This window comes from Oncorhynchus masou, chromosome 24 (genome assembly GCF_036934945.1).
Source record: "Oncorhynchus masou masou isolate Uvic2021 chromosome 24, UVic_Omas_1.1, whole genome shotgun sequence".
Classification (NCBI taxonomy): domain Eukaryota; kingdom Metazoa; phylum Chordata; class Actinopteri; order Salmoniformes; family Salmonidae; genus Oncorhynchus; species Oncorhynchus masou.
The window spans coordinates 69,299,922-69,411,266 of NC_088235.1; the positions used below are offsets into that span (position 1 = coordinate 69,299,922).

At 42.1% G+C, this 111,345-nt stretch overlaps 4 protein-coding genes and 1 pseudogene across 10 annotated transcripts; 3 read left to right on the top strand and 2 right to left on the bottom strand.

Moving 5' to 3' along the window:
- Positions 1 to 1,150: 1,150 nt before the first annotated feature.
- On the bottom strand, positions 1,151 to 16,537 carry LOC135512539 (actin-like protein 6A). 2 transcript variants are annotated; one of them, XM_064934661.1, is made up of 14 exons: positions 16,367 to 16,537; positions 15,711 to 15,787; positions 14,330 to 14,504; positions 9,046 to 9,146; positions 8,521 to 8,618; positions 8,085 to 8,179; positions 6,656 to 6,777; positions 5,679 to 5,768; positions 2,774 to 2,835; positions 2,543 to 2,657; positions 2,347 to 2,427; positions 2,092 to 2,187; positions 1,904 to 1,990; positions 1,151 to 1,755 (listed from the first exon to the last, which is right to left on the bottom strand). In XM_064934661.1, the coding sequence occupies exons 1-14, from the start codon at positions 16,389 to 16,391 to the stop codon at positions 1,675 to 1,677; spliced, it is 1,305 nt and encodes a 434-aa protein (XP_064790733.1). In that variant the 5' UTR covers positions 16,392 to 16,537; the 3' UTR covers positions 1,151 to 1,674. The 2 variants fall into 2 exon arrangements, with proteins under 2 accessions (XP_064790733.1, XP_064790735.1); XM_064934663.1 differs by having other exon boundaries at positions 6,671 to 6,777; positions 16,367 to 16,536.
- A 5,540-nt stretch (positions 16,538 to 22,077) lies between these two features.
- On the top strand, positions 22,078 to 41,885 carry LOC135512541 (guanine nucleotide-binding protein subunit beta-4). Of its 2 annotated transcripts, none has more exons than XM_064934669.1 (10): positions 22,078 to 22,669; positions 28,368 to 28,501; positions 28,729 to 28,767; positions 29,347 to 29,453; positions 30,812 to 30,875; positions 31,350 to 31,512; positions 31,988 to 32,054; positions 33,706 to 33,907; positions 36,768 to 36,984; positions 37,272 to 41,885. In XM_064934669.1, the coding sequence occupies exons 2-10, from the start codon at positions 28,445 to 28,447 to the stop codon at positions 37,376 to 37,378; spliced, it is 1,023 nt and encodes a 340-aa protein (XP_064790741.1). In that variant the 5' UTR covers positions 22,078 to 22,669; positions 28,368 to 28,444; the 3' UTR covers positions 37,379 to 41,885. The 2 variants fall into 2 exon arrangements, with proteins under 2 accessions (XP_064790741.1, XP_064790742.1); XM_064934670.1 differs by lacking the exon at positions 22,078 to 22,669 and adding an exon at positions 22,762 to 23,042.
- A 184-nt stretch (positions 41,886 to 42,069) lies between these two features.
- Positions 42,070 to 70,483, bottom strand: LOC135512540 (mitofusin-1-like). Of its 5 annotated transcripts, none has more exons than XM_064934666.1 (18): positions 70,342 to 70,483; positions 69,332 to 69,468; positions 69,091 to 69,226; positions 65,341 to 65,503; positions 64,314 to 64,438; positions 62,105 to 62,213; positions 57,208 to 57,315; positions 55,603 to 55,756; positions 52,327 to 52,394; positions 50,631 to 50,752; positions 50,238 to 50,364; positions 49,896 to 50,000; positions 49,583 to 49,685; positions 48,755 to 48,990; positions 45,468 to 45,635; positions 44,920 to 45,116; positions 43,476 to 43,610; positions 42,070 to 42,969 (listed from the first exon to the last, which is right to left on the bottom strand). In XM_064934666.1, exons 2-18 carry the CDS (start codon positions 69,450 to 69,452, stop codon positions 42,900 to 42,902), a joined length of 2,247 nt encoding a protein of 748 aa, XP_064790738.1. In that variant the 5' UTR covers positions 69,453 to 69,468; positions 70,342 to 70,483; the 3' UTR covers positions 42,070 to 42,899. The 5 variants fall into 5 exon arrangements, with proteins under 5 accessions (XP_064790738.1, XP_064790737.1, XP_064790740.1 ...); XM_064934665.1 differs by having other exon boundaries at positions 69,332 to 69,463; positions 70,312 to 70,480; XM_064934668.1 differs by having other exon boundaries at positions 55,618 to 55,756; positions 70,312 to 70,480.
- A 19,320-nt stretch (positions 70,484 to 89,803) lies between these two features.
- plaat1 (phospholipase A and acyltransferase 1) lies at positions 89,804 to 94,856 on the top strand. Its single transcript, XM_064933166.1, has 4 exons — positions 89,804 to 89,830; positions 93,551 to 93,689; positions 94,015 to 94,283; positions 94,755 to 94,856. The coding sequence occupies exons 1-4, from the start codon at positions 89,804 to 89,806 to the stop codon at positions 94,854 to 94,856; spliced, it is 537 nt and encodes a 178-aa protein (XP_064789238.1).
- Positions 94,857 to 97,596: 2,740 nt separating this feature from the next.
- Positions 97,597 to 101,946, top strand: LOC135511424 (pre-rRNA 2'-O-ribose RNA methyltransferase FTSJ3-like; annotated as a pseudogene).
- Positions 101,947 to 111,345: the final 9,399 nt, after the last annotated feature.

Here is a 111,345-nt window from a genome sequence, read left to right on the forward strand (position 1 = left end):
TGTTTATATCCCTGTTAATGTGCATTTATCCTATGCCAAGTCATCCACATGACAGGTGTGACATATTACACAGGTGCACCTTGTGCTGTGGACAATAAAAGGCCATTCTATGATATGCAGTTCTGTCTCACAACACAATGCCACAACAGATGTCTCAAGTTGAGGGAGTGCTACTTTAAGCCGCCTCTAAAGTAGTTTTAGACAATTTGGCAGTACACCCAACCGGCCTCACAACCACAGACAACATGTAACCACTGCAGCCTAGGACCTCCACATCCAGCTAGGCAGGCCATTATTTGGGATGTACTGAACCGTCTGCACCACCCTCTATAGGGCTTTGCGGTCGAGGGCAGTGCAGTTGCCATACCAAGCAGTGTTGCAGCCATTCAAGATGATCTCAATGGTCCAGCTGTATAACTTTGAGGATCTGAGGGCCCATGCAAAATCTTTTCAGCCTCCTGAGGGAGAAGAGGTACTGTCGTGCCCTCTTCACGACTGTACGAGTATGTGTGGACCATGTTAAGTTCTTAGTGACAGCCCAGTCGATGTGCTCACTCCCCATTTCCTGTAGTTCACGCTCTTACTAACATTGAGGGATTGTTTTCCTGGCACCACACTGCCAGGTTATGTGCCTTTTCCTACCAACCAGGGTTTCAAGAAAGTTGACATAGACCTCAAGTCTTTGTCCTTAGAGAGCCTCTGAACTTACATGAATGTGTACTTTACAGGTTAGTCCTACTGTTGCTTAGGCTGCTGCTCAGTCAAGACTAAGATATTATCCTTAAACCATTTAATCAGTTCATTCAGAAAAACGTTGTACTGTCCTCTGAACTACTGCATATGACATACTGTACTCACCCATACTAGAATCTCTTTCTTTGCAGAGTCAATGAAACATTCTCAGCTCCTTGGCTCCAGAGGCTTCAAATCAAATTATTTTCCTCATTAAATGACATCGCATTATTTTTTGTTGCCATTCATTTGCATTTTAGTTGGGGATTGTGTGGTGACGAACCACCTGTGAAACAATTTAAGCAGATGAGAAGTTGTAAAATTATGCATCTGTTTTGCTGAAAAATGTAAATAAAGTGAATGTACACAAGTGCGTCAAATTAGTTGCAAGTGTCAAAACAGATTTCAAGAAAATCACTTAACAAATATTCCTTTTATTTTCAAGACAGCAAATAGCCAATCAAATATAAACATGAGTGAAATTAAATACAAATTTCATTTGCAGTGAATAATTGTCTTGTCCAGCATCATGGCATCATTAGAGAAGCTAATTCACTACCCCAAAATGGAAAGGTTTAAAGACAAATGGCATTCACCTGACACCACATTATATAATGCATATCCACTAACACTGCCCAAGTGTTTCTTACCTGTCAAGAGGATTGATATCAAAATATCAGTGCTCTTATTAAATATACTGAAAATGATGTGGAATCAAAAAGGAACTTAGCCTCCCTCTTCATAGCAATGTGACACGGTTTGTTATAGTCAATGTTTTCTACATAAAATTATAAAAAAGACAGACTTATCAGTTTTTTAAATTTATTTTTAAATCGTCAAAAACAGCAACCGTCCTTGGGTGTTCCGGATTCCACATTAAAATGTTAAACTAGACACGTTGTTTGGGAGTTCTGGAGGCAGCAGAACATCGTTGGCGGTCAATCAAGGGCACTTTCTGTCCACACACTGCTTACCGCCCTCCTCGTACTCTTGTTTCGAGATCCACATTTGCTGGAAAGTTCCCTAGGGTAAAATAAAACATGACACTTATTAGGTCAAAATAATATCATGTTATAATAAAAAATGTAAAAATCAGGCAAACACACAAATCATAGTGAGCTAGTGACCAGAAGCGTTGCAATACAGTAAAAGTATGTGGAAGTGAACTCACTAGTGATGCCAGGATTGAGCCTCCTATCCAGGCACTGAACCTGCGCTCCACCGTTGTGTTGTTGGCTATCAACTTCAGCCTCATGCTCTGAACAGAGGAGAGAAGACGGGCACCAATGATTACTAACCTTAAGAGTACCACAAATGGATGAAGTAAGTCATTGAGAAATAGTTTAGTGTAGCACTCACAGGGGGGGTCTTCTGAGAGAGTTCTCTGGTGAGTCGGTCCGTGAAGCCAGAGATGAGTGTGTTGCCGCCGGTGACCACCACACTACCATAAAGACCCTGGGACAGAGATCAAAAGTCAGTTCTGTAGAACCTCTTCATTCAAGTGGGGGAAAAAGGTCAACTGGCCTCAACCTTGCTTTAACATGTCATTCTGAATAACATAAACATACCAAGTGTCACTCACAAAATACATAGGTCTTGAATGTAGGCACCTACCGGCCGAATATCAATGTCACACATTCCCACACTGGTGGTCACCACGTGGCCGACTCCCAACATGGTGTTGCCAGACAGACCCTGTGGAGGAGAACCGGAACAGACGGTTAGAACACTGAACATTCTGAACACCACATTTCAGACAGGTCCGGTCACATAGGATGATTAAGGCTTTTTGACAATCGGCGATTCTTACCTTGGCATTGGAAGGGTCGAAAAGGCCCTCTGGAATCTTCAGCCTCTCTGCCCCAAAGTCACAGTTGTATCCATTGGGCAGCTCGTAGTGAACTGTGGGCATCTGGGCTGCAACTCTGTGGGAGAGAGGATTACATTTCAAAACAATGGAGAAATAACCCTTTAAGGGACGGAACTATTCTGTGGTGGTTATTGTGAAATGTTTAAATGGAGTAGATTATGGTGGACTCACTGTTCATCGTACGGCGAGTCTGAAACCTGCAGCACGGAGGCCTGGAAATCCTGGATCACAGTCTGGAGATAGGGCGAAAAACATTAAATACTCAAGCAGCACGGCTTGACATTAACTTTTTTAGCCACTTGTAGGACAGATTTTTTTACTTGTCCAAAAGCTCAATTCACTTATCCCACCCCCAGAAATGATCCGTTATAAATTAAGAGGGGCGATCTAAAGATGCATCAAAGAGCATGGGTAATATGACTCTGATTATGGCCTTTGACTGATAGTTGATTTGAAAATGAATAGAACATAAGAGAAATGATGGTTTCAATGACAAAGTGTTTTAAATAATTCTCAACATGTTCATGGTCGTATTTTTGGTTAGGCTAGGTTACTTTAAAAACAAGGTGAGACACGATTCATAAAATGACATAAAACATTCAGGTTTTAAACAATAACATTTATGGTTAAATAGTTTCCAAATGCTGACCACCTATGCTCAGATTCAAGGAGGTTGATGTGCAAACAGGCACTATTTTATCTAAATGAACCGTGCCTCGAGTACGTCGACAGAAACAAGCCTTTAGATGTTAATGTTAATTATCCTTCATTATGTTTGTCAAAAAATGACTGTCATTTAGCCTATATTTATGTAATTAGAAAGTCTCATTAAAGTTTGGCTACATTTTCTGGCGCCTCGCTCGTGTCAGCATCAGTTTAGACATGAGGCTGTAGGCCATACGTACTTACAGGGCCTTCAGAAAGTATTCACACCCCTGTGACTTATTCCACATTTTGTTGTGTTACAGCATGAATTTAAAAATTATTCAATTGAGATTTTATGTCACTGACCTAAACACAATAACATAATTCCACTTTGACATTACGTTTTAGATGATTTACTTTTGAAAATGAATACAGAATTGAAAAGCTGAAATGTCTTGCGTCAATAACTATTCAACCTCTTATGGCAAGCCTAAATAAGTTCAGTCATATTTTTTTTTGCTTAAGAAGTCTGATAATAAGTGGCAAGGATGTACTCTGTGCAATAGTGTTAAACATGATTTTTGAATGACTACCTCATCTTTGTAACCCACACAAACAATTATCTGTAGGGTCCCTCAGTAGAGCAGTACATTTCAAACACAGATTCAACCACAAAGACCAGGGAGGTTTTGTAATGCCTTGCAAAGGGCACCTATTGGTTGGTAGATGGGTAATAGAAAAATATATACACTACCGTTCAAAAGTTTGGGGTCACATAGAAATATCCTTGTTTTTGAAAGGAAAGCACATTTTTTGCCCATTAAAATCAAATCGATGTTGTAAATGACTATTGTAGCTGGGTCCAAATGGCCAGAAACGAATAACTTTCTTCTGAAACTCGTCAGTCTATTCTTGTTCTGAGAAATGAAGGCTATTCCATGCCAGAAATTGCCAGAAACTGAAGACCTCGTACAACGCTGTGTTCTACTCCCTTCACAGAACAGTGCAATCTGGCTCTAACCAGAATAGAAAGGGGGTGGGAGGCCCCGGTGCACTGAGCAAGAGGTCCACTAGTACATTAGTGTCTAGTTTGAGAAACAGACGCCTCACGAGTCCTCAACTGGCAGCTTCATTAAATAGTACCCGCAAAACAACAGTCTCAACGTCAACAGTGAAGAGTCGTCTCCGGGATGCTGACCTTCTAGGCAGAGTCCCTTTGTCCAGTGTCTGTTCTTTTGCCCATCTTTTCTTTTATTGGCCAGTCTGAGATATGTATTTTTCTTTGCAACTCTGCTGTACAGTCCTGGAGTGGCCTGTACGAGATCTTCAGTTTCTTGGCAATTTCTCGCATGGAATAGCCTTCACGTCTCAGAACAAGAATAGACTGACGAGTTTCAGAAGAAAGTTCTTTGTTTCTGGCCATTTTGAGCCTGTGATCAAACCAACAAACGCTTATGCTCTGGATACTCAACTACTCTAAAGGCCATTTTTTTTTGCTTCTTTAATCAGAACAACAGTTTTCAGCTGTGCTAATATAACTGCAAAAGGGTTTTCTACTGATCAATTAGCCTTTTAAAATTATACACTTGGATTAGCTAAAACAATAAACTTAATCACAGGGCCAAATATACACTGGGGTTGCTTACCAAGACGACATTGAGTGTTCCTGAGTGGCCTAGCAATGATCAACAACCAACATGACAGAGCTTGAAACATTTTTTTTTTTTTAAGAATAATGTGTAAATATTGTACAATCCAGGTGTTCAAAGTTCTTTTGAGACTTACCCAGAAACACTCACAGCTGTAATCGCTGCCAAAGGTGATTTTAACACGTATTGACTCAGGGGATTGAATACTTTGTAAGCGTTTTCTCATTGGTATTTTATTTTTTTGCCTTTTAAATCCATTTTAATCCTACATTGTAACAAAACATTTTGGAAAAAGTCAAAGGGATGAGAATATTTTCCAAAGGCACTGTAATAATAAATCCCCTACACTTTGACATGTAGCTAGGTTTTGTTGTTTATGTACATGAAAATGTGATTTGAATATTATTCCAATGTTGGCCTCTCTGATCCAATTCTGATCGGAGTAATTGTTTGATTGGCCTACTGTGATTTGTGATTCCCCCCTTGTCCATAAGGACAAAGTAAATCTATATTCTTCTTCTCCAACAAGCGGACAAGTGTTAACTTGTCCAGGTCGCAATTGTAAATGAGAACTTGTTCTCAACTTGCCTACCTGGTTAAATAAAGGTGAAATAAAATAAATACATTTTAAAAAACTCACGAGCCCTGTAGTAGTAATGAAAATTCCCTAAAGAAAATGTAAATGATGAAGACAGGTTTATATCACGTCTATGACCCATATGATTCGGTGACACATAGGACTGTTTATGACTTTGTTTATGATAGCACACATAACTACTTACATTACACATGTAGTTGTGCCAGGAACGGGTGACTTGAGGTAGTTTCTCCTTCTTCTTCCAGCTTGCTGGGGCTCCTTCACGTACTGCATCCTACAATGAGAAACGCTAAGATTAGCAGTGTGCCAACTCAATGGAAGAGAAGTACCCTGGTCCCAGATCTGTTTGTGCTGTTTATGGAAAAGACCATAGGAGTTGGCGAGACAGCACAAACAGATCTGGGACCAGGCGTAAGAAAGTGTAATAATACAGAGCCAGGGATAAAAGGCTACCATGTCTTGATGTCAGGAATATAAGGAATTCCTGATAAATTCAGAGAAATCGCATCTCAGAGTGTGACGGGCGAAGACAATCACAGGACAATGAAGAATGTCACATGTTGTGGTATGAGAAATCAAAATATGAAGGATGAATGGGATTCCTGTGAAGTCGGGTTCCTATCATGTTTCTTTCCCCTAGTGCTTATTAAATTATGGATATCGCTTTAGGTTTTGTAGATTATGACTTTTTCAAGCATGCTGTGTGACATGCTCATTTAAATTCATGCTAATGCAAGTACAAGACAATAGAGAATGACAAGGGAATTGCAATTAACTAGACCACTAGACCAATGTAGGGATTTTAGTATGGAGTTGATCAAACACATTTTGTCTATACCACTTTTATGGCCCATGTCAACTTGATGTTCATGCACGCAGTGTATGAGAACCAAAGACCTGAGTTAGAGCATCACTTGTATTAATTGTTATTGGTCAATCATTAAATTACAGACAGCCTTAATATTACATGCAGATTCCCAAACAGACCCAAGTGACTTATGAAACATCGAGCGGATGAAGGGAAATCCATGAGACAACATGAATATGTAAAGATATTTTTTAAATATCTAAGTACTTACACCACCCCACCACCGTAACTTGAGGAATAGCACCAAAAAAAAGTGAGATGTGGAATCTCTGAAATGAGTAGTTTTGACTTACTTTAGCAGGTCTCACCTTTGAGGCAATCATGTAAGGAGGGACTATTTCAACATTTAACTCTTGAAATAGCTCTCTACATTGCATGCTCATAAAATCCCCAGCAAGGGGAGACTTGACAATGCCTGAAACAAAATACCAAAAAGGTGTCACTGATTGTTTTGGGGAAAGGATATTGAAGACAGCATCATTTTTGTTTGTCGTCATGTCCAAAACACATATTTAGACAAAATAAACGGTGTATCATCTATAATTTTATTTTCCCATCATTGGAACATACTCAGTGCACAAAACATTATGAACACCTGCTCTATCCATGACAGACTGGCCAGGTGAAAACTATGATCCTATATTGGCGGTCACCTCTTAATCTACACTGATTTAAGTGAATTTATGCTTTTTGCTGGGGTTTTCACGCTCAACATTATCCTGTGTGTGTGTGTGTGTGTGTGTGTCAAGAACGGTCCACCACCCAAAGGACACCCAGAGAACTTTACAACTGTGGGAAGCATTGGAGTCAACATGGGCCAGCATCCCTGTGGAACGCTTTCGATACCTTGTAGAGTGTAGAGTCCATTCCCCAACGAATCGAGGCTGCTCTGAGGTCGGGGGGGGGCAACTAAATATTAGGAAGGCGTTCCTAGCGTTTTGTACACTCAGTGTATACACCAGCTATGATGGCTTATAACATCTATGACATATACACAGGCCAAGAAAACTGAATGACTTAGCACCATTGTGAACGGAGGCATCGTGTCCTCATGTTTGTCCTTTAATGATCCGAACCTAATACTCCTTTTCCAAATTAACATTCCCTCATATTATATCAACTAAAAAGGTTTCATTGATTTCTGGGGAACACAATCCCCTAATTAATATGCCAGCCTGGACTCCTGTGCCATTCTCCTCAGTCTTGAATTTCAATGCAGCTCCGACTCTAATGGCCTCACTGCAGAAAGCCTAGCCCTTGATACTTTGCCAAGATGGTTGCTATAACCTAATAAAAAAAAAAATATGTATCTTTACTGTAAGGGGATGATTTGGAGGTGGATACAATGTCAAACATCTTTCCTGCGTCTCTTTACTTAATCTTACTGCTACCATACTTTCTATGGGGGTTCAATTTGTTGTAGGGAGGGACAGAAGTGTTACCCAGTTAATAGATTGTTTGGGTTTCCACAAGCTTGGTATTCAAAACTAAATCTGTATCTATATTAATTCATTTCTACCCACATCATGAGACACAATGGCTTCAATGTGGATGGATGACATTTCTGGTCAAGTGTGTCCAAAAAGATTGTCATTGCAACTAACTCATAAGGGTAAGAGTTTATCATTCCTTTATTAGACAAATGTGTGGACATGGCCCATGAAAAGTAAAAACCACAATCCAAAATAGGAAGAGAGGGTTGTCGAAGAAGTGACAATTTACCTTGCTGAAGCACGTAACCGTCATGCACTGGAATGGCTGTTGTGTGTGTGGCTCCGCTGTCTAACACCAACCCTGTGGATCGTCCATTGGCAAAGCTCAGGCACCCAGAGTTAAGGAAAAGGCACATTTCCAGAGATCAAAATGTATTTTAGCCCAAACCCTTGTGTCAAAGTCACATGAGCAATAGCTAATGGCAAAATACAAATCTACTTTGGACGAGAGAAGTTCTCAATGAGACAAACCTGGATAAATAAAGGTTAAATAAAAGGAATAGAAAAACAAAACTGGAGATGTTGGGGTCATTATTAAACAGCAGATGAATCGCATTTGACTAGTGTTTTATTACAGTAACACCACCAATCCACCACTTCAACCTTCCAACAACATCCCCATTTCATGTCAATCTACTCTGCAAGCCTGGATGGCTTAAGGATACGAAGACAGCACTGCCGTTTTACACAGGAAGAAGGCGGGAATGTTGTAATGCTCAAACATTAGCTCGGTTAGCTTCTCCCGCTTGGCTCGTGTGTTCCACTGCACAGAGATGAGAGAAAGAAGGGAAAACAGTGCTGTGTTCATTAGGGCACACCATAGCAAATCGTTTTTCAACTGAAAACGTGAACTAGCGTTTCTTACTGAACAAATATAGATTGTACCTTCTGTTTCAGAGTGTTTTCTTAATTTGGTGCCTACACCAGCAGGACACCATATATACTTAATACCATATATCACAGTACTATATCACAGTAACTCCATAGTGGTTTGTTGTGATTCAAAATCAGGTGAGCCACTCTGGACATTGATGGCACGAGTGGCAGTTGGTGTTCACTGTCATTTCAACTTACATGGGGCTCATTCCATCCTGAATGAGGTTATCACAAAACCAATGCACTATTACAGGGGGGGAGGGTAAAAAAAATGACATGAGGCTCATTTCAAACTGAAGGTGAGGCCTACTCACCGAGGCTTCTGACATGAGTACAGGATGCATGCTGGGTTCCGACTTGAAGTGCATCTTGTAGGTGTGGTCTAGGATGGCTTGGAAGCTGTCCCAGTCCTCGACTTCACAGATAAGAAAACAAAAACGCAAATGAATGAGTAAGAGGATGTCACTGGTAACCAGTGAAAAATTGGCACAAGAAAATCTATAGACATCAGGGTGGGCCAAGGTAGTTTTGTATAGACCGGGCTCGACATTAACACAAAAAATAGTCAGATAATAAGAATATAGATTTGAGTTGTCTGAATGGGCATGAAAAATAAAAATCACACAAATCGCAATATCAAACAATTACTCCAATCAGAATTTGATCATTGCTCTATGGATGCAATGTATTGCTGTTTTCCCAATTTCTGCAGAGAACATCAAGTAAGATTGTATTGTATTGACAGGCAGGAGAGGGCTTTCAATCATCCCCGGTTGTGCGCTTTTGAGATCAAAGCATGTGTGCACATTTGTTGATATTCCTTGCTAATTAGTGCATTACTTGCACAGTTAAGAGTTGTCACGATAGCAGAATTTTGACTACGATGCCAGGTTTAGTCAGGCGTTGGAACTGGTTCAGGGAACGGAACTGAAAACCAGAAAATAACAGAATTATTCAAGCAACAGAATCAGAACGAAAGTGATCTGTTCTGTTCCGGAACAGAACTGTTATTTTAAAAGCATGGGACCAGGTTAATAACTTTTTTTTTTTTGTTCCGGGCATTTTATTCCAGTCCCACAAAAATCGCAACAAAACGTCTACGCAAAGTCCTTACTCGGTCACTCAGAAACATATTCCAGTGTCTGCCTGCCAGCCAGCTGGAAATCTTTGCCGGTGGGTGTAGGGTACCTGCCCCTTTTCCCCCGAAGCCTAGATTACAGTAGCCTACTGATGATGTAGGCCTTTTAATTATGGAAGAATGGATCAACTTTTATGGATCAACTTTTAATGATAGTTGGGCTATCACCTTTCACATTGGATTAATTAACCACAAAAAAGGTAAGTGTTTAATTCTAGTGCTGCTCTGCACACACAAGCTAACTAGCTAACGTTTGCTCTGGTCCAACGTTAAGCCAAGTCTCTGAAGTTCAAAGACTTGTCTGTCCATGGTGACTGGCAGCACAGTGCACAGTGCACGTTTGTTTTTCATTATGATTAAACCATGCTTTTATGGCAAAAGACAATTTGCTCTTCACGGCTATCCTATAAAGATTAAATAGCTTACCTGCTCTATCTGCACTGATTGGTGAAGTAATTTAATGTCGAGCTAAATGAACAAAAAAAAAGATTGAGTTAAAACTAACAGAGGAGCGATATGGGCCTCCCGAGAGACACAGCGGTCTAAGGCACTGTATCGTAGTGCTTGAGGCGTTACTACAGACCCGGGTTTGATCCCAGGCTGTGTCACAGCCGGCCGGGACTGGGAGACTCATGAGGCGGAGCACAATTAGTTTAGCGTAGTTCGGGTTAGGGGAGGTTTTGGCTGGGATTCCCTAGTCCAATCCCGCTCTAGTGACTGCTTGTGGCGGGCCGGGCGCCTACAAGCTGACTTAAGTTGGCAGCTGGACGGTGTTTTCTCTGACACATTGGTGCAGCTGCCTTCCAGGTTAAGCAAGCAGTGTGTCAAGAAGTAGTGTGGCTTGACAGGACGTGTTTAGGAGGACCCATGGCTCTCGACCTTCGCCTCTCGAGTCTGTAGGGGACTTTTGTGATTTTGAATATCACAAAATATGGAGAAAAAGGGTTAAAAGTACAACAAAAATTATAAAAGTTATAATAATTGTATAAAAAAGGAATGATATAAACCAATACTTTTTGATATGAACCGGTTCAAAACTTTTTTATTTTTCTGGTCAGAACAACAGCACAAAAAATGGGTCTGTTCAGAACGAAACGATGGGGAAATAATTTGTTCCAATTCCTGGGTTTACGATCACGAACACAGAACAAATATATAAACGCAACATGCAACAATTTAAGATTTTACTGAGTTACAGTTCATAAGGAAATCGGTCAACTGAAAGAAATGTATTCAACTCTAATCTATGTATTCCACGACTGGGAATACAGATATGCATGTTTTGGTCACAGATACCTTAAAAAAAAAGAAGAAAAAAAAGAGGTAGGGGTATGGATCAGAAAACAAGTCTGTTTCTGGTGTGACCACAATTTTCATGCAGTGCGACACATCTTCTTTGTATATAGTTGATATTGCAAAGTTTGCTTGATATTGTCAGGAACTGGAACACGCAGTCGTACACGTCGATCCAGAGCATCCCAAATATGCTCAATGAGTGACATTTCTGGTGAGTATGCAGGCCATGGAAGAACTGGGACAATTTCAGCATCCAGGAATTGTGTACAGATCCTTGCTACATGGGGGAGTGCATTATCATTCTGAAACATGAGGTGATGGCAGCGGATGAATAGCATGGCCATGGTCCTCAGGATCTCATCACCGTATCTCTATGCATTCAAATTACCATTGATAAAATGTGTTCGTTGTCGGTAGCTTATGCCTGCCCATACTATAACCCCACCATGGGTCACTTTTTTCACCCATCTACACACAATACCCAATAATGACAAAGTAAAAACATGCTTTTAGCAAATATTAGCTAATTTATTGAAAACGAAATATAGAAATATTTCATTTACACTCAACACTTTGTAGAAACACCCTGGGCAGCAATAATGGTTGTGAGTTTCTCTGGGTAAGACTAAGAGCTTTCCACACCTGGATTGTGCAACATTTACCCATTATTCTTTTCAAAATTCTCCAAGCTCGGTCAACTTGGTTGTTGATCATTGCTAAACAACCATTTTCAGGTCTTTGCCAAATAATTTCAAGTAGATTTAAATCAAAACGGTAACTCGGCCACTGAGGAAAATTCACTTTCTTCATCGGTAAGCAACTCCAGTGTATATTTGGTCTTGTGTTGTAGGTTATTGTACTGCTGAATTCATCTCCCAGTGTCTGGTGGAAAGCAGACAGATTTTCCTCTAGGATTACATTCATTTTTTTATCCTGAAAATCTCCCCAGTCCTTAACGTTTGTTTACAAGCATACCCATAACATAATGCAGCCACCATTGTGCTTGAAAATATGGAGAGTGGTACTTAGTAATGTGTTGTATTGGATTTGCCCCAAACATAACACTTTGTATTCAGGACAAAAAGTGAATTGCATTGCCACATTTTTCACAGTATTACTTTAGTGACTTATTGCAAAGAGGATGAATGTTTTGGAATATGTTTTATTCTATACATGCTTCCTTCTTTAACTGTCAAGTAGGTTAGTATTGTGGAGTAACTACAATGTTGTTGATTCATCCTCAGTTTTCTCCTATCACAGCCATTAAACTGATAACTGTTTTAAAGTCACCATTAGCCTCACGGAGAAATCCCTAAATGCGGCTTCCTTTTTGCCGGAGAAAAAGGATGTCTGTACCGGAGGAAGGACGTCTGTATCTTTGTAGTGACAGGGTGTATTGATACACCATCCAAAGTGTAATTAATGACTTCACCATGCTCAAATGGATATTCAATGTCTGCCTTATATATATATATACACACAGTGCCTTGCAAAGGTATTCGGCCCCCTTGAACTTTGCAACCTTTTGCCACATTTCGAGGCGTCAAACATAAAGATATAAAACTGTATTTTTTTGTGAAGAATCAACAACAAGTGGGACACAATCATTTTGCACGCCCAATTTTTCAGTTTTTGATTTGTTAAAAAAGTTTGAAATATCCAATAAATGTCGTTCCACTTCATGATTGTGTCCCACTTGTTGATTCTTCACAAAAAAATACAGTTTTATATCTTTATGTTTGAAGCCTGAAATGTGGCAAAAGGTCGCAAAGTTCAAGGGGGCCGAATACTTTCGCAAGGCACTGTATGTATTTTTACCCATCTACCAATAGCTGCCCTTCTTTGCGACGCATTGGAAAATCTCCCTGGTCTTTGTGGTTGAATCAGTGTTTGAAATTCACTGTTTGACTGAGGGACAGATAATTATATGGGAGTACAGAGATGTGGTAGTCATTCAAAAATCATGTTAAATACTATTACTGCACACAGAGTGAGGCCATGCAACTTATGACTTTTTTTAAATATAAAATGTACATTTCCAATCCTGAACTTATTTAGGCCTGCCATAACAAAGGGGTTGAATACTTATTTACTCAAGATGTTCCTGCTTTTCATTAATAAAAAACATTTATCAAAACATAATTCCACTTTGACAATATGGGGAATTTTAAATTCAGGCTATAACACAACAAAATGTTAAATAAGTCAAGGGATGTGAATACTTTGAAGGCACTGCATCTCTTTGGGCAAGTCATACAGGTAATTTGCTGCTACAAATAAGGCCCAGTACTGTTGAATAATTAAGGTGTGCATGCATAGTGCATACGTCTCGTCACACAACTGAATTTTATTAGCCTACCGCTCATCTCTGTTGCTGGGTCGGATACTGGAGAAAAAAAAGAAAGACTGATGAACTTTGCTAATTTTAGCGAAGTGTGCGAATAATGATCCAGGTCAGCACTCTAAGGAGGTCTCTGGTGCCATAGTGCTCCTCTGCGTCAATTAAGATTGCTGTCACACTTCTCTAAATAGTCCAACTCCCCTGTACTGAATTCAGATTAACGTCAGTCAGGTCATCATTACCTCCATATCAACAGCTTGAAGGACCATGTAAGCAATGTCATAAATGGCAATCTCATAAAAATATTTAAAATGGGGTGGACAAATTTCCCATTTGAGATGGCCTATTTCCCATTTGAGATGGCTAGCCTGTTATATTTACTGGCATCAAATCAGCACCATGGAGAGTTTGTGAGAAAGAAACCCAACACCTACTCCATGATGGCTCTCAGTCTGACCATTGAACAACCATCATTTCTCTTTTCTAACAAAGACCACCCTCTTCATAAATCTCGAATCGCTGTTGAATGCTGATCATTTCAACATAGTGGCAAAGCATATACACAGGGGAAGCCTCTGGAGACACTGACCACAGACAAACAGAGCAGTCCAGATAAGGATCCTCTCCCAAAACATTGTGCAGTGTAATAGATGAAGGCATCACTGAGCCTGGCATTCCCTCTACCATACTATCTAGGGGCCACTTCACAGGACCAGCAGCATTTGCTCCACCAACTTTATGAGGATTTTAATTTCATCACAGCAGAATACTGTCTATACAACTTACACATTGCCTACGATCAAGTCGGGGAAGAGAGACTCACTCATGCCGTTTTTGAGCGGTGACATGACCTCCATGTTCTCGCGGGCCACCCTCAGCTGGTTGGTGTCGATGAAGTAGTTGGTGCCCTGCTTGCCCTTGTCCCCACCGTCTGTCTCCATCGGGGTACTGCCATCCTCTCTGTCCAGGGTCACGCCGATCACTGTGGGGAAGTCAGCCTATGTGCAGAAAGAAATGTATATAACATGGGCCAACTCAGAGGAACGGAGCAGGAGCACTCGGTTGTGTAAGTAGGCTAATTCTTGGGGCAGGTCTGAGAGAATGGCATTTTAATCCATTGCTTCTACCACTACTGTCCAGAATACTGTCAGTGAAACATGACTGTATTTTCTCCAACTAAAGTTTGCAGAACAATGTCATTTGTTATGGCAAACAGCATCAGCAACAATGAAACAACTATAGCCTCGCCCTAGCCCTTGATCATGAATCTCAGTTCTATTACATTACACATGTGGGGGTCATAAGGCAACACGGAGAACACCAACGCGTTCGTGAGATTCTCATCTTTCCATATAGTGGTCATATATTAGACTGTAGACCGCTTGGACGCTACAGACATTTGTGAGAAGACCAATTTTCGGGATGTTTCATGTTCTGACAAACACTGCTGTAGCCTGGCCGCCTTCCACCGCAGATGCGGAAGACTGACACAGGCAGATGGATTGAGACGCAGCCTATGCAACAAAAAAAAACATATCTCTAGCTTAAACTGATTTTGATGGGGACTTTTAAAAAATGATGTAACTTGGATTGGTCAACAGACTTCTTAATAGAACATGTAAGGTCCCTTGGACTAAGAAATAATGTTAGGCTATCCTATAGTCCAACTTTTTGTTGATTATGGTTTACCACTGCCAACTGTTTCGCTACTGTGTGCACTAATGAATAGACCCCTAGATAGTGGCACCTTCATGTCTACTGATGACAGAGGTGTTATTTCTATTAATGGAGTTGGGCAAATGAGCAATTCCACAATAACAGTGATTCTGAAACTCAGATTTTTCAAACAAAAAAACAATTATTGCAATATTAAATCCTAAAACAATGCACAAGGACTGATTTTAACAATTTCCACATCAAATGTTACAAAAACATATTTACTTGAAGAACAGTGCAGTTTCGAAGTTTGGTAACACACCATTCTGTTATCAAACTTTGGATGGACTGTTCTTCAAGTCTCAGCAATTTGATACCATGGAATTGCCCAAAAGCAAGTACAACAGGAACTGACTACCTAAACCAAACTCATGCTCACTGTCATGGGTTACAGTCCTCATTTCCTGACATTGATATACCCTCTAAATGAAAATGAATATGTAGAGGAAGATGCATAGTTAATCAGGTCACTAGACTAGGACACTTACCTTGGGACAATCTTCTCCAGCATAGCCAGCTCTCACTGTGTATGATCCTATGTCAAATACCAGGGCCCCAACCTCATCTGCAGAGAGAGTAAGCACAAGTGAATAAATGACACAACAGTAAGCAATGTGTTTACTTACGTCAAGACTAGAGGCTAGCTTAATTGACCACACTTGGCAACTAACGTTAGTTACATTTCTACTAAGAAAGCTAGAGAATGTTTTATAAAGTCACTGAATGCCATCTAAACTTGTTTTGGTAGAACTTGTAGATAGCCTAACTAGCTAGCTAAAATAGAAAGCAAGCTGACGTTAGCGTGTAATTAATCTGCAAAGGGCTGTTAGCCATGCAGCTAGCGAGTTAGCTAGTAGCATCTTTCAGTCATTGTTGGCAGGCACGCTGGCAGTTATGTTCGATAAATCACAAAGTAAGAAGTGCATGAGAGAAAATAAATGATTATGCCCGTCATTGATAACTAGCTATTAAGCTAGCTATATGCTAAAGATAACACCAGTCTGTATATCACCTACTAACAGGTTAGCTAGCAAGCTAGTTGTATGTAGTTGTCTCCTACTACTGTTAGCTAGTTATTGGTAGCTAACTACGGCACAACGTGGCGAGTTCATTCATTTAATTTTGACCGCAAAATCACACTCACCGCCTCCATACACTCCGCCACTCATCCTCTCAAATTACAAAAACAGACAAATATAACTTTGTGGATAATACGATTAACAAAAATCCCCCGTCAGCTAGCTAAACGTTTTATCACAACAAAAGAAATTCATAAACGTGAATCAACCTAAACAGCGCCATATAGCTGTTACCAGGCAATCCAATCAAACGTTTCAACGGCACCACTAAATCCGCCTCTGTACGTGACGTCAAAGTTAAGTTACTATGAGAGGAAGAGGGGCTGTTTCAGATGACAGGGAATACAATTTGATAGAGTGAACCTAACTGTGTTTGACATTGTGTAAAATTTGAGCACAATTCAATCAATGGTTAGAGACTTGAAGAATGGCATGGTAAATATGACCAGTCAAATTGTCCATATTTGTTCATTTGTTTTAGTGTAATGGACCTTATTATTTGACTGTCAATTGGTAGGGCAACTAACTGTGTTTGTGTGTGTGCGCGCGTGCATGTCAAAGACATTAATTTATACATCTAAATAATATTGTATTTGTCATAAACTTTGTAAACAACAGGTGTAGACAAACAGTGAAATGCTTACTTACAGCCCTTCTCAACAATGCAGAAACAAAAAAAGAGAAATAGAAAAATAATAACACATGGAATAAATACACAACGAGTAACAGTAACTTGGCTACTATTAGCAGCCATTATCATGTATTTGCATATTTTCGCCAGGTGATTAATTGAATCATGTTGCTGTCAACTCTGACGGTTGCAGTGTGCAACTTGCATGGTATTTTAATGATTGCCATTATCAAGCTGCCCTCAGAAATACAGTTCTATCCCTTTAAAAAAAAAATACTACCCACGGTCTCTTTTGCTCATGCCCCCCTCCACCACTCACCCCCACCCACCCACCCACCCACCGCCTGCCCACACACACACACACACACACACACACACACACACACACACACACACACACACACACACACACACACACACACACACACACACACACACACACACACACACACACACACACACACACACACACATCCAGCCCTCAGCCTCATGCATCAGCTCTCTCTACATTACTGCTCTTCCTTGCAACATCCACAGTCACTGAGCATAGAGGAAGAACTGAAACCACACACCGTCTGTCTGCTTACAGTCCATGTACTTAAGGACGTATGTGGAAAACGCCTACTTCCTCTCCCACTTATCTGCACTGAAAAAAAGGTAAAAGCTGAATGCATTTTACTGTCAATGCTGTTTTTGTACATAATGTCTTATGTGTGTATGGCATGAGAAGATTATGTAGTAGGCAAGTCAGACTCACATCAGCTGTGAGTGTGGCTCCAAGCAAGGTGCGGTCTGTGTGTGTGTGTGTGTGTGTGTGTGTGTGTGTGTGTGTGTGTGTGTGTGTGTGTGTGTGTGTGTGTGTGTGTGTGTGTGTGTGTGTGTGTGTGTGTGTGTGTGTGTGTGTGTGTGTGTGTGTGTGTGTGTGTGTGTGTGTGTGTGTGTGTGTGTGTGTGTGTGTGCGTGTGAGAGAGAGTATGTGTGAGTATGTGTGAGTATGTGTGTGTGTGCATTTGTGTGTGCATTATTGCCACACAAGTCTGAGGTAATGGCTTGGTCTTTTCTTATGTCTTGAGCCTGGGGTGCACCAAAATGTCAAATCAAATTAATTGCGGGCTTATGCTAACTAATTAATTAGTAATCGGGTATCACAGGGTTTCGACTGTGAAGGGAGGTGCAGTCTTTTTTTGTGTATCATTTTTTGATGAAGAGAGAGGGGCCAAGTGGAATTCATTTTTTAAATATCTTGACAGTTAATAGAATCAGAACAGTTACTGTCAATTCAGATCTGGAATGACCTTTTCCTCATTTCTCAAAAAGAGATGGAGAGCATGTCTCTGTTGAACATTTCAGAGATTCAACAGAGACATGACTTTGTCCTGAGTCACTTCATAGGAAACATACTGCAGGTCAGCTCAAGTCTTGTATTGTTAATTACATCTCTGATTTGAGCAAGTCTTATTGGGATTCCCCTGGACTGCCACACTGTCCTTTTCTCACTTCTTCTCATAGTCCATTTCCTCTTAAGCTTCCTCACTAAAAACAAAAACTCATGCAGTTTCAGAGGCTACATCGCCTCAATTTGGTTGTTGTCTTTGAATATGGAAACACTGCTGGTAGGTTCTCCCACAAAGTCAGAACCATTTAAAGTATGGCACCATAGCAACTTTCCAGTGTATGTGCCTGTGTTTATCCCCTGGCAGTGTACATTTGGTGTATACTTGGCCAACTCCATCTGCATAGTACTGAGGTGCACTATTACGATCAGTGTCACTCTTCTCTAGTGTGTGACTCAGACACCGCACGAGAGGCATTATCACAGAAATGATGAGGACACTTCAGCAAGCTGCCACTGTGACAGCCTCTTATGGGCCAACAATAGCTCTGAGATAAGACATTAACCTTCCAATGGAGCAGAGGTATTGCCTGTAGTTATGCTTTATGTTCACCAAGAGATTCGGATTGATTAATTGTTTTGGAAAACTACAACATCAATGGGTGCCGTTGGAATAGGTTATAGGGTTCATCACATTTAGGATAGGGAGCGAGGTTTACTGTTCATCTTATTGTCTTTTCAGACTTCGTTTCAGTGAGTATACAATCATCTTATGCATACACATGTAGAAATACAGAGCAGGCCCCATATTTTCTATCATATGCAAAAGAGCACCAGTGTATATATCAGCAACGCCCGCACACAAGGCGAGACCAGCCATCGCAAAACAATGGATGCCAAATTATATAAATGTTAAAAGATTTATTTTACAGTCTGTTCATCAGATGGCGAGACGGTTGATGAATAGTTGTTCCGAATGACTCTTTTCAAATGGGTCGGGCCATGCCAGGCAGTGAAAGCATGTGCAACTCTAGATGTGTCAATGTCTATTCTCCTCCACAGATGTAGAGTGGCAGAGAGGGAGGCGCTGAACCAGAGAGGTGCGCATATTTTAAGTCACTTTAGCACTCTTCAAGAGGGCCTTTTTCAATGATCCATTATGCATACAACTCTGGCTCTCCCTGGTATTTCTCCTACCTTCTTGACGTCAGTTGCCATTTGTGAGTGTTGCCCAGGCAACGGCCAACCTCCCCTGGAGATATGTCTGGTGGCCTGATATAGCCTTTTAAGGGTTTACTGTTTGCACACGTTTTAATTGCCTTTGATACACTCGCAGTACTACATGTAGGTCATTGGAGTACATCAGGCATGAAAAAAATGGGAACGCATATAAAAATAGCATATCAAAAGCTATTCTGGCATGATATCCCATTAGTCTTTCTCATCTCCTCTCCACTTGGGCACCTACATATTGTGTTAATGGCTGTTTCGGAGCAGTCCTCCAAGGGCATTATGTACCCTAAAATGGTAGCAATGAAGTTCAAAGTGAGATTATGTGATCTGGTATGATTGCTTGTTGTAGGCTATTAATTTGTAACACCCTATGTGTGCTATTATAGTGTATGGTATTAAAGTAGGCATTGCCTAATTATTTTACCTACACTTGTATTATTAGTCACATTTTTTACCATAATGTAAATAATTCCAGCAATCAAGGGGACATTTGTTAATTAAGGATATCAATGCATCATCTTCATCAGATACAGTATTTAAGCAAGCAAAATTCCCCAATCTCTCAATTTTCTCCTAAGTGTTTTACGAAGTGTTACTGTGTCTCAGTTTTAGACAGTTCCCATTGCAATGGTAGGTTAGGATGTGTGAAAATGGTTATCTGTCATGGGTGGAAGACAATAGAGATATTGTACACACAGGGTACCTGGTCCAGAGCTCTGAGGCTATTTATAGCTTCTGCAGCATCTTTTTTTGTCCAGACATCAAGCTATTGATGTTCTATTTTTACAGTGCAATTCGCACCCTCCCTCTCCTTTTGGTTGCCAAGCGATTGACCAAGGGATCAGATTGAAGAATGATGTGCCGCTTGCTGGACACCCTGACTCTGATTTTCAGTTGGTTAATGAACTCTTTCAATATGGGATGGATGACAGCTATGAGATGGTTGGAGGGTTGATTACAAAAACGATTACAAAAAACCCCAATGTGATTTAAGATAATAAATGCCATTGCTATTTTACCCTTCACATCTAATCACCAAGCCCGAAAGAAAGGAAGCCACTGGGATGCATTTCAGTTCATTTACTTGATAGTTTACTGACTTGATTGTTGTGGCCTTGCTTTTTATTGGAAATAGAAATCTGTTATGATTTTTCATAGATTCATCTGAATTTGATTATTGGCTACAAAGCTACTAACATTATTTTGTAGTTGTCAAGGTGAGCCAGGTTTTGTCTCTACAACATTTATATACGGCAATATTAGGGCTGCCCAGGCCAGAATATTGCATTTAGCCACACCTAGGTGAAAAGGTTACAAAACAAAACAAAATGTAATTTGCCCTATGTTGTGTTAAAGGGATGTGACTAACACCTCTCTTTTTCGGAGAAACGAGAGATATCAGCTAATATTGGAATATATGACGTTGGTATAAAACTGCGAGAGCACTGCCAAAATTTGACAGGAATAGATTATGTTCTGTCTTGTTGTGGTGATGTTCACACCTCAGAATAGTTAAATGTTACATCATTTCAGACATGAATTGGCAAAATCATTCGGTTGCATTTAAAGTTATGACATCCTGTGATTTTCATCAGTCTTTTTGATTGATGTTTAATGGCCTCCACAGCATATCAAACCCTGCAACATAGGCCTACATCCTCGAATTAACAACATGTGACTCTCTACTAGCTATTATTTGAATCCTAATCCCTATAATGCATTTAGGAAAAGGGATCGACTGAGGTAATCTACTGCTGTGTGAATTCAATTAGACTTAATCTGACCCCATGCTATTCCAAAAGGAAACCAAGGGCTGTGCAACTTTCATCTCCCCCTCATTGATTATAGCTCTCGCAGAGATGAGGAAAAGCCTATCCCACTGCTCTCTTTCATTGGCTCCATAAAAAATTCAGCATGTCCTAATGGAGAGAAATCCTATTCTACTATTTACCCAGTTTACACCAGACACACCTTTCCCTGGTGCTATCAAGAATGATCGGAAATGACTAAACACGTACATGATGAATCATATGATACAGGTACAGAACACCAGAAACATATAGCTAAATTTAACTGTCACTTTTAGTGTGTGCACAATGTGAGAGATCTCCAGGATTGGATGAATGCGCAGGCCTATAGGTAGTCTGTATAAGTATGCCCTAGGTGTGTATAATGGTTATCCCAATAATCCTTTTATTTCAGTACTACAATATATCTAGATAATTAATTGGTACTTGCCTACATAAGCCAAAACATTTAGCCTATTACAGTAAGAACTAAGTGTTTTGTATTGTAAGAACATAGTATTCAATATGGCAATTCATGTTTTGCATATCAAGAGAAAAATGGTGAAGGCCTAATCACACAGAACTGACAAAGTCTTCAAAACAACTTGCATTTATAATCACTTATGAACATTTAGAAAACACTGAATTACATTGTAATTGCCTGATAGTAAAGCACTCTGTCATCCCCTTCCTGCACACTTTAGCCTACTTCCCAATGCTCAATCCACTGTATGGCTCCGAAGCCACAACTGTAACCATACAACATGATGAAGGAAGGGATAAAAACATGTAGTCGGCGTTACAAGCTCCTTAAACCAAGAATAACATTTTAAAACAATATCGTATCGTTCAGACCTCCGCGATAGGTGTTCACGTACACTGTAACAATTTGTTTCCTGTACTCAGTTCTTTCTTTTTGTTGAGGGAGCTGACAGTCAATACCATTTTCCTGTGGGTGAAACAAAGCTATTGCGACACGATTGATTTGGTCCTTATTGTACAAGAAAACGGAACAAGTGGAGAAAAATCACTGATATAAATCAAGATATTGTCTTAAGAATACGTTTAAACGTGTTTTAGGAATGAGTAAAATGAACATGTACGACATATCTGTGAGTGCACCCCTCGGCGTAGGCTGTTGCCATGTTCCCAGTTTCTTCATGGGTGTGGTGATTAGATTGCTTGGTGAACGTTCAGTCTAATCCTGCCAGAGTTGCGCGACTGGCTGGCCCTTTAAATCTGTTAAATTGTCTGAAAACTAATAGCGCTATCTTGACATTTCTTTCACAGCTGGGACCATGTATGCCATTTGAAAACGGACTACTGTGACACAGATTGGAACGACGTGGAACCCCCCCCCCTCAAAAAAAAAATCCAGTTTCAGGTAATAACGTGTGCTCTGGAGAGCTGTATCTCTTAGCATTTTCTTGCCTTTTATTTCCTGCTTTGGGTAAACCCTAGGCTATAGCCTACAATACGGCGTGATGTCGGCCTTTGTTTTGCGTTGAGGTTGCAAAACATTAGGGGAGCAATTGATACGTTAAAAAGCAACGTGTTGAGTAGTGGTCATCTTAATAGCTAATTATATTTATTTCAAGGCTTGCTGTTTTCCTTGGTGAAGCTTTTATTGGTGAAAATTCGGTGTTATCGAAACGCGGCCTTTTACTGTCAAATCACCGTCGGACGGAAATTAACTAGCCTACTGTAGGCTATAGGATAAACATCTATATTCACGAATATAACGAAGCCTTATTCAGGTATGTAGAGCAAGATACCGGGAGTATTTTACATACATATTTTTACATTTACATTAATCAATTATAGATGACATTCTGCCTTCATTCGAGCGGCAATTTGTAGCAAGGCTGCCAATGTAACGGCGCGCATATTGCTTAGTTTCCTAGTCTTGAAAATGCATGCCACCATCATTGATATTGCTTGGAGATTATATAAAATCTAATATATCTCAATATTTAATCTTGTCAAAGCAACACGTGTTCAAGATTCTGTCAGAACACCGAGAACAGATAACCTTCCAGTTCTCTCTCTGTGTGTGTGTGTGTGTGTGTGTTGTGGTGCTGTTACAATGTAACAACATTGTAACAGTATTGTAACAAAGTTGGAACTTTCATGTATCTGCTAACGTTATCTGTCTAATATTATCCACAATCCGCATTGAAATGCCAGCCATCTTTTTAATCGTTATAGTCTAAGCCTATAACTAGCCCAGTGTTTGTTTTAGCTGTATGCCTATCAGTTATTGTTATACTTCTGCAGTATTGTAGAGTTTTAAGCAATATCCTGACAAGACTGGTTTAATGAGTCCTCCAACAAGATCAGTAAGGTACAGATGTAGGACCTTAATTTGATCGCCCTTTTGCAGGAGAACTTGCCTGCAATGCAGGACATTTAAAACTTGTAGTGTATTTAAGGTTTTAAAAGGATTCTGAAGTTTGTAATTTTAACTTTGACATTTCAGATTTGATTTTCCTTTACGAAAATTTATCAACCCTTCCAAAAAAGTCCATTAATTATAATTGACATAATAATTCAAATTTCCTTATAATTTTTCTGCTATAGCAAACTGGCTCAAATTAAGATTCTACATCTGTAGTGAAGGGTTGTAAAGGGTAAACAGCATTACAACTGTTGTTATCATAGTATGCAAACTTTGACCAGTAATACTGTAGCTCTTTGTGCACAGGTAGGCTGTAGAAAAAGCATACTGGGCAAATATTTTCATGGTCACAATTACAGTGGATTTGTGGTAGGCCTAAGTGGCAAATTATTTATTAGAGAACATATGAAGATCATGATTGATATCCATATGCATCTGTCATATACTGAATTTATTTAATGTATTTCCATATGGCTGCACTTGACCAATGTAAATACTCAGCTTGTCCAGCAAATAATTTGGGAAGTCAAGTCACCTAATAATTCCGCCATTCTTCAGATGTTTTGAATGTTCTGTGAACTGAACAAGTTGTCACCTGGTGGGGCTGCCCTGCCTCCTTTTGCTTTCACCCAATGTTTAGGCCACCTCCACCTCTCTGCAGAGATGTGTCACCTCATTGGAGTTAGAAGAACATACACATGGACATACGATTTCATCCCAAGAACATGTGCACCTACACCCGCTCAAACACAACACACACACACACACGTGTATGCACACAATGTCATTTAATTCTCTCAAGACATTTCCTACTCATATCACACTTTCATTGCATGATATGACCAACATCTACCACTCCAAACATTAACAATAACAAACATGGCTTTAGCCTATTGCAGGGGTTTTAACATGAAATCACACACATATCAGACCAAACCCATGCATTACACGTTAATGAATCCTATTCAGCCATCAATACCTATTCACCAGAGACAATGTTACTTGGAAAATCAATCCACTTATTCAATATGAAGCTGGATACATTACACAAATATGAAACCATGGTAATCCCTAGGATTAGGTTACAGACAAGTCTGACATGGTGACCTTCCCAGGAGACGTCAAGTTAATGGCCTTGTGATCAGACACAATATTCCCAATAGTATTACACTTCAAAATTGTAACTAAAAGTGGGTGTGCTAACTTCAGATGCAAGTGTAACGGTTCAAATAAAAAATCTATTACTGCTCGGGCGACGTTGTTTAAATGGAGCGGATGTCAGGGAAGATGCAGCCTGGTAGTACTATGTGCTTCGAGGTCATCTAGGTGAATTCTGCTTTACCCCAGCAGACATAGCGTCAGTGTGTGTCTGTGTTTGAGAGAGAGTCATATGCACATATTTATGTATTTCATGTTGATTTGTGAATGCATTTATGCGCACACACGCGCGTGTGTGTGTCTCGACATTGGTTACATTTGTGCTGAACAGGGCGGGCGGGCGGTAGCTGTCTTCACTGGGTAGAGTGGAGAGCTTCCCACCCATGGCCAGTCTTAGGGCCTGCCTGCTGAGGTGGTGCCAAGCAGCACTGCCACACACTAAACAATAGGGAGCCAGCGCAGAGCTCCCCTTTGTCATCCCTGTCTCTGTGCCATTCGGGGCGGCAGTGTAGCCTAGTGGTTAGAGCATTGGACTAGTAACTGAAAGGTTGCAAGTTCAAATCCCCGAGCTGAAAAATCTGTCGTTCTGCCCCTGAACAGGCAGTTAACCCACTGTTCCTAGGCCGTCATTGAAAATAAGAATTTGTTCTTAACTGACTTGCCTAGTAAAATAAAGGTAAAAAAAAAAAAAAAATTCTCTGGGCCTCCCAATCTCCCACCACTGGAGGAAAGCTACTTGGCCAGTCTGTATCCCACACACCACGAAATATGGGCAATTCGATTTTGGAACGGGGCATAAGTGTGTCATTTGACCACAAACTGAAGTTTTAGAGTAGTTTACAAATTGCGAGAACAATTCAGATTGAACCATTAGGGCCGACTTTTAATGTCTGTCGTTGTAGAAATGTAGTACCTACCTATTGAGGATTGTTGTTTTCCATTTGCATGTCATATGCACAAATAGGTTTAATTAAGCTTTTGTGCATAGTCTTCTGCCTAATAGGTGAAATTAAATTAGCTTTTATGTTGGCCAGTGAGACATGTACACTAGTGTATAGCATAGGACCCACATATTATTGTTATATTCAGTGTTGAAGAAATATATTACCTTCAACAGTTTATTTATTCTTATTTTCAACAATGGCCTAGGAACAGTGGGTTAATTACCTTGTTCAGGGGCAGAATGACAGATTTTTACTTTGTCAGCTCGGGGATTTGACCTCGCAACCTTTCAGTTACTAACCCAATGCTCTAACCACTAGGCTACCTGCTGCCCCTAACAGTGTTATCTTGTGATCAAGCCATGTTTTGTGATTACTGGTGTCGTAAAAATGTTAGCTAACGCGTTACCAATTAGCATGTTTGACATTTCAGTGGAAATACTACTACTATCAGCTTTTTAGCAACAAAAGCAGTTTAGCAACAAAAATACTTCCCAGTTATCGGCAGTTATTGGCTACCTTACTATTTTGTTCAATTACAAGATATATCTGTTTAATTTTGTTCTTAAAAGAGACCTCGTATCCGAAGTGTTTACTTGATAGTTGACTAAAGTTAGTTGCCTAGCCTTCCAGTAAAAAAAAAAGACTTGCCTGTCAACTTTTCAGTGCGTAGACTTCTTCAGTGTTGTAACCAAATAATGTCTCATTATTTATTTTACAGATTAATCTTATGTTTTGAGAAAGTAGATTGACAGTTTAATACTAACATATAAATGAGTATGAATCATTTAGGTAAAAAACTGGATATTAAATTATGTGTAGTCTGTCTCGCAGTCAAATTTTACAATATACAGCGTGTCCCACAAAATGTGCATATATATATATGACTTATTTGAAGACTCTCAAAACCTAATTTAACTATACATACGCTGCAATGAAATTGGTGGTCAGCTAGCTAGAAGGGTGTCTTTAGTCGCAAAATGTACCGTTATTTTCCCGGCCATTTAACTGTTGACCTCAAAGTGATTTAATCCTCCAGCCACTAGAGAGTGTCGGAAGTTAGGGCGTGCCGATGTTGGGGGGAAATGAGCTAGTGGATTATTTATTCAAGGATCAGATTGCAGTAAGGCACCAGCAGCAGCATTTCACCTGGGAAACTGATGTCAGGGGCTCTGCAGGTGGCTTGCGTCAGCAGGTGTCATGAAGGAAACGTAATTCCCAGGCAAAAGTCTTTCTTTCTCCACTGTCTTATTTTTGTCAGTGCGCTTCCTACCTGACGCCAAAAGCATGCAGATGTACATTTTTTGTAATTCTGCAGTCAGAAAAAATGGCAAACAGTCTCGACCTAAAGCCCTAAATAATGTCGATTTTGAATGAAGTTGTAAAATAGCAGTCAAGTGCATGTGCATTATGTAGGCTATATGGAAGGAGTATGCTGTTATGTAAATTAAGATTATTTAACACTGGGCAACCTGACCAAATTCACATAGAAATGTGTGTTAGATCTGTCATTCTAAGAAGTCTAAGAAGTGGTAAATCTGTTCTATGTGCGCAATGTCTGTGCTTCCCGTTCTTAAGTTTAGTTTTTAAGTTTAGTTTTTCCGTCTGTTAATTTCGGTTTTGTACACCAGCTTCAAACAGCTGAAAATACAATATTTTTGGTTATGAAAAATATATTTCACAGCGGTTTAGATGATACAATGACTCTCTTCACTATACTTGCTTGTTGTGTCACATAAACTGGAATTAGGCAAACTATTCGAATTTTAGCTACCAGGAAATAGTGGAGCGATTTCTGCATAGTGCAGAACATGGTTTAACATGGTTATTAGAGAAAAGGCCATTGACGTTTGGTTATGAATGCTTATTTAACACTTATTTGTTAACCTTTTTCATAAAGCATCATACACCAATGGGCATTCAATAAACAGAAATACCACCTGCTATGAATGCTTTGACGAGCGCTATTAAATGTGTAGCAAATCTTTTTTCATGAACGTTATTTGTTTTCCAATGTGGAACAAAAAAAATACATCTTACAGGCATAATGCCCTAGCTGCTAATTATAGAAATGGAACTAAAACATTAACCCAGGGCTGTATTCTGGACAGCAGGCTGCAGAATGTCCTGGAAAATGAGGGGGGCCCAGCGCTCCAAAAATTTCTGGAGAGTGTGTAAGTGCCTCGTGACCCACATTCAGAATCCCTTAGGTAAAGGATGTGGCGACACACACACAGCCCAGTGTGTGTATGTACAGTATGTGTGCGTACGAGCGTGGGTGTGTGTATAAACACAATCCACTCAATAGAGCTACAGTACAGTTACAGTACAGTTACACCCCTCCTTTGCACGTCAAATTATATTCAAACAGAATCAATTGCAGGACAGGGAGCTAAAACAGCACAATGCAAAACACCCCGCTTGATTGAATTGAAAAGGTCAGTGACTCAGAGCCTTGTGCATTTAAATGGCCTTTTGAACCAGACCGCAGGATGTCCGTGTTTGTTACAGCCCAGGGAAGTGCTCCTCTGAAAGTGTGTCTGTCCGTCTGACTGACTGTCTATCTATCTGTCTGTGTTTTTCAGGTGTCAGCAGGTCTGTGTGATTTTTACAAACCCAGTTTTCCAAGTGGAGCGTGGCCTGAACACATCACAGAGGGACAATGAGCGAGCTGGAACAGTTACGGCAGGAAGCGGAGCAACTACGCAATCAAATCCGGGTATGGGGCGTGTGTGTGTTTGAGTATGTGTGTGTGTGTCTGTATTGAATCCTTGACTCAACAAATCTGAACAGTAAAGTTTCAGGTGATCATTTGATAGCATTGCTTGGCATTTTCAATCAGCCATTTAAATCATATTTTAATATTAACACTGGACCACTTTCTGCAATATACTCTTTCTGTCTCTCGCAAACTCTGAACATTGCCATGTTGCTGTTGTGTTACAGGATGCTAGGAAAGCCTGTAGTGACTCCACTCTTTCGCAGGTAAGGGATTTAACAAATTAAGATTACACATTTACTTACAATACATATAAAGCCGGTTATAGCTTGGATCAAGCTATCATGTGTGCTTGATATAAAATACAGCCAAACATTTACCTTTGTCTAAATAAACAGGACCCCCCTTAGGCTCTTTCCAATCACAACCAGTGAGCAGTTTTTTGTTGTTGTTGTTAAACTTGAATTCGATCCTCTTTTGACCACCTGAAATCCCAAGGTCTTTGTAGTCTTATCATGTACCATGTATGTCCAATGAAATTGTAGAAACATCTCAAGGCTGATAAATGGATTTTTTTTTTGCTTTGTCATTATGGGGCATTGTGTGTAGATTGATTAGGGGAAAAAACAATGTAATCCATTTTAGAATAAGGCTGTAACGTAACAAAATGTGAACAAAGTTGAGGGGTCTGAATAGTTTCCGAATGCACTGTAGGTATAAAGCAAATAGCCTAGCAATTAGTCTATGAAACTCACTCATGTACATATTTGGACTAGCGTGAAGTTTATGAATGACCATGCTGGGTTATGCTGATGTTGTTTTCTTTGGACCTGGCGTATTTGTAGATCACAGCTGGTCTGGACTCAGTGGGCCGGATACAGATGAGAACGCGACGCACTCTCAGGGGCCACCTTGCCAAGATCTATGCAATGCACTGGGGCACCGACTCCAGGTCTGAAAATACTACTGTTACTACTACTACTGCAATACTTCTACTGCTACTATGCTTCTACTGCTAATATACTTCTACTTCTGCTGTTGTTATTTTACCCCCCTTGATTCTAAATGATTTTTTATTGTCTTTTTATTGTTGCATAAGTCCTATGAGGTAACTCTAATGAAAAGTTCTATACAAATGAAATGTATTATTATTATTAGTACTACTACTAGTTAGTACCACTACTACTAGTACTACTACTGCTACTATCCTACTAATATACTACTACTACTACTACTACTACTGCTTCAAAACTACACAACTACTACTACAACTACTACTACTACTACTAAACCTCCATATTCTTAAGCACTGGCTGCTTGTGTCCTGTGGGTTTTGAACAGAAACTTTGTTCCAAACCAAAGCCGTTAACATTTAAATTACAAAAAAGTCCACAGACTGCTAGTTCAATACTACGGCACATAGAGCAGTGGCACATTTTTACCAGTCAGTGTACTGTTGTCAGTCACACTAGTACTGTTGGACCGACTGATTTCCAATTGAGGCTCGATTTATATGTGAGCCATGGGACTACAAGTATGCATGCTTACCAGCTCATTCTTACTGCTCCCAAATACTTCTGTGTGCGTCTGCACTCTGGGTGAACCACCTGGAGGACAAACAGCCTGTGTTTATTTTATATACAGCAGTTGACATTTCAGCGGCACAGCTCTCCCTTTATTGTGTGCTTGGCTCGCTACAGATGGGTGCCAACCCACTTCCTATCACTGGAGAGACGGAAACACAAGCAGTTGGTGGCAGGGGGATGGGGGGTAGGGCAGGCTCTCTGTTTATCTTTCTCCCTCTCTCTTTCTTTCCTTCATTCTCTCTATCACCTCCCCTCTCTATTCTTCCTCCCTCTTTCTCTCTATTCTTTCTTTCCCCACTTTTCTCTTGCTCTCCATCCCCTCCTCTATCCTTCTCTTGTTCTATCTCCCTCTGTCTCTCCTTGCCCCCCTCTCGACTGTAGAGCCTTTCAGATGACTGAGGCCATGAATATTACATGAAATGGCTCATCCAAAGTGGTCGCTATCCTGGACGGTTCACACTGCGATCCTGGCATGTGGGGTGTCCCACCGGAGGGAAGGAGGGAGGGAGGGAGAGAAAGAGGGAGAGGGCTCTGGAGTTCACACCACATTTAAACTGCTTTGGAAGCAGCAGCTTTTCTGGCTACATTAGTTATGCATGCATTAGGTATGCTCTAACTAGTTTCATTGCTTTTTTGTTCCTGTGAATATATGCCAGTGTGCTGTGCTGACAGGTCAAACTCTTCAATATATTGAAACCATTCTCTTTTTTTAAATGGCGTCTAGGTTACTTGTAAGTGCCTCCCAGGATGGCAAATTGATCATTTGGGACAGCTACACAACAAACAAGGTGAGACCTACATTAAACTGCACCTGTGTAACCTTTCTCAAATAACATCAAAGACAAACAATCACCAGTAAAGTATCCTCTATCTCCCCTCACACTGTAGCAAACAGTGCCATCCTCGTTGTCTTTGATTCTCCTCTGTATACTGCATCACATTCCACTCCCCTGGGTGATTGAGCTAAGGCACGTTTGGGATCAATTCAATTACCATTTAGGTTATATTAGGAAGTGAATTCGCCTGAAAATAATTTCCTCCTATTTTCTACCAGGATATTTCTATTCCCGCATTGAATGTCAATTCACTTCAGGAAGGTTCCTAACATAAGATCTGCATGCGTAACTTGCAGATCAGGTTACAGGTTATGCGTTCAGATCTCAAGTTAGGATTTGGTCTTTCCTTTCAAGTCTTAACGCTTATGAATTTTTGATTGCAACCCTGGAGGTAACAGACGTTGATCGTGTGTGTGTATTCCGTAGATGCATGCCATCCCGCTGCGCTCCTCCTGGGTGATGACCTGTGCATACGCGCCCTCTGGGAACTATGTGGCGTGCGGAGGCCTGGACAACATCTGCTCCATCTACAGCCTGAAAACCCGTGAGGGCAATGTGCGTGTCACCCGCGAGCTGCCCGGACACACAGGTACACACTGGAGAAGGCTGTTTTTAAGAGGCGGAATACCTCAATTTTAGAAAAGAAATAGCACAATTTCACCTCATCAACGTTTTGGAGTGGTTTAAACCCAGATAACCTTTTTTCATTCCAAAAGCATTTCTCACCTCTGCCCTTATTCAATATTCCCTGCAGATCTTGGTCCGTTTCATAAAGCATCTCGGAGTAGGAGTGCTGGTCTAGGATCAGTTACACCCATAATCTTATTCATTATGATCTAAAAGGAAAAAACAATATTAGATCAGCACTCCTACTCTGAGATAGTTTATGAATACGGGTGAGACTAGTTCTTCTCCATATTGTTTACACCTGTCCACTACTGTCAAATATGTGGGGTGAACAAGGGCAGTGGATGCACTGAGGACCACAGTGATGGCTTGTTATGGTATTGATGTGAATCGTGTGGATTAAGCATGCATGGTTATTTTCAACCTTTATTTTTCAGGCTATTTGTCTTGCTGTCGTTTCCTGGACGACAACCAGATTGTGACTAGTTCCGGGGACACCACCTGGTGAGTTTGTTGATCTAGTGTGGGAGGAACACTTATTTGGGGAACACAACTTGTGTCGAGATGATATCCTTTGTCCAATAGCTTTGCATCCACCGCTCTTATAAGGCTTTGTCTTGGTTTTGTTCTGGTTTCTGGTGCTACAAAAGCCCTCTCTACGCCAGCTCCCGGGAATACTACTCACACAGACTATTAGGGATATGATAATACGATAGCATTGTCTATTGACGATGATTGACATCCATCGTCAATGGTAACGGCATTGTGATGTGACCAACAATGCTTTAGCCTATTTGAACTTGACTGGTTGCCCTGCAGTAAAGAACGGGAGTCTCCAGCACACAGCAGGGCAGCACACAAGTGACATTCCAAGTCATTTCTTTTTCCTATTTGCTATAACCTAGTTCAATAAATATGTTGTATACAGAATGCAAGGGAGGAATGTAGGGTAAACTGAGCAGAGAATTCCACCAAAACTGTGCAAAAGGTCCAATATTCTCTCGCTCTCTCTCTCTGTCGGATGCATCGGCTTTTAGTCTATAGCCTGAACCTATTCATTTTTATTTTTTATTTTTTAAATAAGACAATCCTTATCCTTATTAACTATCATGTGTTTAGCTGTTTTAAAAGAACGTAGCCTATATTCCCTTCTCTCTCCATTCGATAGGCTACGCTTCATCATTTTATGCATGGCTTTCTCCCGATAAAACAATGAATGTAACGGCATTCCGTCTCAAAACGTAATTTGAGCCTAAAAACACAAGGTAGCCAGGGGACTAATAATGAGAGAGAACAAACAATATCAATAGCCTATAGAAAAATTAAAGGACAAGTTTAATCAAGTTTGAAATTATCCATATGGGCCGGGAAAATCCCTCCAAACGAGATTAAAAAACCAAATGGCCAATAACTTATCCTCATTCCTCTTACTGGCCTATCATACAAGCTATAAGGCCAATTCAGGTTATGAGCAGCAGTTTAATTCCCAAATATTCTAGCCTACGAAGATGTTGTCCTAAAGTTGTGGCTTTCAAGAATGAAAGTCTATAGCCTAAGCCTAGGCATTTATGATAGATTGTATGATAGATAGAACAAACGATATTACTTATTTTTCTATTATTTTACGAGACAAAATAAAGCAATTATTATCCAGTTTTGAGGACTGTAGACTGTTTCTATCCAGCCAATGACGTCACTGTGTTAAGACAGCCCATTCCTCAGAGAATCACGGCTCCATCACAGAGCGCCAAACAGACACACACACAAACCTGCTCCATGCTGAAGCTCCTCCACCAGAAAGGAATATTAGGACAAGATTTGCCTGCACTTAGCCTCTGCCCAGGATATCGTTGTGATCTGTCTAGTCACATTCGATTTCACTCTATAGCCCAACTTATTTTCAATAAAAAACTCAATCAAATTGGGTTGGCCAATATGGGGCAATAGCATCGTATATCACAATGATTTATGGGTTACATAATCACGATAGGACAAAGGTTGACATCGCTCAGCCCTACAGACGACACTGACACACACACAGAGAGAGGAGAACCCAGTGCACCTCCCCATTCATCATCAATTCATTTCAAGTCTTAACATTTCCATTGTACACTCATACCTCCTCTCATTCCCCCCCCACCACTCTTGCTCTCAGCGCTTTGTGGGACATCGAGACTGGCCAGATGGCCACCAGCTTCACGGGCCACACGGGGGACGTGATGAGCCTGTCCCTCAGCCCTGACTTCAAGACCTTTGTGTCGGGGGCCTGTGACGCGTCCTCCAAGCTGTGGGATGTCCGGGACGGCATGTGCAGGCAGTCCTTCACTGGCCACGTGTCCGACATCAACGCCGTCTGCGTGAGTAGGAGGCACAGGAAATATATGTATTGTTTTGTTATGAATAACCTTACATTGTAGGACGGTACTGTAAAGCAGACAAACATCTGTTACCAGACCGGTTACCAAACTAGATATTCAGTTTCTTTGCTAATACTGCAAGAATTTGACACAGATTTGTCTGACTATGTAATGTTAATCCTGAAAAGAGAAACCGAGCCTCAATTTGTTGGTGGTATGGACTCTACAAGGTATCGAAAGCATTCCACAGGGATGCTGGCCCATGTCGACTCCAATGCTTCCCACAGTTGTGTCAAGTTGGCTGGATGTTCTTTGGGTAGTGGACCATTCTTGATACACACGGGAAACTGTTCACGGTGAAAAATCTAGCAATGTTGCAGCTTGACACAAACCGGTGTGCCTGAGACCTACTACCATACCCCACAGTGCCTTCAGAAAGTGTTCAGACACTTTTTCCACAATTTGTTTTTACGTTACAGCCTTATTTTAAAATTGATTAAAAATCAATTTCCCTCATCAATCTACACACAATACCCCATAATGACAAAAAAACAGTTTTTTCTAATATTTTGCTAATAAAACATTAAACAAATGAAATGACATTTACATAAGTATTCAGACCCTTTGTTGAAGCACCTTTGGCAGCCATTACAGCATCGAGTCTTCTTGGGTATGAAGCTACAAGTTTGGCACACCTGAATTTGGGGAGTTTCTACCATTCTTTTCTGCAGATCCTCTCAAACTCTGTCAGGTTGGATGGGGAGCTTTGCTACACAGCTATTTCTAGGTCACTCTAGAGATGTTTGATTGGGTTCAAGTCCGGCCCTGGCTGGGCTACTGAAGGACATTTAGAGACTTGTCCCAAAGTCACTCCTGTGTTGTCTTGGCTGTGTACTTAGGGTCGTTGTCCTGTTGGAAGTTGAACCTTCGCCCCAGTCTGAGGTCTTGAGCACTCTGGAGCAGGTTTTCATTAAGGATCTTGCTGTACTTTGCTCCATTCATCTTTGTCTCGATCCTGACTAGTCTCTGTGTCCATGCCGCTGAAAAACATCCCCACAACATGATGCTGGCACCACCATGCTTCACCGTAGAGATGGTGCTAGGTTTCCTCTAGACATGACGATTGGTATTCAGGTCAAAGAGTTTAATCTTGGTGTCATCAGACAAGAGAATCTTGTTTCTCATAGTCTGAGAGTCCTTAAGATGCCTTTTGGCAAACTCCAAGCGGGTTGTCATGTGCCTTTTATTGAGGAGTGGGTTTCGTCTGTCCATAAAGGTCTGATTGGTGGAGTGCTGCATAGATGGTTGTCCTTCTGGAAGGTTCTTCCATCTCCACAGAGGAACTCTAGAGCTCTGTCAGAGTGACCATCAGGTTCTTGGTCACCTCCCTGACCAAGGCCCTTCTCCCCAGATTGCTCAGTTTGGCCGGGCGGCCAGCTCTAGGGAGAGTCTTGGTGGTTCCAAACTTCTTCCATTTAAGAATGATGGAGGCCACAATGTTCTTGGGGACCTTCAAAGGTGCAGAAATGTTTTGGTACCCTTCCCCAGATCTGTGCCTCGACTCAATCCTGTCTCGGAGCTCTACGGACAATTCCTTTGACCTCATGACTTGGTTTTTGCTCTGACATACACTGTCAACTGTGGGACCTTATATAGACAGGTGTGTGCCTTTCCAAATCATATCCAGTCAATTTAATTTACCACAGGTGGACTCAATGGAAACAGGATGCAACTGAACTCAATTTCGAGTCTGATAGCAAAGGGGCTGAATACTTATGTTATTAAGGTATTTCAGTTTTTTTTCTAAACCTGTTTTTGCTTTGTCATTATGGGGTATTGTGTGTAGATTGCTGAGTATTTACCTTTTCTTTAAAAAAAATTTTTTTTTTAAATCCATCTGTAACGTAACAAAATGTGGAAAAAGTCAAGGGGTCTGAATAATTCCGAAGGCACTGTACAATCCATTTCTCAATTGGTTTAAAAATCCTTCTTTAACCTGTCTCCTCCCCTTTATCTACAGTGATTGAAGTGGAATTAACAAGTGACATCAATAAGAGATTATAGCTTTCACCTGGTCAGTCTTATGTCATGGAAAGAGCATCTGTTCTTAATGTTTTGTACACTCAGTGTATATTTACTGTTTGGGTGTCTCTACACGCTCGACCCTGTCGTGTTAAGGCATGCTTCCCAGCCGAAACAGTTCGGTAGAGTTTGTGCATATATTATGATGACATTTTGTGACGTTTTCGTTTCGACTTTTCGGGCACACAGCATTTATTCTGGATGCAAGCCGATGTTTGGAGCCGACGTCTTCGACGGTGATTGGTCAACAGTAGAGAGATTCTTCAATAAAGTCTTTGTTGTCATTCTACGAGAGACGACTCGTTTTAATGTACATTTTTTCATTGTAAAATACTGCACCAATAATCTTAGTTAGATGTAAAATTGCGTGACTAACACCTCTTCGGCAAAAACGTCAAAATTAATGACAGATTTCTTGAATTATCTTAAATTAATTCTGACTATTTTGAGGAAGTGTATACTGACTACGGTGTCTCAAAATGGACAAACAGTGCTATTGCCGCTTTTTTGTCATTTTTCAAGCAAAGGTCTTTTAAGGGAGTATGCAAGCAAGCTTGTTCGTTTTGGCTAGCCGAGTTCGCTTGGCGCCAGCTGAGCTAGAGCATGCTGACGCCTTTAAAAAGGAACACCATAGAATATGACTGATACAGTAACACAAATTATTACAAAACATCATGTCATAGACATTAGATTAAATAGTGAGTATGGCACAATACACTATAACAAAAATAACTTCATTCAATATACCTAAACCATTCTCTCTGTCTCTGTGGTGCAGTTCTTCCCCAACGGCAACGCCTTTACCACGGGCTCGGACGACGCCACCTGTCGACTGTTCGACTTGCGTGCTGACCAAGAGCTGATGATGTACTCGCACGACAACATCATCTGCGGCATCACCTCGGTGGCCTTCTCCAAGAGTGGCCGCCTGCTGCTGGCTGGCTACGATGACTTCAACTGCAACGTGTGGGACACCCTCAAGGCCGAGCGCGCAGGTACAGTGGGGGGAGCTGAGGGAGCTAGTGCACGGATTCCAATCCCTTTAAAAAAAAATTAAATGCAACCTTTTCTTGTTACCTCCCTTGAGGTTAGAGGAAGGGACATAATGCAGATTTTTGTGCTAGTCGCAGATTTTTGTGCTAGGCACTCATTTGGCAGTCACACTTATGGACAGCAACTTACAGTCAGTACATACAGTAGTTGGTGAAACACTGTCTGTACTGTGACTCACAATGCCTCCTAATCACCCTTAAATTGTTTCTCATTCCCTCTCTCTTTCTAGGTGTCCTGGCCGGTCACGACAACAGGGTGAGCTGTTTAGGCGTGACAGATGACGGCATGGCCGTAGCTACGGGCTCATGGGACAGTTTCCTCCGAATCTGGAACTAAACCCTCCACATCACCTCCACCTCCATCACCCCTCCACCAACCCACCCACCCACACCACAGGGCTGGACTTGAGGGTGAACACTGTGTCTTCTCCCCCCACCAACCCACCACCAACTCCACAACACAGGCAAAGTCCCCCCTGTCCAGCTCATCCCCTCACCCAACCACCCTCCAACAGCCCAAGCCACAGCCAGCGCCGCCGTGGGAAAGTAACAACTCTTTCTACCTTTCCAAGTGACGTTTTTTTACCCACCTATTACACAGAGGTTTTCAAGTACGTACAGTTAGTGTCCAATAAAAAATAAATGAGACGAGATTTTAAAACATTTGCAAAAAAAAAAAAAAAAACTGGCATCCCCTCTTCTTTTCAGACAGGGGGGGAATAGAGCGCATGTTACCGTGGTTACCGCCAAATTAGAGGACAGTCTGTGTGTATTATGTAAATGTATATATAAATACAGTATATATGTATAGCATTATGTGTGTATATATGCATCATATATCCACATATAATGTGTATGTATATACTTTTGTAGTTTATTTCCCACCCTTGAGTTTTTTTGTTTTGTTTATTTTTTTTGCCTTATGTTTTACTTGTTTAATGTATATAATATTCACAGTACTACACGATAACACAATTCCGATTTTGTCACTTGCCCCATGTACAACATAATGTACATGTCAGTATGCATGTGTGTGAGAGTGTGTGTATGTGCGTGTGATGGTCTACTGGCAAAGGTATACACACGTTCTATAACTATAATACTGTATATTCATATGTTGATGATTGCGGTAACGATAGGAGTTGTGATCTGTTGGCATTCCTCTAAACAAACATGGCTTTCTTTTCGAAACAGAGCCATTTGTGGTCGTTTGTAGAGACAGCTTCTAGACTACAAAGGTTAGGTTTTAGTCTTGGCTGCGTTTTAGCCCAATCCCTTTTCTAGAAACTGGTTTAACTAGGTATTGATACACAGCTCCTGTAGTTGTTTGGAGGCGCAGTCTCGCTAAGCCCCTCTAACAAACTCAAACAGCGTGAAACGACGGCCTAGAGAGACACTCGCAGGGGTCTCGGGCTGTGTTCAAAACCGCTGTTGTACGGCGAATAGTATAACATCACTCCCACGCCTTGCAAATCAACAACAGTGTGATAAGGAATAAATATGTTGCGATCATTCACTAATAGAGACTTTACTGCATATACCCCAAAGCCTTTACGTCTCCACCGCGGATGGAGACGGGGGCCGGTCTGAAACGTAGGGCCCCAAACTGACAGGGGGGAGGTTAACTAGGAATGTGATCCTGGAGCTACTGGGAGCTAGCTCAAGCCTGTATCGTAAGACTAAATAAGTACCGATAACCGGAAATGCTGGCAGTCTATACAATCTCTACCATAGGCTGGTCAGTAGAAGCATTGTGAAAAGATGTGAAAAGGAAAGACTGCTCACTATATGAGCAGTGAGTGACTCTCGTAATTCCTTCCCTATGAGTGGACATGAGGGAAGATGCCTGTAATAGCTTTTTGCTATGTCCTCTTCAATTCTAGGGATTTAAAAAAAAATCTTGATGACCATCAATAGGGTGGTTTAGTTGAGTGTGGAATGTAACGCTCTTGGTTCAGAATTCTCGTCAGCCACTCAAAATCACACTAGTGCCACCACGAGCCTGTAAAAAAAGAAATGCTTGAAAAAAAATGTGTCTGTATTTAACACGTAACGTTTCTTCTCACCAAAACAAATGTTATGAACAGTTTTAAGTATTGCTAGCAAAGAAAGTACACTTGGTAGAGAGCTAGATAATGCACACATACACAACAAACTGTAGTCCAAATGTAAGCAAAGAGCACATGCAACATACTCACCAATAGAGGAAAGGGGGTATCTCTCACAATACTCTCTCACAATACTTTGTTAGTTTGTGCATCAGTCATTTTCCGTTTTCCTCGCAAGATAACTTTGGTTGGGAGGCAACGCTTCAATAAGGGTGCCTATTTACCCTCACATCCTAAAATATCTAGATAACAGTACATGGATTGGATCCATGTGGAATGGATCAGAATGGTCTGTGGCTTGAGATCAGTTAAATCTCCATTCTGCCTTACTGTACATGCAACGAAGCCAATCCCATTGCCAACATTGACCGGAACTGGTCAGGAACTCAAATGTTGGGCCTGCTTGTTCAAGACTTTGGCTTTTTATCCACCTGTAGGCAGTTCACTTGACCTCAATCACCCAGTCGCCTAATGAGGCTCCACTATTTCAAGTGGGCCCAAGAGAATGTGAAAGTAATTGTCTTATTTTTAAAAGTTCATATTCTGTCAACTCATACCCAAATCATGTTATTGACTCATCCTATACTCGTATTTGTGGCCAAAGCTTAACTTGGGGACAAAACACTTTAAAAAAAATAAATAATAATTTCCTCATAGAGGATGAGCTGGCCAATCAGTGGGCTAATCTTTTTAATGACCGGTCAATGCCCACACAGTTCTGCTTTTTAACATACAATAAAATAAGTGATTATAGGTCATATTTCATAGAAATCTGGAAACACTGGACAGTTACTTTAAAAGATAATTGTATCCTTTTCAAATATTGGCACTGGGTAAAGAATGAGGCAGGCAATAACCTGCTATAACAAAGTCAAATGATTTGCTGAAATCAAGCAATTGTGAAGCACAGAGACTCGTCAGTACTATAGTAAACACTAAAAGCCAAGCTTACAGATGACCACAACCGAAGACCTGCAAACAGCATGCATCTTCCAATAGCTTCTCGAAAGTGCTGTACATTATTTTATACAATTCTGCTTTCTGTCGTACAATTTGTTGTATTTATTGATTACAAAGAAAACCCTTTGATCATTTAGTGATTTATAGTAGCCGTTTATTTGGTTGTACGTTTTTAGCTGTTTTACCTGGCTTTGCATTAATTAATTTGAGAATAAATGTAATAGAAATGGCTGGTGGTTTATTAAGCCCCAAAAAACACAAAACACATCCTTGGGCTGACTTGGATGTAAAATGTATTCCATATCAGTGTTGAAATTCTCACTGATCTGTGTGGGTAACATACATGCCGGTAATAAGTGTTACTTTTCGCATTTGTGCCAATGTTACCCACTGACCCTGAGCTGTGAACTGAAAACATGTCATAATTGACAACTCATTGTGTTTCTTCTCTTGCTTACAGAAAGTGCCAGCTTTTTCCCCCTGAATCAAAATCTAATCCGTCATTTTTTTACACTTGGCCTGTAACAAGGTCCTCTGTTGACTTCATAAGGTGCCCAATAAAAGAGAAGTGTCCAGAACTTATGGATATTCCTTCAATGTTGAATCACTTTCTGTTTTGCTTTCAGTTCCCCATATGAAATTAATCTACCCATTGTGAATGATGAGGATCCAATGAGAGAAACGTAGCCCTTTTAAGACAGGAAATACAGATAAAAAGGCAGGATGAAGTTAGGTCATTTTACATCAACATGGCTGCCAGGGAACCTTACCCAAACTCCTGAAAGCAACTTTGAAGTTGGTTGTGTTGATTCTTCAGCTCAGACATCATCTGTGACAATACAGCACCACAGCCCTTACTAGCCAAAAAAAAGTATATTCTGTAACACAAAGAACACCCCAGAGGCTTTACCACAGTGCTCAATAAGATGCAACAGTATTATTACTAAAATAGTGACCGCATTAACATGTGCCTGTGCAGTCCCAATGATCAGGTTAGTTCGCTGGGACCAATGGTTTCTAGGCATCAATAGTCAAAGGTGCTCAATCTCCCTGTATTTGACCATGTCATTGTATTTCCTTTGTCTCCTTTAGTTGTATTCATCATATGAAACAACTATGTCATAAGAGCAACCGTGACAGCATGTGCTCTACCGGATGGGATGCCGAGACCCAGTCTGCAACGAACATAGCGTGTGTTGGTTTTCAAGTCTCCTTGACATACATAGCCAAAGTAATTGAAAAGCCTGAGCTTGTACTTGCCTGGATTTACAGGTCTAAGGGGAATGTAAGTAAATCAGCATGCGTTGCGTTTACATGTGAACTGTTTACTCGTGGACTGAGGTGGAGTATTATCCATGCATCGAAGCAGTGTTTTAGAGGTGTTCTTTTCAAAATCGTAAAACGGAGTAGCGCATATCGAGAGAAACAAACACACGAGAATCAAACATTGAAGTTGTACCCCAGCTGTCCTTTTGATAATTAGCATTACATTTTGCGATCACCACAAACACAAATTAATGCACTGCCTTTTGGCTCTGATCTATTCTGACAGTCTTATTTATTTTTTTGTGTTTTAAAGCTAGTGAAAACCAGGGACATGGTGCCATGATTTCTCTTACAGTGCTATTGTGTGAAATTATAATCACTTGTTATGGAATAATTTTTTATAGTCTTTTTCACACCAATTCCTTTTGTGTATTTGTACAGTGGCTTGGTGATACTGATATGTTGCCATGAGTTGATATTGTAACCAATAAAAAAAAAGCTTTAACCAAGGATTGTGTTGAAGCCTATTATGTAAAAAAAAAAAAAAAACTTATGAGGTTAGCAAATTACTTTTCAAACATAGTTGCTTGAATGCTGACCATCTACCATTCAGTAAAAGTGCAGTCTTCAGTTTAATGTTGTTTCCATTAGAGATTCTACAGCAAAGCTACCCCATGTAAAATAACAAACAGAATCAATGACATAGAATATTATTTTAATAGATTCAGGTAAATCAGGATGCATTTCAATTCAAATTCATCATGAAAGGAAAACACTTTTTTACAAAGTGGAGATTGTTCAAATGTATTCTCATGACATGTCAAATTAGTTGAAACGGCAGAGGAAGTTATACAATGCTATTTATCAAAACACTCAGCCGGACGTTAGTAATTTTTCTAGTAGTTTTTTTCTGAATTCAAATAGATTTCCTCTGAATTTATGTAGGTCCTTCACAAAAAACACACACAATTCTATTTTTTGTATTTTTTTTTTTACAATGGTGTAAACCAGAAGAAATTCAGATCTGAATGAAAATCACATGCCTACATGTCTACCCCCCCCCCCCATACACACGCACACACACACACTTACTTCAGGAATTAATGAAAGGCATATTCACAGTTATAAGAGCAGTAGTGTCAATGTATAAGCTACAGCACCCAACCTTCAGTCTCATGCCAACCGAGTTTATGTCCTGACCTTCGGAACTGTATTCACACGACTGATTCACACAGTTACACAGAGTTTGTATTTGTGTTACAGGCAGTTTGGTTTGTTGAACTAATGGGCAGTTTGTTCTCTGCAAAGTCCTTTTCTAAAGTGTGTGGAAGACTGGACACACTTCAACAAATCTCTTAGAGAAACATCTGTTCGGAGGTGGGGGAATCCCAGGAGCAATATTGTCGAGGGTGGACCTATTTTCTCTGAGTGGAGAGGGGAGGTCGGGGGGGGGAGTCAATTCCATTTGCTAGGACACTGAGTCGCTAGGGGAGCCTGTAGAGCCAGAGAGAGGAACCCAGTCCATCATTTATGGGGATTCAGATACTGGTCTGTAAAAGCCTCCAATTGCCTCTCAAACTCTGTGGCTTTGTGCCTGAAAATATATAGAAAAAGATGTTTACACATAGACCAACATCTATTGGCACACTAATGATGTACAACCAATTATAATGAGGTGAAAATGCCTATCCAAATGAACCGTGTTGAGGTTCTGACAAATTAATGCTGTGAAAAAAAAAAAAAAAAAAACTACACACATTCAGTTCAAAGGGCATATCTCTGACTCTGAACCCTCAATACAACCAACAGTGAAGTAACCTATCAGAGCAAGCTTATAAAGACACCCAAGTAGAGCTCCCACTTCTCTTTTTCAGGGGAAATGGAAGTTAGGTTGAAAATATGCCAATGGTGAATAAATGCCAAAATGTGACAATATATTTTTCTAGGAAAGAAGGACAGACTACCAAAGCACCATAAGCATCAAAATGTTAAATCAAATGCATTGAGGATGTACAGTTTTTAAGGGGGGGGGGGGCAATAGAGCTATGCAAGGGGAAAAGGTATGGGGTAACACTGGACATTGGAGGTAGCTAGACTGACCGGAGGGTCTTGGAGTGGCTCTGGACGGTCTCCAGAGTCTGGACCTTAGCGGTCAGTCGGCTGATCTCTCCCTCCAGCTCCCTCTGTGTCAGGTCCACCTGCTGACACAACCTCGCAAAGGTCGTGGCCATCTCCCTGGGCAACAAAGGTCAAAGCGCTCTATCACTTATTTATTCACCACTTCACAGAAAAGAGGGGAATGGGAGGGAAGTAAGGTAGCAAGAGGTGCATAGATTTGGCTTTCAGCAGATTTTTGCACTTAATTACACATCAGTAGTGAATTGGTTCATAAAGCCAGAGTGTTTAGAAACATCTACATACGAGGCTCAAACATTAGTTACTGTACTGGGATTGAGGCCTGTAGATGTGTCCTAATGCAGGGAGCAGGGGCCCAGACAAACCGGCGACCCATCAAACGTTAGCAAAATAAACAAAAACGTCATGTCTTATCAGTAGGTGAATGATAAATGGCAAGTAAAAGGAGGCTAATTAACATATTAAAATGAATCGATTTGGTAGACAAGTGTCATTATTTTGACCTCCCCAGAGTTCATTGGAAGAGGAAGAGTAAACTTAGAAATGTATCTTGGCACCATAGATAAAATGTTGCTGTTGTAAACACATTTTTCAGCAATTCTACAAATTGTTTCATTCAACTGAGAGAATATTTTGCAGCTTTGAAGCAAATTTACAGCAATTCTACACAGTTTAGCTGTAATTAGCTCCAATGACTAATTTCCTCCATATTAAAATGGAGTTTGAGATTTTGGCAATGAAGCCATTTATCTACTTCCCCAGAGTCGGATGAACAGTCATTGTGCTAACGCCAGTTAGAAGTAGTTTCACTAGCCAATGCTAACTTCCTTCATACTGGACGCAGAGACATAAAAATAGTATTCACGATGGTATTCTGTTGCAGTTACACAAGTCATGAAAAAAAAAATCACGATGTCCAAATATTTTCAAGAGAGAATGCCAATAGTGTGCAAAAATGTCATCAAGGCAAAGGGTGGCTACTTTGAAGAATCTCAAATATAAAATATATTTGGATTTATTTTAACACTTTTTTGGTGACTACATGATTCCATGTGTTATTTCATAGTGACGATGTCTCACTATTATTCTACAATGTAGAAAATAGTAAAAATAAAGAAAAACCCTGGAATGAGTAGGTGTGTCCGAACTTTGGACTGGTACTGTATATTGTTTTTGTTTATAATATAAATTGAAGGACCACCTGCAGTAACTGACCCCAGTTTTAAAACTCGTGTCCTAATGCACACAAAAGGATCTGATAACATGGAAATACTGATTGTCAGCCACTTTCGATAACTCAAAACTGGTTTAAAATAGAAACAAACCTAGATTTTAGAGTGAACTTCCCCTTTTAAGCTGGTCCTTATTCCCAGAAATGGCATTTATACAGAATACAGCCTGTACTTACTGCTGGACCTGGTGGCTGCAGTTGGCACTGGTGAAGCGGACAATGAGTTGTAGTTTCTCTGTGGCGTAGTCCACAAACTGGCGCTTGAGCGCATGCTCCTTGGCCTTGGTGGTCCATGTGAGCTTTTCCCACAGGTAGAGCAGGCCGTACATAGAGGCCGACAGGGCTATGAGCCGCCAGCCCACCGTCCGGCAAACCTAGCACACACACACGGGTAAGAGAGAGGTGGGTTTCATTTTTTTGGTAGTGGAACTCTGTATGGGAAGCAGCACCCATATTAATCAGCTAATCTGTTGTGTTGGTTACACATCTGTATAGAGCAATACATATACAATATACCAGGACTCTCGTAGAAAAATATTTTATTTTAGTGTGTGCTAAATATATCTATACTATAAATCAAATAGTCTAGATAAGGGATTTATTTTTGCCACTTAATTTAAGATGGATTGAGATGCATGGATGCATGTATATAGCCTGGTCCGTACTGTATAGCCCATTATAATGACAAACGGGTTGCCAGATTAGGTGGGAGTACTATTACGCACCACTCCTCCAACGATGACCACAGTCATAGAGGTGCGGGAGGTGAGGGAGGCCAGGTTGGTGGCCATGGACATCATCAGCTCCTCATGGGAGAGCGCGGCGTCCTGGGGATGTGCTACCGCCACACTGGATGGGCCACTGGAGGGCGTGGTGGACAGGGAGCGTGTCATCTTTAAACAGGACAGGAAGGAAGGACACAGTAATGACAAAGTACACATTTTTGAGAATGTATGAATAAAAATAAAAAAAACGGAAATATCATATTTACATAAGTATTCAGACCCTTTACTCAGTACTTTGTTGAAGCACCTTTGGCATCAATTACAGCCGAGTCTTCTTCGGTATGATACTACAAGTTTGGCACACTTGTATTTGGGGACTTTCTCCCATTCTTCTCTGCAGATCCTCTCAAACTCTGCCAGGTTGGATGGGGAGAGTCGCTGCGCAGCTATTTCAAGTCTCTCCAGAGATGTTCGATCAGGTTCAAGTCCAGGCTTTAGCTGGGCCACTCAAGGACATTCAGAGACTTGTCCTGAAGCCACTCCTGCATTGCCTTGGCTGTGTGCTTAGGGTCGTTGTTCTGTTGGAAGGTGAACCTTTGCCCCAGTGTGAGGTCCTGAGCAGATTTTCATCAAGGATCTCTGTACTTTGCTCTTTGTACTTTGTTCAATCTTGGTTGCATCGGACCAGAGAATCTTGTTTCTCATGGTACGAGTCCTTAAGGTGCCTTTTGGCAAACTCCAAGTCGGCTGTCATTTGCCTTTTAATGCGGAGTGGCTTCCGTCTGGCCACTCTACCATAAAGGCCTGATTTGTGGAATGCCTGCAGAGATGTTTGGCCTTCTGGAAAGGTTCTCCCATCTCCACAGAGGACCTCTCGAGCTCTGTCAGAGTTACCATCGGTTTCTTGGTCACCTCCCTGACCAAGGCCCTTCTCCCCGATTGCTCAGTTTGGCTGGGAGGCCAAACTTATTCCACTTAAGAATGATGGAGGCCACTATGTTCTTGGGGACCATCAATGCTGCAGAAATGTTTTGGTACCCTTCCCAGATCTGTGCCTCAACACAATCCTGTCTCTGGACTCTACGGACAATTCCTTCGACCTCATAGCTTGGTTTTTGCTCTAACATGCACTGTCAACTGTGGGACCTTATATAGACAGGTTAGTGCCTTTCCAAATCATGTCCAATCAATTGAATTTACCACAGGTGCACTCCAATCAAGTTGAAGAAACATCTCAAAGATGATGGAATGGAAACCGGATTCACCGGAGCTCAATTTCGAATCGCATAGCAAAGGGTCTGAATACTTATGTAAATAAGGTATTTTTTAAGGTAAAATTACAATTGTTTTTCCTTTGTCATTATGGGGTATTGTGTGTAGATTGTTGAGGGAAAAATATAATTTCATCAATTTTAGAATTAGGCTGTAATGTAACAAAATGTGGAAAAAGTCATGGGATCTGAATACTTTCTGAATGCACTGCATCCTATACCAGGGATGTTATTGGGACAATGTACTGTAGGAAAGGAGCTACCAGCTCATTTGAAATTCTCCATTGTTTCACTGGTGAACTATCAGTGTGTGTGTGTGTGTGTGTGTGTGTATGCTTGAATTCAAAATATACAATATCAGCATATCAGTTAGGCCAGAATATGAAGGGAAAGAATAAGTTCACAGGTCTAATATTGGAGAATGACAGGTTTGGTTGAAACTGTATTTTAAAAGTGGTATCGATGACATGTCTACTCTACATTATCCATATCGTTTTGTGTGTATTATATCTAACTCATGTGTTTCAACTCTGGTTACCTGAAAGTTCTTGTCGACCAGCATCAAGACTATTAATGATCTATTAGTCATATAACATGCCTATATGACATACCCATTTCATATCACACTACAGCTATGACATAGACATGACCAAAGGTATGTGGACATCTGCTCGTCGAACATCTCATTCCAAAATCATGGCCATTAATATGGAGTTGGTCATCCGTTTGCTGCTAACAGCCTCCACTCTTCTGGGAAGGCTTTCCACTAAATGTTGGAACATTGCTGTGAGGACATGCTTCCATTCAGCCACAAGAGCACTGGTGAGGTCAAACACTCATGTTGGGCGATTAGGCCTTGCTCGCAGTCTGGCGTTCCAATTCATCCCAAAGGTTTTCGATGGGGTTGAGGTCAGGGCTCTGTGCAGGCCAGTTAAGTTCTTCCACATCAAAAAACAAACCATTTCTGTATGCACTTTGCTTTGTGCACACGAGCATTATCATGCTCAAACAGGAAAGGGCCTTCCCCAAACTGTTGCCACAAAGTTGGAGGCACAGAATCATCTTGAATGTCATTGGATGCTGTATCATTAAGATTTCCCTTCACTGGAACTAAGGGGCCTAGCCCGAAATATGAAAAACAGACCATTATTCCACATCCACCAAACTTGACAGTTGTCACTATGCATTGGGGCAAGTAAAGTTCTCCTGGCATCCGCCAAACCCAGATTAGTCGGTCGGACTGCCAGATGGGGAAGCGTGATTCATCACTCTCGTTTCCACTGCTCCAGAGTCCAATGGCCACAAGCTTTATACCACAGACGCTTGGCATTGCGCATGGTTATCTTAGGGTTATGCTCGGTCATGGAAACCCATTTCACAAAGCTCCCGACAAACAGTTCTTGTGCTGACGTTGCTTCCAGAGGCAGTTTGGAACTCAGTAGTAAGTGTTGCAACCGAGGACAGACTATTTTTATTTGCTACCCACTTCAGCACTTGACTGTCCCGTTCTGTGAGCTTGTATGGCCTACCACTTTGTGGCTGAGCCATTGTTGCTCCTACACGTTTACACTTCAACATAACAGCAATTACAATTGACCGGGGCAGCTCTAGCAGGATAGATATTTGACAAACTAACTTGTTGGAAAGGTGGCATCCTATGACGGTGATACGTTGAAAGTTACTGAGCTCTTCAGTAAGGCCATTCTACTGCCAATGTTTGTCTATGGAGATTGTATGGTGTGTGCTCGATTTTATACAACGGTCCGAAACGGGTGTGGCTGAAATAGCCAAATCCACTAACGTCAAGGGGTGCCCACATACATACCTTTTACCAAAGTATCTATCCCCATAATTTCTCACCTTCGTATCTTACTGGAATAACGAGAAGTTGCCCCAAGACCTTGATCCTGGGACATTTTTACATTTCACCCACTAATGGTTAAGGTTAGGACTGTGGGAGGGAAAGCAGATCCTAGATCTGTAAGTTGGGGAAACTTCACCCTGTAGCGGTCTTACCTGCGTTACTTGGAAGTTCCTGTCGACCAGCATGAGGGCCCGCTTTGCATTGGTCGGCCCCAGGAAGCGGTTGACCAGTGCCGTCCAGCCCATTGAGAACTGGAACTCAATGTTCTCCTGGAAGTCTGAGCAGAGCGTGGCGCAGTTCAGGTTGTAGCTCAGGTCAAATTTGCGGCTTGGCACAAGAGTTTGTATCTGGCCCTGAACAGCAGGGGGCAGCAGAGGCTGCAGACTCTCTGGTGGTGGGGAGAAACAAGGAAGGAAACAGACAAGTCAGGTGACATCACTGAAATCGTCTAGATGACTTTTGATCCAAATACTTCCTGCTTCCCTTGTTCCTTGCAGTCCTCAGAGATGACAGAACTGGATCAGTGGAAGCTATGTAGTAGAACCCTCTGAATAGGCCCCCTACCCAATTGTGTTAGATTACATAAAAGAAGGTAGGATTTAAAACAGGGCCTTCCTTTCCATGACCGTCTCTAAACACACAATGATCTGAGAGGAATAAATGGGTGAGAAGTGCGCTGGGGATACTTTTCCTCAACCAATTGGTTTACTCCCTCAAAGTAATTTCATAGAGGTCCATTAGATCTTTGTCAATCTGCTTTATGACTGGTTGCCTGGGCACACACACAGGATCGTGAGCCTAAGAGCCTGTGTCATGACCAAACCTGAACCCAGATCTGCTTGTGTTGTCATGCCAACTTTTGACCATAAGAGTTGGCAAGACAGCATTAACAGATGTGGGACCCGGCTAATCATGACCAGGGCTAGCATAAACACAGCCTGTTTTATGGGGTGGTGTTACGTGCTGCACCAACTACCTACCGATCATGTCTCTCTGGGAGGACTGCAGGGAGGCGTTGACGGCATTGGAGCAGCGGAAGGCCAGGTTTTTGCCCATGCCCTCTTCAATATGGCTCAGTAGATCCTGTACACAGGGTGAGGGTGGGCAACCGCAGGACATGGTCAGAGATGGAACAGTCAAGGAATGGTCATGGAACGGTCACAGTCATGATGGTCCTAACCTAAATGCTCTGTTACATTAGCAACAAAGCTTCAATTTCAAGGAGAAGCTGCCATAGAAAGCAGACCTGTGTCCGCCGTGGCAGTCTTTAAGTGTAACGAAAATCAAACTCACTGATTTGTAGAGCTTGAGGACGTGGGGCGAGGGTTGGAAGTCCGAGTGGAACTCCTCAATTAGCACGTTGAGACGACAGATCTCTTCGCCCATGGCGCTAGACACCTAGAGAAAACGGTTGTATTAGTGCCTGGGAAAATATTTTTAAAAATGTGCACCACTTGTGGTAACCCTTGGAATGGATTGAGAGTTACGGCTGTAATAAATCCAGAAATTGTAGTTGGCAGTATGACCCTGGAGGGACAGAGTTGTGCTTCCCTGCACTGTTAAGAGGCTTAGGATGGGCATATTTCACAAACATATTGGAAAAAAAATTCATGTTATTAGAATAGCATGATTTACCTTGCTCTCCACCTCTTCTGTAATGGCCTTGATCTTCATCTTGATGTCCTCTATGAGCAGGCTGAGCTGGTTCTTCACAAACTCCAGACGATCCATCTGGTATTCACGGTCCTCCAATGAGGCCACTCTATACGGCAGACAGGAAGTGGTAAGGTGAGACACAGGAAGTCAGTGCTTCCACCAGGAAGTACACGGATTGCGATCCAATGTCCATAGCATATGACTAAACTGCTATTACAACAGATACCAAAGTATTGTAATATTCATTGGATAAAGATATTGAATTGTAATAAAAATGTAAAAGTGCTACAGGAACATTTGGCAACGATTAAACAGAAGACCACCCCGAAAGAACAGAGTGATGTGAGCGGGGATGGAACGGGGGACACCCACCTCTTCTCTGCCGCCTCGATGTTGATGGCATCCATGATGGCTTTGACCGTTTCAGTGATCTGCTTGGCCCTTATAGTGTGCTGCTCAAACTTTGTTTTCACTGCTGACTGCGAGATACACTCCTGCGAGGCCATATAATAGCACACACGTCACTGTGAATGGGGTCTGCGAAACACACACACAGGGTGGCGACACACACAGTGGTGGTGGGACGAAAGGGGACAAGATAGACAACTGCTGAAGCAATTTAAGAATGTGGGGGAAAAAATAATGGCATTTGCCGTCAGCAGCTCTGTATCAAGAGTCCCACAGCCCCGTTGGTTCTAGGTTCACAGTAACGTGTTAATGAAGCAATAGCAAAATCATAGGAACAAAAAGTCAACACAAGAAACAACAATCCTAAGAAAAGAAGATTACTATTTAAAACATAAAACAACTCAGAAAATACTAAATGCAGGCAACAGAATCAAACATGAGACAGGGTGAACAGAATGAAAATGTAACTGAAAGAAACAGATGATCCTCGCCTAAGCAAATCTAGACTTCAGCAATGAAGACGCAGATTGATGGCAATGTGCACATTGATTGGCCTAAGCAGGGGTTCTGAGGCGCCGGCTTGGCGACTCGCGATTGGTGGAGAGACTAGTAGTTCGGAGATGAGCTGGATGTCGAGACTAGAGGTTTCTCTCGCAGCACAGGATCATAGAGATAGAGTGATTAGAATGGTTCACCACTCACATCCGTAGTGGCACGGGACAGAATCTGGTTAACATCCTATTCAACAGTTTTTCTTTTAGGTGTCTGACCCAATAAAGAGGTAAACGGTATGAGGCAGCATAACTACGGAATATTCTCTCTTGCAAATCTTTTCTATACCATTTCTCTACGCACACGCACACATCCCCAAACAGCAGCAGCTACCATTGTGCTTGAGCAGGTGCCCCTGGAAAATCTCTGTCACTTTAGGAGGAAGATAACAGGGCTGGGAATTGCCAGGGACCTTACGATACGTAGGTGCCGATATGATATGTATTGCGATTCTATATGCATTTCCATTCGATACTGTGATTTTATTGCAATTTGATGGTCCAAACATTGCTCACTATAGGTCTGCTGCAGAGAGATGGGAGAGCATGAGAAAATGAGTTTTGATCAGTCAGGGAAATAAAAGTGCTGAAAACATGTTGGCTCACTATTTAAATAGAAGATGGAGAACAAACTATTGGATGAAAAATAAAATAGTTTTGGCACTACCAATAGAGGCAAAAAAAAACAAGTGGAGTCAAATATCAATTTCATATTATTGCGACATAACTATCAATTTATTTTCCCTAGTCACTAGAAGATAAATGTGATAAGTGCCAGTTCTGGCCATCCTCCCAGATCGCTCCAAAACTTAGTCCAGTGTCACACTGGCAAAAGCCAGGAAGGAGAATTCAGAGAGAGAGAGTTTGACTGAGGAGCCATGGTGTTTGGCTTGACTGAACTACACACCGATTTCACTTCATTTCGAGAAAAAAAAAAATCCTAAGTAGTTCTGCCATTTAATTTGAAATGAATTACTTCATACTGTGGGGGTTTTCATATACATTTCAGAGGAGTTGGAGACGTTGCATTTAATCATAACACAATCTCCATGTTTGAGGCTGAGAACGAGTGGTGTTAGACAAACAGACACGCACACACTAGAACTTGCCTCAAATATCCTCTCGAAACTCTGGAACTCCTTGAGCCTCTCGTGGAAGCCTTCTGCTAAAGCTCCACCTGAGAAAGCAGCACACTGTCAAACAAAGACCACCACATCACAACAGCATTATCTTAGCCATTTTGGCTACAAACTAAGACAAAAAGAAACCATTTAAAAAGGACAGTTCACTTTCGTTGTATCAGATAGCGTTGAATTCAAAGTAGGGTGACCACATTTAAAATACCTTATATCTTTCAGTCTATTTACTTACTTTCATAGCTCTTTGTTAAAGCCCACTTTTTGTAAGTAGGTAACTGTTGTAAGAAGGTAAGCATTTGAAAAATGTGATTGGTTGGCAATGACATTGGTCTACATTTCACTGATTGGAGGAGTGTTTAGTACCGCCACATCATTATATCTTGTCATAAACACAACTTTACTGCAAAAGAGAGATTGGAATGTCCTTTCTTATCAAATGAATGGGAAGACTAACTGAAATATGGGACTAATTTACCTTTTCTGTAAATTAGTGTCGTTTTAATTTGTTGATAAAATGCAGGAAACAATTGTTTGATTGCATGACAAAGGTCCAAAACGCTGGATTGTCGCACAATCCGGGACATGTGATCAGCCTAATTCAAAGGTATGAGGAAAGAGCTCTGACGAGTGGCACTCTCCCCATGCTTATGAACACATCACTAACTGATGCAATCCATTTCCACAAGCATTTCCACTACACTCTCAAAAAGGTATACGCCATTAGCAGGGTTGGATGGATTACTTAAAATGTAATTTGCTACTAGTAACAGTTACATGACAGATAAAGTAATCAGTAACATAATCCTTTGGATTTCTGAAAAATAAGTAACATACTTTTGGATTACTTTAACTTCTAACAGCCAGGCATACAAATGTGAAACAACTAATTATTTAATTTAGTAACATGACTATTTCCAATTTGGGGACTAGTGTGGAAGCATACTCTAATTTACATAAGAGCACACACAGCCGCCATACTAACTTTCTCCTACATTTTCAGTTGGTGCCACAAGCCTATGATTTGGTTGCACCAAAACCTTGTTGTGGGGTCAGGCATTTTATTTTTGTAGTTTAATGATCTTATATAAACCGATTCAATGTGCTTCATTCAAAGTGTACTAAAATGGTGTGACTCAAGAAATACTGTATGTCCAAGCAGGAATGCATGATTCAAGATACTTAATTTCCCCCCATCAGATTATGTAATCCTTGTTATGTGTAATCCATTACTACCCAACCCTGGCCATGAGAATCTACTAACTAAACCAACTAACACAATTTGGATGAAACGGCAACAGGTATGTACGTTGAAAATAAGATCAAACTTGCAAAAAGTGAAACATCCCCTGAACCTAGAAAGGATGTGGATAAACTATAACCAGGTGGAGAGAAGATGCCAGACTAGAAGCAGAGCTCACAAGACCACATTCACCATAACACTCAAACGAAAGGTCATTTTGGAGCATGTGAGCCAATGGATTGCATAAGTGGCTTGATCCCATGTAGGGTGGTGTTAGCCAGAGTTGATAGGGAAGTTTTAGTTTGATTGTTTTCTAGCTTGGCTGGGGATGTTTTGTTTAGATAGTACACTGTGGATCTAATTTGGGGAGGCCTAGAAGGCATTCTGCACACACAGTGTGGGCAGGACACAACCTTTGACCCGAGTGAGCCTGCCACACACCCATCTGTCACTAATACATCCACCAACACACCCCCAAACCGAGCAATTAATACTTAACAAAATAGGACAGTTCTGCTTAATTCTGTGTTTTCATGGGCTCCACTCTAGTTCCCTGCAGCTAATCTGGGCATATGGTCACTGGAGATGGCTTGAGCTGACAAATGAGTTAAAGACTGCATTACATAGACAAGATGTGGTGGGTTTAGCTGAGATAGTGAGGAATTGTTCTAACTCCTCCTGGCTGTCTCAAAATCATCCTTGCATTTGGGAAACTAAGCAAAGGTGGGGTTAAGATAACAACCCACGTGCAGATAACAACAGTATGAACCCAGAGTGGCTTGGTCTATGATGCATGACTGAGCATTGGTCTGCATAGTACTCTGCATTTGTGGGGGTTTGCTCCAACACTCAAGGGTGGGGGGGGTGACCAACCATGACGATATTAAATAAAGATGCTTATTGTTAGTACTGCGACACTACCCACTGAACATATAGTACTCGTGTAAATGAAATTGGGATCCTTAACATTAAACAACAATTCTCAAGTGTTTTCCCCCACAAAATTTGAATCACAGCGCAGTTATCACAAAACGTATTTTCTGTGTTATAGCCTAACTGTAAAAGGCAGAGTGGGTCAATTTCCGCAACAACTCAGACCTGGCTACCACACTGTGAACAGCGTGAATCAAACCCGTACACATGAGCAGATACTGTGTGTGACCGTGAAGTGTTGCATTTTGCCTATTTGTTGATGATAGGCCCTGTTTTACTGAAATTGTGAGACATTGCAAGCCAACAAATTGTGAGATACAGCACTGTGAGATTTTGATTGCCGATGGATAGGCCTAGTGCACAGTTCTGCCTGGTGGCCGACCTGCCTATACTGTGCCCCTCCCCGCTCTCTCCATCCCTCACTGGCGCACTGAAAGATGCAAGTGTTTGTGTTTTCGGAAGTATGGCTACTAATCAGTCTCCTCTGTTATAAAAATACATCATCTTAGGAGTCGATTCCGGTATCTTGACACTCAGACATGGGTATCGACATGTAAGGAATCGAGGAATCAATTATTTTGGAGTCGACTCTCACTACATCATCGTCGTTAACAGTTGGAAAAATGGCAGAGAAAGGCGAGCGACAGCAGCAATATCCTGTATGGCAATACTTTGAGAAGTTAAATGAGAAGGAAATGCAAACTTTGTGCGGTGGAGTTGGTAACAGTAATGGTAGTACAGGTGCAATGCTTAACCATCGAAAAGGGATGCAGCTTGAGACCGGTGCTGGCAGCAGCACAGCTGCATTGTGAATTCACATGGAATTTTAAGATTGTTTTCTGGTAAAAAAATCCGAAACACAAAAAAAAAATATGGCCATTTAAACATTAAGAAAAAACTGTGTGACATCCTTACTACCTACCAACAACAATACACACCTGGTTTGACCACTGCGGACACCAAAACACACGCCTACCCACCCACCCATCAACACACACACACATCCACACCTGCTTGCCTACCCACCCATCGACACGCCCACAGCCTCCTGGTTTGACCACCGCGGGGCTTACCGGACTCTGGCATACCCTGAGCTCGCTGCATGCGGGAGTTGAGCACCTCTTTGGCCGACACAAAAAAGATGCGGTTGGGTGCCTGCTCCCGGTCCATTACCTTCAGCTCATCCACCAGGAAGTTGACACAGCGGTCCGTGTGCTGCTTCCGCACCTGTAGGGGGAAACGTTACTGCATCATTACTACAACATTACCACATAGCACGAACAAAAACTCTCATGGAGTCATAAACGTAATTTGCACTTCAGCTCGAGGCTTGAGTGGTATACTGTATATGCCATATATGGCAGTGGAGGCTCCTCAGAGGAGGAAGGGGAGGACATTCTCCTCAGTGAATTTCATAAAAATAATGAAACATTTAAAAAAGTTATCCTTTATAAAACAATACTAAATATACAGTTGAAGTCAGAAGTTCACATACACCTTAGCTAAATACATTTCAACTCAGCTTTTCACAATTCCTGACATTTAATCATAGTAAAAATTCCCTGTCTTAGGTCAGTTAGGACCACCATCATTTGTGAAGTGCACCAGTCCCCCCTGCAGCAAAGCACCCCAACAACATGATGCTTCCACCCCCGTGCTTCACGGTTGGGATGGTGTTCTTTGGCTTGCAAGCCTCCTCTGGCTTTGACATGGCGGTTATGGAGCAGTGGCTTCTTCCTTGCTGAGCGGCCTTTCAGGTTATGTCGATATAGGACTCATTTTACTGTGGATATAGATACTTTTTTTACCCGTTTCCTCCAGCATCTTCACAAGGTCCTTTGCTGTTGTTCTGGGATTGATTTGCACTTTTTGCACCAAAGTGCGTTCATCTCTAGGAGACAGAACGCATCTCCTTCTTGAGCGGTATGATGACTGTGTGGGCCCATGGTGTTTATACTTGTGTACTATTGTTTGTATAGATGAACATGGACCTTCAGGCATTTGGAAATTGCGCCCAAGGATGAACTAGACTTGTGGAGGTCTACAATTGTTTTTCTGAAGTCTTAGATGATTTCTTTTGATTTTTTCATGATGTCAAGCAAAGAGGCACTGAGTTTGAAGGTAAGGCCTTGAAATTCATCCACAGGTAAACCTCCAATTGACTCAAATTATGTCAATAAGCACATCAGAAACGTATAAAGCCATGACATCATTTTCTGGAGTTTTCAAAGCTGTTTAAAAGACACAGTCAACTTAGTGTATGTAAACTTCTAACCCACTGGAATTGTGATACAGTGAATTATTAGAGAAATAATCTGTCTGTAAACAATTGTTGGAAAAATTACGTGTCATGCACAAAGTAGATGTCCTAACCGACTTGTCAAAACTATAGTTTGTTATTAACAATAAATTTGTGGAATGGTTGAAAAATAAGTTTTAATGACTCCAACCTAAGTGTATGTAAACGTCTGACTTTCAACTGCATGTATTTTTTTTAAATAGCATCCCCTTGTCTGTACTGCCGGTAATACCATATGCCCAGGTACGGTACAGGAACAGAATAAAAAGGTATGAAAATCTTGATACTGCTCAACCCTATTTCAGCACCAGTGGCTAACTCTTCTATTCTGAACTTTCAAAAAATGTATTAATGCCCCGTTATTGTTGGTAAGACACACATCCTCCATGTACTCTGGCTCGCTGGCCGAGGCATCCCAGCGGTTGTTGAGGATGAAGATGTTAGGTTTGGAGAGTTTCTCGTTCACCTTGTGGAAGAAATGCTTCTCCTGGAGGACACACAAAAAAATGCATGGTCAGAAATAGTTAGCGCACCAACAAAGAAACAGCCTTACTAATATCCAAGAGCTGTGTTAACCTTTATTCAAAAATCTATATATACAGTGCCTTGTATTCGGCCCCCTTGAACTTTGCGACCTTTTGCCACATTTCAGGTTTCAAACATAAAGATATAAAACTGTATTTTTTTGTGAGGAATCAACAAGTAGGACACAATCATGAAGTGGAACGACATTTATTGGATATTTCAAACTTTTTTAACAAATCAAAAACTGAAAAATTGGGCGTGCAAAATTATTCAGCCCCTTTACTTTCAGTGCAGCAAACTCTCTCCAGAAGTTCAGTGAGGATCTCTGAATGATCCAATGTTGACCTAAATGACTAATGATGATAAATACAATCCACCTGTGTGTAATCAAGTCTCCGTATAAATGCACCTGCACTGTGATAGTCTCAGAGGTCCGTTAAAAGCGCAGAGAGCATCATGAAGAACAAGGAACACACCAGGCAGTTCCGAGATACTGTTGTGAAGAGGTTTAAAGCCGGATTTGGATACAAAAAGAATTCCCAAGCTTTAAACATCCCAAGGAGCACTGTGCAAGCGATAATATTGAAATGGAAGGAGTATCAGACCACTGCAAATCTACCAAGACCTGGCTGTCCCTCTAAACTTTCAGCTCATACAAGGAGAAGACTGATCAGAGATGCAGCCAAGAGGCCCATGATCACTCTGGATGAACTGCAGAGATCTACAGCTGAGGTGGGAGACTCTGTCCATAGGACAACAATCAGTCATATATTGCACAAATCTGGCCTTTATGGAAGAGTGGCAAGAAGAAGGCCATTTCTTAAAGATATCCATAAAAAGTGTTGTTTAAAGTTTGCCACATGCCACCTGGGAGACACACCAAACATGTGGAAGAAGGTGCTCTGGTCAGATGAAACCAAAATTGAACTTTTTGGCAACAATGCAAAACATTATGTTTGGCGTAAAAGCAACACAGCCCATCACCCTGACCACACCATCCCCACTGTCAAACATGGTGGTGGCAGCACCATGATTTGGGCCTGCTTTTCTTCAGCAGGGACATGGAAGATGGTTAAAATTGATGGGAAGATGGATGGAAACAAATACAGGACCATTTTGGAAGAAAACCTGATGGAGTCTGCAAAAGACCTGAGACTGGGACGGCGATTTGTCTTCCAACAAGACAATGATCCAAAACATAAAGCAAAATCTACAATGGAATGGTTCAAAAATAAACATATCCAGGTGTTAGAATGGCCAAGTCAAAGTCCAGACCTGAATCCAATCGAGAATCTGTGGAAAGAACTGAAAACTGCTGTTCACAAATGCTCTCCATCCAACCTCACTGAGCTCGAGCTGTTTTGCAAGGAGGAATGGGAAAAAATGTCAGTCTCTCGATGTGCAAAACTGATAGAGACATACCCCAAGCGACTTACAGCTGTAATCACAGCAAAATTGGTGCTACAAAGTATTAACTTAAGGGGGCTGAATAATTTTGCACGCCCAATTTTTCAGTTTTTGATTTGTTAAAAAAGTTTGAAATATCCAATAAATGTCGTTCCACTTCATGATTGTGTCCCACTTGTTGTTGATTCTTCACAAAAAAAACAGTTTTATATCTTTATGTTTGAAGCCTGAAATGTGGCAAAAGGTTGCAAAGTTCAAGGGGGCCGAATACTTTCGCAAGGCACTGTATATATCATAAGGAGAATTTTATTGATTTCATTTGACAGGACAGTTGGAAGAGAAATTGGTAGATAGATATTGGAGGAGGAGGCACAGACAGGAAGGGCACAGACAGTTGGTCGAGGTGGGGCTCGAAAACCCGGTTGCCAAGGACGTATGAGTGGTCCGGAGTCTAAAACTTTACCGACTACACCAGACTGCGGCACGTGTTTAACCTTTAGCCACAATTCAGAGATAAGGTGTCCCAATGTACTGTGTACATACACTCTGTGTGTGTAGGTGACCCACATACATAAACACTCAAATACAATAGGGAACGTGTAGTATACACACACTGACTCAGACTATACGGGAAGGAGATGTGCCAAGGGCTTTTGTCAAGTGTCACAAAGATAGGTCATTGGCTAATTCGATAGAGAAGGGCTCCATTCATTGAAAGACTGTTATTGTCTGTTGTTTATCAAACAGTTGAGTTTCATTCAAAAACTAAACTTAGCTAGAACAAGTGCTCATTCACTTGAATAAGACAGTGTTTGTCCAAGAGCAAGGTATTATCAGTCAAATAATGCTTTTCTACTATATAGAGTACTTCAAATATATAGGGTTCTATGATTTAATTAAACAGAGGCTGGGTATCCTAGGGTGCTTAGTCAAAGAGTGATTTGGCACAGATAACGAGCGAGCTCGGTGATTGACTATGTGCCCTGACATTCTGTGAATGCCTCTGCAGACAAACAGAGCTGGTCCTGAGTGCTGGACAAAATGGAGACGGCCCTATCCTAGACTATAACAGGCATTGGAAAGAAAACAACCTCTCCTTCCTCACAAGAAAACACTTCCTTTAGTCTGTCAGTTCACATACCAATTCTCACACTTAGTTCAAATGAAATACCCTTAGATTAAAGAGGCATCATTCCAATATGACAATTGGGTACAAGCTGTTTAATATGTACAGATTTTCTTGAAAACATTGTTGAAATATGTTGACAATTCCTTCTAGTTGTTCGAAGAACAATTTTGCTAATTTGTTGCTTCATAGAACAGAGTGCATTAGGAAAGTAAAGACCCTCGATTTTTTCCCACATTGTTACGTTACAGCCTTATTCTAAAACGTTTTAAATTACATTTTTTTTACTCATTAATCTACACACAATACCCCATAATGGCAAATAGAAAACAGGGTTTTAGAAATTACCATATTTATATAAGTATTCAGACCTTTTGCTATGAGACTCGAAATTAAGCCCAGGTGCTTCCTTTTTCCATTGATCATCTTTGAGATGTTTCTACAACTTGATTGGAGTGCATTTGTGGTAAATTCAATTGATTGGTCATGATTTGGAAAGGAACACATCTGTCAATACAAGGTCCCACAGTTGACAGTACATGTCAGAGCAAAAACCAAGCCATGAGGTCGAAGGAATAGTCTGAAGAGCTCCGAGACAGGATTATGTCGAGGCACAGATCTGGGGAAGAACATCAATACATTTTTGCAGCATTGAATGTCCCCAAGAACACAGTGGCCTCCATCATTCTTAAATAGGAGAAGTTTGTAAACACCTAGATCCTTCCTCGAGCTGGCCACCCGGCAAAACTGAGCAATCGGGGGAGAAGGGCCTTGGTCAGGGAGGTGACCAAGTAGCGATAATTACTCTGACAGAGCTCCGGAGTTCCTCTGTGGAGATGGGAGAACCTTCCAGAAGGACAACCATCTTTGCAGCACTTCACCAATCAGGCCTTTATGGTACAGTGTCCAAACAGAAGTCACTCCTCAGTAAAAAGGCACATGACAGCCCTCTTGGAGTTTGGCAAAAGGCACCTTTAAGGACTCAGACCATGAGAAACAAGATTCTCTGGTCTGATGAAAAGCAAGATTGAACACTTTGGCCTAAATGACAAGCTTCACATCTGGAGGAAACCTGGCACCATCTCTACGGTGAACAAATGTATAAAGTACTTAAGTAAAAATACCTTAAAGTACCACATAAGTAGTTTGTTGGGGTTTACTATTTATATTTTTGACAATTTACTTTTACTCCGCTACATTCCTAAAATAAATAATATACTTTTTTATTCCATACACATCCCTTACACCCAGAAGTACTCAATTTTGAATGCTTAGCAGGACAGGAACATTTTCAAATTCACACATTTATCAAGAGAACATCCCTGGTAATCCCTAGTGCCTCTGATCTGGTGGACTCATTAAACACAAATACTTTGTTTGTAAATTATGTCTGAGTGTTGGAGTGTGCCCATGGATATCAGTATATTACAAAAAGAAGAAAATTGTGCTGTCTGGTTTGCTTAATATAAGAAATGTGAAATTATTTATATACTTTTACTTTGATACTTAAGTATATTTTTGAAATTACACTTACTTTTGATACTTATGTATATATACTTAAATACTTTTAGACTTTTTCTCAAGTAGTATTTTACTGGGCGACTCACTTTTATTTGAGTCATAAGGTATCTTTACTTTTCCTCAAATATGACAAATTGGGTACTTTTTCCACCACTGATGGTGAAGCATGGTGGTGGCAGCATCATGTTGTGGGGATGTTTTTCAGGGGCAGGGACTGGGAGACTAGTCAGGATCGAGAGAAAGATGAACGGAGCAAAGTAGAGAGATCCTTGATCAAAACCTGCTCCAGAACACTCAAGACATCAGACTGGGGCAAAGGTTCACCTTCCAACAGGACAAAGACCCTAAGCACAAAGCCAAGCATAATCACTTTACCTCTACCTACATGTACTTGTTACCTCAATTACCTCGACACTGTACCCCCTGTATATAGTCTCGCTATTGTTATTTTATTGTTGCTCTATCATTATTTGTTATTCTCCATTTCCTTATTTATAATTTTATTTATTGTTTACTTCAGTTTATTTAGTAAATACTTCAACACTCTTATAACTGCATTGTTGGTTAAGGGCTTGTAAGTAAGCATTTCACCGTAAATTCTACACCTGTTGTATTCGGCACATGTAACAAATTAAATGTGTGATTGGTCAGCTTTGTCAAGGTACCACCTGAAGGATCAGCTTGCGAGCACTCTTACCGTGTTCATGAGGGTTGATTCTGAGTTTGCCACCAGCACGAAGACATCGGCGTCCAGGCAGAAATTGTCGATCCAGCTGTCCAGCTGTGTCGTGACATCTGTCCCAGGGCTAAAGAAGATGGCGGATAGGGTTAGAAGGTCAAGGTCATAACTTCTCCTAGTAATACAGTTTAGTCAACCTCTGCTTATTGATGGTCAATCCTTCCCATGGGACTTGGGACACCGGTGGATGACGGCTAGTCTAGTTAGGCAATTTAACAATACTTCAGATCATACCGTATGGCATAGCTACAATTGCAATCGTCATATACAGGGACACAGGAAAGCAAAACAGATTCACGCAGGTTCACTTCTTCAGGCTTTTATCGCTGTTCAGTTGATAGGTGATCCCCATACACAGCGCATCAGTGTTTATTTGAATAAAAAATATATACAATAGTGTATATGTAGCTATAAAGCCATAATCGCCTCAACGTCAGTAAGACCAAGGATCAGTCACTTTAACTATACATTCATGTACATACTACCTCAATTGTGCCGACCAACCAGTGCTCCCGCACATTGGCTCACCGGGCTATCTGCATCGTGTCCCGCCACCCGCCAACCCCCCTTTTACACCACTGCTACTCTCTGTTCATCATATATGCACAGTCACTTTAACCATATCTACATATGTACATACTACCTCAATCAGCCTGACTAACCGGTGTCTGTATGTAGCCTCGCTACGTTTATAGCCTGTCTTTTTACTGTAGTTTTATTTCTTTACTTACATATTGTTCACCTAATACCTGTTTTGCACTGAAAGCATTTCCTGTAAGTAAGCATTTCACGGTAATGTCTATACCTGTTGTATTCGGCGCACGTGACAAATAAACTTTGATTTGCTCTGATCGTGGACAACAGGAAATGGGGGGGTGAGCACGCCGACCCATCCACATCGATGGGGGCTACAGTGGAATGGGTGTTGAGATTCAAGTTCTTTGGTGTCCAAATGACTAATTACTTAAAATGGTCCACACATACGGAAACAGTCATGAAGAAGCCACGACAGCAGCCATTCCCCCTCAGGTTTAAAATATTTGGCATGGGGCTTCAAATCCTCAAAAAAAATCTACAGTTGCACCATTGAAAGCATTTTGACTGACTGCATCACTGCTTGGTATGGCAACAGCCCTCAATCATATGGCACTACAGTGGGGGATGCACACAGCCTAGTACATCACTGGGGCCGAGCTCCCTGCCATCCAGTGCCATTGGCACTGACCCTGTATACACTGAATATACCAAAAATTAGGAACACCTTAATATTGAGTTGCACAGCCCCATTTTTGCCCTCAAAACAACCTCAATTCATCGGGGTATGGACACTACAAGGAGTCGAAAGCGTTCTACAGGGATACTGGCCCATGTTGACTCCAATGCTTCCCACAGTTGTGTCAAGTAGGCTGGATGTCATTTTGATGGAGGACCAACAGGAAACTGTTGAGCGTGAAGAACCCAGAAGCACTGCAGTTGACACAAACCCACTATCATACCCTGTTCAAAGACACTTAAATATTTTGTCTTGCCCACTCACCTTTTAAAAAGGCACACTTAGACAATCCGTCACAATTGCCTCAAGGCTTAAAAATCCTCCTTTAAATCGGTCTACACTGATTGAAGTGGCTTTAACAAGTGGCACCAATACAAATTACATTTAGCTGTGTTTTTGTAGCAACGGTGATGGTAGTTTGCAAAACAAATAACTACTGGATAGATGCAAATAATCATGATATCCTTTTGCCAGGTAAGCACAGCCTACTTTGTAGTTAACATTTCATTGAGAAGGTTTTTGGGAAAGCCTTGCCATCTATCAGAAGATTTTTCATTAGCATCATCACTAATGTGGTAGATACGCGCACCGCACATACACAGATAGGGGGAATTCTCATTACCTCTTCATAAAGTTGCAGGAAATACCAATCACTTATGCATTCTGTTCATGTCTTAACATAAACTTGGGAAAATTAATGAATTTCCAATACATTTAGTTTATTCCCTACTAAGTTCAATACATTTTTAAACATTGTTGAATTCCATTTTAATGTCTGGTTTCTGTGATTACGTCCGTGTTCTCCACATCGCGTATTTTATAGGGTCCTACTCTTAGGACCAGCGGTGTAAATGGAGGTCAAGTGGGGTCATTGGCAGCATTCCGTTGCCGTACCTGTCTACGAGAACCAGATCGTCTCTGAGCAGGGCACACTTGGTCTTGGGCCAAAATACTCGGACCAGGCAGCCTGCGTCCAGACTCTCGTCCATGTGCAGAGCGTGACCCAGCTGGTTCACAGTCTAGAACGAGAGAAGTCGTCACAGTATCATTTACTGGATTTCAGTCAATCTCAAACTTTGCTTGCCTTACAATTTGTATGTAATGTATAATGGCAGAATCAAATATAGATTTTTTTATTCCTCAAAACAACCAGAGTAGAGGTGCTATTACATTTTTTTTTTTTTTTTAACATACTGCACGTGAAGGTGAGGCATCTCTTTCCTTTAAAAAAAAATACTGTTTGATAACACTAATGCTCTGGTCCACCGGATGCAGATGTGAAAACAATTAATGTGTTTGAGTGTTACAATCAACTGGAGGAAAAGTATCTGCTGATTTTTTTTATTTTCTTCTTCTTACAAAGGTTCTAATGGTCTCTACAGCATTTTCCAATAGACAGTGTGTTATATCATGGATAATAGGTTGAGGGTAGCCCTAGCTTAGATCTCTGTATTATGGATATCTTCCATACGGGGTTCAAGCATGTCCATTCTTTAATGCCTTCCTTCTACCTATATTTGTCCTGTGTAAACACAGGCTTTTGTTAGGGTGTTGAAATCCATCATTTTTTATATTTTTCCAATGGAGTAGAAGGTTACGACTTCAAGTGTGCACTACCACTCAATATTTTTATAAATATCCTTTATTTAATGTTTACCTGTGATTGTCCTGATTGCAATAACCTTATCTAGACCAAAGTTGTTTAATGATTAATTGCTTAGTCAGAAATCAAAACGTGACAGTGAGGGTCCACTTTATGAGTGGTAAAACGAGTTAATCATCTTCAAGTAACTCAATAAGGTAGCCCAATTCCAACCTCACTGAGGATGTATTGCCTAGTATATGAGTGGTAATAAGAGCTAGCCTAATCTTCCATGCATCGAGGCCTAAGCCAATATATCCACATCTCCGTTGAACTTACCTTGATGCTCTTCTCCTCCTCGGAGCCCTCGGTCTTGAGGTAGGCATGGTCCGCGTCCGTGCCCTCCACACTCAGGAAGCAGTTGGTGGTGTGACCCATGCCACTGGGCAGCACCCGGTCCCTCAGCATGGCATTGACCACTGTACTCTTCCCATTACTCGTCCTAGGCACAGACGATTATGTAAGAGGAAGTCTAACTACCTTGCTTTTACCTCATACATACAATCTCAAAGAATTTTTAAATAAAATGATTGGTTACTTTTATTATTATTTTATTAGGTATTTTTCTTAAAACTGCTTTGTTGGTTAAGGGCTTCTAAGTAAGCATTTCACTGTAAGGTGAAGATTACCACACCTGTTGTATTCGGCGCATGTGACAAATAAGATTTGATTTGAAATCATTATTACAGAAATGTTGGCCAGATGTGATTTACTGGATTATGAACAGGCAATCATGTCATGATGAATCTTGTCAAATAGTTAGTTTGTATGTATACAGAGTGGTAGATTACCACAAAGTAATCACAAAAAATATTATTTTCAATACCGTGAAAAAGAAAGTACTTTTTGGGGAGTTGGGGGCACCCCCGCCATGCTTGGGCTGTGGAGGTGCGTACTATGCCACTGATTATAACAATAAGTTAAGTATATCTATAAGTACTCTAAGACATGTCAAATAGCTAAGTGGCTAGATGTCAAGAGAAAGCTTCTTGGTTAGAGCAGAGACATTCAATACCCTCCTGGATCAAGAGCCCCGAATAAAGCATTTTGTGCATCCCGCAAAAAAATAGAGCACCTTGCGTGCACTTCCGATAATACCGTATACCCCGGTATGATAAATCTGGATACCGCCCATCCCTAAAGTCAGTGCCGGTTCTTGCCATTCTGCCTCCATAGGCAAGACCAAAAAAATGAAACCCCTCGCAAAATTAGAATAGTCCCAGTAAGCAAAATGACGTTGAAAAGTCATCTAAAATTCTTATTTTCCAGACGTTGAAGAGGTTCAATTTAGGCTCTGAATGAAAGGTGAAAAGGTATTTTCCGTGAGTTTAAAATACATACTTTCTAGAATGTTGAAAAGGCATATTTTCCTGAATTTGAAAATTACTTATTTTCAAGAAGTTGAAAAATGCATATTTTCCAGAAGTTGAAATCAGGGTCACTTTCGGTACTGAAAGAAAGTTGAAAATAAGTAATTGTTTGGGCCAAATTAAGGCTGGCCCAGACCGGGAAAAAATCAGAACCAAACATCGACATCTATGATGGACCGGGCCAAAAATTTATGTCCGTGGACATTGAAATCAAGGCTGGTCTACACTGCACCAAATCTGAACTAAACATAGACCTATGATCGGTTCAGATTTGGCCCAGACCAAAAACCAATGTTCATGGATGCGGAATCAAGGCCGGTGCGGACCTGCACCAAAAAAAAAAAGACGTCCAAAAGGCATCTGTCCGTGCTTACTGAGGTGTTGCCTACCATGTCGACATGCAATGGAATTTTGTGGTAAACCCATAATTTGTAAAACAGGCCATTGCATTGGCTTTATTAGTCCTGATTCTTGTGCCTAATCAAGTTGGCTATTTAAGCACTGAATATCAGCTACCCAACTTTATCAGGAGTTATCGCAAGCCTATTTGCACAGCGGGAAATGCAAAAGTAGTTCATGTTTTTACAAATTTGAAACCCCCGATCATGACAATGAGGTGAAACTCCTGGACAACAGTTGTGATTGTCCATTCCATATTGTCCATTTTACTTTGACCTGTCCTGTTTTTAGGATATGTTGCTTTGTTAACATGACAGCCATTTAGGTGAGACTACTAGATCGGAGAAACCAGCATGATGTAAAAAGTGTCCGTGTCATTACATTGTCGTACATTTTATCTCTAGCCTGTATGCTACAGAAAAGACCACATACTCTTTCTACAATTTCCTATATCTGCTACATGATTTATATCATTTTTGACTGAACGTTGGTGGAGTGCTGCAGAGATGAGTCTCTCCAACAGCACCCTGGAGAGGCATGCTGAGAATGGACAAGCAAAATATTTTGTGCCCCTGCCTTTGACAAAGTGGGCACTGCTTATCAGAGCGCTCACCTAAAAAGCCCTTATGCCACTAGATGAAAGAAATTGTCATGGTTTTTGTTCAGAATTGTGAGGTTTTATGTGTTGTTGGAGGTACGTCTTAGTCAGTACAGCTCAGAAAATGCCGCCCTCGTCAATCTGCCTCCAAATCCTGCCTAATGAGCGGACCGGCCATGCCCAAAGTATGCTTCAATAAACCAGCAATAAAAAGGAAACTGAGTCGCACGTCACATTTTCTTCATTATCCTCAATTAGCAATGCTGAAAGCGTGGGAAATAAGCATCTACTACAGTACAATACAGTGCTTTGTATCCATGGTGTAATGAGAATAATCTAAACTGATTAATAAAAGCAAAACTCAATATCCTGATGCATTGATCTCCTAACTGCGGCTGTCTGTTATCTACCCATATTTATTTTTTAGTCTCTAAGCTGTGTACTACGGATTTGACAAATGGATCATTTTGCTTCAAGTTTAAATTGTCCAGAAAAAAAATCTGTGTCAATTTACAATGCGGAATAATGGTCCGATTACGTATGTATGACCGCTAAGGCAGGGCAATTAAGTTATATCTACCACAACCCTTTACAGACATAGAATGCAGCTACAGTAAAATGTTGATTGCGACAATTGATAACTTTTCAGACAATTAAAAAAAAAAGTGCTGCATCAGGTCTGTACATTTTCAGACAGTAGAATTCTGCTCCAGCATAAAGTAATCTTTTTCATGACAACAATAAACGTTGCTGACTGATGTGCTGCTGTGTTGTTTTTTATGCAGTTTTTTTATGGCATGGTAGCTAGATGTGTTTTATGTCTACTAAATGTTTTGGTAAATCACAGTATTTAACTTTTTGGGGAGGTAGAGGTCTGCGAGCAGCAGCTTACAATTATTTGATTGACAGTTCTGGTTGCCTATTGATGGACTTTAGTCCTGCTTCAGAAGCGGCATTCCTTTACAGATAAGTAAAATGTCTGTTAATATCACCAGAGGTTTTGTGTCCGCATTTAACAAACTGTAGTGTAGCCTACCTTAACAGACAGATAAACACATCGTTTCCGAGGCCCTTTCAAGCAGCCACATTCCATTTTGTCTGAAAAGCGTAATTGATACAGGCTACCAGTAGCCTACTGTAATTTTATGAGGCAAAAACGAAGTAGGCTACCCTGTGCTCACAAGACTGGCCCGAAGACATCGGTGCCATGAATAGGCTAGGATATTCTACACACAACAGACTAAAGACTGAACACACACTTGCATCCTTAGCAGGCAGGCCAGCAAGAGGGAGAGAGGCAGAAGAAGGCAGAAACATACTTATATTTCTGTCATCTGCATCTCACAATGGCTTGTCTTGCACGCCTTGCAAATTCACCAAGTAGCCTAAAGTTTGCCTCTTCCTCTCTGGTTTTACTTGAATTACACAACTTCCCCAGGCCTTTATATCCTATCAGCTATAACACAAAAATAATATGTTTTGTGATAACTGAATTGTGATTTTAATTATCTGGGGAATAAAACAAAAAACTTGGTTATGGTTTTAGTTAAGGATCCCAACTTCGCTTAAAAATGTTCAAACCCCTACTGTGTACACTAAACTCAAACTAAGCACATGCAAAATAGTGGAGAAATCAAAATGCATCCGACTACACTTATTTACCTGCCAAAGAAGGCCACCTTCATGTGTCTGCGTGCAAGCACATCTTTGATAGTTTGCAGTTTGCCAGCATATGCCTGAATCTCCTCCTGTTGGTCACGACTTGCAATGTTCTCCAAGGCTTCATTCTGACACGTTTCTGACAATCACACAAGGAAAAGTGAGAAGAAAAGTGTATTAATTAGCCTACTTTGGAATTCAAAATGTTGCCAACATACCTGATTTACTATACACACTCACTCACCTTCTACAAATGCTGAGCCTTCCTTCACATACTCCAGCAGTTGCTCAAACACATCACCAATCTTCTTTTTGGCCACTACAAAGCGTTTGAGTGGAGAGAAATTCCCCTGAGCTGAATCCATGCTTCAGCTTTCTGACCTTGGAGAAAGCATGCAAATTACAAAAGGTGGAATGTGTGTCATACTTTGTGCACTATCAAGTGGCATCACATATCGAGCTATACAATACGGAAATGTCTGTTACTTGACATATTCAATAGCCCTAGTGTGTGCCTTAACCAGGACAAATGCTAGAAAGAGCATATTGTCATTACTTTCATACAGGAACACACAGCTTGCTAAGTGAAATGTAGACCACGACAACAACTTCAAAATAGCTACAATACTTAAAATGTCAACCTTCATGAGTCGTATACATGTGACTATTCATTGCATGTACGTGGAGAAAACTTGCTTGCTTCCCCCAAAAAAGGTGCAACTAGTGTTGTGTTATGAAAGCTAATAGACCGAAGTATGAAAGTTGTCTAGTTACTGTACTTGTCTGGCTAGCAAATATATATATATTTTTTAAACACTGCGGTTGGCTACAAAACATCTCATCAGTAGACAACATTACCAGCTAGTTAAAGCACGAGTAAGTTAATCGTACACCGGCAAGACAGATATTGTATGTCACACGTCAACAAACATATTTAGCTGAAACTGGCAAGCTAACGTTAGTTAGCTACTGTATACTAGCTAGTTGTACCGTTAGCTAACTAGCTAGCAAGTAATTAGCGGAAACAAACTACACAAGAGTGATATTTCTTTACATAAACTGTTATTTGTTATATCACATTACCAGCAACTTCGTGTATTATTGAAATGCATCGGTTTTGTAACGCGTGTCGTGGCATGGTCTCGTGTCAGGTATCTACTGTAACGTAGCTATAGTTAGCTACTTTCATGTATAATGATGTTAGTCCATTGAATTTTCCCTTACCACAACTTCAGGCGAGATGACCAAAGTTACCTTTTCATACTACAGACAGGGGTAAATCCTCTTGCCGAAAATGAATGGTCAATATTTGGTAAAGTTACTAAGGTCGCCAGCTAACCTTTCATCTGTTATTCGTGTCTCAGACAGCAGCAGCTCCTCGCAGCCAGGGCAAAGGGGCGGGGCTATAGATCAACGCGTTGAAGTGTGACCAATCAATGGCAAATAACATGTTGACAACCCCTTAGTGTACCCTCTTCCAGGGTTGCCAGGTCAGAATAACATTTCTAGCCCAATGACCAAAATAACCTGTCCAAGAGGACTGACAACGAGCCCCCCCCCCAATTTTTTTTACAGAAAGTGGGGAGTTCCCATAGTGGTACAATAAAACATTTTTATTTGAGCCGATTAAGGAATATCGTTTTATCTTGTAACAACGTTAAAAGCTAAATTCCGTTTTCCTCAAAGTCATAATTATTGTAAGCTATGACATGACATAATAGAGGAATTTGAATATGTAGAAAGAAAAAAGATAAATCGCCCTTATTAAACTCCCCAAATCATTTTCCATCCATGGATGTCTGCTATAATTAGGCACCAAGACACAAGGGGGTATGGTATATGGCCAATATACCACTGCTTAAGCATGACACGACACCGTGACTGGATACAGCCGTTATCCGTGGTATATTAGCCATATACCTCAAACCCCTGGGGTTTTCTATTTTATACAACCGGCCAGTGTCTATTCCACAAGTTACCACCGGCTAAATCTATGACTTTAAAATGCCTATTTACTCTGTTCCATCTGACTGTGTAATCCACTGTCTCATCAGCCCAGGCAGGGAAGTTATAAACTTGATCTCCACTATAAAAATCATCGAGACATTAGCTCACATTTCTTTTAGACTAACATTTAGTTTTCAACAGCGGAGATTTGCATAAACCTCACTGTCTGCCTCTCCGACATTTTCAACATTGTTTCAATATTCAAATTCGTTCTCCAACTGTCCCATAGTATTGAACGTGTAGGTGCCTGCCTAGCAACTTCCTGCCGGTGTTTGGAGGCTATATTGTCATGGTTTGCAGGTCTGAGACAATAACAACACCAGTGCCAATATATCCTCCAAACACCAGCTTCCTGTGCATTATCACTTAAATAAACTGGTTACCAACATAATTAGAACAGTAAAACTTATTTTCTGGTCATACCCTTGTTAGGGTCTACATAACAGAGTAAGAACTTGACAGACACTGTAAAAGCTCCAACCAAGTTTATTCACTCAAAGGATCGAACAGCTGAACAGACAAAGACATATTTCCCCCAGTGGTAGTATATATACCCCAATTTCGGTGGAAACTCCTCTCTAAACATGATATCGCTATTGCTAGGCAGGAAGTGAAGTGATACAATAAACTGTTCCTTCTTACTTAATGTGACCTGACCTCAACCCCCTTGCTCACTAAACCACTTCTCTCCACCCTTATCAGTGCCTGCCACATGTGATTGCCCATCCTTTACTCAATACATTCCAAGCTTAATTGCATAATATTCCATATACATTCCTCCTACAGATAACCATTAACTTCTGGTGTAGACCCTAGACTATAGCACTCAATATTTCAATAGGATACCTCATAATTATCAACATTTCAAGTTTAGGAGTCAGAACCCATCACCGTGGTATATGGTCTGATATATATATAAAATGCTCATCTAGAGCCGGCGCTCCTAGTGGCCTCATTTCTACCAGTATGTTACATGTGCAACCAGAGGAAAAAAAACAAAGCTCCCCTTGCCCTCCATTTTGAAAATCTGACAATAACTCTATCCCCATGATTCCTGCTTACAAATAAAAACTAAAGCAGGAAGCACCAGTGACTCGCTCAATACGGAAGTGGTCAAATGATGCAGATGCTAAGCTACAGGACTGTTTTGTTAGCACAGTCTGGAATATGTTCCGGGATTCTTCCGATGGCATTGAGGAGTACACCACATCAGTCACTGGCTTCATCAAAAAGTGCATTGATGACATCGTCCCCACAGTGACCATACGTACATACCCCAACCAGAAGCCATGGATTACATCCACTCTGAGCTAAAGGGTATAGCTGCCGCTTTAAGGAGCGGGACTCTAACCCGGACGCTTATAAGAAATCCCTCTATGCCCGCCGATGAACCATCAAACAGACAAAGTGTCAATACAGGACTAATATTGAATCATACTACACCAGCTCTGACACTCGTTGGATGTGGCAGGGGTTGCAAACTATTACGGACTACAAAGGGAAATACAGCTGCGAGCTGCAAGTGACAAATTCCTATCTGACGAGCTAAATGACTTCTATGCTCGCTTCGAGGCAAGCAACACTGAAGCATGCATGAGAGTACCAGCTGTTCCGGATGACTGTGTGATCACGCTCTAGGTAGCCGATGTGAGTAAGACCTTTAAACAGTTCAACATTCACAAGGCCGCAGGGCCAGATGGATTACCAAGAAGTGTACTCCGAGCATGCGCTGACCAACCGGCAAGTGTCTTCACTGACATTATCAACCTCTCCCTGATATAATATGTATATATTTGTAATGACAATTACAACAATACTGAATGAACACTTATTTTAACTTAATATAATACATAACATCAATTTAGTCTCAAATAAATAATGAAACATGCTCAATTTGGTTTAAATTACAAAAAAACAGTGTTGGAGAAGAAAGTAAAAGTGCAATATGTGCCATGTAAAAAAGCTAACGTTTAAGTTCCTTGCTCAGAACATGAGAACATATGAAAGCTGATGGTTCATTTTAACATGAGTCTTCAATATTCCCAGTTAAGAAGTGTTAGGTTGTAGTTATTATAGCAATTATAGGAATATTTCTCATAATACCATTTGTATTTCATAGTCCTTTGACTATTGAATGTTCTTATAGGCACTATAGTATTTCCAGCCTAATCTCACGAGTGGATAGGCTTGAAGTCATAAACAGCGCTGTGCTTCAAGCATTGCTATGAGCTGTTGACAAACACAGGAAAGTATTGTCACGCCCTGGCCATAGAGAGGCTTTTATTCTCTAATTTGGGGAGGCCAGGGTGTGACTAGGGTGGGCATTCTAGTTTCTTTATTTCTATGTTTTCTGTTTCTATGTTTTGGCCGGGTATGGTTCTCAATCAGGGACAGCTGTCTATCGTTGTCTCTGATTAGGAATCATACTTAGGCAGCCTGTTTTTCCACCTTTGTTGTGGGTAGTTGACTTTGTTAGTGGCACTATAGCCCTAGTAAGCGGCACGGTGGTGCTTTGGGTCTTGGTGACATTTACAGTGGGGCAAAAAAGTATTTAGTCAGCCACCAATTGTGAAAGTTCTCCCACTTAAAAAGATGAGAGGCCTGTAATTTTCATCATTGGTACACTTCAACTATGACAGACAAAATGAGAAAAAAAATCCAGAAAATCACATTGTAGCATTTTAAATGAATTTATTTGCAAACTATGGTGGAAAATAAGTATTTGGTCAATAACAAAAGTTTATCTCAATACTTTGTTATATACCCTTTGTTGGCAATGATAGAGGTCAAATGTTTCCTGTAAGTCTTCACAAGGTTTTCACACACTGTTGCTGGTATTTTGGCCCATTCCTCCATGCAGATCTCCTCTAGAGCAGTGATGTTTTGGGGCTGTTGCTGGGCAACACGGACTTTCAACTCCCTCCAAAGATTTTCTATGGGGTTGAGATCTGGAGACTGGCTCGGCCACTCCAGGAACTTAATGCTTCTTATGAAGCCACTCCTTCGTTGCCCAGGCGGTGTGTTTGGGATCATTGTCATGCTGAAAGACCCAGCCACGTTTCATCTTCAATGTCCTTGCTGATGGAAGGAGGTTTTCACTCAAAATCTCACGATACATGGCCCCATTCATTCTTTCCTTTACACGGATCAGTCGTCCTGGTCCCTTTGCAGAAAAACAGCCCTAAAGCATGATGTTTCTACCCCCATGCTTCACAGTAGGTATGGTGTTCTTTGTATCAACTCAGCATTCTTTGTCCTCCAAACATGACGAGTTGAGTTTTTACCAAAAAGTTATTATTTGGTTTCATCTGACGATATGACATTCTCCCAATCTTCTTCTGGATCATCCAAATGTGTTACTTTGTTACTTTGGTCCCAGCTCTCTGCAGGTCATTCACTAGGTGTGGTTCTGGGATTTTTGCTCACCGTTCTTGTGATCATTTTGACCCCACGGGGTGAGATCTTGCGTGGAGCCCCAGATCGAGGGAGATTATCAGAGATCTTGTATGTCTTCCATTTCCTAATAATTGCTCCCACAGTTGATTTCTTCAAACCAAGCTGCTTACCTATTGCAGATTCAGTCTTCCCAGCCTGGTGCAGGTCTACAATTTGGTTTCTGGTGTCGTTTGACAGCTCTTTGGTCTTGGCCATAGTGGAGTTTGGAGTGTGACTGTTTGAGGTTGTGGACAGGTGTCTTTATACTGATAACAAGTTCAAACAGGTGCCATTAATACAGTTAACGAGTGGAGGACAGAGGAGCCTCTTAAAGAAGAAGTTACAGGTCTGTGAGAGCCAGAAATCTTGCTTGTTTGTAGGTGACCAAATACTTATTTTCCACCATAATTTGCAAATAAATTAATTAGAAATCCTACAATGTGATTTTCTGGAATTGTTTTCTCTAATTTTGTCTGTCATAGTTGAAGTGTACTTATGATGAAAATTACAGGCCTCTCTCATATTTTTAAGTGGGAGAACTTGCACAATTGGTGGCTGACGAAACACTTTTTTGCCCCACTGTACATAAATAAAGGGAAAATGTACGCTGACCACTTATTCTTTCCAGGAAGACGCCCGTGACAAGTACTGTTTGAATGAATGCTTACGAGCCTGCTGCTGCCTACTACCGCTCAGTCAGACTACTCTATCAAATATCAAATCATAGACTTAATTATAATATAATAAACACACAGAAATATTAGCCTTAGGTCATTAATATGGTCAAATCCGGAAACTGTCATTTCGAAAACAAAACATTTATTCTTTCAGTTAAATACGGAACCATTTCATATGTTATTGAACGGGTGGCAACCCATTGCACAACCTTCAATGTTATGTCACAATTATGTAAAATTCTGGCAAATTAATTATGGTCTTTGTTCGGAAGAAATGGTCTTCACACAGTTCGCAACGAGCCAGGCGGCCCAAACTGCTTCATATACCCTGTTGGTCTGATGTGATTAATGAGGAGCATCTAGACTCTACACTTGATGAATTTATGAATTTACTTCTTCCAATTATTGATAAACATGCACCTGTTAAGAAACTGACTGTTAGAACGGTTCTGGCTCCATGTATTGATGAGGAACTGAGAAACTATATGGTTGAAAGAGATGGGGCAAAAGGAGTGGCTAATAAGTCTGGCTGCATATCTGACTGACTGACTTACTGCAAATTGAGAAATTATGTGACTAAACTCAACAAAAAGAAGAAGAAACTGTATTATGAAGCCAAGATCGATGATATAAAGAATGGTGGAAAAAAGTTTGGAGTACTTCAAATGAAATCATGGGCAGAATGTCACGCCTTGGTCTTAGTATTTTGTGTTTTAGTTAATTAGTTGGTCAGGCCAGGGTGTGACATGGGTTTATGTTTGTTGTATTTCTATGTGGGGTTTTTTAGTTATTGGGATTGTGGCTGATTAGGGGTGTGTGTTGCATAGGTTTGGCTGCCTGAGGCGGTTCTCAATCAGAGTCAGGTGATTCTCGTTGTCTCTGATTGGGAACCGTATTTAGGTAGCCTGGGTTTCACTTTGTATTTCGTGGGTGATTGTTCCTGTCTCTGTGTTAGTGTTCACCAGACAGGCTGTATAGGTTTTTCACGTTCCATTTGTTGTTTTTGTTATTTCATGTATCGTCATTTGTTCTATTAAAAACATGAGTAACCAACACGCTGCATTTCGGTCCGACTCTCTTTTGACAAACGAAGAACGCTGTTACACAGAAAGACAAATTCAAGTCCAATTTTCATTGAATCGGATGGCTTGTTTATCACAAAACCATAAGGTTACTTCATTGGCAAAGTGGGCAAACTTAGGTACAAAATGCCAACAACAAACAGTGAGCCATCTGTATTCATGCATAAAAAAACTAATAATGAAAGAACAGCATTGCAAGTTTGAATTCTGTAAAGTTAGTGTGGGTGGAAAATTATTGTTATCGATCAATAATGACAAACCTCCTGGCATTGACAACTTATATATAAAGCTATTGAGGATGGTAGCTGATGCTATAGCCACTGCTATCTGTCATATCTTTAATCTGAGCCGAGAGGAAAGTCTTTGTCCTCAGGCCTTTAGGGAAGCCAAAGTAATTCCGCTTCCCAAGAGTGGTAAAGCAGCCTTTACTGGTTCTAACAGCAGACCTAAAAGCTTGCTGCCAGCTCTTAGGAAAATGTTGGAAAAAATTGTGTTTGACCAAATGCAATGCTATTTCTCTGTAAACAAATTAACAACAGACTTTCAGCATGCTTATAGAGAAGGGCACTCAACATGTACTGCACTGACACACATTTATGATGATTGGTGGGAGCTGTACTGTTAGATTTCAGTGCAGCCTTTTATATTATTGACCATGACCATTTGTTGAAAAAATGTACTGTATGTGTTATGGCTTTTTAACCTCTGCCATATTGTGGATTCTGAGCTAACTAACTAATAGAACTCAACGGGTTTTCTTTAATGGAAGCTTCTTTAATGTCAAACATGTAAAGTGTGGTGTACCGCAGGGCAGCTCTCTAGGCCATCTTTTCAATTTTACCAATGACCTGCCACTGGCATTAAACAAAGCATGTGTGTCCATGTATGCTGATGACTCAACCATATACACATCAGCAACCACAGCTAATGAAGGCACTGAAACCTTTAACAAAGGGTTGTAGTCTGTTTTGGAATGGGTGACCAGTAATAAACTGGTCCTTAACACCTCTAAAACTAAGACCATTCTATTTGGTACAAATCATTCCCTAAGTTCTAGACCTCAGCTGAATCTGGTAATGAATGGCGTTGGCGTTACCTGAGATTGTAAACTTCATTGGTCAAAACATATATATTCAATAGCTGTAAAGATGGAGAGAGGTCTGTCTGTAATAAAGAGATGCTCTGGTTTTTGACACCACACTCCAAAAAGCAAGTTCTGCTCTAGTTTGGTTTAATCTTGATTTTTGTCCAGTTGTGTGGTCCAGTGCTACCAGGGAAAGACCTAGTTAAGCTGCAGCTGGCCCAGAACAGAGCGACACATCTTGCTCTTCGTTGTAATCAGAGGGCTGATATCAATGCTATGCATGCCAGTCTCTCTTGGCTAAGAGTTGAGGAGAGACTGACTGCATCACTTTACGTTAAGGTGTTGAACATCCCAAATTGTTTGCATAGTCAACTTACACACAGATCTGACACACACACACACTTACCCCACCAGACATGCCACCAGGGGTGTTTCACAGTCCCCAATGCCGTTCCATCTCATATTGCTAAAATAAACAGTAAACCAATTTTTTTAAACAGATAATGCAGCACATCATGGCACAACTCCTCTCCCCTATTTGACCTAGATAGTTTGTATGTATGCATTGATATGTAGGCTATGGGTGCCTTTAAAAAAATGTATGTAGTTCTGTCCTTGAGCTGTTCTTGACTATTAATGTTATGTATTATGTCATGTTTCATGTTTCATGTTTTGTGCGGACCCCAGGAAGAGTAGCTACTGCTTTTGCAACAGCTAATGGGGATCCTAATAATATACCAAATACTAAATACATCGGCTACGGAGAGCGTGATCACACAGTCATCTTGAACAGTGCATATGTTCCTCTACCTCTCCAGAGTGATAGTAGGCTAATTACTAGAGAGACACTGGAGTAGATCTACTGTGGATAATATTGTGACTTGCTTTATCTGGCACATTCTGCAAGAAGTTTTTGTTGTATTCTGTTTTTGAGTTGACACATATAAACATCATATCCTGTTTCCAATAAACCCCAAAAGCTTGTATTCCGGTTATGAGAAACCCGGATAAGATGCCTTGGATATGCTGATCTTAGATGGATTACTGTGGCATGTAAGCATCTTATCCCGTTTACTATAGTTTTTTTTCAAGTCTGCACAGGCTCAGCTTCGCATATCATGTGTGTTGTGTGTTTTCATCTGATTGACAAACACATCTTACCTGCGCAGTTCGATCCACCATAATTCCATAATAAATACTTTTCCTGATACTCAGTACTGGACCGTAGATCCTACTGGCGACTTTCACCCCTAATTAAGACGACTGTCATGACGTGCCCTGGGGGGAGGATAATAGCCCCCACTCTCCCTCTCTCTCTTTCTCCACAGTTTTATGATTTAACAACAGGCCGTACATTCCTGGTAGGGACCCTCTACCCCTTTGGACATGCAGTATTGAGGGAGAGAGAGAGAGAACAAAGATCTTGACTTGGCCAAACTTTGAATCCCCAAAATGGGAGAATTAAATAATATCTCTACTTTTAAGAATGTGGGAATGGTCCGTGGACACTTAAGGGACAGTTTTGACGAGTGAGTTTCATTTGGTGATCTCATGGAGGACAGGAAACACACATAACAGTATCTCTTAAAGTGTACATTTCCCAGCTGTCAGGTTTACATCTGAATATTGTGAAACTTGTGATTAAACATGAAACTATTTGTGAAAAGTTGTAATGTCATATTAACCTTCTAAATGAGATACCGATTTTCATGTAAAGGTTAACTAGTCAGTGGCCACACCCCCGTGAACCCAGACATTACATTAGGCGTTTTAGGACCGCCCTTTTCTCTGAAGAGGATAAAACCCACTCCTGAAGAAATTCACACCAGACCAAAACATGACAGGTGACGCTGGTGTGTAAAGTGGTTTAAACTACAAGATCCCAAAGAGACCCTCGGTAAGCCGGACGTCTCGAATGGTTAAGAAGATTAGAAAACATGTAGCTAAAGCTACGTGTCAAATGGTTTAAAACTACAAGATCGGAGACCAAACAGCTGTAGTTTGGCTACACGGCTGGATATGGTGAGACAGTCGATCACTACAGAATAAGAGCAAATCTTAGACGCATAATTACTAGTCTGCAGCTAGAAATGACCTAAACCTAGAACGAGAATACAGACAACCGCCAAAGCATCTATTCTATGAACGAAAGACTGCGACTTCAATGAAAGTTAACCAGAGACTCTGATGAACCCTACAGGACAATTGAGGATTCCAACAGAGAAGACGACAACGACATACGGGCGTAAATATATATACATTGCAATTATTCTCTAATGAGCTCATTCTCTAATGAGCGTTTATGTGCAAAGGATTAACATTTTAATTAATATAATTATAGACTGTGTGTTATGAATCCATTTTGTCTTTCCCGCTCTTTCTCAGTCGCACCCCTTTCCTTTTTTCTACCAAGCTGTCATATCGGCTTAGCCCACTAGGGACTTTTCTATCATTGTTAGTAACCAATATCTATGGTTTGTTATGTATTTCTGTGATTATTTAGTTAGTAAATAAATAACTAAGCCAATTTGTATATTGCTGATTCATTATGGAAACTAGGGTTCGTGCAGATAACCAAGAATTTTGCAACATTCAGATGAGACTGATAGAAGGTAAAGAATAATTAATGACTGATGACTGAAATGTAAGAGATCTGTCACAACCTGATCTGTTTTACCTGTCCTTGTTTTTGTCTCCACCCTCTCCAGGTGTCGCTTATTTTCCCTGGTGTCTTTATCACTGGGTTTCCTGTCTCTCTGTTCCAGTTCGTCTTGTATGTTTGTTAAGTCAACCAACACGTTTTTTCACATACTCCTTTTTCTATTCTCTTTTGCTAGTCCTACTGGTTTTGACCCTTGCCTGTTTTCTGGACTCCATTCCCGCCTGCCTGACCATTCTGCCTGCCCTGACCTCGAGCCTGCTTGCCCTTCGGTACCTACTGGACTCAGAACTGGTTTTGACTTTGTGCCTTTACACGACCATTCTCTTGCCTAACCCTTTTTGGATGAATAAACATCTAAGACTCCAAACATCTGCCTCTTGTCACGTTCTGACCTTAGTTCCTTTGATTTGTCTTTGTTTTAATATGTTCAGGGCGTGAGTTGTGTGGGTTGTCTATGTTCCGTTTTCTATGTTGTGTTTGCGTTTGGCCTGGTACAGTTCTCAATCAGAGGCAGGTGTCGTTAGTTGTCTCTAATTGAGAATCATACTTAGGTAGCCTTTTCCCACTTGTGTTTCGTGGGTGTTTACTTTCTGTGTCTGTGTGTTCCACACGGAACTGTTTCGGTTGGTTATTTCACGTGTCGTTTATTGTTTTGTTTCAGTGTTCGCTTGTTTTAATAAAGAGCATGAACATGTACCACGCTGCACATTGGTCCTCCGATCCTTACTACTCCTCCTCGTCGTCGGAGGAGGTAGACAGCCGTTACAGAAACACCCACCTCCAAAGGACCATTAGCGTGGTAACGGGCAGCAGCAGCGATCTCAGGACTCCTGGACATGGGAGGAGATTCTGGATGGCAAGGGACCCTGGGCACAGGCTGGAGAATATCGCCGTCCCAAGGCTGAGCTTGTGGCAGCGAAAGCCGAGAGGCGGTGGTATGAGGAGGCAGCATGGCAGCGCAGCTGGAAGCCAGAGAGGCAGCCCCAAAAATTTCTTAGGGGAGGGCACATGGGGAGTGTGGCGAAGTCAGTTAGGAGACCTGCGCCAACTCCCGTGCTTACCGTGGAGAGAGAGGGACCGGGCAGGCACCGTGTTATGCCGTGAGGCGCACGGTGTCCCCGGCTGCGCAGGCATAGCCCGGTGCGGTACATAGCAGCGCCTCGTATCGGCCGGGCTAGGTTTGGCATCGAGCAAGGTGCCATGAAGCCGGCTCAGAGCATCTGGTCTCCAGTGCGTCTCCTCGGGCCGGGGTACATGGCACCAGCCCTACGCATGGTGTCCCCAGTTCGCCAGCACAGCCCAGTGCGGGCTATTCCACCTCGCCGCACTGGCCTGGCTACGGGGAGCATTCAGCCAGGTAGGGTTGGGCAGGCTCGGTGCTCGAGACCTCCAGTGCGCCTTCACTGTCCGATCTATCCAGTGCCACCTTTACGCACCAGTCCTCAGGTGGCAGCCCCCCGCACCAGGCTGTCTCTCCGTCTCCTCCCTACAGGTGCTCCCGCCTGTCCAGCGCTGCCAGAGTCTTCCTCATGCCCAGTGCTGCCAGAGTCTCCCGTCTGTCCTGAGCTGCCAGAGTCTCCCGTCTGTCCTGAGCTGCCAGAGTCTTTCTCCTGCCCAGTGCTGCCAGAGTTGCCCTTCTGTCCGGAGCTGCCTGAGTCGCCCGTCTGTCCTGAGCTGCCAGAGTCGCCCGTCTCTCCTGAGCTGCCAGAGTCGCCCGTCTGTCCTGAGCTGCCAGAGTCGCCCGTCTGTCCTGAGCTGCCAGAGTCGCCCGTCTGTCCTGAGCTGCCAGAGTCGCCCGTCAGTCGGGAGCTGCCAGAGTCGCCCGTCTGTCCTGAGCTGCCAGAGTCGCCCGTCTGTCCTGAGCTGCCAGAGTCGCCCGTCAGTCGGGAGCTGCCAGAGTCGCCCGTCAGTCAGAAGCTGCCAGAGCCGCCCATCAGCCAGGAGCTGCCAGAGCCGTCCGTCAGCCAAGAGCTACCAGAGCCGTCCCTCAGCCAGGAGCTGCCAGAGCCGTCCGTCAGCCAGGAGCTGCCAGCGCCGTCCGTCAGCCAGGAGCTGCCAGAGCCGTCCTTCACTCCGGCACTGCCGGAGTCTCCTGCCTGTCCGGTGATGCCGGAATCTCCCATCCATTCGGGACCCATTGCTCGGGTCCCCAGTCCGAGGTCGGCGGCGAGGGTCGCCGCTCGAAAGAGGCCACGGAGGCGGTAGAGGAGGCGGACAAAGACTATGATGGAGTGGGGTCCACGTCCCGCGCCAGAGTCGCCACCGCGGACAGACACCCCCCAAACCCTCCCCTATAGGTTCAGGTTTTGCGGCCGGAGTCCGCACCTTTGGGGGGGGGGGTTCTGACCTTAGTTTCCTTGATTTGTCTTTGTTTTAGTATGGTCAGGGCGTGAGTTGGGTGGGTTGTCTATGTTCCGTTTACTATGTTGTGTTTGCGTTTAGCCTGGTATGGTTCTTAATCAGAGGCAGGTGTCGTTAGTTGTCTCTGATTGAGAATCATACTTAGGTAGCTTTTCCCACTTGTGTTTCGTGGGTATTTATTTTCTATGTCTGTGTGTTCCACACGGAACTGTTTCGGTTGGTTATTTCACATGTCGTTTATTGTTTTGTTTCAGTGTTCGCTTGTTTTAATAAAGAACATGAACACCTCCGATCCTTCCTACTCCTCCTGTGTCTGCATCTGGGTCTCGCCTTGTGCCCTTATAAGATCTTGAGATCTCTAAGAGTTAATTCGAACTCCTTAAATAAACTTCTCTGTGGTGCCCCAGGTCAATAATGAGTAAATTGTTGCATGATTTAATTAAATGAAAAGGTGAGAAAACAATGACCATTTTTTCAGTTCTTATTGGGTGCATATTTTATTCTTGGTGATCTTTTTGACCTTCCTGTAACATCGGGTGCTATAGGTGTGTCCTTGAGGGCAGGTAGCTTGCGTTGTGCAGACCGCACCACCCCCTGGAGGGGCTTGTGGTTGTGCATCTGTAAAAGTTTGTGAGGGTTTTAGGTGACAAGCCTCCTGAGGTTGAAGAGGCGCTGTTGCACCTTCTTCACTACACTGTCTGCGTGGGTGTACCATTTCAGTTTGTCCGTGATGTGTATGCCGAGGAACTGAAAACTTTCCACCTTCTCCACTGCTGTCCCGTCGATGTGGATAGGAGGTGCTTCCTCTGCTGTTTCCTGAAGTCCATGATCATCTCCTTTGTTGACGTTGCGTGAGAGGTTGTTTTCCAGACACCACACTCCGAGTGCCCTCACCTCCTCCCTGTAGGCTGTCTCGTCATTGTTGGTAATCAAGCCCACTACTGTTGTGTCGTCTGCAAAATTGATGATTGAGTTGGAGGCGTGCATGGCCACGCAGTCATGGATGAACATGGAGTACATGAGGGGGCTGAGCACACACTCTTGTGGGGCCCCAGTATTGAGGATCAGCGAAGCGGAGTTGTTGTTTCTTACCTTCACCACCTGGGGGTGGCCCGTCAGAAAGTCCAGTAACCAATTGCACAGGGTGGGGTTGAGACCCGGTGCCTCAAGCTTAATGATGAGCTTGGAGGGTACTATGCTGTTGAATGCTAAGCTGTTAACAGCATTCTTACAGATGTATTCCTCTTGTCCAGATGAGATAGGGCAGCGTGCAGTGTGATGGCGATTGCGTCGTCTGTGGACCTATTGGGGCGGTATGCAAATATATTTTATTTAGTGAACCTTTATTTAACTAGGCAAGTCAGTTAAGACCAAATTCTTATTTACAATGACGGCCTAAACAGGGAACAGTGCCTTGTTCAGTGGCAAAACGACAGCTCGGAATGGGTCTAACGTGGCAGGTAAGGTGGAGGTGATATGATCCTTGACTAGTCTCTCAAAGCACTTCATGATGACAGAAGTGAGTGCTAAGGGGCGAAAGTAATTTAGTTATCTTTGCCTTCTTGGGTACAGGGACAATGGTGGCCATCTTGAATTATGTAGTGACAGCAAACTGGGAAAGGGGGAGATTGAAAATGTCCGTAAACACACCAGCCAGCTGGTCTGCGCATGCTCTGAGGACGCGGCTAGGCATACCATATGGGCCAGCAGCCTTGCTTGGGTTAACACGTTTAAATGTCTTACTCACGTCGGCCAAGGAGAAGGAGAGGGGGGACCCGCAGTCCTTAGTAGCGTGCCGTGTCGGGGGCACTGTATTATCCTCAAAGTGGGCAAAGAAGGTGTTTAGTTTGTCTGGAAGCAAGACTGTGACATGGCTGGTTTTCTTTTTGTAGTCAGTGATTGCCTGTAGACCCTGCCGCATATGTCTCGTGTCTGAGCCATTGAACTGCGACTCCACTTTGTTCCTATACCGACATTTTGCTTGTTTGATTGCATTGTGGAAGGAATAACTACATTGTACTCGGCCATATTCCAGTCCATCTTTCCATGGTTAAATGCGATGGTTCGCCCTTTCTATACACGGTTTCTGGTTAGGGTAGGTTTTAATAGTCACAGTGGGTACAACATCTCAAATGTGCTTCTATATGAACTCACTCACTGAATCAGCGTATAAATCAATGTTATTCTCTGAGGCTGCCCGGAACATTTCCCAGTCTGCATGTTCAAAACAATCTTGAAGTGTGGATTCCGATTGGCCAGAACAGCATTGAATAGTTCTTGTCATGGGAACATCCTGTTAGAGTTTCTGCCTACAGGACGGTAGTAGCAACATGGAGTCGTCGTCATATTTGCCGAAGGGAGGGCGGGGGAGGGCCTTGTATGCATCGCGGAAGTTAAAGTAGCAGTGATCCACTGTGTTACCCGCACAAGTGCTACAATCAATATGCTGGTAGAATTTAGGTAGCCTTGTTCTCAAATTTGCTTTGTTAAAATCCTCAGCTACAATAAATGAAGCCTCAGGGTATATGGTTTCCAGTTTGCGTAGAGTCCAGTGAAGTTCCTTTAGGGCCATTGTAGTATCGGCTTGAGGGGGGATATACACGGCTGTGACAATCACCGACGATAATTATTTTTGGAGATGATATGGTCTGCATTTAATTGTAAGGAATTCTAGGTCAGGTAAACAAAAGGACATTCCTGTATGTTGTTACGATTACACCATGAGTCGTTAATCATGAAGCATACACTGCCACCCTTCTTCTTTCCAGAAGGGAGGTTTATTTCTGTCGGCGCGACGCATGAAGAATCCAGGTGGCTGTACAGTCTCCGACAACATATCCTGAGAGCCATGTTTCCGTGAAACAGAGAATGTACCTTGTTGTATAGAGACTGGACATTGGTGAGTAATATACTCAGAAGTGGTTGGTGGTGTGCACACCTTTGAAGTCTGACCAGGAGGTCGTTATGTCTACCTCTTCTGCAGCGATGTTGTTTTGGGTCGGCCTCTGGGGTTAGACCCAATGCCCTGGTGGTGGTGCGAACAAAATATCCACATCGGGAAAGTCGTATTCCTGGTCATAATGTTGGTAAGTTGACGTTGCTCTGATATCCAATAGTTCTTCCCAGCTGTATGTAAAAACACTTAAGATTTTCTGGGCTAACAATGTAAGAAATAATACACACAAAAAAATAAAAAATACTGCATAGTTTCCAAAGGACTTGAAGCTAGGCGACCATCTGTCGGCATCATCTTGCTTGTGGTTGAAATACTGTCTACTTGCATACAGTGTCAAAGAATGCATTACACAGGCTTTGCATTTTCTCAAGAGATGCTGAAAGAAAGAAATTATATTTCTCCACTGCTGTTCCCGAGACAAAATTAACATTTGTTGTATCATTTTACTGCAAGAAATGCATAATTCTGCAGGAGTTAATATTACGCTACATGTGAGAGGTTATAGGCCTACAGTCAGTGTCCAGATTTCAGTTACTATTCAATTTAGGAATATTCTGTTTTTTCATGGTTACAGATATATTTGTGGGTGTCACGTTCTGACCTTTATTTCCTTTGTTTTGTCTTTATTTAGTATGGTCAGGATGTGAGTTGGGGTGGGCGGTCTGTTTGTTTTTCTATGTTTGGTTTCTGTTTCAGCCTAGTATGGTTCTCAATCAGAGGCAGGTGTCGTTAGTTGTCTTTGATTGAGAATCATACTTAGGTAGCCTGGGTTTCACTTTTGAATTGTGGGTGTTTGTTTCCGTGTGAGTGTTTATCGCCACACGGTACTGTTTCGGTTTTGTAATTCACGTCATCGTTTATTGTTTTTGTTCGAGTGTTCATTTGTCTTTATTAAAATACATTATGGACACTTACCACACTGCACCTTCCACCCAAGACAATCTGGGACTTGGGAGGAGATTCTGGGCGGCAAAGGACCAGGGGAATATTGCCGCCCCAAAGCAGAGCTGGAGGCAGCGAAAGCAGAGAGGCGGCATTAAGAGGAGCGAGCACGGCAGCATGGCTGGAAGCCCGAGAGGCACCCCCACCTACGGGGAGCGTGGCGAAGCCAGGTAGGAGACCTGCGCCAACTTCCCGTGCTTATCGGAGAGAGAGAGGGACAGGCAGGCACCGTGTTATGCGGTGGAGCGCACAGTTTCCCCAGTGTGTGTGCATAGCCCGGTGCGGTACAATCCAGCTCCTCATATTGGCCGGGCTAGAGTGGGCATCGAGCCAGGTGCCGTGAAGCCGGCTCTACGCATCTGGTCTCCAGTGCGTCTCCTCAGGCCGGCGTACGTGGCACCAGCCTTACGCATGGGGTCCCCGGTTTGCCAGCGCAGCCCAGTGCGGGCTATTCAACCTCGCCGCACTGGCCTGGCTACGGGGAGCATTCAACCAGGTAAGGTTGAGCAGGCTCGGTGCTCAAGAGCTCCAGTGCGCCTGCACGGTCCGGGCTACCCAGTGCCAATTCCACACACCAACCCTCCGGTGGCAGCCCCCCGCACCAGGCTGTCTCTCCGTCTTCTGCCTACAGGTGCTCCCGCCTGTCCAGCGCTGCCAGAGCCGTCAGCCAGCCAGGAGCTGCCAGAGCCGTCAGCCAGCCAGGAGCTGCCAGAGCCGTCAGTCAGGAGCTGCCAGAGCCGACAGCCAGCCAGGAGCTGCCAGAGCCGTCAGCCAGCCAGGAGCTGCCAGAGCCGTCAGTCAGGAGCTGCCAGAGCCGACAGCCAGCCAGGAGCTGCCAGAGCCTTCAGTCAGCCAGGCGATGCCGGAGTCTCCCTTCACTCCGGAGCTGCCGGAGTCTCCCGCCTGTCCAGCGCTGCTGGAGTCTCCCGTCCATTCGGGACCCATTTCTAGGGTCCCCAGTCCGAGGTCGCTGCTCGTAAGAGGCCACAGAGGCGGACAATGAGGCGGAGAAAAACTGTGGTGAAATGGGGTCCACGTCCCGCGCCAGAGCCGCCACCGCGGACAGACGCCCACCCAGACCCTCCCCTATAGGTTCAGGTTTTGCGGCCGGAGTCCGCACCTTCGGGGGGGGGGTACTGTCACATTCTGACCTTTTATTTCCTTTGTTTTGTCTTTATTTAGTATGGTCAGGGCGTGAGTTGGGGTGGGCAGTCTATGTTTGTTTTTCTATGTTTGGTTTCTGTTTCAGCCTAGTATGGTTCTCAATCAGAGGCAGGTGTCGTTAGTTGTCTCTGATTGAGAATCATACTTAGGTAGCTTGGGTTTCACTTTTGAGTTGTGGGTGTTTGTGTTTGTCGGTACTGTTTCGGTTTTGTAATTCACGTCATCGTTTATTGTTTTTGTTCGAGTGTTCATTTGTCTATATTAAAATACATTATGGACACTTACCACGCTGCACCTTGGTCCGATCCTTCTTCCACCCAAGACAACCGTTACAGTGGGCAGGATATCAAAAGTGCATGTTAACAGATTAACCCAACTGCAATACTGTAAATGCTTGCTAGCTAGCTAGCTAGCATTAGGGGCGGCAGGTAGCCTAGTGGTTAGAGCATTGGGCCAGCATTGGGTAAAAATGTATTGTTCTGCCCCTAAACAAGGCAGTTAACCCACTGTTCTTAGGACGTCATTGTAAATAAGAATTTGTTCTTAACAGACTTGCCTAGTTAAATAAAAATACCCATGGGTAACATTGCACCTGTCATTTAGTAGCCTACAAGATTTGCCCAATACCGCTGACTACATGAAATAGCCTAAATAAAATAAATACAGACAGGTAGGCTACGTACTGCCCTCCTGGGAAAGAATTAGTGTATTACTTAAGAAAATGGTCTATTGGAATTATATTACAGCCTATTCAAAACAGACCTCATTATAATTCATAACATAAAAAAATATTCAAGGCTCAGCCACAAACTGACTTATGTGCATAATTTCCATGCCAGTGATGATAATTTGTTGCAGGAATGGCCAGTCATCTTACTACATAATATCAAAGCATTCTTTATTGATACACTATGAATACACACTGTCAGTGCTGCTATGGAAGGGACAGCCTTCTAGCATCAGTGAACTGTGGCAGTAACCCAGTCATCATCTGTCAAAGTCGATACCATACCACGACGTATGCACATGAAACACTACCTACCTGCAGGACCTCAAGCACCGCTTCAATTTTCACCAAGTAATCAGAGGGACTCTAATCCGAATAAGTTAAATTTTTCCCTCAGATAACCGACCATCACAAGGACTTGGATTTAATTATTTCCCTCATCTGACTTTCAAAACGTGCGGCTATAAATCATGGAGCACTAAAATGGAGAGGAAGAAAAAGGTGTTAGTGTTCGAGTAAGTATTACTTCTTTGTTTTTGTATACAGTTGAATAGTATTCTGAAGTTGTAATAAAGTAACACACTTTTAGGCTATAGGACCTACATTGAATTATGTCAAGTATAATTTAATTTGAAATACACAAATATTTATGCGCTCATTTTGTAAATAACATCACTAAACATGGTTTAATGTTCCACCACATAGCTTCAGACTTATGAATTAATGATAACATGGATACACACACATAGCTCTCCCAGGATGATATAGATTTCATCACATGCCAGGTGTACTCAGAGATATTCTCTGTGCGGCCGAATACAAATGAATGGACATTTTATCTTCCCTTTACATGTATTGGACTATACTGTCTCTAATTTTACACATATATGTTCTTGAACTATGACTTTGACACTCATTATAAATACTCCCTAAACATGTATATATGTTTTTTCCCCCAATGTCAAAGTCTGATTACTTTCAGTGGTGACAAACAATTTTTCTGTCAGTTTCTCTATTATGTAGGTGCCATTGTGACTGTGCGTGGCACAAGAGCTTGGCGTATTGTCTCTGTGTGTATGTGTGTGACCTTACCCACTACATTGTACCCTGTTCTCCAGCACTTTCTCTCTCTGTGAAATTAGATCACCTACCATGATCGAAGAATATTACCACAAAAGAAACAAGTACATTTTATCGTCTCTCTCCTTTCCTTTTTTATTGATTGAACATATTTTTCAGAGAATAGTTGTTACGAAAATACCATTTGGGTATGGCACAGATATGCATAGTAGTAATGCAGTCAATAGCACAAGGATAACTATAGCAGTGTTTCCCAACCTTGGTCCTCGAGTACCTCCAACAGTAAACATTTTTGTTGTAGTCCTGGACAAACCCACCTCTTTCAGCTCATTGAGGGCTTGATGAGTATTGTGACAAGTTGAATCAGGTGTGCTTGTCCCTTGTTATAATAAAAATGTGTACTGTTGGTGGTACTCGAGAACCAGGGTTGGGAAACACTGAACTATAGGGTCTACTCTCAAACAGATGGTGATGGGGGAGGGGTTGACATGGTTTCACCCATGTTTCTTCTTTCAGAATTTGTGGAAGCATGATGTGGGATGGATAGAAAAAGTGCAACCTCTACTGTGAGTAACGTTTTGTGTGCGAAAGTTTCTTATTTTCACCTCAATTGTCTTTGGCATGATTAATATGTATAGGCCTATATCTACTGTATGTCTATGACCCTGTTGACCTTCAACTTAGCTACTGTATATGGGGCAGGTTGGGAGATAGACCCTTATATGGATGGGAACAGTTTGCTATTAGGATTTAATTTTCTTTAATTACAATTATTATTATTTTTATTATTAAATGTATAACTAATTCCCTTGAGGACTGACTTAGTTGAAATGAATAGTCTGTAGAGTGTGCAACTGCCATTCTCTACACAAAGTCTAGAAATAAGAAAACTATTTGTGATTCATTTAAATAAATAAATACATGTGCACTCACCAAATACAGTTTTTATTTTTTATTTAAACCAGTAGCATTAGTCACAGACACTGATTTGTTTTAGGGTATAACTTATAACTTTTGTCAGTGTACATGTTACTCTGGTGATATAGAGGTTAACCCATTTGCTGACTTCTGCAACCGTAAAAGCCTTGGGTTCATGCATGTTAACCTTAGAAGCCTCCCCTCTAAGTTTGCTTTATTCACTGCTTTAGCACACTCCGCCAACCCTGATGTCCTAACCGTGTCTGAAGGCCACCAAAGAATTTGACATTTCCATCCCCAACTACAACATTTTCCACCAAGACAGAACTGCTAAAGGGGGCGGAATTGCAATCTACTGTAGAGATAGCCTGCATAGTTCTATCATACTATCCAGGTCTATGCCCAAACAGTTCGAGCTAGATCCATCTCTCCAGAAATAAGTCCCTCACTATTGCCGCTTGTTATAGATACCCTCAGCTCTCAGCTGTGCCCTGGACACCATATGTGAATTGATTGCCCCCCATCTATCTTCAGAGTTTGTACTGCTTGGTGACCTAAATTGGGATATGCTTAACACCCCGGCCATCCTACAATCTAAGCTAGATGCCCTCAATCTCACACAAATTATCAAAAAACCTACCAGGTACAATCGCAAATCCATAAACATGGGCACCCTCATAGATATCATCCTGACCAACTTGCCCTCTAAATACACCTCTGCTGTCTTCAACCAGGATCTCAGCGATCACTGCCTCATTGCCTGCGTCTGTTATGGGTCCGCGGTCAAACGACCACCCCTCATCACTGTCAAATGCTCCCTAAAACACTTCAGCGAGCAGGCCTTTCTAATCAACCTGGCCTGGGTATCCTGGAAGGATATTGACCTCATCCCATCGGTAGAGGATGCCTGGTTGTTTTTTAAAAGTGCTTTCCAGATATAGCCCTTGGTTCACTCCAGACTTGACTGTCCTTGACCAGCACAAAAACACCCTGTGGCACACTGCACTAGTATCAAATAGTCCCCGCAACATGCAACTATTCAGGGAAGTCAGGACCCATACAGAGTCAGTTAGGAAAGCAAAGGCTAGCTTTTTCAAACAGAAATTTGCATCCTGCAGCGCTAATTCTGTAAAGTCCATGGAAAATAAGAGTACCTCCTCCCAGCTGCCAACTGCACTGAGACAAGGAAACACTTTCACCACTGATAAATCCACAATAATCAAGAATATCAATAAGCATTTCTCTATGGCTGGCCATGCTTTCCACCTGGCTACCCCAACCCCGGACAACAGCTCTGCACCTCCCGCAGCTACTGGCCCAAGCCCCCCTCCCCCCTCGCTTTACCTTCACCCAAATCCAGACAGCTGATGTTCTGAAAGAGCTGCAAAATCTGGATCCCTACAAATCAGCTGGGATAGACAATCTGAACCATCTCTTCCTAAAATTATCCACCACCATTGTTGCAACCCCTATTACTAGTCTGATTAACTTCTCTTTCGTATCGTCTGAGATTCTTAAAGATTGAAAAGCGGCCGCGGTCATCCCCCTCTTCAATGGGAGAGACACGCTAGACCCAAACTGTTACAGACCTATATCAATCCTACCCTGCCTTTCTAGAGTCTTCGAAAGTCAAGTGAATAAACAGATCACCGACCATTTCGAATCCCACCGTACCTTCTCCGCTATGCAATCTGGTTTCCAAGCTGGTCATGGGTGCACCTCAGCCACTCTCAAGGTCCTAAACAATATCATAACCAACATCGATAAAAGATAGTACTTGTGCAACCGTCTTCAATGATCTGGCCAAGGCTTTCGACTCTGTCAATCACCGTATTCTTATCGGCAGACTCAACAGCCTTGGTTTCTCTAATGACTGCCTCGCCTGGTTCACTAACTACTTCTCAGATAGAGATCAGTGTGTCAAATCGGAGGGCTTGTTGTCCGGACCTCTGGCAGTCTCTATGGGGGTACCACAGGGTTCAATTTTCGGACCGACTCTTTTCTCTGTATATATCAGTGATGTCGCTCTTGCTGCAGGTGATTCTTTGATCCACCTCTACACAGATGGCACCATTCTGTATACCTCTGGCCCTTCTTTGGACACTGTGTTAACTAACCTCCAGACGAGCTTCAATGCCATACATCTCTCCTTCTGTGGCCTCCAACCACTCTTAAATGCTAGTAAAATTAAATGCATGCTGTTCAACTGATCGCTTTCCGTACCCGCCCGCCTGACTAGCATCACCACTCTGGATGGTTCTAACTTAGAATATGTGGGCAACTATAAATGCCTAGGTGTCTGGCTAGACTGTAAACTCTCCTTCCAGTCTCACATTAAGCATCTCCAATTCAAAGTTAAATCTAGAATCAGCTTCCTATTTCGCAACAAAGCCTCCTTCACTCATGCTGACAAACATACCCTCGTAAAACTGATCCTTGACTTCAGCGATGTCAATTATAAAATAGCTTCCAAAACTCTACTCAACCAATTAGATGCAGTCTATCAAAGTGCCATCCGTTTTGTCAATAAAGCCCCATATACTACCCATCCCTGCGACCTGCATGCTCTCTTTGGCTGGTCCTCGCTACATATTCGTCGCCAAACCCACTGGCTCCAGGTCATCTATAAGTCTTTGCTAGGTGAAAGCCCTGCCTTATCTCAGCTCACTGGTCACTATAGCAGCACCCACCTGTAGCACGTGCTCCAGCAGGTATATTTCACTGGTGATCCAAAAAAAGCCAACTCCTCCTTTGGCCTCCTTTCCTTCCAGTTCTCTGCTGCCAATGACTGGGGTTGTTGGAGCCATATCTCCCTCACTAACTTTAAGCGTCAGCTGTCATAGCAGCTTACTGATCGCTGCCGCTGTACACAGCCCATCTGTAAATAGCCCATCCAACCAACTACCTACCTCATCCCCATATCTGTTTTTCTGCTCTTTTGCATACCAGTATTTCTACTTGCACATCCTCATCTGCACTCATCGCACCGCTTTGCTTTATCTTGGCCAGGTCGCAGTTGTAAATGAGAACTTGCTCTCAACTGGCCAACCTGGTTAAATAAAGGTGAAATAAAATTTAAATAAATATGCATCTTTGGGACCTCAGAGTACATGAATATTGTATTCAGGGAGAAATGGGTTACTCTCCTCATTGAACTTCATTGAACCCATAGTGATAGGAGAGAGTTTGATGGTTAAATTAGCAGCGGTGACCTTAGCCCCTTACACATGTGGAGAGAGGTTGTGGTTTGTAAACCTTTTGAGTGGTTTTCAATACTAAATAATAGTATGTTGATTGTAAATGGAGGCAATATCCTACATTGTTGAGCATGTGTGTAAATCTTCTGACATCACTTGCTTTCCCTATAGATGGCCTCTAATGACCCCAACCCTCTTGACCCCCCTGGGACCCCCCAGCCTGGTGACCTCATTGAGATCTTCAGACCGGCCTATCAGCACTGGGCTCTGTACCTGGGAGATGGTTATATCATCAACTTGACACCTGTTGGTCAGTGAAAGCAGTGTGGACATGAGGGCAAATCCTAGCTTGAGTTAGGATATGTTGTATGTGTGTCGTATTGGTGTTTTATGCATCGTATTGGATCTTACAGAATGTGAACGCTTCAAATGCACTAACTTGCTCAATACGTTTGAGTTTAAAAAAAACACGCATAACAAGTCAACACCCCTTTGTGAATGTATTTAGCATTGTGAAAGGGTGGGATTCACTCAAATCCACATTTATCCATGCAAGTTTGAATGAATTCCAACCACTCAATAACCATAATAATGCTACCCCTTCACACCCATTTAATATTGTCTCCCTCCTGTAGACGAGAGTCAGGCTGCAGCCATCTCCAGTGTGAAGTCAGTGTTCAGTCGAAAGGCAGTGGTCCGAATGCAGCTTCTAAAGGAAGTGGTTGGAGACGACTCATACCGGGTCAACAACAAATACGACGACGACCGCACTCCATTGCCTGTCGATGATATAATTCAGCGATCTCAAGACCTCATTGGCCAGGAGGTGTCTTATGACCTGTTGGGCAGTAACTGCGAGCACTTTGTCACCTTGCTGCGCTACGGGGAGGGGGTATCTGAGCAGGTCTCTCAATCCTTCTTTCACTCTTTCTCGCACTCTTCTTGTCTCTATCTTCCTGTGTATGTCCTGTATTCTCTCTCTCAATGTCTTCGCTGATGCCCAATCCCAAATCGATACCCAGCCACTCCATATAGGTTTCAGTGTCCAGTCATGATTAGATAATAGTTTACCGGTATTATAACTTCTTACAGGGCAGGTAGAGTTTCCACTATATTTCATATACTTACGTATATAATCCTCTCAGATTTACATGCATAAGTGCCTCGGTGACAATTTGGATATTTGGCATTACTCTCTCCTTTTTTTCTAATGTATAAAATGCCATTCTAGCACTCATCACGACTTGAAATCTATATATTGTGGTATAAGCCACTATGTTGTCTCCCTTTCCACCACCATACACTTATAATTTCATGATACTATATTAGATTTATTGTATTCAAGTTAAAATTGTGTTTTTTCCCACGTCCACAGGCCACACGGGCCATTGGAGCTATCAGTTTGGTGACGGCTGCAGCAAGTGCCTTCTCTGTTCTTGGACTGATCAACACACGCTCCAGAAACCGACCCTTCTGAAGCCCCTCAACAACAGCAGCACTGTCCTGTGCCACTGCTGTTCTGGGAAACAATCTTCTTTTGGTTAAGAGGATAGATGGATACTCATCTTTACCCACTGTCATAAAACATGGATGCAATGACCTTTGTAATCATCATTTGTATGAGGCCAAGCAGACAAAGTACTGTATACAGTAGAGATGTTGCCAACATTACAATTACTGCAGTATCTTGCTGGAGATACACATTTGGAGATGTTCAAAGGATTGGTTGTGTGAGAATGAAGTTAGAATGAAATGTAAAATGTAACAAAAGAATAATCAATAAAGAACTGAAATAGTATCGCATCCATTACGAAAGGAGACTGCAGTTAGAGTGCAGTATAACTACAGTATGTTGCAAATACTACAAATTTGCATTGTAACTGCAGTTAGAGTGCAGTATAACTGCAGAATAATAGAGCACTTGAACTGCAGTTATACTGCAATTACTGCATCCAGAATACCACAGTCAACTGCAGTTACTGCACGTTTACTGCAGTTTAAAAAATCTTTATTCTTTATTATGTTGGGTTTGATTCTTCATATAATACAATCTTGTCAAGCACAGACAGTTTAAAACATCATCTAAAATTCTAACGTTGAAAAACTGACAAAACGAATTGAATAATAATCAAAAACAATGTAACGTGAATGTACTTTACATATACAAATTAAAGGCCTACTGTTTTTAGTTACAACAACTCAATAACGTTTCCAGGCGTCAAACTGATATGCCAGTTAGATTTCATGCGCAGAGAAGCCACACGTGTTCCGTTTTAACGAAGGTGGTTGACGATATGCGTCTGTCATATGTAAATCATATTATTCCAAAGGAAACGCACAATTTTCGTCTTAAGTGATCAACAACGCCAGCAAACATGGGGAACAAACTCAAAGTTGGAAAGACCAGAAAATATAATTTCCACCACTTAGCAAAGGAAACAGGTAGGATCTGTCATCTTTCTCCAGACACATCGTGCTATTAGTATTAACGTTAGCCCCATTTAAATGGACCAACTTAACTAGCTAGCTAAAGATACAGAAAGCTACTCTGGCTGTACTGTGTGATTCTGAGTTTGAGAAGATATAATGTACCTAATGTTGCCAACCAGTGATTCGGGTGCACTTGACCCATATACTTAGCCATCAATACTCATTAACATAGCTAGCTAGTAACGTTAGTTTCTAACTGGCTTTTCAGGGTTCTGATACAGTAGTTGAAGCCAGCTGGTTTGTTTTGAAACAGCTAACTTAGCTATGTAGACATTGGCTTGTTATATGTGTTTAATGCTTGCTTTCCACTCCTTCAGGATATCGTTCACGTTCTTCCTTTAAACTTATTCAGTTGAACCATAAATTCCAGTTCCTGCAGAAGTCCAGGGCTCTTGTGGACTTGTGTGCAGCTCCAGGTGGTTGGTGAGTAGCAAGCATCGTCACCTGTAAAGTATTTCAATATACACTCAAACCCTACTGAGTGACAGTCAAGTTGTACTTTAGCAATAGGATTGGGGCGGCAGGTAGCACAGCGGTTAAGACTGTTGGGCCAGTCAATGGTCAATGGGGTCACTGCTTCAAATCCCTGAGCTGACTAGTTGATAAATCTGTCGATGTGCCCTTGAGCAATGCACTTAACCCTAATTGCTCCTGTAGGTCTCTCTGGATAGGAGCATTTGCTAAATAACAAAACATGTTAATCATAGACCTATCATGTCTTCCAATTAATTATTGTTGTTTTTGCTTGCTACTGTATTGTTTATATTTTGTTTACATTCTTTCTCTCGATCATACCTTAGGTTACAGGTGGCGTCCACGTTTATGCCCGTCTCCAGTCTTATTTTTGGTGAGCCAAACCTCCTCTCTTCCACCACTAATATACAGTGCATTCGGAAAGTATTCAGACCCATTGACTTTTTCCATATTTTGTAACATTACGTTTGTAAAATTGGTTAAATAAAATGTTTCCATCAATCTACACACAATATCCCATAATGACAAAGCAAAAATAATTTTTAGCACATAATTTTTAGCATAAGTATTCAGACCCTTTGCTATGAGACTCGAAATTGAGCTCAGGTGCATCCTGTTTCCATTGATCATCCTTGAGATGTTTCTACAACATGATTGGAGTCCACCTGTGGTAAATTCAATTGATTGTACATGATTTTCAAAGGCACGTACCTGCCTATATAGGGTCCCAAAGTTGACAGTGCATGTCAGAGAAAAAACCTAGCCACGAGGTCGAAGGAATTGACCATTGAGCTCTGAGACAGGATTGTGTCGAGGCACAGATCTGGGGAAGGGTACCAAAACATTTCTGCAGCATTGAAGGTCCCCAAGAACACAGTCGCCTCCATCATTCTTAAATGGAAGAAGATTGGAACCACCAAGACTCTTCCAAGAGCTGGACGCCTGGCCAAACTGAGCAATTGGGAGAGAAGGGCCTTGGTCAGGGAGGTGATGAAGAACCCAATGGTCACTCTGACAGAGCTCCAGAGTTCCTCTGTGGAGATGGGAGAACTTTCCTGAAGGACAACCATCTCTGCAGCACTCCATCAATCAGGCCTTTATGGAGGAGTGGCCAGATGGAAGCCACTCCTCAGTAAAAGGCACATGACAGCCCGCTTGGAGTTTGCCAAAAGGCACCAAAATACGCTACGATCATAAGAAACAATATTCTCTGATCTGATGAAACCAAGATTTAATGCTTTGACCTGAATGCCATGCGTCACATCTGGATGAAAACTTGTACCATCCCTACACTGAAGCATGATGGTGGCAGCATCATGGTATGGGGATGTTTTTCAGCTGCAGGGTCTGGGAGACGAGTCAGGATTGAGGGAAAGATGAATGGAGCAAAGTATAAAGATCCTTGATGAAAACCTACTCCAGAGCGCTCAGGTCCTCAGACTGGGGCGAAGATTCACCTTCCAAAAAGACAACAACCGTAAGCACACAGCCAAGACAATGCAGGAGTGGCTTCGGGACAGGTCCCTGAATGTCCTTGAGTGGCCCAGCCAGAGCCTAGACTTGAACCGGATCAAACATTTCTGGAGAGACCTGAAAATAGCTGTGCAGCAACGCTCACCATCCAACCTAACAGAGCTTGAGTGGATCTGCAGAGAAGAATGGGAGAAACTCCCCAAATACAGGTGCGCCAAGCTTGTAGCGTCATGCCCAAGAAGACTCGAGGATGTAATCGCTGCCAAAGGTGCTTCAACAAAGTACTGAGTAAAGGGTCTGAATACTTATGTAAATGTAATATTTCAGTTTTTATTTTTAAGCATTTGCTAACATTTCAAAAAAACAGTTTTTGCTTTGTGATTATGGGATATTGTGTGAAGATTGAGGGGAAAAAACAATTGTATCTATTTTAGAATAAGGCTGTAATGCAAAATGTGTCCATGTTTGACCTCCACAGGACATATTTTCTGAATTGGATCTGGAAGGAGATGCAGAGAGCGAGCTACGGCAGACACAGGTACTACAGAACTAGGACCCCACAGGTACATAGTGCATGGCTGCATTTCAATATACTCAAGTGGCTTCCTCCCCTCATCTCCTTTCCATCATTGCATGAAAGTATTTGATGGGTGTAAGTATCCACCATATTACTTTCACTGATCTTGTGTTTTCCGACCAGTGCATTTGAAGGAGAGGACTCCACTTTAGACTATTGCAATTCATCCATGGAGAGAAAGTGAAGGAAAGTGAGAGAAGAGTGTTGGATGAACCTTTTGTAACACCTTTGTTTTGTCTCCAGCCAAGGGGAAGAAGAGAAAGGCCCAAGAGGAGCTGGGGACGGCCCAGCTGGAGGAGGAAGACGCGGGGATCAAAGGAAGCTGGGGAAGAGGGGGATAGCGACTCGGATGATGTTGACGACAGCAGCGACTCGGATGACGAGAGGTCAGGGCTCATGTCAATTGACTTATTAATGAATAGACTTAGTTTAACGACTTTGCAGGATTCTGATAGCAAACAGCTAGTTACTGGATTTGGCTATTTCAGCCATACACTTTGCTGACAGTTGTAAAAATAAATCAAGCATGCAGCCATGCAATCTCCATAGACAAACATTGCCAGTAGAATGTCCTGACTGAAGAGCTCTGTGGCACCATCTTAGGATAACATCTACCCAACAAGTCAGTTCGTCAAATATCTGCCCTGCTAGAGCTGCCCCGGTCAACTGTAAGTGCTGTTATTGTGAAGTAGAAATGTTTAGGAACAACAACGGCTCAGCCGCAAAGTGGTAGGCCACACAAGCTCAAAGAACGGGACCGCTAAGTGCTGTAGCGCGAAAACATTGTCTGTCCTTGGTTGCAACACTCACTACTAAGTTTCAAACTGCCTCTGGAAGCAACGTCAGCATAATAACTGTTCATCGGGAGCTTCATGAAGTGGGTTTCCGTGGCCGAGCAGCTTCACACAAGCCTAAGATCACAATGCGCAGTGCCAAGCCTCGGCTGGAGTCGTGTAAAGCTCACCGCCATTGGACACTGGAGCAGTGGAAACGTGTTCATCTGGAGTGATGAATCACGCTTCACCACCTGCCAGTCCGACTGACAAATCTGGGTTTGACGGATGCCAGGAGAACGCTACCTGCCTGAATGCATAGTGCCAACTGTGAAGTTTGTTGGAGGAGGGAAAATGGTCTGGGGCTGTCTTTCATGGTTCAGGCTAGGCCCCTTAGTTCTAATGAAGGGAAATCTTAAACGCTACAGCATTGCGGTAGGGTAGCCTAGTGGTTGGAGCGTTGGACTAGTTACCGAAAAGGTTGCAAGTTCAAATCCTCAAGCTGACAAGGTACAAATCTGTCGTTCTGCCCCTGGACAGGCAGTTAACCCACTGTTCCTAGGCCGTCATTGAAAATAAGAATTTGTTCTTAACTGACTTGCCTAGTTAAATAAATAAAGGTAAAATAAAAAATACAAATAAATACAATGACATTCTAGACGATTCTGTGCTTCGAACTTTCTGGCAACAGTTATGAGAACACCCTTTCCTGTTTCAGCATGACAATGCCCCTGTGCACAAAGCGAGGTCCATACAGAAATGTTTTGTTGAGATTGGTGTGGAAGAACATGACTGGCCTGCACAGAGCCCTGACCTCAACCCCATCAAACACCTTCAGGATGAATTGGAACGCGGACTGCAAGCCAAGTCTAATCGCCCAACATCAGTGCCTGACCTCACTAATGCTCGTGGCCAAGATCAGCTAAAAGTGTAAACAACGTGTGGTCTACAGGAACTTCGCTCAGATGTAGAAGGCTAAAGGGCCCGGCAGTATTCAAGGTGATGCCAACGGTGATGACTTCCAGGTGGTGCCAGTGCAGAGCACCAGTGAGTAAAGAAAACATGGCTAGGGGGAGGGCCTTACAGAGTGACTCATAGCTGTTTCGACCAATGGCTAGGTTTAATCTGTTCTGAAGCTTTTGGTAACTGGTGTGCGTGTGTTACCCCAGGCAAGCGTGTTTGCGTCATGAATTCAGATGGTATGGCCCTGGGCTGTCAGATCACCACATCCAAGAAGCGAGAGAGGGACCTGGTAGATGGCTCCTTTCACAGGCAAGATTAGATGATTACTGTGCGTGTGTGTTCACTAATGGCGCTTGCAGGCACACTATATGAATGAACAATAGTAATTTTATTTAGCCATGCCTTGTATTATTTCTGCTTTCAAGTGTGACGGTGTGTGTGATCAGGTTTGTGAGTTCGGAGGACCAGTGCGAGGTGCTTGAGTGGTTCGTGGATGACGAGAAAAAACACAGGAATAAGCCCATCCCCGTCACCAAGGAGATGGTGGAGGAGAACAATGCAAAATGGAAGGAGATCAACGCCAGGCCCATTAAGCAAGTGGCCGAGGCTAAGGCCAGGAAGAAGAGGAGGGTAAGAGAGGGAGCGATGGGGATGGAGAGGGGGAAATTAAGGGATGTATGGTGGAAGGAGAGAGGAAAGGTGAGAAAGGAGGGGAAGTGAATGAAAGGAAGTGAGAGGGGGAAAGAGAAGGGAATTGAGAGGAACCTAGCAGTTAAGAGCATTGGGCCATTAACCTAAAGGCTGCTGGTTCTAATCCCCGAGCCGACTAGGTGCAAAACCTGTCGATGTGCCCTTGAGAAAGGTAAGTCACTCTGGATAAGAGAGTCTGCTAAATGACTAAACATTTAAATGCAAAAGGTGGGAGCAGAGGGAGAAAGGGTGAAAAGGGCAATGTGGGAAGAAAAGGGTAAATAGAGGGAGAGAAGGAAAGTGGAAGAGGGGGGTTGATAGTTGTTTATTCAAGACAAAGATGGAGGATAGGCAGTAATATATGACCTGTTTGTGTGGTGTGACAGATGCTGAAGAAGATGGAATCAGCCAAGAAGGCAGAGGCGGTGGTCAGCACAGTGGACATTGGTGAAAGGGAGAAGATGGCTCAGCTCAAGAGGTACGACCACCATTTTAAAGAGCTCAAGAGCTAAAGAGTTTAAATGACCTCAAGAGGTACTCCATTTTAAAGAGCTCAAGAGGTACGACCGCCACCATAAAAACCACATGGACCATAAACATTTTACACTCCTACACCTGTGGCAACGACATGTACCATCAGCAACTTTTACTTTACTATACCTGTGGCAGCCAGCTACATCTCCTCTGGCAGTGACATGTACCACCACCATTTTACATTAGCAAGTGAAGTTCATCCTCTCTCTCTCTCTTTTAGTATCTATAAGGTGGCGGGCGTGGGTAAAGGGAAAAGAGAGGTCAAGTACGTTGTGGCCAAGAAGGGCTCCGGAACCAAGCGGGTGCGTCGGCTGTGCGGCGTCAAGGGGAAGTTCAAAGTGGTGGACGGCCGCATGAAGAAGGACATGTGGGGCATGCAGAGGAAAGATCAACGTGAGAGAGGGGGCAAAAAGTAAGCATTTCACTGTAAGGTGACCTGTTGTATTCGGCGCATGTGACAAATAACATTTGATTTGATTAGAAAAGGGGAGGGAAAGGAAAAGGAGGCAAGGAAAAGACAGAGCAGGAGGAGGTGGATTTAAGGGTGGGAGTGGAGGATGAATGGGGGGAAAGGACGTCCTGGCAGGAAATGAGAAAAGAACACAGCTCTGTTCCCTCCTTTGTTTTTCAAAGGTATTCAGACCCTTTACTCAGTACTTTGTTGAAGCACCTTTGGCAGCGAAATACAGCCTCAAGTCTTCTTGGGTATGATGCTACAAGCTTGGCACACCTGTGTTTAGGAAGTTTCTCCCAGTCTTCTCAGCAGATCCTCTCAAGCTCTGTCAGGTTGGATGAGGAGCGTCGCTACACAACTATTTTCAGATCCCTCCAGAGATGTTCGATCAGGTTGAAGTCCGGGCTCTGGCTGGGCAACTCAAGGGCATTCAAAGACTTGTCCTGAAGCCACTCCTGCATTGTTTTGGCTGTGTGCCTAGTTTCGTTGTCCTGTTGGAAGGTGAACCTTCACCCCAGTCTGAGAACCTGCTCCAGAGCATGCAGGACCCCATTAAGGATCTCTCTGTACTTTGCTCTGTTCATCTTTCCCTCGATACTGACTAGTTTACCATGCCCTACCGGTGAAAAACATCCCCACAGCATGATTCTGCCAATACCATGCTTCACCGTAGGGATGGTGCCAGGTTTCCTCCAGGCGTGGTGCTTGGCATACAGTTCAGTGTTGATTTCATCAGACCAGAGAATCTTGTTTGAGAGTCCTTTAGGCGCTTTTTGGCAAACTCCAAGTGGGCTGTCATGTGCCTTACAGAGGAATGGCTTCCATCTGGCCACTCCTCCATAAAGGCCTGATTGGTGCAGTGCTACAGAGATGGTTGTCCTTCTGGAAGGTTCTCCCATCTCCACAGAAGAACTCTGGAGCTCTGTCAGAGTGACCATCGGGTCCTTGGTCACCTCCCTGATCAAGGCCATTCTCTCTTTTCTTCTGATCAATAGAAACAGGATGCACCTGAGATCAATTTCGAGTCTCATAGCAAAGGGTCTGAATACTTATGTAAATAAGGTATCTGTTTTTAAAACATGTTTTTTGCTTTGTCATGAGGGAAAACATTTATTTAATCAATTTTAGAATAAGGCTGTAACCTAACAACATTATGAAAAAGTTGAGGGTCTTAATACTTTCCGAATGCACTGTATTTCAACCTGAGTGTCAAAAACATTAGGAACACCTGCTCTTTACATGACAAAGACCAGGCTTCCCCAGCTGGTGGGTGGTTTTATTTGTCCCCAAAGTTTTCTGAGCAAAAACAATTGTTGGACACAAAGTGATTTTATTTTACAAAGTCTGTTCCCGTTTATTCTCATGCATAATGGAGAGACAAGATCATATACAAATGGACGCAAGGTTTGCAATGATTATGTCTTTGTCAAACATGTCTGTTTGGGCTTCTTGCAGTCAATTTGCAGTCTACAAATTATTTTTAATTAAGTTCAGGCCCCCCGACCATCCACTCAAGGAACAAATCGTCCTGCAGCTGAATCTAGTTGATGATCTCTGACAGACTGACCAGGTGAATCCAGGTGAAAGCTTTGATCGGTTATTGATGTCACTTGTTAAATCCACTTCAATTCACTTTGTGACAATTGAGACATGGATTGTGGAATGCTTGACACCTTGTAGAGTTCATGTCCCCCCAAAATTGAGGCTGTTTGGAGGGCGAAAGGGCGTGCAACTCAAAATTAGGAATGTGTTCCTAATGTTTTGTACACACAGTGTTCCGTTTAATTTCATCCTTACTGCTCGCTGCAAGTCCCTGCCTCCCATCTACTCATTGGTTTTCACAAGCATTAAAACCCACGTAGGTGCTTGAAAGATGAACGAGGAGAGATTAATCAAAGATAACTAACTAGGATTCCACTTTTATCTGTGGATTAATCATCGGAGTAGAGAAACACACAGTTTTATATGACTCCAGGTCACACAATATAAAATACAAATACAAATATCCAGATAAAAAAGGTCAAATGCACTTAAGCTAAAATAATATCCTACAACAAAATAGTTAGCAACAGCAACCTAGCTAAATGTCAATGAATGTTCCATGTGTGTTTCAACCTGGACCCAAATTAATACAGTTATAGTTGATTTTGGTATTTTAACCTGCGTGTCATTAAAGCATTTGGCGGGGATAGACAATCGAAATGCTTGACGGCCGAGACACCCGCAGCTTGTCTGGCAATGTCAAACTAACAGATGTCTTCAGGTCTCCGGCAAGGTTCTCATCATAAAGCCATGGATCATCAAACCACACTTTTGGTGTCCAACGATGGTCACCAACTTGACAAAAGTGATAGCTCGAACACGCCCAAAACCTCAGTGGGACCAACATCACATGTGCACATGGAGCAGAAGTGCCGATGTCATCACGTCATCCAAAAACGTGGAAAGTGTTATTCGGCTTCCTTGGGATGTCCCTACCCTAAACTCTAACCATTTTAAATGTAACATTTAACTGGCTAGGGTTGTTCCAAGGATCCCAGAAAGCACGAACCGATATAAAATGTTAATGGTCTTGTTCGACATTGCAGTCGACAATGCAGGCGACTGCCAATTGACTGATCTACAAATCACCTTGCACCATAAATAACGACTCATTGTTATTTGTAGCTCTGTTAGTCACAATTTACCCATGATACATCACAATTTTGATTCTCCGAACACGACCTGTGAGTGACAAATATTTGAATAATTCAATGGATGTTTTGTGCACAAAGGAGATGACTAGAGTGTCTTATTAGGAATTCTCTAACCGCTGATTTAACACGTTAGAATCTTTGGCAGTGATTACAGCTGTGAGTCTTTCTGGGTACGTCTCTAAGCGCTTTGCACACCTGGATTGTACAATATTTGCATAATATTATTTTAACAATTCTTCAAGCTCTGTCAAGTTGGTTGTTGATCATTGCTAGACAGCTATTTTCAAGTCTTGCCATAGATTTTTAAGCGGATTTAAGTCCAAACTAATTAGGCCACTTAGGAACATTCAATGTCATCTTTGTAAGCAACTCCAGTGTATATTTGGCCTTGTGTTTTAGGTTATTGTCCTGCAGAAAATTGATTTTTTAACACAACACCTTGCATTCAAGACAAAGTTTCTTTCTTTGACACATTTTTTGCAAACAGGATGCATGTTTTGAATGTTTATATTCTGTACAGGCTTCCTTTTCACTCTGTCATTTAGGTTAGTATTGTGGAGTAACTACAATGTTGTTGATCTGTCATGGAAATTCTTGGCTCAAAGTCAATCTTAAATGAATCATTATTTATTTGTCAGCGCTGGAGAGGTTCCAACCAACTCAATGCACCATAGTACACATGTCAATCAGGAGCTGCGCCTGGGCAGTCCCAACAGTTGTCTTATATACAGCTATACACAGACAAGTTATATTTGCATAATTAATTAATCATTACCGTTTTGTTTCATTCATGTGACCGACCAATACTGTATTCATAATATGTGACAGACCAATACCTCACTAGGCTCCTTCTCTCTAAGCTGAGACCTTAAAACTGAGATGTCTTTTGTTAATTCTCGAAACAAGGTCTGAGCGTATGCCAAATTGCAGCTACTGATAGTGAGGATTTGTTCAGTCAGCCACTTGCATGAACACAGATATTGGTTTATAGAACAGCACATAAATAGAACACAGAAATTAGCACAAACATTAAAATTCCATTACAGATCCATCCTCAGTTTTCTCCTATCATAGCCAATAAACTCTATAACTGTTTTAAAGTCACTATTGTCCTCATGGTGAAATCCCTGAGCGGGTTCCTTCCTGTCCGGCAACTGAGTTAGGAAGGACGCCTGTATCTTTGTAGTGCCTAGGTGTATTAATACACCATCCAAAGTGTAATTAATAACTTCACCATGCTCAAAGGGATATTCAATTTGTGCTTTATTTTTATTTTTATTTTTTACCCATCTACCAATAGGGACCCTTCTTTGCAAGGCATTGGAAAACCTCCCTGGTCTTTGTGGGTGAATCTGTGTTTAAAATTCACTGCTCGATTAAGGGACCTCCCAGATAATTGTATGTGTACAGAGATGAGGTAGTCATTCAAAACAAGTATTTAGGCTTGACATAACAAAGGGGTTGAATAGTTTGCGATCGGTCCAGAGGGATTCCAATCAATGCGGTAGCGAGGTGCGTTGTAAACAGAGGAAGAGTTGGCTTTTTAACTTACAAAAATCAAAATGACATATTTAAATGTTCACAGAATGGTACTCGGCCGGTTCAAGAAAGGGTCCTTACTCAGTTCAGAGCACTTCACTGACAAACCAATGATCCTTTCGAAAATCAACAAATTGTGGCTAAGCTTGGCTTTTGCTCGCGGCTCCGGGAAGTCGTTCACGCACATTTTGGGGAATCCTGTGACATGTACGTTGGAGGAAAACATTCGAAATCTGGACCATTGAATGGTAGCTGAGTTTTTGTCAGGGTGGAACAGCGGCACAATGCTGTGGACAGGACAAAATGGCGGGTAGAACTACGCCCAAATGGTTGTTGGATTTGGAGATGGCCACAGAGCAGAGAAACCCATAGAGGTCGGTAAGAAGGCAGGCAGGGAAAAAAGGAAGAAAGCTCAACATATTAAGAGTATATACGGAGTGCTGCAGAAGGAAATTTAACATAATGAGAGTGAGGATGAATTAACTGCGGTGGCAGGTGGAGTGAAGACTGCCCAGATGGAGCCTCATTCAGATGGTGATGAAGACGATATTGGCCGAGTGGGAGTGAGGTTTTTGGCGAGAATGGATCCTTGTATTCTGGCTGATCCAAATGTGGTGTCAAATTTGGAGAAGAGGTTAAATGTTGGGTCGTGACTCAAATTTTTGCCTTTCTGCAATCCAGAGGGAGCTTGCGCTCCGCACCACACGACTGGGGACAATAACTATGACTTGCTTTCCTCTCCGGTGCAGGACACAGTTGAAAGGAGTGATAACTGGAGTGACGTTAAGTGTAGAGGAGGGTCAACTGAAGTTGTTACAGAACTGTGAGATTCTATCTGGCTTTGGAATGAGAACTATCGGACTAGACCAGGTGCTGTGGGACGACATGATAACTCTCTCACTCCATCTCTGGCAATTTACAGGGATTCTGTAAGGCCTTAAGTTTACTCTCTTGCCTAGCTCTGTGTATATATGATGCTGGATGTGATCTGTATTCCCTGGAAGGGAAGAGGATACCTCCCGGTTTCAGTCCACTAGGGCCCATAGGTTCTCCTCTGGCGGAGGTTGCTCTTGTTGGGAGCAGAACATAACATCTCCATGTCTTTCATGGTACTCCTTCATAAGGTTGATGTGGTATAGCTGTTTAGGTGTTCGTCGAACTGGCTGCTTAACTCTGTAGTTTACAGGGGATACTATTGCAATTACTTCGTATCGACCCCTCCACTGAGTTAAGAACCTATGTTCCTCTGTCGGAATTAAAAGGAGTAGTTTATCTCCTACATTAAAACGTTGGGTCTGTGCAGTCATGCTGTAGGCTCTCTGTTGCGCTTGCTGCACGCTCTCCATGTGTTCCTTCACTTTTGGCCACACCGTAGCCATCTGTTCTCGCATTAGGGTAACATGCTCAATCTGATATCTTTGGACGCGGCTGGGCTTCCCACCCCTCTTTGGCGAGGTCCAGGATCCCTCGGCATGGCATGGCCTCCCATATAACAGCTTGAACGGGGAGAAGCCCATTGACGACTGGGGCACCTCACTAAGAGCAAAAAACATGTTCCAGTTCCTCCCGTTCCATTTCATAGCCTTTTTTAGCTTTAGTCTTTAGTGTTTTATTCAAGCGTTCTCCTAAACCATCTGTCTGAGGATGATATACACTTGTCTATTTTTTAAATCTGGTACAAGACACACAAGTCTTTCATTACCACCAGTATATATTTGTGGCCCCCGGCCAGATCCATGGCTACAAGCTCAAAGGGCGTTTCAGTGATGGGAAGGAGGGTGAGCGGGTTTCTGTAATTGATTGTGGGGGCTTTCTTTGACACTGGTAACATTACTCCTTTACATCACTAGTAATTCGGGTCCAGTAGAATCTACTCATGATGCGCTCTTTAGTTTTTCTACTGCCAAGTGGCCTCCCAACACATGCGAATGCACCATGTACAACTCAGGGTCTCTACAGTATATGCTCTAGGCACCATTAAGAGCTCTAGCACTTCACGCCTTCTCTTAACCACCCAGTACAGTAAGCCCTTCTTTATGCAGTAATCCTTTTTGGGATGCGTTTTCTCTGAGTGTACCAGTGACTGCTTCACATTGCTTATGCATCACCCCCACCTTCATAGTGCAATTGCCTCGGGGAGTAACTAATGTAGCCTGCACCACTGGGTATCTGCACACATCCCCATGGATACAGGAGACATTGATATTTGTTCCTGACACAAATCTCTCTCCTGTACTAAGTGTGACAGAACTAGGGTAATCATACTACCTGAGTCGAGCCTTACATCTGGGTCCTCCTTGGACAATCATGGACGGGGCTCCCTCTGCAGTCCAACACTGTAGGGATATAGTACATGGACGCACGCCCCTTGGACCGGAGGAAGGGTCGATGGGCATAGATTTGTCATTAAGGGGACACTGCCGGGAGGCTGGCCTTCTAGGCAAATTTGCAAAGAAACAGCCATCTCTCAGACTAGCCAATGAAAATAAAGATTGAGATGGGCAAAAGAACACAGACACTGGACAGAGATGTTTTTTTCTTTGCAACTCGGCCTAGAAGGTCGCCTCTTCACTGTTGATGTTGAGACTGGTGTTTTGCGGGTACTATTTAAAGAAGCTGCCAGTTGAGGACTTGTGAGGCGTCTGTTTCTCAAACTAGCCACTAATGTACTTGTCCTCTTGCTCAGTTGTGCACCGGGGCCTCCCACTCCTCTTTCTATTCTGGTTTGAGCCAGTTTGCACTCTTCTGTGAAGGGAGTAGTACACAGCGTTGTATGAGATCTTCAGTTTCTTGGCAATTTGTCGCATGGAATAGCCTTAATTTCTTAGAACAAGAGCAGACTGACGAGTTTCAGAAGAAAGTCCTTTGTTTCTGGCCATTTTGAGCCTGTAATCGAACCAACAAATGCTAACGCTCCAGATACTCAACTAGTCTAAAGAAGGCCAGTTTTATTGCTTCTTTAATCAGGACAACAGTTTTCAAGTGTGCTAACATAATTACAAAAGGGTTTTCTAACGATCGATTAGCCTTTTAAAATGATACACTTGGATTAGCTAACACAACGTGCCATTGGAACACAGGAGTGATGGCTGCGGATAATGGGCCTCGGTATGCCTATGTAGATATTCCCTAAAAAATATGCCATTTCCAGCTACAATAGTCATTTACAACATTAACAATGTCTTCACTGTATTTCTGATCAATTTGATGTTATTTTAATGGACAAAAATGTACCTTTCAAAAACAAGGACATTTCTAAGTGATCCCAAACTTTTGGACGGTAGTGTATGCCCGAGCTCCTTGCACCGGAAAAATAGTATCTCATAGATCTCGGGTGGACGGGTACCTCCTCTGTGCTCCTCTGTGCTGGTTCGGGGTGCTCTCTCGCCTCCTGTTCAGGTCTCCCTGGGGCCTTTCTGGCGTATTCTTTAGACTGGGCTCTAGATGTGCTCACCAGCTCCGCTCTGGCTTGGAACGTCTTTTAGCTAGACCAGTTGATCTGATGTCTTGGGGTTGCCTTGCCCTACCACTCACTGCATCTGGGGTGCGAGGGCTTTGAGACACCTGTCCATAACCAGTTTTTCGATGACTGCATGGGTTCCTTTCTCTGGTTCTAGCCCATGCCTGGTCAGACGTATTAATTGGTACATTTGGGCTCTTACTGACTCGTTGCTATCGAAGGTCCATGTGTGGAAATGCTTTGCCGTGCCCGTGGATTCAGACAGTACCCGGATAAGATTTTGGCCTTTAGTTTCTTAGTCTTCTGCAAGATCTGGGTTTGAAATACGCAGCCTGCGCATGCCCGGACAGAAAGGGGACCAGCATCCCTGCCCACTGCTCCGGGGCCCATAGTTCTCTTACTGCTGACCTCTCGATTGAAAACAAATAGCCCTCAATGTCATCTTGATCTTGTAGCCTTGGTCTATGGGTCCCAACTCCAGGCTTATACTGTCCTTCCCCGCCTAAGCTAGCCTGGCTACTTCAGTTCTCAAGAGGTCTGTGCTTTCCTTTTGCGCAATGGTGCACGTAGCCAACTGTTTTAACAATGCGCCGTCCATCCTTATTATAACTTATAGTAAACTCTGTCATCACTTCTGTTGCAAACTCTGTCATCACTTCTGTTGCCTGCATTCTCCACTCCTCCTGCATCTCAATTGTTCTATTTTTTTCCCCTATGTGTAATTGCCCCGTCCCTTCCCATTGACCCCCACACCTCTGAATGGTTCACAACTTAATGACTGCAGACATAAACATAATTCCACATTATGGGGTATTGTGTGTAGGCCAGTGACACATAAAATCTACATTTAATTCATGAAAATTCAGTCTATAACACAACAAAATTTGGAAAAAGTCAAGGGGTGTGAATACTTTTTCAAAGGCAATGTAGGAAAGTTCTAGACTCGTTTTTAGTCCGAGTGAGGGTTTCAGAATAATGGAACCTGAGAAGTCTCCATAAATGTCAGGGATGCACTGGGTGAAGTGATGTCGGTGAGGGTCACAAAGTGGGCTTATTTTGATTTCAGAATATTCGGGCCTCAAGACGATATGAGTGGAAGTTGTGTATGGATCGTAGAGAGCCAATCAAGGTTCTCTCTTGGGGTGGTACATAGTGTGTGCAGATGTAATACCTGAGGAAGTAGGTGGTGTGGTTGGTGTATGTCAACTGATCCGTATGGTAGATGGCGTGATGAAGAAATTCACTTCATCCATACTTTTTTGATCTTTGATGAAGAGTCACTCCTTTTTCATGTAAAGTTGGGCTATATGAAATACCCTGTAAGAGCATTCAAACCCCAAAGCATTCAAAAATGTCAAATCAAATTTTATTGGTCACATACACATATTTAGCAGATGTCATTGCGAGTGTAGCGAAATGCTTGTGTTCCTAGCTCCAACAGTGCAGTAGTATGTAACAATACACACAATCTAAAAGTAAAAGAATGGAATTAAGAAATGTACAAATATTAGGATGAGCAATGTCGGAGTGGCATTGACTAAATACAGTAGAATAGAATGGAGTATATACATATGAGATGAGTGAAGCAGTATGTAAACATTATTAAAGTGACTAGTGTTATTAAACTGGCCAGTGATTTCATGTCTATTTATATAGGGAAGCAGCTCCTAATGTGCCTGTGATGGCTATTTAACTGTCTGATGTTTTCATTCTCTCAGTCCCAGCTTTGATGCACCTGTACTGACCTCACCTTCTGGACGATAGCGGGGTGAACAGGCTATAGCTAGGGTGGTTAATGTCCTTGATGATCTTTTTGGCCTTCCTGTGACATCAGGTGCTGTAG

Coding starts and splice junctions, on each gene's coding strand:
- LOC135512539 (XM_064934661.1), bottom strand. CDS start 16,391: ATGAGTGGCGGAGTGTATGGAGGCG. Junction 15,788..16,366: donor TGGCGGAGTGTATGGAGGCG/GTGAGTGTGATT, acceptor CTCTCTCTGCAG/ATGAGGTTGGGGCCCTGGTA. Junction 2,836..5,678: donor GGCACAACTACATGTGTAAT/GTAAGTAGTTAT, acceptor CCCTATCTCCAG/ACTGTGATCCAGGATTTCCA.
- LOC135512541 (XM_064934669.1), top strand. CDS start 28,445: ATGAGCGAGCTGGAACAGTTACGGCAGGAAGCGGAGCAACTACGCAAT. Junction 28,502..28,728: donor AACTACGCAATCAAATCCGG/GTATGGGGCGTG, acceptor GTTGTGTTACAG/GATGCTAGGAAAGCCTGTAG. Junction 32,055..33,705: donor AGTTCCGGGGACACCACCTG/GTGAGTTTGTTG, acceptor TCTTGCTCTCAG/CGCTTTGTGGGACATCGAGA.
- LOC135512540 (XM_064934666.1), bottom strand. CDS start 69,452: ATGGATTCAGCTCAGGGGAATTTCTCTCCACTCAAACGCTTTGTAGTG. Junction 57,316..62,104: donor AATCAACCCTCATGAACACG/GTAAGAGTGCTC, acceptor TGTGTCCTCCAG/GAGAAGCATTTCTTCCACAA. Junction 43,611..44,919: donor TGCAGCCACCAGGTCCAGCA/GTAAGTACAGGC, acceptor TTTGTTGCCCAG/GGAGATGGCCACGACCTTTG.
- plaat1 (XM_064933166.1), top strand. CDS start 89,804: ATGGATAGAAAAAGTGCAACCTCTACT. Junction 89,831..93,550: donor GAAAAAGTGCAACCTCTACT/GTGAGTAACGTT, acceptor CTTTCCCTATAG/ATGGCCTCTAATGACCCCAA. Junction 94,284..94,754: donor GGGAGGGGGTATCTGAGCAG/GTCTCTCAATCC, acceptor CCACGTCCACAG/GCCACACGGGCCATTGGAGC.